Raw genomic sequence first — 137,943 nt, 5'->3', positions numbered from 1 at the left:
TGATCTGTAGTTATAAAAATGCAGGTCAAGTTTAATACGACATATTATATTATACATACGTGTAACATGTAATTTTTTTTTTTTTTTAAAAGTATGATTAAAGATTCAGTATAAAGATACGTGTTCAACAAATCTACGCATATAATATGTCAGTGAATTGTACGAATATATTTTAACGCTACGAAACAAAGAATATGGCTAAATCATTATATTCGTCAAGGATTATCTATATTTATACCAATTTTAACTCTTGTTCTATGTATGAGACGTTAAATGTATTAAAATTTTATCACCTTATTACTTTTACGTATATAAATCTATAGAATTATATTATATGTCGCTATTAATTTTGTATCTAACTAGGAAGGTAAGTCATTTTCAGTATTAAAATTTTTAAATTTTTTTCAAAAATTAAAGCATAATTAGTGAAGTATGTCAAAATTTATTTATGTATTTTATACGGTTCATTGAAAAGTACAAGTATTTTTTTAGCATATTTTTAAAATATATAAAATATGAAAGTTTTTTTTTAATTATATTTACAAACATGCATTATATAAGTATAATACTAGTATTTTCTAATTAGGGGTCTATCATCCTATATGTTCCATGCAGAATAAAGTAACAGGCCGTCTTTCAACAATTTCCTTGACTTCTAGCAGTTTTTAGAAGTGATTATATTCAGAAACCAGGAAGAGCCCATATATCAGTCCTACGAATCAATTCTCCAGGCCATGCATATACCAAGGCAGAGGGCCTTAAAGCCAGATTTTCTAGTAAGACTCAAATCCTACAAAAGTTCTGCGGGTGGTTGGTGCAGCTCTCGAGTCTCGATTGATGATGACCGCTTTTGAACTTAATGTCGTGGATAAAACTTTCCGCTTTTAAACGAGTTTAAACTTTATAAGACGCCCTGCATAGGTCCGGGCTTTGTGGATCTGTTTTGGTTTGTTTGGTACTCGGACCATCAAATTTGGACTTTGGTCAAAGATATGCACTAGACGGAGTGATGGCCCAACAGACGCTTAGCATCTTGTACCTAATAAGCCTGCCTCCTTAGCTGATCATGAATCATGATTAGAAGAGTAATTGCTTAAAAAAAAGTTAAATGGACTTTGAGGACGATACAGCCAATTTAACAACAAAAAAAAAAAAAAAAAAAAGTTGTAACTAACAACCAAAAAAGGAAACAAATTGGAAAATTTTTTTTGTTTGGTTGGGCCAAATTGGAATATCTTAGTTCTCAATGAGTCATAACTCGCAGGTTGGCAAATTAATTAGGGACCCTGGAATGATTCTGGTGATAGTGTTTGGTTGGAGCGACCGACCGACCAAGAGAACATACTTATTAATTTCCTTCTTTAAATATATTTTTAAGTAGTGTAGGTAAGAGGTTTCGAATACAGAATCTCTCACGTATTAATAATTTCCGACAAGCTAAGCTCAACTAACATAATATTTGGTGGTAATGAAGCCTTACTCTAATACTAATAGTGAAAGCATCCAATTAAGGTTGAAGTTTCCAGACTGTGGCCTGGTCCTCGTTTGCTCTAAATTTTGCAAAACCAAATTATTTAAAGTGATTATAGAAAATAATTAGAATCAATAAAAAAAATACTTTTTAATAAACTATGAATTTTAGCTCTTTTTCTAGCTATTAAAAAATTTATAAATACAAAAGCAAATGGAAACATTAAAAAAAAAAATTGATATCCAAAATCAGAAACTATAATAAGCCAAATTAACCAACCGAGAACAAGTCTGGATAGGTTTGTAAGTTTGGAAGAAGCGAACAATATGTTAATAATTGTGTGATTATATATTTTTCACTTCTATATAAGTTGTTATGTTGGACTCTTGCTGGCTGTAGTGCTTACTTTAAGCACCATCACCTGCTTTAGGGTCAACTAGCCTTAGGACTCCTAACCACTCTTTATCGGTTGCTAATGGCGTGGATGTAGCTATCATTACCAACAACACATTATATTCACTTTCCTTGATTATAATGAATTTGAGCTGTTGAAATGTCAGTTCTGGGAGAGCCCCAATCCTGTTTATGAAGAAGGCATCGCCACCACGATTAAAATCAAAGCTTTAAAAGAGGTTTGTGCTGAACATCACTTTCATTGTTGGGCATTGTATGATTGTACTGGTAGCTTACTAATAATTCCGCCACTAATTGTTGTTCAATGCATTGTGGCTCTCATAACATTATCCTCTCTTCTTTCTGCGTAACTTGCAAGGATGTGTTTTTAAGTTTTAACCGCCCAACTAACTTTTTTCTTTTTTCTTTTTTTTTTTTATTTTTTCCGACCGGACCGGACGGAGATGGGTGAGATTTAAGAAGTAGAGTGGGGAAAGGAACATTTAAACCTAAGACTTATAAATTTTGGAGTCTCTATTTTAACTACTAGACCAAGGCTATCTCATCAACTGCCCAACTAACTTGCTTAATAAATAACAATATCATAGGGTTTTCGATTCCCCAATTCTTTTATCCAAGGGGAGGGGTTTTTTGGACCTAAACAAAAAAGATTCAAGAATATTACTGGGGGAAGAAATGAAAGGCCTTGTCCAGATTGCTAATTTTCACAACCAAAAAAAAAAAAAAAAATCTTTCGACACATTTTCCAATTATCATTTTATCTTATATACATCACATCGTTATAGTATATTTTTCTACAAAAACTTTGGTGTTTTGATTGTAATTTTCCACTAAAATTTTTTTACATTTTACATATTGTTCAATCACCTACTTACCTCGTATGCAGCAAATCGTTACAGTATATTTTTCTACAAAGATTTTAAAAAATAGCAATCCAACGGGGACGGTAACTCGTATTGCTAGAAAAGAGACGGTTTTGCTACAGCATATTTTTCTACAAAAATTTCAGATGAAGTCTAAGACAGTTTGTGTTGGAAAAGAAATGGTCCTGCCATCGTGTAACACGGGGCCGACTTAGAGCACCGAACAGTAACTCAAGTGCAACCTCCTTGGTTGGTCTTATATAGCAGGGAAATGATGAATCTTGCTGCACTAAAGATGATTCTTCTGCCTTAACAGGACCTACTCACGGTTCTTTTCAATCTTGCAATGATAAAGGCGATAATCAGATTACATCAATGAAGTGGACTTCACTAAAATCCAAGTTCTTGTTTAGTGGATGATAATTAATCGTCTCTCCAGATTCAAATTATTGTTTGATTTCATTCCCAACAATTCTGAACTACCAAATAATCCAAGGTCCCCTCACCTCTGCCCACTAGACAGAACCCAGTGGTTATCACTTATTTGTAGCTTTGATCAAGGCATAATTTGAATTATTTCCAGTTCAATGAGAATAGGTAACGTCAAGTATTAATGTTCGTTGATGAAGATTCGAGGAGCAAGCAAATAATCTCAAATTTTTTTCCTGATTTTGAAGTTGAGTGTGACAACATGAAAAGGTTTTCCCTAATTGAAGCCTACACGCAATCAGCAATGAATGGAAAACCCAATGACAAGATGAGGATGTCTGCCTTCTCAATCATATGGTAATCCTGCATTTGATATGTTTAGTAACATATGCTGTCAGTTGCTTTAATTTGCTGGAAATTATATCCCAGTCTCCTATTCGTTCTTCTAATTTTATCTTTTCTTTGAAAAATTTAAGTTGCAAAATTTATTTTACATTCGATTTCTGTACGTATATTCATATTTATATATATATCGCAAGGTTCAGTCTCTATATATATATATTTAAAAAAAAAAAAAACAAACATGTGCATATTAATCAAAATGAATATCAACTGGAATGTCAAACCTTGTCTGTGAAGCTGGAGGGGGCCCTTTGCCTCTCCTGCAGGCTAAGGGACTTGAATCTGTCTCTACATTCATGAATCTATTGCTTCATCACTCAGAAGTAGAAAGAAATCAATTAGAGGTCCGGTTTGACTTTTGATGCTGTGCATTTCCTACATATATATATATTCTACTATAAACTTCACGAGTTTTGTGGAAGAAATTAAAAACAGATAAGAAGGTTGAAAATTATTTGTCATTTACATCTAAGCTACCAACGCTTCAAAGTCTTGATTTGTTCATTACTTTAATTCACTACCAGCCTTGATTTTGTTCTTTACCTTAACTGATCTACTTTTTTTAATTCAACGTTTTACGTGGGAGAAGAAACTCGTACTCAGTAGTAAATAATAAACTCGAAATTTCTAAGTTCTGTGGCTTTCGAAATGACTACGTAAATTATGCGTTGGACACCTTTTTCGGTCATCTAAAATTTGATGCGACTGGTGAAATTTTGAAAGAATGTAGATATTTGAGGCTTTCAAAATGACTACGTAAATTATATGTTTCTATTAATACAAGTTCATGTGTTGCCATCTTAGAATCCTAGAAACAATATAGTGAAATTATTCAAAATAATATTTCGCTTGCATCATAAACATATTTCCTAATCCACCTTTTTAATATTTCTAATTATCTTTTTATCTCACATACATCACATCACAAAAAGTGTTACAGTAATTATTCCAAATAACACTCTATCCAAACAACTTCTATTAATATTTTTTTGTTATATTTTGTTTGGTTTCTAGTTCTTAGTCATACCCGCCGTTTGGAAGTCAATAGTAGTCGAATATAAGAGGAGGATTCCGGAGGAGAGGGGCCAAGCGATGGAAAGGTGCAGCTAGATGCCCGGCCGGGGGGTGGGCGGGCTACAGCTGCATAGGCCAATTTGGCATGCCAGAAAGGGCCGAGCGGCGAGACGTGGTCCAATCCAACCCAACCCCAACTGGGGATTTACTAAAAAACAAGTGTTCGCACTGTCGCCTGTCTCGGGGGCTACCTGTCCTCTCCCATTTCTTGCCATGTTTTCCCTTATCGGTTCTAAAATATTTATTATCTACCGCAAGATGGCACAGGAATTGTTTGAATTCGGTGTTCACATATATTTGTTCAATATTTATTGGACTCCCTCCACTTTCTATCTTTAAAACTTGTATCATTTTCTCGTTTTACACTCTAAAATTTCAATATGAATACTTCACATCCTAAATTTTCGTTTTTATACAATTTGCACCTCAAGTTTGTTCTGTTTAAATCTAATTAATAATAACTTTAGTAGAATTAACTCGATAAATCAATAAGAATGAGTTAAAGTGGTCAAAATGAGCTAAGGTATTGCAAGGAGAACAAAACGTTGCATATATTATAATTAATTTATCTCGTATTTTATCTCGTTAATTTTGCTAATAATATTAGTAATTGGAATAACACAAATCAATAATAACATGCTGAAAGTGATCAAAAGGAGTCAAGAAATCGCAATTCGAAGGCTTTCTTAACAATTTAATGTCTGCGCAAGAATGTATCTTCACGACAGTTTTGCACAATTTTGAATTTTTTTTGACAACTATTTCAACTACCTGATAGAACCATTTTGGAGAAAATTTCGTATAGCCCTTGGCAAATTAGTTTTGCGTCAATTCAGCTCGTCATCAAAGTCTATCCTTTCCCTCATTTTCTAGGCTCGAGTCTTCATGCCCGTACCAATTCACAGCAGCCGAATTTTTGCTCATCTTTTCTGGATAAACGATGACACGGGTGGCTAGAGTGGCTTATGTCCACTGGATAGATAATTTCAAAGTCAAGATCATTACTTTTATTCATTCGATTCGGCCAAAACGGGAAAGTAATGAGGAAATATGGTCCAAGTATTAATTGCACTATGACGTTTGGCAATTGCGTCCAAGGATAATTGAAGCCACATTATATACTATTTAAGTTAAGCATATTTTCGAAAAAGTGTGAAACTGTAAAATTTATTGAGGAAAACTGACACAACCACAAAAATTGTTGAAGCCTACTTTAAAATTAGCCTTGTGTGAAAAAATCTGTTGTCAAAGGTGCTAAATGTGTTCGAAAGTTAAAATATTGGATATGGATTTGCTTTCGTTCAAAGTTTGGGGACTAAAATCGTTAAACACATCATTCGTATCTTGTTCCACACAATTGAGGAGAGATTCTGTGATTGTATTAGTGCAACAAAGTCAGTCTATGAGGCCGAAAATTCACAGCACAAAAAGTACGAAAATGAATACTAGTAGATGTTTAATGTTTTGACAATGCATGCCCTATAATCATTATTTGTGGCCTAACTTGTTAACCCTTTTCAATAAGCATTATTAATGACGTAGGCTGTACCATAACGAGGGTAGACCTCCACATACATGAATAGAACTCTAAAACATTCTTTAAGTAAGTTGATTACAAGCAAACAAAAATATATAGATATATATTAACAGCTAAAGATAACAAAGTCACACATGTAAAGCAGATAACAGATAACAGCAAAGCCTGATCATCAAGAACCCCAACCTGACCAAACCTTTAAAAGTCTCCACTCCCTGCACGAAAACAAGAATTTTTGTACCAAGTTTTTCTCTTCCAATCCCAACTCTCTCCCACTTTACCTCTCCTCTTCTCTCTCTAATCATCCTCGAAATTCTCTGATGCTCTCTCATCTTCTCAGATGAACCTTTCTTTCCTATCCTCCAGTGCTATATACTACTGGTAAAAGCCTTTCAGTTGCAATCAAAAACATAAACACATCGGTTAGAACCCCTGCACGTTATCACTTCCAACATCTCTTCATGCGTATCCAACTTCTTGCCGTGTGAGTTTTTGCAACTGTTTCATTGGTTGATAAGGAAAGAAAAGACAGCACGAAGTTGAAGAAGAGGAAGACTTTGCGCAAGTGTTCAGGTTTGTCAACATATTTCAACGCCATAAATGAATAACCATAGATAGCAGTTAGAAGTAGTTGAATGAAAACTGAAGCCTTTCATTTGGTTCATGAGAAGAAATTCTATTAATTAGCTCAATATTAAGTAGTACTAAGAAATTCTATTAATTACCTCAATATTAAGTAGTACTAAGTTTCTTTAGTCCTAAAGACAAAGTTGACTATCCTACTAGCTTGCTAATTGTTTTTTTGGCATCAAATGGGATCAGGTACTAGTAGATAGTGATTTTGCCCTCGGCCAACTGGGGGTACGCAAGTTGGTGTTAGTGTCACCCTCCAAATCTCTTTTTCTCTCAATCTTCTCTCTGGCCTTCTTGTTTTCACCATCTTTCCCCTCCGAAAGTCGGAAGTTGTTGGGGAATTATGGAAAATCCAAAGCTGGTAACCAGAGCTTCTTCTCGCTTGTCCTTTCTATTACTATAATTTTGTATTTTCTTCATGTCTACTCTTCTAGATTGTTTCCACAACCGCTTCGTTGGAAGTTGGAGGTTGGAACCCCCTGATAGGACTACTACTTCAAAACCGAATCGATTTCTTTCTTCACTTCTCTCTGCCTCTCTCTCTCTCTCTCTCTCTCTTTAGGGTTCTCCAATTAATATGATGTTGGATAAGTAAAGTTAATTTATCTGCATGTCCTTGTCTTGGACAATTATGCAGCTGCAGGAACATATGGGGTCTGAGAATCTGAGCTCAATCAATGAAGTCAGTGAATTGGTAGACAAAGGTGCCCAGGAAATATCAGTTTCCCATCAAACAAATGGTGTGGAGGACTACACAGCCCGGAAAGCATCTGATAGCTTCATAGTGGATATAGAGCGTTTCGCATCACATCTCAGTACTGACAAAGATATCAAAGCCAACTCCAGAATTACAGTTACTTCTTCTCCTTGATTAATATACTCTACAATTCTCTTTGCAATCATTCTGCATCTTATGAAGCTTTACTTATGGCTCAAAATATGTTTATATTTTTCTTCGTATTTTCCTATTTGGTCTTGACCATCATTTCTCTTCCATTTTCTTTCTCTAAATACTACTGCCTTTTTTGCCTACCTTGAAAGCTCACTTAAATGCCTATTCATTATGGCTTCTGTTCATTTATGAAACGTTGAAAATAAAGAGGCTAGCAAGTATTCCCATTCCACAGAATTTTAGTCGTCATCAGTTTCTGCAAACGCCGACCAACTTCAACCTTGGAAAGTCTAGTACTTAAAATGATAAACATTTTTTTTGAGCAATTGCTACAGTAGGTTTAGAAAGACGATTGCTAGAATTTATAAAGGATGTGCTTTTTGTCCCTAATATACGCTTGTCAATTTGTGGATTAAAAAAAAAAAAAAAAGTTACAGAGAAGCCTTTCAAGAAAAGCGTCGCAGGAGCGAGGTGGCGAAAAGAAGTCCAATCCCATTGCCAATGGTGAGAGAGACTATGGCTCCATTGCAATTTCACCAAGAGGTAATCAAGCAACTCTCTCTCTCTCTCTCTCTTGATAATTGTTCTTTTACCGAAAGAGAAAAAAAAATTACTTCCTGAAAAATCAAGGAAGATTTGTTGGGATGGCTAGAATATTGTCAAAGAGCTTGGCGTCTACGTGAAGTAATTACATTGATCATCAAAACGTGACCATGTTTTGGAACCGTTTCTTTGTCATAATTACTTTCAGAACTAATCTCTGATGCATTGTCAATGTATACATGGTTAGATGCATAATAATTAATTTTAATTTAAATTTAAAATTTAAATTTTACATATGTGTCGTGTATTCAATCATAATAATATGAGCTAGGATTTTATCCAAATAAACGATTGCTGGGATAAAACTCAAACCCAACAATTATATTACTATCTCGGAGTAAAATTGGGGCTGCTATTTTGGCTTCCTCAAGAATTTATCCCAAGTTATTTGAGTACGTGTGCCAAAAATTTTTGTTATCAAGGCCATTTTCTCTGTTCAATAAAATGACAAAGAGGGATTGGCAGTAACAAAACCTGTCAATTTTCCTCCATTCTGCAGGCTGTAGCTTCCAAATGAAATGGAATCAGATTCTTCACTGCATTAAAATCCTTTTGGCTCATCTCATTTCTGAAGCATCAATTCAAGCATTTGTAGGATCTGTTTTTCAACCCAGACCTTGTCTGTATCCGAGTTAAAAAAAGTCCAAGAGGTCAAATCACTTGTATAACTAAATTTTCCTTATCGTCAATCCTCTTGCTTTGACATTGTAAAAAATCATATTGGTTTCTCTCTTTCTTTCTTGCTTTCTTTTTTTTTTTAATGGTTTCTTATGTACAATAATTCAAAATGAACTCTGGCATAAGATCGATCTGATATAGGCACAGAGACTGGGTTCCATGTTCATGGGACGTCTCAGAAGGAGGAGTGATTTAGACGGTTAGTTTGATAGGGGCAATAATGTAAATACAAAGGGAAACACTGACAAAAATATTAATAATTCCGTAGGTACTTGTCATGCCGAAAACTGCGCCACGTACTTGCCATCAATCCATTAACAGCCAGCCTTTTAAGTAACGCAATTGGAAGCTGGATAACCCCCCGCCCCCACCCCCAGCCACCGTTTTTGTCATACCATGTGGATTTATCTTCATCGTCATTATATAAAAAGAGAATTTTAATTACCTAATAATACTTGAGGCGGCTTCCTAGGTCATTATTCCTCATAATAATTGATATGACTGGCAGCTTCTTGGATAAAATACTCCAGCAGAGAAGCTAAAGAAGGTCGGGGCTCCAGTAAGCTACTATCATTTTATCTGCAATGAATTCAGTCATAACGGTTAAAAAGTTTGAGAATTGTTTGAAAGATAGAATCCCGAGTTCAATTTCCATAACAAAAGAGAAATGATACCATACAGAACAAAACCACAAGGGCATGTGAAGCTTTTCTGAATGCTGCACGTAATCCAAAATTGCAACATATAATTAATTCTTTGCTTTCTATTCTGCTAGCAGACATACAATATCTCATTTTGGGTGACATTTAAATATTTGGGGTTGGAGTTGGAGTTGTCCACTTTCCTTGAGAAATGGGACTTTGAACATGGCTTTTTTCAAGTCTGCTATTTTTAATATGCACCCTAAAAGACTGTCATTCCTTTTGTGGTTCCATTATTATTTTTTTTTAAGGTTTCTATTCTGTCATCAGGTCATGGCATTTCCTGCACATGCAGGTAACATTAGAAGCTAAGAGTTAGGATCACAATAGGAGATGGGAGGCTTCTTAACCACGTGCTATATTGTAATTTTCTGCATGGTTTCATTGCAGCTTCTTTATTGCAAGGGGGTAGCAGTAGCACGCCTGAAAAGCCGATGGTGGCGGTGGTGGGCGCCACCGAGCACTCCCACAGCCCACAAGTTCATAATCCCATAACTATCATGACCGGCAGCCTTGCCGGACCAACCGAAAGCAGGATCAGCACCGCCAGCAGAAGATTCAGTTTAAGACGATCATCTTCTCCCTCTTGGACTATTGACCCCAGAAGAATCCTTTTCTTCTTTGCCACATTGTAAGTCCGTTTCACTTCCCCTTTATTTATTTTAGAGAAAAATGTTTGGGGCAAAAGAATCCAAAACCAGATGGCAGATGACTGATTTTTTCCTCTTTTTATAAGCTGGATTTAGTATATTAGTCTAAGCATGCTCGAGTCCAGCTGATATATTTATAGATCCTCTGCAATCTATTGACTGATATTCTAATAACAAAGGGAACCAAAAGTCATGGCAGGCCATGCCACCGTTTTGTTAACCCTATCTTCCACTCAAAGGATGTCTTTTAGCATTTCCAGAGGATGACTTGGAAAATTCAAGGATCCTGGACCACTGCTCAAGGAGAGGAATTAGGATTATCAATCTATAAATTAGAAACAAGGAGATTGATAATGATAAGTTTTGGTAATGGCCTTCACTAGATATATACGCTACACTTTATACATATGCAAGTCAAAACAAATCCCACAAGATACCATGAATTTTCATCCTGAAGCTGTACATCTCTGACTAATCTCAGTTTCTCTTTCTTGAAGGACAATTACTGACTGACATTTTCATTATCCTCAACTTTTACAGATCAAGCATGGGAACAATACTACTCATCTACTTCACACTATCAATGAACAAGTTCACTGGACGTGACAATGGCCTCAATTGATGACCGCGAAAGCAATCAGGCATTCCCACCTCTAATCTGGTAAATGGCATCAAACAAAGTGTCTGGCCAAAACTGGAAGCCAGCATAGTATATAGATGAGCACTAGAAAGTTGGTTATAGATGTTTGGGGAAAAAATTCTGCTTTTTTTTCCTGTTAAGCAGCTGGGCACAAGATGGTGGACAAGAAGAATGAATAGAAAACAGTAAAAACAGATTGAAAAGCTAATGCCTTTCGTTACAGGCGCATCATTCTCTGCAGATTTCGCTTTTCTAAGGCTACTCTTAACTATATAATATACAAGATGAAGACAACAGCAGAATGCACTATGACAAAGATGGAATCTTGAGCTCTACCATTCAAAAGTGTTAGGAAAGAGATGATGTGATGCACCTTTTTGTGTTGGATCCATCCATGACTGCCAAGCTAAATGAAGAGCTAGAAAGTAATCCTGTTTAGCCCCAATCAGGTTCCCTTAGACATTAAACTTATAGTTGCGGCTGCCATGTGGGTAGGCAATAAAGTGAATTGTAACAGTGTACAGCACCGAACATGTCTATACGTGTGCAGATTCTAGCCTTAAATGGTTCTAAAACATTTTATGGTACAAAAGCATTCGATTGATTAAAATAACTGGGGGAACTTGAACTTCATATTGTTCAGACCTGAGGACTTAATAATTCACCTTACCTAGGAGAAGAACAATTAATTCATCACAAGGAGAATCCCTCATGTTTCTTGATTGATTGACATATTCTCGATGGATTAGACTATAGAAATTCTTTGGATGAAGGTCTGTAACTCATAATTTTATGTGGAGGAGAATCAAGAAAAAAAGGAACTTTTCGCATTCCAATTTGCATACACACTCAAAGCAGAGAAGTCACAAACAAAAAACAAAAAAAAAAAAAGCACATGTACATGAATTAGCACTCAGCAGCATTTCCTGCTAAAAAACGTTCTAGCATTATGTTGGACGTGAAACCACTAAATCTTCTTACTTTTACTCTTTTTGGAGAAAGTATAATCTAGCCGAACCATAAACTGGGCATTCTTCCAGTAATTTCAACTATTTAGGCAATGGCTCATCAAATATCATGTTTGATTATAGAAGTCATTGCTAAAGCAACTAGATATGTGCAAAAACGCGAGTGGACCTCCCCAATCCCTCTTCTCCTCCATTTGCCCGACTTTCTCTTTCATTTCAAGTAAATTATATGAAGATTGACCGGTAAAAGAGAATCCCATGGCTTTACAATTATTACTTTGTTGCAATGGCATGTAAGATGATCAATCTGAAACTTCTGTACTTTAGAACTTCAGAAAGTACCTTCAGCAGCTCCCAACTTAGTAAGCAATAATTTGCTGGACTAGATGCCTAGACCCATACATTCGCTGACATCTTCTTGTTTCGGCCTCAATGTCAGATCCCTAGGATATTCAGCAGCAAATAGCTCCCAATCTATCTAATAGCGTTTGGAAATTCTTGGCATTGAGCACCTATTCTTTCTATCATGGAAAAGTCTTAGTACAATCGCTGCTGTTTCTTCAATTGCCTTCCCTGTGACTTCTGCAACCATGCCCAGAAACAATACAGTACAAAATCAGGTTAATAACAACCAACCAAGCTAAAATAAATATTTGCACTTAGAAGTTACCACTGTGTTAATCTTGTATCATCCTAGGTTACTTGGTTGCTAAGGATGTCCAAAAGTATCTTCATGTCCCAATTTTGATGATTGTAATGATAATTACATAATATCAGATATTTAGCCGAACATACTATGAGAAGTCTGTAAGTACTCACCAATGACTGGCCAGACAGGATTTTGGGCAAAAATTTTAGCAGCAAATTCCAGCTCTTCTTTTACATGGTCCATTTCAGAATAGTTGCTCCTTATTCCTTCAGCAAAGCCCAAGGTCCTTGATCTTGCACTTCTGATGGTATGCAGAACAACAGCATTGATAGTGAGACCAAAAACCTTTTCTGGGTCAATCTCAAAAAGAGCACTTGGCAACTTTACATTCATTACAATAGGAACATTTGCCACTTTGTATCCTTTTTGTGACAGGTATATTGAAAGTGGTGTTTTTCCAGTGCGAGACACACCAGCAAGAACAATATCTGCTTTATGCAAGTTTTCGGGTAAGGCCCCATCATCTTGCTTTATAGTGAATTCAATTGCTTCGATCCTGCGGAAGTAGTCCTCACTAAGGGAGCTGCTCCGTCCACGAGCCCAACGCGGGAGCCCTGAAGGTGAAACACCCAGGTGGGATGCAATTGATTCTGTTATTGGACCAAGGATATCAGCTGATGGTATACCCCAAAGCTGGCATGCTTGTTTGGCAGATTCAGCCATGGAGGGGTCAGCCAGAGTATAGACAAGCATTGCTCCTTCTTTGGCTGCTTGCTTGATAACCTCCATCAACCGCTCAACATCATCAATCTGGAGTTTCAAAAATATTGCAGCAAAATGACCAAAGGGAAGTGTCAGCTACAAGAAGTAACACACGATCTAGAAGTACACACTTAGAATTGATTAAAAAAAAAAGAACCATTTGCCAATTAACAATCTCACTCAGATTATGCTAGGTCAAGCCCATCTCAAGTTCAAGGTGTCGCTCAAACAGCTTCATCAATTACCAAGTCATGCTAATTACTTCATTAGAAGTCTCAAATGTCTTCACAAAGAAAAGAAGTAAAACATACCCACCTAGAAGCCAGAGTGTGTCTCCATGCTATTATTTTGCACTTTTCTAATGCCTTCATTATGGCATTGGCACAGTGCATCATTTAAGAGAACAACAAAGTACCACAAGAAACATGGATAACTATTGAGATACTTATTTCTCAATGAGGTCTTGAAACATAGACTTGAAAAGTTCCAATAAAACAAGAGCTCATACTTAAAAAGTTCAGGATGATTGCTTGCAGTTGCAGGCAAAGAAACCGCAGAACACTTTCTCCCCTTCTAAATACAATTTTTAGTGCTTTGTGCAATTGGAAACCATAACCAGGATACGTCAAATGTTTTTGGAATCTCACAAAAGAATCAGAAGAAACATGACAGATGAGTGAATTGCAAGTGCTTTCTTAGAAAATAATGTTGGAAAGTTTATAGAAAGATTTGAACACAAAGCTTGGCATTCTATTACAAGATCATAGCTCGTATCTGCCAGTCTTTTCAGTCTACAGCCTAATATATAGAAACACAATTCTACAACCCCATTTCCCAACCGACATTACTTTTTCTTTAAAAATTCAACTGACATCAGTTAGTCAGGCAACTTCTATTGATGCCACGGAATGAAGCCATCTTATCAGTAGGTGATCACTCATTTTTTTTTTTAAGCTGATCACTGATTTATCCACACACTTAAATAACCCCTACCGATTGTTATACAAGCCATGATCCATTAGTTCAAATTAAACGCATCTTCTTCCTGAAATAAGAACTCCACAAGTATGACAAACACTATGGCAACTGAAGAAATGCCAATTTGCATCCCATCTAACCCGTAATCCAGCAAAAATAATAACTTTATGGAAAAATACCTGGAAGGGTATGCTTTGAAGCAAATATTAGCAAACAGGACACAAGTTTTATCTACTTAAAGTTAAGGGCTTCAATCGTGAAAATGTGCTATGAACACGTCAAAATTTCAATGTAAACTCAACCACTGAAACTGAAAACAATACAAATAAGTCAAGAAATAGTACGAGTCTATTTAAAAAGGGTAAAAGCTGTTAAATTCAGTTTAGCTTACCCCAGAGAACAAATGGGTACTAACGGGACAAACCCGATCGACCAAGCAATGTTCAAACTGCCCTAAGGCAGCATTAACGGAATGCTCCGCCGTCCAGCCGGTCCCATCAGACACCATGTAAATTGACTTCCCACCTGCCGTTACTTCCGTTTCATCCGTTCCGCTGACCCCACCACTCTCTTCACCCGACTCACTTTCCCAATTGATGGAATTAGAACTATTGTTACTGTCAGTACGAACTAGAGAACCGGCGGTGCTGGTAATTTTCTGAACCCGGCGGTCTAGTTTCCGGCCAGAACGGACTGCGCGAGCACGGGACCACCGGTTTAGTTGCGGGCTACTTCTGATTTTTCGGGAAGGTTGGTCGGATGGAGATGCAGGTTCAGACTTGGACTTCGGTTCGGAGACGGACGAGGCTGTCGTCGTCGTCGTAGTGAGGTTTGAGAAGCTTAGGGTTGTAGAAGAAATCATTTTTGCTTGATTCTTTAGATATTTTTGTGAATTTGGATAACGGCGCTTTTGATTTCGGAATTGGATATTGAACCCAGTGACACGTGGACGTCGCCTCGTTGTGTTGAGTGAATTTTGTCACGGCTCAATGAGTTCCTGGCAAAAGCCGCAAACCTCGTGAAAACATTTCTTAATTACTTTTTTACTTGACAAACATCAAAATTGTTGCAGTATATTTATTTATAAAAAAACTTTAAAAAATAGCAATTCAAACAAAGCATTACTCTTTCATCAATAAAATTAGAAAAAAGTGTTTTCAAGGTACAAAAAGGTCATTTTCTTCATCTTTAAAGTATTTTGGATGATTGTTACATCTTTCATAAATTATTCAATATTTTGTAAATTTTTAATTAATTTTGTCTAAATTGCAAAATAAAATCAGGTAAAGGATCTTTCAACCCTATTAAAAACTTGTAATTTTTCATTAAAGAACCGCATCAGACTAATTTTCAAATGTTAAAGAACTATAAATTAGTCTGTCATAACAATTAAGAAACGAGAACAAAAGGACAACTTTGGAATGAAATTATTTTTACTCTCTCAAAATTAGTTTTAAATCATATATTTTGAATTGGGTTAAAAATATTACATAAAAATTGAAAATAGGAGAGATAAGTGATATTTTACGAATCTCCAACAATTTTTTTTTTCATTTAAACCAGCCAAGATATTTCAATCAGATGCCAATGCAACCAGACAATGACGGAGCCAAGGGGAGGTTGAGGATAGTGCTGTTAATCGAACCGAGTATTTGAACGCCGAGCTGGACTCGTGACGAATTCGAGCCAGGCTCGAGCTCGCTCGACCGTGTGGACGAGCCATAATATGCACTCGAACTTGACTCGAAAAATGAAAATGTGGCTCGAACTCGAACTCGACTCGTTTATCACAAATGAGCCAGGCTCGGAAGAGCTCGAGCTCGAAATATCTGTCCGAGCTCGAGGCTCGATTTCGAAATATTTGTCCAGCAATCAGTTATTACGAAGTCCTGCTCCAGCATAGTTCCATTTAATAGATCCAAAAATTTGTCCAGAGTTTGGCTATCCAAAATCAACAAAAATTACTAGGATTGGCAACCAATGCCATTCTCATTCAAGAATATATAAACTCTAACCACATTTCATCCGAGACAACATATAAGACCATAACATTCATACAACACAAACTCTAGAAATAAAAGTCAACAAATACACAAACTACAGCCTAATTCCATACGAGACAACATCCATAAGAGCCAATATATCACAACAGGTTTTGTCCAGCTAAATAAACACACAAACTACAGCCAAACAAACTGCTACATAGCTAAAAAATTGTCCAACTTCAGAAATCACAAGAAAAAGTATAGCAACCCCTTCAGAAATCACAATAAAAAGTACATTTCACAAGTCCAGCTTTACAAATCACAAAAAACAGCATCACATATTCTAGAAAATAGCCTTCAAATGTCCGGAAGATCAATTTCTTCAATTGTAGATGATTCGGGAACATCGAGTGGTTCCTACAAAACGAAAACAAGAAAGTTACAACTCCTAACAAGATAAAATGAGCTGGCAAAATAAACAACTAGTAGAAGATATATTTTACTTACACGAGACTTGTTTTTTAACCCATGAAGATTGCGGATCCAATCATTCCCACAAAGTAGCATTTGCACCGTTTCAACAGACATAGAAGCACGCCTATCATCGATTATTCTACCACCAGCACTGAAAGTAGATTCAGATGCCACAGTTGTAACTGGAATAGCGAGTACATCACTTGCCAATCTTGACAATATAGGAAATCTCCACCTTTCCCCTTTCTACCAACCCAGGACATCAAGATTTGTATTTGCATCACAAACATACCTGCCCTCTTCCAAATAGATATCTAAATCTGATTTTTCAGGAGGAGCCTTGTCAATTTCACTAACAATCATCTGAAATTTTTCTTTCCCAGTTAGAACATTAACTCCAAGTTTTTTAGCAGCCCCTTGGGTAGATTTACTTGAAATTTCTGCATGTTTTCGTTTTCCAGCTTCTCTTTGTGGTTCCTCACTATGAGATGAGATGTGAGCATCCACATATTCATTATAGAGGTCATAAAGAATGCATCTAATCTCATCAATGTACCTAGGGGCTGCATCTTCTCCATAAATAACTGAAAAAGTATGATTAACAAAGATCATTTTGTACCTCGGATCAAGAATAGCACCCAAAGACATCAAGTCATTGCTTTCACCCCAATACTTGTCAAATTTTTATGCCATACTCTCAACCATAAACCTAATATGATCAGAAAAATCGAGAGCTTTTTCATTTAATAGCTCTTTAATCCTATACAACTCTACAAGAAAAAAGTTAGCTGTTGGGTAATCCCAACCTCCATAATAGGATTTGTTGACGATCCTTGGAATGAATGAAACAGAGGACTGTACATACCTATTATTTAAAAGGAAAAATATACTTGAGTCAAATCCATAAGGAACATATGCAGGAATATATGCAGTCAAGTCCATATGATATTTAATAACAATTTTCAGCTTGCTTTTCGCCATTTCTACAAATGCATTTATCCAAATTAGCAATAAAACCTGAAGCACCATTTATGCAACGAATAACAAACAATTTCAGCAGAAAAAAAAATCTTCTTAAGCACTAAAAGTATTTATTTTCGAGGATCACTAAAAGTATTTCTAGAGTATTTGGTGACTAATTTTTGGTAACATAAATACTTTAGGTTTGATAATTTAAAAGCACTTTTTATTAGAAGTATTTGTATTAGAAGAGTTTCTTTATAACACAGCAGCTCCAAATGGGATTTAAATTAACAGGAGTTCTTCCATTATCATTCTGCTACAACTGCTAAAAAGAGTGCACTGATCCTTCCAAGTACGCCTAATTTTGACCCAATATTTGTCAGCTCAACAGAACTAAGCTAGTCATGAACTTGTGCCATCCATAACTAGTAGTATTTTTTAACCAGGCTTTTGAACCATTTTTCACTATTTTTTAAAAAATATTTCAATGTCATCCTAATTATGTAATATTAAAATAATTAAAAAATATTATATCATTGATCCAGTTGAACCATGAACAGAAAGCTTATTGATTCAAGTTTTATCCTGAGTTTGAAAACTGTGGATTGTAGATTGGGTGCAGTTGTCTCCATAATTAAAAAAAAAGGATCTATTTCTAGGAAGCTGGTAATGTTGCTCAAAACTCAAAAGCATCTCTTCCTTCTTTCTCTCACAGGGAAGAAAAAAAAAGAAGCTCTTGCTTCTCATTGCAACATACATATCCAGCCAAAGCAACTTTCTCAACAATTTACACTTCAGGTAAAGTGTACTAAACTTCAGGTGTAAGTATATTTTGGCCTAATTTCATCTTGGTAATAGCACGTTACCTTAAATTCAGTGTTGCCAACAATATAGTATTTAAAAATTGAATAAGCTTATACATAATCTGGTTATGATCTATGAAGTGATTTATGTGATATATTCAATTAAGTACATGTTGGCTACATGCTATTTATGCAGTTTATTACAGTACATGTTGGGATAATTTACCTATGAAAAGAGACAACACTTACCAGAAATCAACGATGGATTAGAGAAACCAGTCAAATTGGACTGGTTTTGGCCGTGGCAGTGGACCGATTGTTAATGGAAGAAAACAGAGGTGCTGGCTGTGGGTTGCGGCTGTGGGCTGCGGTGGAGAGGCAGAGGTTGCTGTGGGTTGTGGCTGTAGGCTGCGGGTTGCGGTTGTGGACTGCAGTGGAGAGGGAGGTTGCTGGCTGTGGAGTGCGGCGGAGAGTGCGGGTGTGGGTTGGGACTTGGGAGGTTGCTGAAATAAAGCGATGCAATATCGAACCCTAGTCCAAATTTCTTCTCTTTGACTGCTAAAATGACAAAAATGCCCTTCTTTGTCTAGCTCAATCGAACTACTCGATAAAGAAGGGAATTCGAGCTTACTCGACTCGATAACTAAACAAGTATTTTTCAAGCTCGAGCTCGACTCATTAATTGAAATTAACGAGCCGAACTCGAGCCTTATCGAGCGGAGTCTTAACGAGTTTTCGAGCTACTCGTTTGGCTTAACAGCTCTAATTGAGGGGGCCATGGCCCCCCCTAAGTTTTAAAAATTTTAATTCATATATGTATAAGATAAAGTTGCCTCCCTTAATTTTTTGTAATTTTAGTTTATATTATGAGAGTTAATATATACATATATATATATATATATATCTGTGTGTGTGTGTGAATTAGCCAACCTTGATTTAATTTTTTCTTCAAAAAAAGTTATTTATTTTTTATTGTGCTAATTATTCAACGTTCAAAAAATTAAACATATAATTTGATGATCCATAGTAAATTGACCCAATTTGATATATTATAATAAAAGACTCAATTTATAATTATCAATAGGCTAAACCAAAAATAATTACTTTATTGGTCCATATACAAATATACAACTTAGCCTAATTGATAAAAAATTTAAAATTAGTGATCTATCCTCTTGTTGACTCATATACAAATATACAAATAATTACTTGAAGGCTTGGTGAAGACAAGAAATTGAGTGATCTATCCTATTGTTGACAGATTGATTATAGAACGGACATTTTCAATTATGAATATAATCAAAACAAAGCTCCAAAATAAGATAAAAGATAATTTCTTGAATGACTGTCTAACAATGTACATAAAAAAAGGAAGTTGTTCAAAAATTTACCATTGATTCAATTATAGATGAATTTAGTTCTATGAAAGAACATAAAACTCAATTTACTTTTAAGAAAGGAGGTTGAAATATCAAGATATGCTAACATAACTTTTATCTTTATTAATTGAAAATAGTTATATTTATATTGCATAATTATATTTTTATTTTTGCATAAGTGACATATTGGAGCATTTTCTCATAATTTACAATTTGGGTAGTTTGTGATGTTATAAGATATTTAATGATAGGGTGTTAATTGTTGGTATTTTAATTATTAATTTTCCCTTCTATCCCTGACAAATATTGTGTTAATTGCTGATATTTACTCATATTTGGTATCGGGACTTAATTTCAGGAATGAAGCAGAAAACTACCAAAAAGGAGGGACTTTATGGAGAATATGGAGACTTCTAAGGGCTTCAATCCTTAGGCCTTGGATTGGTGGGGACCACAAAGCTATAAGTCATTTGGGCTCTTAAAAGAAAGCAACGTAGAGAGACTTGGAAGAAGGAGTAATTTTGGAGACTTTGTCCACATGTGTGGGGACCACCGGAGATAGCTTTTAGTCATCTTACTTTTGGCTTTTTAAGGAGAGGACGTACAGAAGCAAAGGGGACCTCTAGTTTAGCTTTTTTAGTTTAGTTCTAGTTTCCTTTCTCTGGACTGGCCTCTGACACACGCCAGGTGTTCGACAATATTCCCCAACGGGAAAAACATCTTTTATTCCTTGCTTTCTAGTAAAAACGCAATGCCTTTGCAATCCAGTACTTTTGGCTGCAATTCAACTATGAGGAGTGGCTAATTTCTTCATCTAGTCAGAGGTTAAATCGAAGCTTTGGTTCGACAAAACTGTGAGATCGAATTGATTTCCCTACGTTCTTTAATTTGCAAGTGTTTATATATTTCCTGTTCACTTATGCATATGATTATTTCTTGCAATTAAATACTTGATCACTGTTTAATTGTGTGAGTAATTAACAGCCATCTAAGAGTGCTCAATCCGTAATTGTTGGGTAATTTTAGTGCATGTGGCAAGTGATATGATTCAATTGTAGTAGAAACTTTTGAGTCGTTGTTGCGGAAATATATGATATAGCCTAAATAAACCGAGCGTGTGTGTTTGTTGGTTATAATTGGTGGCCAGTCTAATGATTAATGCTGTCAATAGGTTAAATCCTAAGAGCGTGTTTAGGACTGCTTAATTGGCTAGGGCAATAACTACAGAGCTTGTTGTGGTTATCGAATCAGTAAGGTTAGGCAGGTTGTCAGAGCTTGTTGACAACCATAACCAGTTTATTTGTAAATGAAAGATTTTATCTCTGCATCTGTGATCAGTGATTCGAACCATAAGTGGAGATTATACCTTTGACTAGAGATTTTCCTTCCGTCAATTTACTTTATATTTTTAATTTGAGCAATTAAATTAGACAGTTCCATATCAACTTCCCCCATTTTTATTTAATGTTTACATTCATTCAAAATAAATTCCCAAGTCCCTGTGGATTCGACCTGCTCGCTGCTATATTTCGAATTTTGTCTTTCACGTAATTAATACACTTTGGTATATCGGATCAAGCAAACTCTGGCACCAGGGTGAAGCTAGTAACCCATTGCACAGCCTAAGTCCCTGCTCCAGTACCATAGTGGACTTAATTCGTGACTTAAGAGTAGGAATTTTATTTTTGCTGGTTTGACACCCAACATTTAATCAAAGGTTATTTCTTGTTCTGATTTTTGTTATGACTATGCTACATATTTATGAAGTAGACATACCTTTCTAATTAAAATTAATATTTGATATTTTAAGATGTCATATATTTAAATAAATGAACATTATTTTGAACATAACATATTAAGATAATTTTGTTCAGAAAAATTTTGCCCCCCCTCCCAAGGAAAAAATCCTAACTCCATTCTATAATCTATAGAATGGATGTTTTCAATTATGAAGATAATCAAAACAAAGATCCAAATACAAGATAAAAGATAATTTCTTGAATGATTGCCTAACAATGTACATAAAAAAAGGAAGTTGTTCGAAAATTTAACATTGATTCAATTATACATTTTTTTTCTTTTTAAAGGATCCTTTTATTTATTCCAAGTTAACGTGAGAGAGTTACAATAGATATAGAGAGTGAACTGAATGAGCCCTTCCCCCTAACCAATTATACATTAATTTACTTCTATGAAAGAACGTAAAACTCAATTTACTTTTAATAAAAGAGGATAAAATTTCAAAGTATATTAACATAACTTTTATCTTTTTTTAATTGAAAATAGTTATATTTATATTGCATAGTTATATTTTTGTTTTTGCACAAGTGACATATTGGAGCATCTTCTCATAATGTGCAACTCAGGTGATTTGTGATGTTATAAGATATTTAATCAAAGATTATTTCTTGTCTTAAATTTAGTTGTGACTATGTTATATATTTATGAAATAGACATACCTTTATAATTAAAATTAAAATTTGATATTTTAAGATGTCATATATTTAAATAAATGAAAACTATTTTGAACATAACATATTAACGTAATTTTGTTCGAAAAAATTTTGGCCCCCCAAGAAAAAATCCTGACTCCGTCACTGCAACCAGAGGCAATGGTGGATCCACAATTACCAATTACCAAACACTAGCATGGATCCAGATTTATGAAATAGACATACCTTTAATAAAATTAAAAAAAATTAATAAATCAAAAATATTAAAATTATATAAAAAATAAAAATGAATTAAAGGAAAAAAATATGTAGAAAATAGATTTGGGTATTGGGCGGGATCAATCTAAACCCATCCCAAAGTGATCCCGCCCAACTTAGTCCCAAAATACAAATGGGTAAGATTGAGCCCAAACCCATATGACCCGGTTCCATCACAAACCCAAGCAAATCCCGCCCATCCCGCCCATTTTGCCACCTCTAACTACATTATTGCCCGAGTCTCACATCCCCCATGCAATGGAATTTGGTAGTCTTGTTGAAACGTTCGTTATTATATTGTTATGTTTACCTTATTCGCCGTAGCCTTTTCAAGTTATGAACAATTGATACTGGCAATCCTGTCCCTGTTCAACAAGTAAAAGAACTTGTCTTAAGAGCAAGGCTAAGATTGTAAACTATGAATCCATCATTTTTTAAGTGTTAGTGCACAAAGTACGGGGAATTATTCTGGTGACAGTTAGGGCGAGGATCGATGTACTTATTTAACGTTATTTTGGATTAATCTCAATTTGTGAAACTAGTTTTCTTTTTCTTTTTTTCTTGATTCTCATTTGGTATTGTGCGTAAATTCAAGATTTTTAATTAAACTTTGATGCATGCATGGTGATATAGCATAAGGAAATCAGGATATGTTTATAGGGACAACAAATTAGTACACACTACCTTTTTTTCTTTCCTGGCTATAGAGCATTAATTACATGCACGAAGGATATATAATGAGCAAAACTTTGTACATTTAATAGAAGAAGGCAGGAAATTAATTCCACCTCATAACACCTCCCAAACAAGGCACATAATGAAGGACTTCTTACTCACTAATATCTTACCTCACACTTTGCATATTATAAGGATTTTTTCTTCTTTTTACTTTCTTTTCTTCTTGGGCTTTCTTGAGCAAGAAAAATATAGTACTCTATGACTGGATTGACTAGATTTGTAGTTACAATCATACGAGAAATCTAGTCAGACCTACTTTGTAACCGAACTTTTTGACGTCCTCTTGAACCTGATCTCTGTACTCCCTAAAGCTAAATTTTCTGTAAACTGAAGGATCCACGCAGCTCTTGATTGTAGTTTCATAGGACGGACACAAGAAAAATGCAATGGAATACCTCTCCTTTAGCATATTGGTCACAACCCTGTGTTCAACACTTTTATACACACCATTGCTCCATGCCTGCACCATCATGTCAACATAACATATGTCAAAGATCCTGTACTGCAGCAATCAGAGAGTTTTTTTTTTTCACTTATCTATATATATATATATATATACACACACACACACACACCTGAAACAAATCTCCAATATTGATGATTAAGGCTTCAGGATTGGGTTTAACAGAAATCCACTTGCCATCCTTCACTAATTGCAATCCTCCAATCTGATCTTGGTGCAGTACTGTGATGAAATCGCTATCGGTGTGAGGCATCAAGCCGTACACTCGAGGAGATATGGGACACGGTGGATATCGATTCATTCGAAGATAGCAGGTGCTTGGCAAACATGTTTGCCTGAAGAATGTCGACTTATGACCCATATTTTCTGCCAAAATCTCTGCTAGCTTATGTGCTAGCTCAGACATTGTTTTGGCAAATTTTTCCATTGTTGAGCTGAGGTAATTAATGATGCAAGGTGGAAATGAGAGAGATTAGAATTCATTAAATAAACAAGGCATATATATATATATATATAGTAAATACATATATGCCGCAGGGGGAAGGGTATAATCCAGAATATGACTAGGCCAATAAATTTGTACATGATCATCATATTATATATGCAGGGGATGTTCAAAGATTTATTATCTTACTTTCTATTGCAATGTACCCAATATATATAAGAGTAGGGCAATCCGACAATTTAAAAGTTTAATAATAATCTGTGGAAAAATAAATAGGGAGGTCGCAAGCAATACTCCACAAGTAATCCCAAAAATAGCTGGTAAGTTTGGTGGGTAGTAATTAAAGATTGGTAGGTAGCAAGTTTCGAGGACAAACAGACGCTGGAAGAAAATTTTATGTTCCTGTACCTAGCGAGATCTTCCAGCACATTGCATGTGATGATTTATGACCTTTCACTACTTCTGTTTCCTGGCTGATAATATGACGATTTTTTTTTTTCTAGGGAGGAGAAAAGCAATTGTACAGTCAATGCATGAAAAGGCACGTCGAAGCATGAATGAATTGTACAGTCGAGAATGTAGTGAAGCTGTCTCAGATTTGGCCACAGGGAAATTTGCTTCATTTGGTTCTGTCTCACTCTCAGCGTGTGCTGCTACAAAGGGACATATTTACTCATATGCCCAACTTTGCCTTTGATCTTCAAAGCATCTAATTCAGAAGATGTTCTCTTTAGTCATCAATTTATCAGATATGTATGTATGTATGTTTTTCAAAAATTGCACATTTTTTTGTTGTCTTTAAAGATATAATAACGTAGGCTTATAAGGAGAAAAAAAAACCAAAAAATTCAATGTCATTCCTTTTAATAGAGTATTATTTTTCGAATTCATTAATTGGGCTTTTAAAAAGAAAATATTAATAGCAAAAAAAAAAAAAGGACATAAAAGTGATTAAAAAAAAAAAGGGTATCCCACTTGGGAAAGACCGTGGGAAAGTGTGGTGTGGAATGACATTAATACAGAGACCAATTAATCGGCAATCAGTAGAGACACGGGGAAAAGAGGTGAGTACAATAATGTTGTGTGGTCTTCAGACAATGAGTGGAATCTCCTCAAGATTCCGATCCACCTATATAGCGGACAAGGGTTCGGCAAATAAATTTATGTTTTTCTTTTGGCGGCAAACATTTATCGATTAAACATAATAATTATGTAAATCTTTTCTTTTCTATTATTTTAGGCTAGAATTTAAGATTATGTGGGCTTGGTAGAGAACTTTGGCACATTTTATGTTTTAAGAATTACTCGTTTTTAGATTTTTTTTTGTTTGAAAAAACAAATTAGTATACGAGTAAGAGTAGAAGTAAATATTATTGTAATAATATTAAAAAAAAAGAAGAAAGAAAAAGAATAGCCTGTTCTAAAGAAAAGTTTTAGTTTTAGCTATTGAACATGCTTAAGATAGATGCCTCCATTTCCAATAGAATGAAAATATATTTTTCACAAGCAAAACCTTCGTTTGCTTTCCACTGCCGACAATCTTAAATTCTTAAGAATACCTAATAGTGAACTAATCTCCCTCTACAAGTACAAGCGTGACTAGGAACCAATCCTTTCTCCACCACTGTTTGGTGGGGGTCTAAGAATTCGATTTTCTTGCAAATGATTAATTATGAAAAGGCTAGCTCCATTCCTTTACTTTGTCAAAGTGACAATATAGCCCCCTCCAAAATTTTTTTTATTTTTTTGTGTTAAAATTAAGCATGGAAACACTACTTTTTTAAAAAAAAAAACTCTCAGATAAAACGTAAGCCTAACATCAATACTTCGCAAGCCTAACAACTTGATCTTTTCTTCTGTAAAATTACATGCAGAAATCGGTTTCTCACTTAAGATCATCAAAACTACATTCACACCTATTTTCTCCCAAGCAAATGTTGCACTTCGACCCTGTAATCCAAATATCCAATGATGGTTAGCCAGTTGGGACGCCTTTACCACTCACCAAAATCAAAATGAATGAAAGCATCACATCAACGACTGATGTTGTGGATGACTTGGTTGACAAACCAAAAGCTTATCAACCATAGAGTTGACAGCACGTAGCACATAGTTTTGATTCATACATTCTTTAAGAATAATTGCTTGCTTTCCCTAATTATCAGCCGCCTCATTTTTTGATTTTTCAAAATGAACATAATTGCATCACAGATAAGCCCTCCACAACAAATCGGGATACTGACGTTATAAGTATACTGTATCGATTTAATGTATGTGAGGTAAAAAAAATATTTAAAAAAGTACAAATATTTTTTAAAGAAAAAAGTTACAATCCAAACAAGTCGATCTAAAGATAAAATTAAAATGAGACTAAGAGATTAATTTATATTAGGATACTATCAAATGCCATCGATAACTCTGTAATGTCGTCTATGGTGTTGATATTTTTTCTTTGCAAGAAAGTAACAAGTAATACTTTGGGAGAGACTTTAACAAAAAAAAAAAAAAAAAAAAAGACAGCTCAACATTTTTAATTCACATCTTCTGCAAGTTTGGTTAACCACAGCATAAGACATGGATTTAGTTCCTCCCAAAATCAGGTAAAATAATAAAAGTCATATTCAATGAACTAATTATTGATTGACTTCTAGTAGTTATTAATAGACTTCTTTTTGTACTAAAATATCATGTGCCAAGTGGCGCTGAGTTGGCGGATAATACATTTCCACCGTTGATCCAATAAAATTAGTGGTGCCTGTCGCTCTACTCTTGTTTGTTGGGCCTGCAGCACTGCCATGTACTACCTGTAAATATTTTTGGGTACAAATGTACTACCCCAGAGTACTAATTGTGCTTCCAATACTTACTTCTAATAATTAAGACACTATTAACAGCCAGTTCTCTGCCAATACAGCTACGCTCCTCTTTGTACTACCAAAAATATGCACAAGATTTTAGCTTCAAAATCTAAATGTGTTTTAGGTGTATCACCGGTTGTATCTAGTCATAATATGTGTGTAAGCAAATTTCATAATAACAGAAAACATATATACCAAAAATTAATTGGAAACAAAAAAAAGAAGAAGAAGCACGAAAGTCATAAAATTAAGGGGTAAAATATTTACCTGAGACTATTGCGACCACCTAAACCTGAGATAGCATTGAGAGGTACGTGAAAAGCTTCCGACCAAGCCAACTGCTTCAGGCAAGTAGCTGAAGGCGTCCCCCAACGGTAACTGCCGGCCAAGAGGCCGAAACCACTTTCGTTCATCTTCTCGTGAAATGGTTTCTTGAAAGCCTTGATTTGCTCTGATCTCATTTTGTCCAATATCTCACGAGAAATCCCATGATTCAATACTTGGAAGAAACCCCATTCTTGGGATGCTCTAGCTATATCCTTCTTGCACCTCTCCCTGGCAAGCTCGCCCGAGTTTAGCTGAGCAAGATCGATCAGCGGAAGCTCGCACTCTTGTACGATGAAAAGGTCGTAGTCGTTAGCGTACTTGGGACCTGTATCTGGTGATTTGTTGAACAAGCTATTGTACTGCTCTTGGAATGGTGGATCGTGCGAACCTTCCATGATCCAAATGTTAGAGAAACTCTTCCTCGTTTGCTCCTTTTATGGAGAATATTTTAACCCTACAAAAGAAGTTTACCATGCTAAGGGTTGACGTGAGAACTCGACCAGGAGAGTAGATGATGCTATGTAAAAAGAAAGAAGGTGAAATAGTAGAGGGGGAAGAGGCCAGTTCAGCACATTAATTACAGGTTAAAAGGGAAAAAAAAAAGTAATTTGGGAAATGCACAGCTCAAGATTAGCTTAGCCCAGGACAAGAATTTTTGTCGATTAGTGAGCTAAGGACCTAGTAGAAGACAGGAAGTACTGGATGACAAAACCATTTTTGCCATGTTTCTTCTTAGTTCGTCGTCGATGAAAACGTTAGCCACTCTATTGGCCATTTTTGGTTTGGAGACTTTGGGGACAAAGGTTGACGTATGTAGTTTCTGTGTTAAGGTGGAGGGGCGTCGACCGGGGATGTCTGCCCCTTTTGGATAAGATCCTTGTTCTTAAGTAGAACTGAGGGACAGGAGGCCCGAAGGTCCCAAAGCCTGAAACCCTATCTTAATCCGTACTAGATTTTGAAGTGGGAAAGCGGACGAGCAATTTGGCTATATGCTTATCCCAATAAGAGAAATGTAGTTTTAGTTTTCACTGTTTGGTACTTAGCTGCTATTTTGCTCATGTATAAATTCAATTTAATGTGCACATGATTACATATGACTAAATTTTTTCAATAATTAGGAAAAAAATTTCCTAAATCTGCTTTAAATTGAATACGTTGAGAACCAACTGGTAACTGCCAAGTACTAAATATTGAGAACTGAAACTGCATTTTTCCCTATCTCGAGTCTATGAATGGGTTTGATGGAAAACAAAGAGAAATTTTGATGATTATCTAAAGGTCGAGAGCCATAAAGATTTAAAGTAGTATTTACAAAAGGGTCACTTTTTCTCAAACGACATTGGGTAAGTTTTTATTTGGATTAAGGTGGATTTTCAATAACATCCTGCTAAATGGCAAGGTGACTTACACATTAAGGCCAACATTGTCCTTTTCTACAAAGGCTGCCAGCCTCCCACCTCTCACCTGCATACGAGCACCCGATGATGGGTATCAAATCGGGTAACTCATAAGTCATAACTACTTGCCAATTCATATAATCACTTCTCCTTACTTGCCTGCTATTTGAATTTGCCAAATTGAAGCATCCGGAATACGACCCCATTTTTCACCTTTTCAGCCTATTTGTCTGGTTTGTAGGGATTAATTTGTTCCGATTCAGGCTCAACAATTAATTCTAGGTGTTCGCGTCTTAATTCCCAAGAAACATGCATCTTGAATTATTAGTGATTAACTTTAGCTTGAGCTCTAGCTACACCACGACAAGATTATGCGACCAAATTAAAGCGGCTAAATGAATCTTGTACAGATTAAGATTTTTTTTTTTTTAAAATTGTCTTGTTTGCGTCTGCATTCTTTTTTTATTATTACTTAAATATGTGGTCTTATGAGGCAAAAGCCAAATGTTCTCTGTTTCACTAGGCTGCTGAATTCTCTCGTATTAATCCCACTTGGGCATGGGACATGCAGACATGGTGGTGCTTTCAGATCATGCTTTCTAATGGGACAAGAATTGAGTCATTCTAGGTCTAGGTAAAGTGAAAATTCTTAGGTAAAGGGCCAAAAGGGAAGAAGCATCGCCTTGAAACTTAGGATTCACAACTCCCCAAGAACTATGGCTTCCTTAGGTATTCGGAACTATCCGATGCCAGTTTATTGCTCTCGTGTTTTTGTGAACTTTAAGAACAGCAGACTTTGCATAGAGATACGAGGCACCTAATTCCCTGTTACAGTACTTGGATTGGCCAAAGAATTCCTTTTGGCCGAATGTAAAGAAAATAATAGTACCACATGTATTCTTGAAAAAGAAAGGCTACCCTAACATTCATTTATACGAAATTAAAAATACACAAAGAAACGAAAAGGTTGGTGGTCCATTGACCTAAGAGAACAGTCAGAACAACGACCAAGTTTTATAACCTCTAAACAAGCCACACGAGCTTGTTTATTACTCAGTAGAAAAAGTGTACAGGAGCATAATATCTAGGAAATTTTTTATTTGCTATAATCTTAAGTTAACAGCATGTTAGATTAAAAAAAAAAGGTAGAATATTTGGATTTGAGTTAGTAGTGATCGGAGTTGAATTCACACAAACCTTATTTTATAAAAAAAAAAATACTAAATACCTACATAGGTACTACCCCACATAAATTAGGTATTGCATGGTTGATGGTGATAAAAGCTCAAAAAAAAAGTACAATATGGTTCAACATCCTTAGCCTTACCCGGTTCATGTCTGAGGAGACTAGGCTAGGCTACTGCTTTCCAGTTCCCCCGAGGATCACTAGGCGTTGAGCTTTGCCCGACTGTATTGGTCCTGCATTTCAAGGGAGAAATTTAACTCAAAATAACTAGAAGACTTGAGAGACTAGTCTATATGTTGCCTGGTTGTTCCTTGCATGGCAAATGCAAAAAGAGGGCCTCCATTATTTTCTTGAAAGGCCAAAAGAAAAAGGAAAAAAAATATGTATAGAAAGACTAAGATCCCTCAACAAATAAAGCTGTCGCTGGACTAGAATCAGACCAAAAATAAGAATAAGAGATACATGGAGGATAAAATTCATATGTAAAAATGACTAATGAGTTGTGACGTACGTGAGAGACGCCTCAAGAAGAGAACATGGGCATTTTGAGAAGTAGAAGTGGAGCTAGTGGGGGTACTTTCTTATGTCTAAGTGCACAGTCCAGAAAGATTGGAGGGTGGAGACTTTTATAGGGAAAATTGATGAGGAGGTCATTCATCAATCATTAATGGTGTTGAATTCAATTGACAAGATAAAATGGAGAATTTATGCTCATGAAAAGAACACGCGGCTAAGGATTCAATCAGAGAAAAAGAAAAGCAAAGAATTCCCCCCAATAAAACCCTTTTTTCTTTGGAAGACTTCAGAATCTATAAATAGTACCCCCATTAAAGAAAATTCAACATTTCTAGACATATCTAACTGCGAGATCAAACTGCCTTAATGAATTTCTCCAAAATATGAATGAGGCCACCAGAACTGAACAGTATACACACCATTTGGGCCACATTTCTGATGCAGTACCGTAGCGCAATGGAAGGGTGGTCTGCCGCCGAACACACATATTGGCTTTTTTAAATCGTTTAAGAAGTTGAATTGATATACTACATATTGTTGCTAAAAAGCTCTGTAGCTGAGAGTGAAAGATTGAGAGATGGAAGACATATCCAACACAGTTAATCAAGCCATCTACCATTTAATTGGTGCATATTTCTCCTGGTCCATAACAATATCACCATTGCAAGTGCTTTAAGCAGAATCCTACCTATATCATTTGGCTCTTATTCTTCCAAGTCTTCCTTCCTTTTAGGCCTCATCTCTCTCTCTCTCTCTCTCTCTCTCTCTGAAACAGGGGCACGTGATTATTTCCGGACCCAACTTTGAATTGGAAAGCATCTCAGTCCATGTCGGCATTCCGATCGCAAGTACTTCTATCATGGGGATTAGTGTACATCACAAGGGATATAGATTAATGCATTTATGTATCAATAAATCAATAGCTAGAAACAACCGACGTGACCCTTGATTTGAATAGCAAAAAGTTGTGTGATGAACCATGCATGTGGACATATATATATTTGCACAGATATTTGCAAAAAAAAAAAAAGAATCTATAGAGTTTTGACAAATCATTTTGCACTGTTTAGGATGGCTGGAGCTATCGAAGGCCCTAGGGACGACACCATACACAAAGCATCCTCCAGTAATATTCGATGTTACTTTGTTGGATTCAGTCAAGAGTTGTAAATATAAGACCATGAGAGTCTAGGGTGAATACTAACGTATAAATCTAAAGACATAATCGGTGGTTCATTAAAGCTGTAAAGAAGTCTAAAATAAAGATAGATTTTTTCTGGGCTAGAGTGCGTACACATATAAGCCAGAGAGAAACCACGCCGCCCACGGATGAATCCGCTACTTCAGCTTTTAGAATTAGTGCAGTAAGACGAGAAATTTGAGAGGATCACGTGCTTTGCTTACATGATCAAGGACCCATGCACCGATATGATATAGTTTTTGGTGCTATACTACCATACCCTTTCGGGCATCATTAATGTAAAGAATTCATGTATGTAATTTTATGTTCATTACAACACGTGCCATGCTGTGCTTCTGCTGGGATCGGGGCCTGAACGTTTAGATACTAACTGTATTGATGGTTGGACACTTGGAATGCAACATATCCTTTCAAAAGATGTCCCTGATTGAATTTCTAATGGGGTCTACTTCGCATTTAGAAACCAGCAAGCAAGTTCCAGAAATTGGAGCTTTATAGAAATATATACTGTAGTTATGTGATTTTTTATTTGACGTAAAAAAAAAAGAAGGTAATTGAAAATTGTGTAAAGAAATATTTCAATGATTTTTCTTGAAAAACATGCAATCCAAACGAGACTAATTATGCCCCGAATAAATCTACTGCCTCATGTTCTTAGGGTTTCCATGGTCTTAAAGATTCACCTCTAGTTGTAATTAGCTATTTCACTTTGTGACAATTGTTTGGAAGGGAGCTTTTGGTGACCAAGTGTATGGTCACTCGAGAAGCAAGATTTGACTCGAGCAGGCCAGAAATGTACAAATTTTATGACTATGCATGGGGTGTGTCAATTGAAAACCCAAGCTAGTTAGATGAGGTCGGGTATTGCGTGGGACTTGATAAACTGCAAAAGAAACTTCAAGATGACTAGGGTTTAATTCCATTACTCCAATGCTCAAGTCAAATTCGAGTAGTTGATAGTATGTATGAAATTCTTGTAGAGAACGTGCATGCTACCTTCTTAGTAAGCAGTGGTGTTTTTAGTGACATTAAAATCTCAATACTGACATTATTGAACTAGCTTTTAGGAGAGAGTTGAATTAGATGATCAGGTAGAAAGAATTGTAAATAGAAGGTTTTAAATTTAAGACCCCTATTTACACCAAAAAAAGAAGCTTACTGTTATCTTCTGGATAATGTAGAGCTCCTTTCTTGTTAGATTTGCTGATGCTTGTTGCCGTAGATAAAAAGCATGACACATTCTCATTGGCCCAGTCATGGATGGAACTAAGGGGGCTAGGAAGGTCCATCTTTCCTAAATATTAGGGTTTTTGCCCTTAGAAAATTAAAAACTTTTAAAAAAGCCTTTTTAAATTTTAATGACACATTCTCAATGACCCGGTCATGGACGGAACTAGAAGGCGCTAGAAAGGTCCATATTTCCTAAATATTAGAAAATTAAAATTTTTTAAAAATTACCATTTTAAATTTTAAACTTTTGACTCCGCAAAAACTTGAACATATTTTCCACTATATATTTAGATTGAAATATGGTGAACTTTATCTCCTCGGAATAAATTTTTTAGTTCCGACCACTATGTTGCACAGTTGCCAAAGAAACTTCGATCTCTACGGCCAAGCAACTCTGTTCGATGAGAAAGATTTTGTGCTCATTATGTAGACACATCACGATTAAGTTTCATGAAAGAAATTTAGCATCCATTTGAATGCTGTTTTTTTTAAAAAAAAAAAATTTTGTCTAAAATTTTACTCTAGTTTATTATAAAAATTTTTGTGTATTTAATTGTTTGGAAAATATTTATAAAATTTCGTCATTCATTACGCGCCATCCACCCTTGCCACCATACTCACAAGCAACTGTCACTATCTTCATCCCTTTATCTGCCATTCCTTCCTCTTTTTCTTCCCCCCACCACTGCCTCCCTTTCTTCTCCCCCCTCTTCCTCCCTCCCCTTCCCCCCTCAAAAAAATCTAATGCACCTATCACACCCTTCCCCACCACCACCTACCGCCCTCTCCCTCTTCTTCTCTCCCCCTCCTTTTCCTACAGCCCTCTTCCTCTTCTTCTCTCCCCCTCCTTTTCTCTCTCCCTTCCTCCTAGACCCCTCCCTTCCATTAGATTTGCTCTAGTTTGAGGAGGGGGGGGGGGAGGGGCAAGGGGAAAGGAGAGGAGAGGGGGTGGCGGGTGGTAATATATAGGAAAGGGAGGTATTGATAGTAGAGGTGGCGGCAAGAAGTGAAAGGAAGAGGGGGATTGTAGTAGAAGCAGAGATAGTTAGGGAGGATAGTAGTAGAAGAGGGAAATGAGTATATGTTTTTCGATATTTTGAGATATGTTTTTTATAAAACTTAGGGTGTTTTAATAAATTTCTGTAGTTAAAGTTGGGGAAAAAATGTTATCTAGTAAAAACATGCCTAGAAAAAGGGTGCCAAATGGATCCTTAGATTCGGGAGGGATGAGTTCACATTCCATATTTCAAGTACATTTACTACTGCCAAATATGACCGAGACATGATTAGGGGCATTATGTTAGAAAAATTGACAATTCATCTCTGGCCGAAATTGATGGGAGATTTAAGCTTGGTCGGTTGATGACAAACTTGACAATACCGGTTAGTTCTCTGGCCGAATATTATGGGGTTGATTAGGGGTTTAAATGACATGCACTTTTGTTTTACTTTCTCAGTACAAATTAACTTCTTTAAATAAAAAAAAAAAAAACACATTTCTTAGGTGGATGCCTCAAGTTTGAAATATCTTAGGTGGATGATCCTAAATAATTTCAATTAAGTCGAAATTCAGAAGAGAGATTTTAATTCTCTCAATTCAAGTCAAGGATCATATACATCTGTACAACACTTGACAGTTAACTTCCGAGTCAAAGCTGGAGTAGTGAGAAAAAAAAGGGTACAGGAGCAGTGAAGCATAAAACGCAACAACCGTGGACAATCCTAGTACCAACCATTTCTTCTTCTCTAGAATTCAAGAAATAAAATTCCAACATTCTCCGAAATATTAATGCTAGTTTTTATACATGCGATTTTCCCAGAGAAAATGGGAAATGGTTTTGACGATTCTTGGGACTGTTGATCTTGTGCCTAACGAGATCAGGATTGACGCGGGAAGGTAACCACAGTAGCCCACATGTCCCTTGGACTCTAGTAAATTTCCGTGAAGGAAGGAAACAAGAAAGAAAGGAAAAGAAAGGTTGATGCGAGCATTCCAATTTTTCTCAACACATAAGGGAGCAGCAGTGGCAGATTTTCTTTCTGATTTGATGAGTGTACCATTCTTTGCTTGTTTGATGTTTCCACGCTAAAAATTGGAGATATCATATATATATATATATATATAGATGATCTTTTGTAAAAGGCGTCTAAATGTCTTTCACTATGACGATAGTGGCGTATAGGATATGGGGTTTTCCCCTTCTCAACAAATTTTCTATTTTTACCAAGAGAAAAGGGGTTAGAAGAACTTTTCTAAATTTCTCATTTAGGTAACTGAACTTTTTCAAGATTTTTATTCTTTTATATGAATGATTTCAACAAAGAAAAAAATATAACTGGAGTATATTTTTCTTTCGTATTAGTATGGCTTCTGAAATCTCAATAAAATTATCTTTCTTCGTACAATATAGGGTTAAATGCACTAGGCCCTCCTCAACTTTACCTTTAGTTATGCTTTTCTCCCTTGAACTCATTAACTAAGTACTTTGTTCCCCTATTTAATATTCTAAGGCAAAACTACCCTCACTATTTTATTTTATTTCTTTTTTTTGTTTATTCATTACCTTGTTTTTTCTTTTTCACCATTTTCTTTTATTTTTTTTTATTTTTTTACTATTTTTTCACTTCTCTCATGTCACTATTTTGTTTCACTTTCCTATTAGTATTACTATTTTTGTATGCTAATTATACTATTGTAAAATATCTTTTACTTAAAATTTCATTCTTCTTTTATTTATTTACACTATTAGAAATTTCAATAAAAACTGTATAGTGGCAAAAATTGATATATGCCTATTATAATTAAAATGTGTATATTACTAGCAATTTAACTATTTAAAAAGATATAAGCAAACTAGAACTTTTGATTTAAAAGTATATCCCAAAAAATAAAGTAACTAATATTTTTATTTACTTTTTTAATATATAGTAGATTAACTAGTATATTATTACGATCTAAATTTGTTACTGTTATTATTAAAAATTATTTTATTCAAAACTCTAGATGTATTGATTTAAGTAATATATAAAATAGTTTATGTGTGTAGATAACATATAATTTGTTATAGTGTGGACTTTAAGATCATTATTACTTCTGATAATAAAAGGTAAAAAATAAAAATAAATAAGATTAACAAGATTAAAATTAATATATAGACAATAATAGCAAAGAGAATAAAGTAGTTTATTATATGAGAGAAGAGAGAAAATTTTAAAAATATAAAGAAAAGGGACAAGTAGAAAAAGGGTTAAAAAAAGGAAAAAAATAAAATAATATTAATATGAAAGGGGCATTTTTATCTTAAAATATAAAATAGGGGCACAAAACACCTATTTATTGAGTTGAGGAGAGTAAAGTGCCATTGAGGGTAAAATTCAAGAGAATTTAGTTCTATTAACCCTATAATATATGGTTTGATTACGTAAGCGTGGTTTTATGAGGTGCATGGCAAAAACTATACACAGCCAATCAATTCAGGATTTTTACTTTTAACTTTAGAAAGGGAGAAATGGAGAATGGAGATCATGAGAGTCTAATCCTCATTGTGAGATGAGGAACGAGGCTCTTTTATCACCAGAACCTTTTTGTTAACAAATTGGGCATTATAGATGATTAAATTAAACATTTTGCACCAATGATAATTATGTCAGGCTTTTAATATTATATATTTTGTTTAGATTGTGAGTCAATATAATTAAATTATTCCCGATGACACTGACAATTGATGAATTGAGCTTATGGGAGTCTTTTACTTTGTTTGCTGAACAGATGAATAATAAATCTTCAACTAACTATGGGTTTGCTGGTCGGATTCATACATGTCATGCATAATTTTATCAACTAATTGTGGTTTTCTACACGATGTACTTTGAAACTAGGACAAAGTGCGCAGTAGGTTACCAAAAATTTTAAAATTCTTATTTCACCAGCCAAAATATTTTTCATATCAAATTGCATATTGAACTTGATTTCGGTGAATTTGATTTTAATTTGATTTCAGTTAAAACCAATTTTAATTCCAATTCTGATTTGGATGTTCAATGTCAATTTTAATTGAACCCTTTTTTCTATGTATATAATACTCATATTGTGTATTTTTAGTTTTTTATGTCTTAAAATTTTTATGTCCTATGGTATAGTTTAAAATTTATATTGGATATATAATATATAATATAGGTACACATACATATATGTATAATATATATTATTATATATAATATATGTACGTGTGTATATGTATGTATGTATGTATGTATGTGTATATATACATATACACATTGGCTTTTAGTTATTAACTATTTCATCAATATGAATGATTATATTAATACCTCTTCAATAACTAAAAAACAAAAACTTACATAAAAAGTATTATACATCAAGTAATAGTAATGTCTAACACTTAACTGCTTATTACATAATATGTGCTTAATTCATACGTATATAAAAATACATGTGGATACATTGTTCTTTTTTAGAGTTTATGAATAATTACTTTATACATTAATTTATAAAATCATATGATGTAATTTTTAGATATTAACTGCAAACTCATCTTTGTGGTTTTATAACAAAGATTAAAATGGACAAAATTATTAATAAAATTTCAAATTTAATTTCAATTTTGTGAAAACAAATTCAATTTCGATCAAGGTCCGAAGTTGAGAGAGGTAAAAAACGATTTTGATTGATTTCATTTAACTAATTAACAAATAAATTGACCGATTCTCACCCTTACGAGAGTGCAATGTTTCTCAAGTGAGAAATCCATCGATGTTATGGTCATTAATATGAATTTAATCAATCCTAAAGAATTAGCTCTTTCCTTGATTCTTCAACGTACTAAAAAAAGTCCCAGATTTTAACGAATTGGATCCAAAAGAAAACCCTTAATTCTTGATAATCAAACTAGAATATGGGAAAGATGGATTAGGTGGTATGAGAGAAAATAGTGTAAATGTGAAGTTTTAGATTCGAGGCTTCCTACTTAAAAGATCACGATCAGGGCGTGGAAAGGACGAGGAATGTAAGAGTAAATACCTATCCAAAAAAAAAAAAAGAGATTCACTAAATTGGGCCTCAAAAGGTTTATGGTTTAATGTGAAATGTCTAAATTATCCATTCACATAAATGTGCTCGTCACGCGGGCTAACTTCCGTCTATTAACTGTGAGAATTATAAGCTAAAGTTAATACGTATAAGCTGAGGTTGGAAGGTTAAAATTGTGTAGAGAAGTGAAATATAAATAACATTAATATAAGCATAATAACTTTTATGTCTCAACTCGTGAACCTAATTATCCTCTTCTATATTTCTTGAATATTGTAACTTCTTACTCAACACGATCAATTCATATATATTGCACATTTACACTGAGTGCTAAGTCAACCAAAGTGTGTGGAACTTCTTTTTTATAAACTCCCAAGGAAGATTAGATGATCTAACTCTAACCACATAAGGGTTGTTACTTAATTCTTTCATCTACTCGCGAAATATTCCAGAGAAAAAGAGAATCCAAAAAAAAAGTGTAATGTACGAAATCAAAAAATTCAAGCAAGAGAATCTTCATCTATTCTTGTTCAGACGGGGAGGCATGGAGGGAAGAATCAGAGAAAGAACAATCATGACGGGGTGAATCAAAGCCTGGTCAATTCTTGTGCTTCCTGCATCAACTTGAAATTAAAAATCAAAACTATTGATTAAAGAAAGAAATACAGGGAAGAGTAGGGTATAGCAACAATCCGATCATGGTGGGCCTCATCAATTAATTAATTTGTGTGTATGGAAATACCACCATTATGCATTATGTTTCACTTTTCTGAATTGACAAAAATTGAATAAAATATTAAAGAAAGTAAAACAAAAAGTAAAATAAAATAATTAAACGTCCTGTGGCCTGTGGGGTGGCTGTGTTAAGGAATCAAGGCACCGCTTAGGGTTGCAGTGTTTTTGGTAAAAAAATACTTTTAGGTAATAAAAATACTTACGTTTGGCAGAACATCATCCCATAAAATTAAGAGCAGAGATCTTGGTGTTAAAAGCACTTTTATCAAACACTCAAATTTGGTGATTTTAGAGTAGCTTTTGTGATTTAAAAATAAAATATCAAATTTAATCATTTTATCCTATATTAGGAACCAAATAAAGAGATAAACACTTTTAAAAATTTTCAAATTACACATTATCCGATGCAATAAGTATTTATTGAATTATGTCTCTAAATAATATATTTAAAATCACTAAAGCAATTGATAAGTATTTTTTATTAAAATCTCAACTAAAAATTTTTTTTAATAAGTTACCGTAACCTAGAGGTGTCAAAATGGGTGACTTGGGCGGGTTTGAGTTAGGTAAAATGGGTAATGGGTATAAGTGAGTCAGCCCATTTATACTTATTTAATTAGATGGGTATAAATGGGTAAGTCAAAAAATGAATTGGGTAACCCAATTATCCATTTATAACCCATTTATTTTAATTTTTTGTAAATTCATTTTCGCAAACTAAGTTATCAATTTATACCGCTCTTTGTACCCATCATTAGTTTTAAATATTTACTTATAATGTTCAATAAGCCTAATTACCAATTTTTTTCATTTATACTCTATTTCACAAAATTACATATTATTTAATAATTGAATAGTAAGAATATAAAAATTTGAACTAAGTACTATAAAAGTTAATATAAAAATTTAATCCAAAAATTTTGAACCCCTAACATTTTTTTCATATATAAATTTAAAATTTCATTTTCGAAAGATAAGAAAAGAGGCTCAAATTTATCATAAATTGGTAATGCCGAAAAATGAGCAAGTTAACAAACTAAGAGAAAATAAAATAATAAAATAAAACCAACAAATAATAATAATAATGAAACAAAAGTAGTTAACATCATGACAAAATGAAAAATTTGAAAAAAAAAATGGGTGGGGAAAAAGAAGAGATTTAGAGGAAGAGAATTCTAAATGGGTTAATTGGTTTTGATGGGTTACCCAATAATACCCATTTAATAAATGGGTATTATTGGGTAACTCATTTATACCCATATACAAAAATTTAAGATACCCATACTCATCTATTCATGGACGGGTATGGGTAAATTTAATTAAGTGGGTTGATTTGCCACCTCTACCGTAACCCTAAACGGGCCTAATTAAGATATAATAAGCATGCGTATAAATACATCTGGGACATAAGGCCCAATTAAAATATCCAGATCATGTGGAACATTACCATCATAGGAAGCAGCACTTTTCGTTGTAATGGATCAATATGGGCCACTTTACTGAACTGTCGACGTACGTCATTCCGAATCGCTCGCGTATAATAAATAATTCGTGTATAATATAATATAATAATAATCCGCTGGATGCCCACAGGTCCCCTAAAAGCTGGACACAGAGACCGTCCCAAATTGAAATTCTCCGCTGCATTATGCAATTCGCTATGCTCTAATCCCAAGAAAACGGTCCAAGCATACCCTGTGGTTTTGTTCTACGGCTGTCAGTATTTGGTTCAATTGTTTGAAAATTTTATATTTATTTTTATTAAGTAACACGCGACAGGACCACACAACATAGGGCCTGTATGGAACATTGGTTTTTTACCAAATTTGTATAAAACTAGTTTTTTAATAACTTTTACTACAAGAATCCCAAAAACCTTCACAAAAGTTTTTTACCTACACACTTCAAAATACCCAAAACACACAAAAAAAATTCCCTTCCCTTTTTCTTCTTCTTCCTCCCCCACCCCAACCCACCACCACCTCTATCGCCAGCGACCACCTCCGCTGCCGGTTCCGGCGCCGATCACCTCTTCCGGCATCGGTCTTCTTGTTTTTTTTCCCCTTTTCTCCCTTTCCCCCTCTTCCTCCCCCTTTACCCTATCTGACCCTCCCCGTTTTTTTCTTCCCCTCTCTCTCCCCCACCACCCTTCCCCTCTGGGCGATCTAGTCGTGAGACCAGATTGCACCGAGGGAGGATGAGGGTGGCGGGGAAAGGGGAGGAGGGGGGAGAGGGAAAATTGAAAAAAAAAAAAAAAATCTGTTGCTGCTTTGTCCGGCAAGAGAGGGAGAGAAAAAAATGCAAATCGAAGGTGGGAATTTCTGTTGCTGCTTTGTCCTTGTGTGCTAATCCTCTCAGCGAGCTCAGGCATAACCGGAGCTCCAGCGAAGGTGGGAATTCAAGCAATTGGGTGCTGCACCTAAGAGGGACTGAAATTGGGTGCTGCACCTAAGAGGGAAAATTCAAGCTTCTGTAAAGGGATTCGGCTAGACCCTGGGTAAGGGAAGGGGAGAGGGAGAAGAGGGGTGGCGGGGGAGGGAGAGATAAAGAGTTGGAGATGAGGATAGAAAAAATACAAAAAAAAAAAAAGAAAAAAAAAGTTCTCTGTTTGCTGCTTCATTGGTAGTTTCGGGAGAGGGAACATGGGAGGGAAGAGAAAGGGGGAGGCGGAAGGGGGAGGGAGAAGAAGCAGGAAGGGAGGGAGGAAAAGAAAAAAGAAAGAAAGGAAAAAAAATAAAAAATAAAAGGAAATCTGTTGAAAATGAAAAGGAAAAAAGTTTTTCTATCTTATAAAAGTTTTTTTTACAACTTCTACAGTAATCTACAGTAAAATTTTAGACAAACTCCCAAAAAACTCAGGTTCCAAACGGGGTCATAGTTATAAAATCCGGTCTGAATTTTGACACGGAGAGGTGATCTGTTCAACGATTTTTCGATTGAACCATGATTGGACAATAGCTATATTTTATAATATAATAACATATTAAAATAGTAAAATTTTTAAGTTGGCAGTGATGTTTTTGAATTCACCAATTCAATTGCTGGATCGTTGGCTGATTTGTGACCCAACTCTATCCTAATGGCCAGTTCACTAGTTTGAACGGTTCGACCGTCGAGTCAAGCTAGATTTTATAACCTTACCACGTAAATAAGATGTCGATTTAATCTAACTTTGTCTACTAAAGTTCCAAATTTAACTTAGTCCACAAAAAGAATATTCACTGTCAAAAAAGTATCCTCAAATTGGGATGTGAATAACAATATGTTAGAATTTTATTATTTGGTTCACCCCTCTTTTTTATTTTCGTGCATATGTGGTGTCCTGAAATATAGAGACATCATTATATACAAGAAGAAGAATTCACCTTGAAAATTAACTTTAAAAACACAATATGTTAAATGATAGACGCAAGCGTATAAATTCCTCAATGGATAAAGATTATATACTCTTCCCATGTGCTTTCACCATTCTATAACCTTCAAATCGGCGGTACTTCAATACCCACTTTCCATCTTGCATCTCACACCCATTTTGATTCTGCCAACGTGTAAAACAAAACATATTAAGCATTATAGCTCATTCTTTGCTCTAAATTCTGGCTTTGAATCTGGGCTCCCCTTCTTAAATTCTGCCTCCGGTCGCGTGTCAGGAACACTAGCATGCATAAAGCACGGGCAAGGTATGCATAAAAAAAATTAAATAAAAATTATTTGAATATAATCCAACATAATGAACAAATATAACTAAAGTAGTCAAGTTTTCACTTATGAAATAAATACAATCACTAAGTCATTATTGTATTTTTTGACAAAAAAAGTATTATTATGTTAAGTGTAATTACGAATTTAGTATAAATGTATTAGTAAATTTAGTATAACTAATTAATAATTTTTATTAGTAGACATGTATAATTATTAGTATAATTGATAATATCAATTATATTATATATACTACTATACATTATATAATACTTACAACTAATAATATCACTATTACAAGGTTGTAACTAATTAAATTAAAAATTATATATATACATACATATATAAATATATATATATTAGCAGGTGGCGGGGAGAGGGATGGAGCGGGGGTATACTCCCCTGCCCCCACCCGCCCCATTAGCCCTCGGTGGGGCGGGGGTTGGGAAATGACGCAAGTGTAAAATGTGGAAATAACCCAATGGTTATGTCCAATTGCCATCCCTACCCAAATGGTGCTAATAATTCCATTGTTAGTGTAAAATGTGGAAAATGACACAAGTGCTCATCTTATTATAGCTTTGCACAACAAATAATAGACCAGCAAATGGACATAACGATCAACTTATCTTTTTCACTGTTTTCTTTAGAAAAGATTATAACTTGATAGGATGCACTTGAATTTCAACACCTGTTACATAGAGGTATGTGCATCTATCGGTCCCTTCGTAATTTGGTTTGCTCTAACCATTTTTATCTCTTTTACTAAATTACTATCCATACGCAGTCATCTTCAACGGGTTATCGGTTGAAGAGGGTCAGGTATACAAGAGAATCCAATACTGCCAATACTGCAAGATTTGGATTTAAAAAAAAAAAGCAAAAAAAAAGAAAAAAAAGTAGAGGAGAAGAAGAAGGTTAATTTGAAATCTTATTGTCTCTAGAAAATAAATTCCAAAGTATAACAAGTAGAGCATTAACAACATTCAAGAGAAGAAGTATCCAATACTGACAGAACCATTGAATGTTTGAAATCTTATTGTCTCCACTAGAAAAAGGTTTGAAATCTGCTTTTGTCATTATTTCTACTTGTAACTACCAATTTATAAATAAACAAAATCCATCCTTGTATGTACGTAACAAAATAAAAAAATTCGAAATGAAAGAACCAGTAGATTCCTTTCTGCAGCTTTCTATTTCTTAAAACCACTGAATGTTATTATCCAATATTGATGATAATTAGATCAACTACGTTAATATAAAAAATAAAAAAAAAAGCCCAGAAACTAACGTGGAAAAGAAAAGTAAACTTTACTGAAATAACCAAAAAAACCCAACATCCGATGAAGAAAAATTAGGAATCACATTTTAAGAAGTTCAAATCTTTGTTTCATACAAAGCGGCGTACGTACACTTTATTTCAACCCAAATGACAAAACATACGATGAAAGGTAAAACAATAATAATTAATAAGCAACATCAATATACTTAATATACATTGCCGCCAATCCCAAGATATAGCGTGCATACTTAGGTAAACCTTTTTTAAGTAGTATTATATCTTCTGGAGTCGCTCATATGAATCATCCTGTGAAGAATCAAGACAGTGTCCGTGCACATCTTTGGATTGTGACAACTTCCATAAAAAATGTGGCACAGAATTCATGGAGATCACAGAATTTGATAAGCGTGGCCGCCAAATTGGATTTTGATTCGAAGCAGCATGCCTGTCAGTTAAAATGGCAATCTCAAGGTGAGTGTGATTAGCACGATCACAAGGGTTTATATCATGGCCATGGTGGCTCACTGAAAACTTGATGGTGGCACCAATGAGGAGGAGGATATTTGATTCCTATCTCCCCAGTTGAGGGGACTAGCTTTGGGAGCGGAGTGGAGGGTTATCATTTCATGGTTCAGGGCCCGTTGGTGGTGCAGTCAATTTTGTGTGTGAACTTCTTAAAAATGAGCACCTTTTCTCTAAATCACAGATTTTCTTTCATGAATCCGGTCCGGAGATGTCACTTTCGCAGGTCATGTCGGTGGAACTCGTGAGCTGAGCAAGTTGGCGGTCAATCATTTGGAGGCCGAAAATTCCACCTTTTCAATTATTTGCATCATTGCTAAATGCTGCTGATATGGCGGCCAAATCTTGCAAGTAAAACTTTCTTGGACATGATTCCTCCTCTATTTTAACATTTCCATTCCTTAAGGTGTACGAACCATGAGAAGCTGTGGGAGTGTCTTTTCTGCTCCTTTGAATGGAATTCTCTCTCTCTCTCTCTCCCCTCCCCCCTCTCTATCTTTCGAGCAAAAATCCTTTTCCATTGATAGACAAATCAGTTTTGCACAAGAGAGATGGTTCTCAAATTTACATCATGGGCTATCTATCATCACTATACATTTCAAGCAAAAGTACCCCAAAAAAAATAAATGAAGAATGAGATATTAAGCAAAACATTTGCGCGACAATCATAAGTCCTAACTGTACAGTTAGATTCTAACAAGGTCAGTGTATAAGTGTCATATCATCTAAATTTGAAATTGAACATCAAATTCTGTACATGTGACATTCATCTAAATCAATTAATACATATACAGTTAGTACATAAAAGATTTATCCATTTTTTTATTGCAAGTAATGACACAATTTCTTGTGTACAATGAATACCGACTTCAAAATCTAGAGGTACTTGGTATAAGACGAAGTCAGCTATCAAGCATTGTTTCATTAATTTTAAAAAAAATTAACTGCCAAAAAATAGTTATCTCTAATCCTGGCAAACATCATAGGAAATCGTGTAGTAGTGATCAATATAAAGCCTTTTTGAGCTGTTAAGGAACACGATAAAGGTTCTCCAGCTGCTAAACAGTTCTCTTTTTGGTTGGAAAAGATGTTATAAATTTTACTCGGGTAAAGTTTTTAAAACTGAAATAGGTAAATTACAAAATAATTTGTTGATATTTCATAACAAACATTTTAGCGTGGATATTTCATAACAAATACTAGTAGTCATCTCTATGATTTAACCGACATGGGGTGATTGATTTCGGTTGGCTTTGTATACACTAAAAGAAAAGACATCAAATTTGTCAAAAAAAAGAAGAAGAAAAGACATCAAAGATATAGTATAATAATTTCAGAAAAATGTCTTTTCATAGGGAAACATAACAAAAATGTAGAACATGCTGTTACGTGAGAAGATGCCATTATCTTTATCACGATTCACGAGGCATTATCCACAAATTAATAATGATTAGTCTTTTTCCAATTCTGAGAGAACTCAGACTTTTAGCAAATAAACCTAATTCCCGAACAACCTTCAAAAGTCGGCAACTTGTGAAGGTGTCCAGGGGACTTATCTACCCAAACCCTAACCCTCCCATTATCGATGTGGGATAGAACACCCACAGGGACCCCGCTACTATAATAATGATTAGTCGATACTCCTAATCGCAAACAAGAAGGTTTTAGACCACCCGTGTTCTTGTGATAGATAGCCAGCCACGGTTTCTTGTTTTATCTCTTTCCATTCGGCGATACCTTAGATGTACGTCGAGAACTGAGAATGAAAGTTTCACAATGAACTTTAAAATTGCATTTCTTTCAACTTAAATACTATCAGCAAATCTTATACAAACTGATAGTGTATATATTGTTGTTATTGGATGTATAACACATGAGTAAAATTTAAATTTTAAATTTAAATTCATATGGATTATTATGCATCAATTGGTGATAGTGTATATATTGTCAATAAATAAAAGATTAATCCAAATATTATATCCTTTAAATGCTTTTAAATGACATGAGAGAGTAGCGGATCAAATTGTAGGTGTACATGTCATAGTTTTCATTTCACAACACGAAAGATAAAGTCTCGTTTGGATTTTTGGATTGTTGTTGTTTTTTAAAAAATTATTTTTTGTGAATACATTTTTCAATCAATTTTTTAAATATATCAAATCATTATAGTATCCTTTTATATAAAAAAATTCTAAAAGAAAATTCATATGGGGCCTAAAAAGTTTGAATAATAGGAGAAAATGGAAAGAACTAAATTCAGTGTCAAACGTGTTGATGAAGGTCGTATAATTTATTGCAAAAAAAAAAAAAAAAGGAATACGAAGAAGGATAAAAAAATTTTGGATATAAGTTTTGAACTCGGGCTCAGAAGGTAATGGGCAGCAAAAAAATTTAAGAGTTGAATCATGGACCATCTGAAAAGAAGTCTACCTACACTGCAGTTGATCTAACCTCACAACAAATGGGCTTTATGTTCTAGTTTTCTAAATGGTCCTTACAAAGTAACCTGGATGTTAATGTTTGGAAACCCGTTTGTGAAAGGATAGACCTCTTGAGGCAAGCCTCATTGGATTGGGCCAATAATAGGGAACCATTTGTCCAGTAATTGGCTTAAGTTTGGATGTTTTCAATACAAGTAAATTTTTTATACACTGAATTTGTATATACGGCCAAATCTAAGTACACATCTCCCATTTGCAAAATTTGATGTCCAAATTCAACTTGAAGTGATGTCGCATTCATTTAGACGTCGATGTATGTTGGATAAAGCGATGATCCCACATTGAAAAGTTTTGTAAAAGATGAAAAAGTTTATCGAAGTTTACACATCAATTCAAATAAATTGGAATGGTGGAAAATTATGGAGGGGAACTTCAAAATTTTCACTTGCATTTGTGAGAGTTTCTTTATATTGTTGTGCAGAAATTCTAATTCGACTTTGTAATCTCTAAAGGGAATTGTCACAAACCTTCTAATAAAATAGTGCGGACAATTTTTTTTTAAGAAAAATAAATCTATTCACGCCAAAATCATAGTTGTAGTTAATTTTTTCCCTTAACAATGTATATAATGTGTGTAGAAAAGATTAATTTCTTTAAATAGTCTAAAACTAACACCTCCCATGCTCCTTGGAACACCTCTTGTTTTCCTTTTGAGTGTTGGGCCATGGGACAAATAGGAACAAATATTTGTATTGGAGGAGTTTCACTCGTACACTAATCCCCCTATTTATACATCTTTTGTATTGACCATGGTAGAGTGGACAAGTTCCCCAAAATGATTATTGTATCTCACTAAAATTCATTTATCTACTACTCCATTTTTCACTTACCGAGAAAAAAAAATACTTATTGGTTCACAAAAAGGTCAAAAAGAATAAAAGAGAAGAAAATAAAAAGTCATATGCAATTACTTCTAATTTTTTTCCATTTATGTGATAAAAATTTAGCCATGAAAACCACAAGATTTTATTTTAAATTTTTGTTGGGACAAGTGAAGTGACTAATTGAAAATCCAAATGCGTGAAATAAATCTTGAAATGGACATGGGAGTTGGGAGTAAAAGAAAGGGATTTAGGCGGACAAAATGGTAATTTGAACTTACAGTTAAATCTTGCCCTCTGCTCTCCAATCTCCAATGCTGAGCTACAAAGTAAAAAGTAACACTCCTAACGTAGTGACGACAGAAGACTTTGGAGACGAGGATTGAAGCCATGGCGCCAGCGGCAACAGCTCCGATCAGCCGCTGCGTGCTCATCGTTATTCTCATATTCTCCCTGCTGATCCAGCCGTCGATCTCCATATACTGCGACGAGGACGACTGCTACGATCTCCTCGGGTAACTATTATGATTTTCCCCAAGGTTCTTTCCTCTAAATTTCCCTGCATTTTTTAACTTAACTTTTGTAAACTTCGTGTGATTGCTAGGGTTCCTCAAAATGCCAATGCCTCCGAAATAAAGAAGGCTTACTATAGGCTCTCACTCAAACAGTAAGTTCTTCTTCTTCTTCTTCTTCTATTGTGTTGTAATATGTATTTATTTCTGCACTTTTAATCTGAAGTCGTTAATTAATTGGTTTTTTTTGGTGTTTTGTATTTAGTCATCCGGATAAAAATCCTGATCCGGAATCAAGGAAAATTTTTGTGAAAATAGCAAATGCGTATGAGGTAATTCTTTTACATAATTAGCTTTTAAAGTTTGATGAAGATTAATTGGTTACTTAATTATGTGTAATGTATTGTACTCAATACCGAGTTATATGTATCTAATTTTCAGTTAGTGAGTTCTAATTCAGCTTAAGTTTGTCGAACTTCTAAGTCCATGCTTAAAAGAAATTATTTTCAATATCTAAGGAATAAAGAAACAAAAAAAAAATTGTTATTAAGGTTGCTGTGGCTTGTGGCTATTTTGATGAGAACAATAAATAAGTGTACACATATATAATTGTGGATGATTGCGATAAGACTTTTTGTAGACATTGATAATGATCGTTTTATGTGCAGATTTTGAAAGATGAAGCAACAAGGGAACAGTATGATTATGCAATTGCACATCCAGAGGAGGTTTGTTTTGTTTTCTTAGACCTCTGTTTTTTGCTGTGAATTCTGTATTTGTCAGTGATTCTGCTTGTAAATTTGTGCTCTTTTATCATTTCAAATTAGAGGCTTATGATTTACATCTCAAAGTATCAACTTAAACTTGTTCCCTGTGTACATATTTTAGAATGAGAAGTTAAAATGTGCCTAGGAGGCAAGATGTAAACTTTAGCTTTCTGATGCATATTATGTCAATTTCAGGATGTGATTATCATTTGCATCTCTCCCACATGTCTCTCAGGCGTTCAATCACCTCTAGCCCAGTATGCTTTGTTTACCTTCCCTGTGTCCCCCATCTTTGAGAAATAGGCTTGACATGTTCTTTGTATTTAACATGACATGGCATCAAATTGTTTGGTCGTTAAGTGTACTACACGGCCATGTATGGTTGAGTTACTTCTTGGTAAATTTGTTACTTCCCCTGGCCAGTTGGTTACTGTAAACCACACTTCCAAACATAGTTAATTTGCTTGTTTTTGTGGACAATTCTTTTTATCATATACCAGCTATTTGATTCACTGTTCCTGACATGTTGTTTACCAACATTTGATTCATTCATCCAAACATGCTGTTAACTAGTTCAATGCTTGGTATTCCTTCCTTAGGTCTTTTATAATACAGCTAGGTACTACCGGGCTTATTACGGTCACAAAACAGTGAGACCCTTCTCCATTTTTTCCCTCTTATTTTTAATGTTTTACTTAAATAAATTTGATTTTTTCCTAACAGATAACTATAATTTCCGTCATCACACATTTCACGTGGCCAATCAGTAAATCATTTTACTTGAGTCTTTCTTGTATATATGTTGACTGTTCCTCCTTCCTCTATTATAGGATCCTCGTGCTGTCATTGTGGGTCTTCTATTGGTGCTTTCTGCATTTCAATATCTAAACCAGTGGACAAGGTATAAGCAGGTAAGTGGATGTATCAAATGTTGCATCCATCTGATACTATTGAGGTTAAAGACTCAGTGTTTTCTTATTTAATTTTCAGAGAAAAAAAATGCTAAGCTTGATTCCGGAAGGTGTATGTTTCGAGATGTTTTTATCCTATGATCTGTTTTATTATGGCTTATATACCTGTAAACCACTTGGTTTCTTCAGGTCTTGTAATTAAAATCAACTGTTAGTGAGATGACACTGCAATAGATACAAACAATATCATACATATGTCTGCTTACATCAGATCACCACCGATTAACTATAGAATATTTTATGCTTTTTTCCACAGAATTTCTACTTTGGAGGTTATTTTTCCCCTTGTGTTGCCTTTGTCGTTTTTGTCTAGTGCTTTATAATGCTGATCTACCTACTGGAACATTGGTTCTTCTACGACCCTGATAATTGTGGTTCCATTGACTTTCCTATGACATTTTCACTTGGTTGTTCTCCTGCAGGCTGTTGACATGGTCAAGAGAACACCAGCTTTCAAAAATAAGCTGAAGGCTTTGGAACTTGAACGCACAGGTGGAATGACAATTAGAAAGAAGAGTAACAAGCAAATAAACAAGTATGAAATTAGTTCAATTTTTATTACTATTATATTTCTTCCCTCTGGTCCTTTTATTTGAGCCTTTTCTTTGGGGGGAGAGTGGTTTGGTGTCCAACAGAGGAGCGGAGAGAAAATGGGATGGAAGTACACTGGGTCCATAATGTACTGTTCTTTGGCTTTGGCTTCTTAATTGTTGTATTGATTTATATGATTACTTCTTTTATTCTGGAACCAATATTCAAAATCTTGCAGTTCATTTAGTGTAATTATGCTTATGTGGCAGGAAAATGGAAGAAGACCTCAGCAACGAGCTTGAACTGCAGATTAAAGGGGCTGAAAAGCCATCTGTCTGGGGACTTCTTGGCATTCGTTTCATTCTTCTTCCATATACTATTGGGAAAGTATGCATATCCAGAAACTATTTTCCATTCAAATTTAATACCAATGTATGAGATTTTGATTAGCCCAAGTTATTTTTCAGAAGCTAGTGTCATGCAGGCTTGAACCTAGAATCTTGAATTTGGCTATGTACAAGAAAACTACTGATTAGCTTTACGTCCACAGCTGCTGTTGTGGCATGGATGTTGGTTTTGGAGGTACAACGTCAAACGATCTCCTTATTCATGGGAAGATGCCTCCTATTTGACACAAAGATCCTTGGGCGTGCCGCCTGATTCATGGACATTCATTGGTAACTACATATCATCTCACTGACAGTTATAGGAAGACTTTATTATTTGGATATATCTTGCACCAGACCCACTGTTATATACCCTTTTTTCTTTTTCTTTTTTAATTTTTTGAGCTACTGTTATAGATGTAGAGAGTTGAGATGTTTCAGCACCAATGGTGATTACTGTTGCCCGCATAGAATGACCTTGGAAATGCTTCTGTATTTCAAATGCTTGTTTGAAACATTTTCTGTTGTGCCGAGATTTTTGTAACATTTTTGGGCAGAATGCCAATCAAAGAATTTGGGAATGTAACTAGGGGCCAATTTTTACAGTAACACTTCTTTGTGAATTTCATAATTCTTGGGTAATCCTAAAGTAGTTTGTTGGTGTGGTATACAGATGAATCAACAAAGGAAGATCTTGTACAGCGACGTCTATGGGAGAAATCCAATTTGCAAAGCTACCTTGCTGAGATGCGGAAAGAATCAAAGCGCAGAAGATGACAAATCTCAGATTGCATCCACGATGGAAGGCAGCAGGCAGTAGGCAGGACTATTTCACGCTGACAATTTTGGAGGAGTTTTTCCCATCAATCGGGGAAATATCTAATAGTACAAGAATACCATACTCAAGTTAACACTTTTATTGGTCAAACCATAGAAGAGGATTCTTTTCGACGGTGGGATACATTTTGTTGTAGAAAATAGGCCAGGTTCCTGTTGATGTTTCGCGGTGTCATTAGTGTAATTGTGAGCAACTTCTGCTTAATGCTGGAACCTGTTGTGGTGATGTGACACTACGCAGTTCATAATAACCTGTTGTGTTTAACAATTCGATTTGGCACTTAAAATTTAATGGTTCAGATTTTAATATATTCATAGAGGTGCATGATTACAAAGATATAGAATGTCTTAATTGAGTGATTCTGAATTGTTTAGATAAAATTTATTTAAAATAATAAGTGATAAGTTGTTCACTTATTATTTAATGTAAAATAACAGTAAATTGGCATACATGCACCCAATGCACCCTAACTCTTACCATCCGGCACTTTTAAGCCTAAAGACTTCCTTTTTTCTTTTTTGTCGCAACGGTAGAATTCCTTCTAATCTAACCTAATCTATAGAGAAGGGGATCTTCCATCCCACCAAGATTGGTGGTGATTATCGGGCCAAAGGCTTAGTGGCTAAGTCTAAGGGTTCGTTTGGGAGTGGAAGATTTGGACAGAAGAGAAAGGTAAAGAAGAGAAAGTTAGGTTTTTCTTCATTTATTAGTTTTTAGTAGAAAAGAAAAGAAGGGAAATGGTAGGATTTAAGAGGATGAATAGTAGGCAAAATTTTTCCTCCAAATTGGAGAGAAATGGAGAGAAAGTTGGAGGAAACTTGTGAAAATTTTTTAAAATATCTATTTTATCCTTAAAAATGTGTTGAACAAATATTTAATGACTTTCATATCCAAAATCATTCCACTAATTCCCAAACAACATAACAATCCCTTCTCTTCTCTTCTCTCATAACTTAAATTTTCCCTTCTTCTCTTTTCTATCCTAAACTCCCAAACTTAGCCTAAAGGCTTCCTTGACTCAGCATAATTTATGCTATCAAAATTGCATACATCCTTCTCCAACCTTTTTCACCTTTGGATCATTTGAAGGGTTAGAGGCCCATTACACACTTAACTAAAAGTAGGGGTTTACTAAAACATGGCAGCATAGATTTGCATATGCCAGCAGTGAGCATCCCACACCACAGAGGTTTTTGGTTCGATTCATTTCTTGAGTCCTCCCATTTTTCCTTTGAAGAAAAAATGAAAAAAGGTCTGAATTTTTTTTCCTTTGTTTTTAATTTAAAAAAAAAAGAAAATCTCTTACGTGGGTTGTCAACTAAACTAACTCCTCGCGCGAAGTTGTCTTGGCGGCGGCGACGACCACCACCACCAGCGAACGCTTCCTTCAACCTTAAAACCCACCAACAAAAACCTTCCACATTTGCTGCACTTTCACTTTTTTCTCTCCAGAGTAAAACAAATTAAGACTATCCTATCACACCTCAGTGACAAACCCGGCTCTGATCCCAGATTTCTCTCATCCTTTGGACGTTAATTCAAGAATGAGTATATCCAACTCTCCTCGGGTAAAATTTCCTTGAACATTTGCAAAGATGATTTCTTTCTTAAGTAACATGTTGCCAATTCTCTGCTGTATTGGGTTGACTATGATAATGTACTTGTTTGTCTTTCCACGTTTTTGGGTTATGGAAGGTGGGATTTCTGCAGCCATTGAACAAAGTAGGGCAAGAAGAGAGCTCAATTCCCAAAATATTACTATCTAAAGGGCTCAATGTTGTTGGCCGGAATTGCATTCCAGTCACCGATAAACGCCTCAGCCGGAAGCATCTCAGCATTAATGTTGCCTCCGATGGCTCTAGCGAAGTCTCTGTGGTAAACCTACTTACACGTTCTCATTCATACACACATGGTTGTTATTTCTTTGATTTTTGGACTATGTATGATGACTATTGACGTTTTTGCTATGCTATGAAACTTAGCACATTATGCATTTTTCTGGCAATGTACATCGATAAGAAATCACCTAATGTTATCTACTAAGAGCCTCGAGGTTTTTATGATGAATGTTGCTAAGTTGGGGAAAAAAAAGTAGAGTTTAAAGTTAAGGAATAAATGAAGTAAAAAGTAGAATAAAAGCTGGAGAACCTGTTGCTGGAATGACAGCCAGGATTATTGCTCTCAATTTCTGAAATAAACAGTTGGGTGGACCATTCAGGCCTAGAAAGAGTTTTGCAAGAGGGAAGATGTGGTTTTATTTCTTTACATTTTGAAAATAAATGGATGACAGAGTTAAAGGATGATAGATTGTTGACCAGATAAGTAATGAAAAGTTTTACAAGTTATAATATTTTTTCAGTTGTTTATATTTCAATTTACTATATTGACTTTTGCAAATAAATTTAAACTTGAAATATTGTTAGCAGAAGGTTACACTAAAGAAGCTTTAAGATTTTGATGGGGTTTTGGTTGTAAGGGCAACAATAGAAAAAAAAAAAACTGTTGGAACAAAATCAAATTTTGGGGAACTTGGAGGGTAACATTTTTGAACTCGCAAGACTGTGTTGTTCCACCCAGGGACATACACGTTCATAAGTCTCTCTACGATATGAAATTTGTTCATCTAACCTATGATGTCTTGTTTTCTTCAACTTTTGTATTCTTTTTCTTCCATTCTGAGTAACTAAATTGTAGGAAGGAACAAACCCTGTTGTTCTAAGAACTAAGGGTGAAAGGAAGAAGCTTTTATCTGGAGAGAAATGGAAAATTGAGGATGGTGATATTATAGAGTTGATACCTGGCCACTACTTTTTTAAGTATGTAGCTTCTGGTGGTGAGAAAAATGAAAAGTTAATGAGTAATAAGCAGAAAAGGTGTTGGGATGAAGAAAGTAGTTATAGCAAAGACAGGGTTCGTAATAAGAAGAGAATCAACGGTGAATCTGAATTGGAACCTCTGGCTGAACAATCAAAAAAGGTACTTTTTGTCCTCCATTTCAGGTTGGTTTTGCATTTTTATATATAATGTATGCAATGTTATTTAGTAGAAAATATTACTTGCGGAGAAACTTTCAGTTTTTATGCCTCAATTGTTTTTCTTTCTCGTCAGAAATGGTTTGAGAATAATGGCAAGGAAACAGATAAATCTTCGGAGGGTATTCGTCAATTTAATGTTCCTAATTCTAAGTTACCGTCAACTTTTCGATTATTACGGGTGCAAGGGCTGCCAGCATGGGCTAATACTAACACGGTCTCAATCAATGACGTGATTCAGGTAAGTGAAAACCAGTTATGTTTAGAATTTTGATATTTGAGGGCATGTGCCTGTTAGTAAGCTCTGCTAGGTAATTAACCGCACGCTGCTAAGAGCAATATAGGATATGAGATGTGGTTTATTGCTTTGTTTTTTAGAATCATGTAGCCTTTTGCTTTCCCTTCAATCTGAAACAAGAAGACAGGGAGGGAGTGGAAAATATGGATGAAGACTACTTAGAGAGATCCTTCAGGCTGAATAACAATGCTTTTAGGTTAGAAAATTGTAAGAGCAGATCTAAGTTTGCTGAAGTAATAGTAAGCTTGGAAGCTGATGGGCATTCTTTCTCAAATAAGCACCTTACACATTGTTCTGTTTTGCAGGGAAATGTTATTCTTGCTATACTTTCTAATTACATGGTGGACATCGATTGGCTACTTTCTGGCAAGTTCTATTTGCACTAGTTGTAAATCTCACTCCGTTAGTGGCGTTTTAACTTACTTGCTTTCTCGTTCAAGGGATCTTTGATATTTCTGGGAACTCTTTTAATTCTACCAAGAGTGTGCATCAAAAAGAGCAAAGAGATGATAAAGTCTTGGAGTTTTATGCAAATTTGTTTTGCTTTGTAACGGACAATGTTGTACCTTAAATTGTTCCAAGTCATTGCAACATTGCTTTTTGTTTTATTTGTTTCCATAATTCTGCTTCTCTCCACCAATTCATCTGTTGCAAAGTTCTCATGCAGGAAATGATTGGTTGAATTCTCTAACATTCCATTGCTTTATGATTCTGCTTATTTATGTCATTAGTACCACTGTGCATAAACAACTTCTGTTTCTCAACTATGCTCAGATATTGCAGTCATTTACTGGGGTTGTTTCTGGAGAGATTGTAGTTTTCAATATTTCTTGGTGGTTACTGGCTGGTCTTGATTTGACACTGATTGAATCTTTCGTTGTTTCTCTTGAATAGTAAAATATCATTTTTGTAAGTTATTATGAGCATGTCCACACTATACGGATGGTTTTTTTCCTATTGACTTGTGGTAATTATCCAGATCCTTTATTAGGTCATCTGTAACATTATGCTTCTAAGGACTGTCAAAGTGTCAAAAAGTATCATATTTGGTTTCATTTCATCTAATCAAGGTCTGTACTATTCCTTGAGTGCTTGCTGATATTTTTTTTCCTTTTGGTGTAGCATGTCCTCTGCTTAAAAAAGTGCCTAATGTTTTGGTCATCCATGGAGAGAGTGATGGCATACTGGAGTACATGAAGGTTTACGAAATTGGCAGTTTCACCATTTTCTGCTCTTGAATCGTCTTGCATGCAAGCCTTCAATTTTATTTGCTGATCATTTTTTCAGAGAAAAAAGCCTGCAAGTTGGATCCTTCACAAACCTCCATTACCAATTTCATTTGGAACACATCATTCCAAAGCTATGCTTCTTGTCTATCCTCAAGGAGTAAGGGTTGTTGTGCATACGGCAAATTTGATACACGTTGATTGGAATAACAAGAGCCAAGGCCTGTGGATGCAAGATTTTCCGTGGAAGGATAATAACGGTGCAAGCAAAGGATGTGGTTTTGAAAGCGATTTAATTGATTATCTGACCATGTTAAAGGTAATAGTGTATGTCTCATACTCCTTCCATACTGAAACTTGATCATCAGAAGATCTCATTTTATTGATCTAGCATCTGATGATTTTATAGAAAGAAACATTACTCTGAAACTTGTCATGGTCGTCTTATTTGTCACTCATGATAGTTGTTTCTCTCCACCTATTCATTCTAATGACAAGCTTGCATATTCTTGTTTACCGTTTGTCTTAGAAGATTCATTTGTTTATCTTGGGCCTTATTGAATATTAAGTTGGAGATTTAAAAATTTTACTGAAAATTCACACTCGACACATATTTTAGTTTTGCAGAATCTCGAGATCAGGTGAGTTGCTCTGGTTTCATATATCCTAAGCTAGTATGATTTTCTGGACATCACGAGACTGGTTTTTTTTAATTGAAGATTGTCACTTCTGATTTTAGAATGTATTACAAAAGTACTCTCGAATCTATATTAACTGCTTTTTGAATTTGCTTTAAGAGTAAAACCTATGAATGCTGTTGTTGTTAAAGGACATTCTCTTTCTTACTTTTCTCCTTTACAAGTTTCATTAGACTATTATTCTTCTCATAATTGTTTCATTTTTGTCCTGTTGTTTTCAGTGGCCAGAATTCAATGTTGATTTACCTGCTCTTGGCAGTTACAGTATTAAGCCTTCATTCTTCAAAAAGTTTGATTACACCAGTGCAGTGGTACTATTTGATACTCAAGTCTTTTGAATTGTTCAATTCCCCCAGTGTACATTGCTTTGCTTGGTATGAAATGATGTTAAGGATTAATATCATGTATACTGGATACCTGAGACTACTCATTTTGAGATGATCATAATTTTGTAAGATGATGTCACCTATTGGTTTCATGTTCTAGTTTAGATGCCATTCACATCAAAGTTTTGTTGTAACTTTGATAATCTATTTGCTGTTGATATAAGGCTGTGAAAAAACTTTTTTACATGGTCGCATGCTTTTGAAGTAGGAAAATGTTCTGTCTTCAATGTTTCTGCACCCAAAATTCTTTTTCTGCCTATCACCACTCCAGGGACCAAAATGGTTTCTGTAAATACATTATGAAGAATCCATAGAAACTGTATCGAATGATCAATTGAAGAGCATCTGAACAATTAATATTTTCTAGTTACTGTCTAAGCTCATATTACATGATCTTCTTAAGTGTTGCCTTCTGGTGTTTCCCTTTCTCTTTTTGTTTTTTCCGGATTGTCTTAAATCATCTTTATCCTTGATTATGATAGCTTATGCTGAATATCTAAGAGTTGTATAATTTCCAGGTCAGGCTAATTGCATCAGTCCCTGGATATCATTCAGGTTCCAATTTAAAAAAGTGGGGACATATGAAGTTACGTACTGTGCTTCAGGAGTGTACTTTCAGTGAGGAGTTCCAAAAATCTCCTCTTGTTTACCAGGTAATTTGGGATCCCAAATTCTTCTTTTGTCTATCAAGTATTTTTGGTCCTTGCTTGGGCTCTCTTTGATATCTGCATGTGTAAGAATGAATTCTTCTCTGCATTTCCATCATTTGATTCTATGTAGTATCCAGCATAATGGGAGAAATCTTGGCATGTAGGGGAATACACTGTTTCAGAAAATGATGACCTAGTTATTTGTTTTAGTAGTAATACTTGTTTTCACTGGTCTACTTTCTTTGGACTTTGCTAAGCACATATTATATTTATATCCAGGAAAGCAATTTTCAATGCTGGAATAGGTAAGATATCAATTCTTTACATTCACAAGTGTTCCAGGAAAATATACTAAGTCTTACCTTTATGAATTTCATCTCAGTTCAAAAAACTACTTGTAGTAGCTTGATGACTGTCAGCAATCTTTTGAATACATATAGCTATCTTTTGGGGTTTTGGCATGTACTTCAGGCAATAGTTTTTGCTGATACATGAAACATATAACCTGTATCTTTCCTACCATAAAATATTTTTCACAAAGGATTTTACCCTGCATAATATTTCCTGCCATTTAACCTGTATCTTTCCTATCAGTTCTTTTGTAGCATGACAAAGTTTGCAAGATCTTCTCAATCGTTTCCTGTAATGTTATTGTTGCAGTTTTCTTCCCTAGGTTCTTTGGACGAGAAGTGGATGTTGGAATTTGCATCATCTATGAGTGCTGGAGTTACAAGAGATAAAAAGCCCCTTGGGGTAGGGGAGCCATTAATAATATGGCCAACAGTGGAAGATGTCAGAAATTCTTTAGAGGTACTCTTGAATAGGAGATCATTTATGTATTAAGATGGATTGCTATAATACATGAGTTTTAGCTTTGCATGGGGCTTGAACATGGATGAACTATTTTTGTGCTTTCTTACTTTTATCTGAAATCTTCGGAGCTTTTATTTGATTTGTGCTCTGTACTCAGTTATTTTTTCCTGTTCTTTCTGCTCTCGCTCTCCTTGCAGGGATATGCAGCTGGAAATGCCATTCCAAGTCCACTAAAGAATGTGGAGAAAGCATTTCTGAAAAAATATTGGGCAAAATGGAAGGCTAACCATAGTGGTCGCTGGTATATGAGTTCCTATCTGCGGTTGTTTACATTTTGCTGTATTGAAACTTGGAGAAAAAAAATATTGCTGAATGTCTGCTGCCATTTTTATCGTGGTCTCCTTGGACAGAAAAAGCTTACAAATGTTCACACTGTTATCCTGCTTTTTGCTTGTGCTGTAGCTTAAATCTGATTATGTTGTATGAGCAATAACCCCTTTTCTTCTCTAGTCATCAAAATTTACATGTTAGTCCTATTTGATAATATTTCATGACACCTGGGCATTTTGATCACACAGACGAAAAACTTTCCACTCCTACTCTTTCATTGTTTCAAGATTTGTTTTGGTCCTTTTGGAAAATGAAAAAAATTATAATTAAAACATCTTTGCTTGATGGAGATGCCTAAATAAGAACAAAGACTTTTCAGGATTCTTACCAATTTCTGTTTTGTGGATCTTTGAGCTGTTTTTTACATTTTTTTTATGCATTTTATTCCAAGTAGTTACTATGATCTCAAAAGTGTAGAAGCATTATGAATCATGACATTAACCAAACTATAGACAGTCAGATGCTCTTTTCCAAATAACTGCATGAAGCATCAATGCATTTTCTGACTCAAACCAACATAGTAGTAGTATAGTTCGAGTACAAAAACTCTTGGCTCTAATGCTTCTAGGTACTTACATCCAGCCATACTTTTTTTTTAAGGGGTACTTATGTTTGGTGTTTTTATAATTATTCCAGTCGTGCAATGCCTCACATAAAGACATTCACGCGGTATAATGGCCAAAATCTTGCGTAAGAGTCCATCTCACATTTTCTTTCTGGATTTTAGGTCACCTCATAAATCATGCTTTTACCTATTGAACTCTTGTTCTCTTCCATACTGTTACCATCAACAGGTGGTTCTTGCTCACTTCAGCCAACCTCAGCAAAGCTGCCTGGGGGGCTCTTCAGAAAGGCAATTCCCAGCTGATGATCCGTTCCTACGAGGTATCTTTATTCTTTGGAGATACGTCATCGAGGTTATGTGCAATGATGAAATGCAATATAGTTTATCATACTTTTTATTGCCCTTTTCTATCTCATGACTATCAATTGAGCATAACATCTCTAGATGTCTCTTTAGATTAGAAAACTTATACTCATATTTCCCATGCTTGCCTCTTCTATTCCTTAATGCAACTAACACACTTATTTTTCCTAACTATTTCCAGCTTGGAGTGCTCTTTTTGCCTTCTTCCATTAAACCCGGTTGTGGATTTTCTTGTACAGATATTGCAAAGTCCTCTGATGTAAAGCTTTACAGGCCTGTTAATTCTTTTTCAAGTTCTTTATATATACTGGATGTTAAATGGCTGATAAGGAATATTCCACATCAATATCAGGATAATGGTGGACTGCAGAAGAGTTCTGAAACGAAGAGAATGAAGCTGGTGACTCTAAATTGGCAAGGAGACCAAACTGAAGTGATACAGTTGCCTGTTCCTTATGAGCTTCCACCAAAACCCTATTCCCGGGAAGGTTAATCACTTGTGTTCCTGTTGCTTCCTTTGAACTGCTGTTGAACCATGCTGCTTGCAGATAACATCTTTTCTTTTCTTCTCAAATGCAGATGTTCCTTGGTCTTGGGATCGTCATTATGCAGAGAAGGATGTTTATGGTCAAGTATGGCCTAGACAAGTAAAGTTGTATGCCTGCCAAGATTCCTAGTGTGCATAAGTTCAACCATTCTTCTAGAATGCTTGACTTTTTCAAAAAAATTTGACATCATCCACACTTCAGCAAAAAGAATTTTGATCCATGTGTAAGGAAAGGTCTCGGTTGATTTGAGTACTTGCTTCAAGTATATGTTCTGATTCTTGATCGCTTTTCCCATTGTTTAACCTATAGCTGTTTCCTCAAGTCTCTGCAGATTTGGGCATATTTTACAGAGCCTCCTCAATTGCATTTTTGGGGCAGATTGTACGAGAAGTTTTTTCTCTGTAGTGGGGTCACTATAGAGAGAGAGATATCTCCAAGTCTTTCGGCCTTTAATGCGCCCGAAAAAGAAGGAAGAATTAATTCTCAAGCCATGCAAAAGTTCTAAAATTTATTTAACAAAAAAGGAAACAACGAATGCTTCAAAAGATGTAGGGCAGATAAACGGAATTGGTTCCTTCCGATCTATTGAAGTTTCTACTTTGTAGGAGGGCAGATAGGCTTTTGATTGGGAACATATAATAATTTATTCGCCGGTCTTGTCAGCGATGAACATTCAGTGCTAAAGGGAGAACGAAGATAAAAAAGGGATAGAATATTCTCCATGGGCGGAACAAGCTCAATTATCGCACGCAAAGGGCTCTGTTTAGATTGGATTTTGTTTTTCAAAAACTTATTTACTTTTCAATTCCGATCTAATGGTACAGGAATACAATTTAAAAATAATTTCAGAAAACATTTAATCCGTACATAAAAATTCCTACCGCACATCACCACCACCAACCGTCGCCACCACCTCCCTCCTCTTACCCTCCCCTCGGCAATAAAAACACCCTTGTTTTCATATTTTAAGTAGACAATTTTGTGCAATTTACATTTTAAATAATGTTATTTATGGGAAGGTAATAGCCGTTTAAAACTTAGTAAGTTCATTTTTTTGAATTATCAAAATCTATTGACTTAAAATTCTCCACAACTACAAGGATGTTTATTTGATGTACTACCATAAATCTTACCTCAGAAACCTGAGATAAATGTATTAATTATTTCATTGCTATAAAAAAATTTAAAAAACTTCACATATATAGTAGTTATAAAATTTAATCAAATACCCTAAGACTGAGATTTTTGTCAAAAAAGAAAAAAGAATTTCTAAAATTATGCTAGTATCATTCAGTAACAAGAAAACATGGGACGAAACGAAGAAAGACAATAATAATAAATATTTTCAAAAAAGAGAAGAAAGAGAATCCAGAAAAGTAAAAGAAGAAAAAAGAAAAAGTAGAGTAGAACGGAAGTCCAAGTGTTTGGTCAAATCTAAATCCATATCCAAAATTCCCAACGACACCCATCCAATGCGTACGGCATAATTTATCATCTCTCTGACTCCTCTCACTATAAAACACGACAAATCCTGGATTCAGATTTCAGACACAACAAAACAAACGGCACATCTGAGTCTTCTGCTTCCTCCAATCCTACCCGTTCCCCTTTTGTCTTTTAGCTGGTAATCTTTCTTTGAGGACTCCTATCATCTTCTCCGCGAGCCCAGTTGCACAATCCTTTTTCCGGATCAGGTAATCCCCTCTCTCTTTCCTCCCTCCCTAGATTTTGTTTTCTTGATTCTACAGCTTTATTGTTGAATACAATTAAAATAGATTGTGGGTTTTGATTGCCTCGTCTTGGAAAGCATGATATGTGATTATTCTTATTTAAATCTAATGAGTAATGAATTGGATTGGGTTCTGCTGTTCAGTAGGTATCGAGTTATTGATTTTTCTTATTTTTGTGTTCTTCTGTGTTCAGAACTGATGCCTATGCAAAAGTTTATGCTTGAATCACTAATTCTTCTTTTATATTAAATTTCTTGGTGCAATTGAAATTTTCTATCTGTTTGTTGAGTAGAGAATTGTGATTATGTCAAATGTTAGGATAAGTTTTTTCTTTTATTCAGAGAGAAAGACAGAAGGGGGTTGTGGGGGTGGGTGGGTTGGGGTGGGGGGGGGGGGAGGCGAGAGACATTAAAGACGAAAAGAATCAATAAAGATTTCAAAATTAGGTCACTTTTTTGAATTTTCGAGGATTGCTTAGATATGTTAAGACACTAATCTGAGCTTATTTTTCAGCATGTTTACTTGAATATCAATTTCTGCGGCGTTCTTGCTAACATGTCCTTCCTTTCAATTATCATGAAGTACACTAGATGTGTTTGGGTAAAAGGTCTTGGACATTTACTGACATGGTAGAAAGGCAGTATCTTTTTTGGCCTTTTGGAGATTTTATGTCATATGATGCTCATTCTTTGTCAAGGGTACGTTAATAATTGTATGACACACAGAAATGTATGCCAAGTTGGCATCTCCTTCTACCGAATAGGTTTAAATATTGAAAGTTTCTTAACATCCATACCCCCGGATAAATGTTTGAATCCTCATATTTTTTTGTAAAACTCTTGAGAAGTACTGTGATGTAAAAAGTGAATATGCCTTTTTGGAATGTTTACTTATTATCTTGAACTCTTGCAGCCAAGGTTCATGTCTGAGCTCGACAGCCAGATTCCTACCACCTTTGGTATGTCGTGTGAATTACTTATTCTGCAATTATTGTTTATGTAGTCATGTATCAAGTTGTATCTGTCTTTGGGTTGCAGCATCGCTTCTCCTTGATTTCCCTGCACTGTCTTTTCTATGAAGAGTTTTGTTACATATTTCTACTCAAAAGCATTTGAATTAGATGGGGAATTCTGTTTTGTGTATTTTACTGTTCAAGATCCTGTATTCTCCATGTTTTTTACTGTTTCAAGATCATGTATTCTCTAATCATTGTATTTCCTTGTGTCTGTTTCTTTGGTCTTTTGGATATAGTTGTTTGTTGTCCGAATGATTTGCTACCAGAATCTAAGATTTTGTTTATGAAAACTTCGAGCAGGTGGTTAAGCAGAGCCTGATTGCTTGCTTGCTTCAGGAGCAGATAGAATAGGGAAATCTCTCTGCTTAGAAACTTGAAAGATAGTTTTCATTGTACACTTTTGGGCTTGGTGGTTTAACCACAGTTTTTCAGGCCCAAAAAGTTCATCTCTTTAGATTTACAATAGGATTGAACTCAAATATGCAGATCGCTTCAGATCTTCCCTTGAAAGAGCATGTCTATCAGTACATTCTGCAGGTCAGGAGCAGGAACATCCGAACATGTGAAGCCAGTTATCTGGTTTTTGCTCTTTGTCACACCAAAAGTCCTCTTCCTCTTTTATGCATGCCAATTGTTATGCAGTTTAGGGGAGATTTGAAGTTAAAACAGTGTCAACGAAGATAGTAGGATGTCTTCTTAATTCAGGTCTTGATCATAACTACTGCATGATATCCTTGGCAGGCCTATTGATTAGAAAAAGATCGACTGTTGTGCCTGTCATGTATGAACTGCTTTTTGCAAGTTAAAGTTGGGTTACCTTATTCTTCAAAACGAGGATATTGCTGCCTCTCATTTATCTGTCACTCTTGTCATAATTGGTGGTGTAAATAAATATGGGTATAACCACGAAATCCAATTTAACTAGTCTTAAGCAGTTTGACAACATACTACTATTTCATGCTTCACTGTTTAGTCATTTGCAATTTGCTTGATGATTGGACCACATTATATCCTGTCAACTCCCGATTGAAGCTCATTAGATCCTGTAGGATTTATGGTTCATTTAATGGCATAGTTTCTCATTGCAAGGCAATTTATTATTATGTTGACAGATCCTTTCGCTGATGCAAATGCTGATAACTCAAGTGCGGGGTCAAAAGAGTATGTGCATATCCGCATACAGCAGCGCAATGGTAGAAAAAGCCTGACTACAGTCCAGGGTTTGAAGAAGGAGTTTAGTTATAACAAAATACTCAAGGACCTAAAGAAGGATTTTTGCTGCAATGGTACTGTTGTCCAGGATCCAGAACTGGGCCAGGTAAACAATTTGTAGATATTGTTAGTCTCTGTGTGTGTGTGTGTGTGTGTGTGTGTTTTCTAATTATTCTGATTGGAAACAGGTCATCCAACTTCAAGGTGATCAGCGGAAGAATGTATCTACATTTCTTATTCAGGTATTCTCACTTCATGCAGACCCTATGCTATAGTATCTGCTACTTTGTTATTCCTGAGATTCGGTTTGTTATTGATCAGGCTGGCATTGTGAAGAAGGAAAACATCAAGATTCATGGTTTCTAAAACCCCTCAGTTGCACAAGTCAATTGAAAGCATCTTTGGCTGCATCTGCTGCGAGGGTGAAGTTTAATGAATTACTTGTGCCTCTTGTTATAGTCCTGTCACATGTACTGTTAATGAATTAAAAAGTGAAGTTCCAAAGTGTTTGTTAACGTTGCATTCTCATATGTCCGTTAGTGATGGTCTCTGTTAGGAGCCTCTTTATGCAAATTTGTGATGGCTGCAGAAAATTCATCTCTTTCTGCACCAAAGCTGGACAATATAATCAACTGGATGATTCTCTTTTCTTCACCTATCTCGTGAAGTTTTATATTCGTTATAAACGCAAGAGTTCGGGCAATTTGATGAAGGATTCTGGATAATGTTTGTCAAGAAAATTTGACAAACTTGTAGTCCTTTTGATTGAGCTTTCTAAATTCTTTCTCCGCTCTGTTCTACCCTCTGGTTGTTAACCGCCATTGCTATAAGGGCCTACTCCCAATTTGATGCGTAAATACGCCTGTTACTCATGGCTTCCGTTTCCCAAGTAAACGTGAAAAACATGCTGGAAAGTGGTATCTTTAATGTATAAGTCACTGGATGTATCCAAGATGTTAAAAGCTTAACAGTGAAAAAGTTTCTAACAGGTGTTCACGCTCATTTCACGTGAACAATTGTCCTTTTTTTTTTATTGTCGACATGATAGATTTTATATTACAACTATTTCTATTCTACGCTAGGAAGAGGAGGGGGATCTAAATAAGTCAAGGGGAATCCGGTGAACCGCTATTGGCAAAATCTTTTTAGAAAAGTTTGGATATTAGAATGCAGATTAAGGAATTTGATTTTTTGACTTTTACCTAAGTAGAATTTTAAAACTTGCTCGATGATCAATTATTTTAGGAATTTGATTCCTTGACCTAAGAGTAATTGATTTGTCCTTTGATGGCCCCGGTGATTTTACATTTTACTTCTGTGAATCGTGAATCTCGAGAGCCTACTTGTATTCTTTCCCTTGATCACCTCCGGTCATGCCATCATTTTCTCATCATGTGGTTGTGGTATGAGCGTAGAAAAGTCACCAAATCGCCAGTATAAATTACTAGTGACAATATCAAATTAAAGTTTCTCTTGGGCATAATGTTGTAATGCATATGGTTGGTGGTAAAACACTTTACCTGTATAATGTCGATAAGACGTTTACTTGCAATCGAAAAGTTTTAAATTAATAAAAGAGTTTGATAAGACGTTTTACCTATAAATGAAAAGTTTCAAATCAATAAGACGTTTTACGTATAGTTGAAAAGTTTCGAATCAATGAAGGAGTAAGTGAAAAATGACAACCTCTAAAAAAAAAAAAAAAAAAAAAAAGGAATTGTGGGCAAAGCAAACTTGTTTCTTTGTACAAATTTGTGATGCATGTAATTATTCCGTATGCTTCTACTTCCCCGAGTTATTGCCTTAGCATGCTTGCATGATACTAGCAGTCGCGACACGTATTTTTCTGGGCAGTATATACTATATACGAGGGCAAGCAGACATTAGTTGATGAAGCGATTTGCAGTGGTACCATATTTCTGAGCGATTTGTCTGTGCAGACTGATTTCTGTCCAAAATCCCAACTGCTTTCACTTTTATCATTCACGGCAATGGATGATAGTGATCTATCAACAGCCTAATAAAGGTAAGGTCAAATCTCATCTTCTTTTCCGGCTAACAGACAAAAGCATTACAATCCATTTATGGGTGAACTTATCATCAAAGGATCATTTCACACTCAGTCTATTAGATGAGTGAACGATCGGCTTCTAGCCTTCCACCACTGCAGGTGGAACCAGAGCTTAGATTGACTGTTTTCGAGATTCAGCTGACAGAATTGAATTTGATGGATTAACTTCCAAATTTGAGACTAAAAATTAACTCCAAAACCATGCAAAATATTTTGTACAGTGCTGCTTTAGTGTAATACATTTATTTTGAAGTGTGTAAATTTTGAATATTTTTGAAATGTATAATTTAAAAATTTTGAGATATTTTTTGAGATTACTGTGAATAAAGTTTCTAAAAAATTTTGTAGCAAATAAATTTGATAAAAAAACTCAAGTGCCAAATCAGGCCGAATTTTGGATGTGACACCATTTGGACTTTATGTAATGGACACTGGGCCAACCAATTCAAATCCACTTCTAGCATGTAATAAGGCTCTCTGCTGTGGCAGTAAAATACATTCCCCATCTATCTTCGTACCCTTGACTCCACATTCCCCAATTTGTTTTAATTGCTTTTCCAACAGGTACAATTCAGTTCTTCGCTTATTTGGCTTGTGGTAACAATCAAATGGCTGAAGCTGAACACTCTTCTGATGAAACTTGTACTCATAACTTACCAGGTCAACACATGTAATGTTTCTCTCCCCCTCCCTTACATTGATGCTTTTTTTAAATTTTTTTTTTTTTGGTCTCTCTAAAACAAGATTTCACTTGATTATTTCCATATTTATTGTTTTTCTTTTGAGTAGTAATACACGTTGGTAGGGACTAAAGGGGGTGAGGATCGAACGCCATGTCAATCTATTTGTTTGGCAGGTGACTGCCCTTGGTGTGGGGGGGTTTGAGAGAGAGAGAGAGGGGGGGGTGGATTTTTCTTCCACTAGTCTTGATTAATAATCAGACTAAAACTTTGATGAATTAGTTTTATATTTGCTACATTAACAAGTTTATATGTAGGTTAGTTTAAATGGTTTAATTTTGTTTATATTTTAAACATAAAACATCAAACGTTAGAGAAACTAAGAAATTTATTAACATTCAATCTAACCCTCTTCCACTCTCTCTTTGTCTATTTCATTTCTTTCTCTGCCACATACCTTTTTCCATTTTTAGCCACCACTCACTCACTCACTCTCAGTTTGATGAAATTGTGTCAGTTGAAAGAATTTGTTAAGGCCTAGCAGAGGCTTCCCTACTAACCTTCCGTTGTCCCACATCCTTTCTAAGGGGTTTGAGGGTTGGGTAGTTAAGTCCCCAAGGTTGCCTCAAGAGTTGCCGGCTTTTGAGGTTAACTTTGGGATTAGGTTTAATTACTAACTTGAAAAGGTCTGACAAAAAAAAAAAAAGAAAGAATTTGTAACTATTTTGCTTACCTTTTCTTTGCAATTTATTAGCACCGGCTTGCCTTGTCCACCAACAAACAAATCTTACTTTTGAGGAAAAACAGTTTGAATGTAATGTTGTCTTGGACTATTAAATTCAAATTTGAATTATGTGTCATGCATCTAATGATGAAAGTGTATACGCTATTAGTGTATAGAAAATTAATCATATATATATATATATATATATATATATTGCGAAGATAGGTTTACTTTAAAAATGTTCAAACCCTCTCAGTAACAGTATAAAAAAAAAGTGTACTTAAAAATGAAATATTCCTCTTCAATACCAAAAAAAAAAAAAAAAAGTCACCTATGGGTACAGGTGGGGGGAGAGGGGTGGAGTTTTTGACAATTTACCCGCCCCTGCCCCATTTGTCACCTGTGGGTAAACCCGCCCCATTGCCAATATCCTCTTTGATGTTTGTACAAGTTTGCCCCCGCTCTGTTTTGTTCTTCTCGATTAAGTAGTATTCATTTAATTCCTGTCTATTCTCCAATTCGTTTTGGTTCATTGTGATAAACAAAAGAATCGATTCCCTGATTTTTGGTAATGAGTTTGGCTCAGAGAAAAAGAGCGGAGAGTCCAAGGTTGAATTCTCGGAGGAAGAAGAAGACTTGATAATTAGGATGTTTAACTTGGTTGGCGAGAGGTAAATCACACTTTGTCACCGTCTTATTTCCGTTGTTACTTAAAATAGTGGTTTTCTTTTGACTGATCATGAGAAATCCACCCTTTCATTGCTAGGTGGTCTCTAATAGCAGGGAGGATACCTGGAAGATCAGCAGAAGAAATTGAGAAATACTGGAATTCTCGACATTCAACTAGTCAATGTAGTCGCAATAATTAGTATAGCAGTTAATGCTTGCTTCTAATAAAATTTTAAGGCAATTAAGATTTCGTGAAAATGGATACCATAAGCTTTATGGTGACATGCTGCAAAAACCTTTGATGCCGGTTTGCAAAGCACAGTCACTTGCTTTGCTCACCTCAGAATATTAGGCTTGGAATATGTATTAACTGGGCGTCCCCTCGTGGAGGATACAGATCTGTAATAATCCGAATCAGCAAGAGAGTTTCTCATTGTCAATGTCTTGATTTCCAGTCTTCAACTCCCTCCTCAATGTAATGAGAATTGAGAACCAAACCTATTCAAATTATCTCATCTGCTACATCAGAAAACACGTACTAATATCAGAGATTCAAGTGCAGCAAAACAGAGCGAGACGTTGCACAGTTTGAACTAATCACGTTCCTCATAACATTACAAGGCCAAAACAGAAAAACAGAATCATAAGCTGATTGAGGACTATACAGGACAGGATTGAGCAGATTCCACAAACACTTGCGCTGATAACATCCACAGATGATTCCAAGACCAATTAGGCCAAGAAATACAATGCTACGGTCCACAAGAGAAACACTTGTGTGGACTATACATTGCTTTGCTTGTAAAACTTTGTGTCCAGTACTTGTTTCCCGCACATTGCACATACTCCTGCAATTTAGAAAGTGCTAAGAAACAGGGAAAGCAAATAATAAAAACACGCGTGAGAAGATGGCATAAAGAATGGTTTCAACAATGTTTGTACCTTTACTGTAGGCACAGGTATGACAGTACTTAGCGTCTTGATGCACCTGCTGCTTGCAAATAATGCATTTCGTTGTTGCACTATTTGTTCCATAAGGCGTCCATCTGAAAGACAATAAAGGTTCCACAAATCACAACTGGCAGCATATCAAAAGCATCTAAAAGTTAAACATACTAGCAATCTATGTACAATGCACACAGAAAATACAAACTTCTTTGTCGACAGCAATGACATGACTGAGATACAAAGACACTAAAACATAAGTATGTAGCAAACCAAACATAAATATTTCAACAATTAAAACTGATGCAACCCGATGACAGCCTTTAACAAAAATGCTCAAAAGGGAAATCAGGTCCAATTAATCTCTGATGTAAACAAAAACAGCAACAAAATGCTGAAGTGACCCTCCCACCCTTGGAAAAAGCAGTCATTAGCAAAGTTGTTTTGACAAAACTACTCATAGATCTTCTATTTTTGCAAACCTCACTAGCATAACTTCATTAAAAGTAAAAAGAAGGCAGTTTTGAAGAAATATTGTGTACACATTCTCTCTCTCTCTCTCTCTCATGGAGGTGGGCGCGCAAGACACATTTGCATCATCTCATCCGTTAAGTTTTAGCAAAAGGAAAGCTGTAGCCCATGCACTGAGTGGGATTTCTTGTAATTGTGTAACCAATCAGAAGCATTCAATTCAGAGTGTATTACGTCAATGAAAATATATTTTCTAAAGCACTGCAGCATCCAGCAACCTCATCAACAGACAGCGAAGTTACACTTCCATACTTCAACCACATGTTGATATATTCCAAAAGGGGGAAATAAAAAGAACATAAGTATAGTACACGATACAACTATTAATCACATCCCATAAAAGCATTTAGAATCAAGCACTACCAGCAAAAACAAAGGACAAGATTATCTCACAGACTTCTAAGAACTACTAATCAGGATTTCAGAACTACATTGCCACATCAATACTTCAGAGTAGTCTTCATCAACAAAACAAGGCTACTTTTTTATAAAATCCCAGAAATCGCAACTGCACAGCAATAATCCATGATGGTTGAATTTACCCCAGCTAGTAAAAGTTTTTAATTCCACTACATTGGTGAATCAAGCAACTGAAATCAACTTCAATTTTAAAAAATTAAATTAAATCATGCTACAAAATTCGTTGTAAAACAAACAAAAAGAAATCAATCTTTTCAATCAAAACAGCCACTTCAATTAAGAAATACATAATCTAACAACTGTAAATTGAGACATATGAGTAAAACTGAATTAAATGGTAACCCTAAGTGAGTAAAGTAAGTAAAGGGGTACCGGTGTTTCTTGGAGAGGAGCTTGTTCTCGTTAATCTTCCGGCCGCCTCCTTCGGTGGTATTGTGGGCTCCCTCCTTCCACTTGTCCGGCACTATCACCTTCGACAGCTTTTTCTCACCTATACATGTAGATTTAGATAATCCATTTCTATTATGTTAAACAGAAATTAAAAAGAAAAACTAAAGCCAAATCCAACTTCAGAACCCTAATCATACAAGGTAAGTAAATAGCTATAGGTCTAATACATACACTTTTCGCAGACCATTCTCGTGAACCGTGAATTACAGTGATCGGAGGACCGGGGGGGGGGGGCAAAATTCACCGGACACTTCTCAGACGACGAAAAGGGCTTTTTCCCAGCTTCAAGTTTAATTTGCTGGTATTTATCTTGGTCGGCGAAAAGAAAGGGCGGTGAGCGATTTGGCCGAAATACCCTTTGACCCAATTCATCAAAACGACGGAGCCTGTGTTATAGACTGAAGAGCCAAGTACTTACTTTTGATTCTCCTAGGACCGGAAAGAACTCCGTCCGATTCAAATTGATTCGCATAATTTTAAATATTTGTCGAAACTCGGATAATTTTAGTCTAATGTTTAACTTAATTGCACCTGTTAGGAGAATGTCTCGCATTGAAATTTTAAATTTTTGCAATTACATTATAAGGTGTTGAGCCACTCCACTCAATATCAATTAATTTTGAAATGGAAACCAAAATCAGTTTCTAATATGATATATTTAAATCAGACAAAACTCAACTTTAACTTGTATTTCAACTTTCAATAGGAAATGTTATTGAAAATTTTTAAATATATTCTTGCATTACTCTTTTTATCTCATATGCATATTTCAAACATGTTGAAGTTTTTGGAATTACATGGCCTCCTTCACTACCTTTTTTTTCAGTAGCTCTCTTGCAATTCTTTCCTATTATTTGATTTCGAATACCATCATCCCTCTCTGTAATGTTTTGCAAATAAATACTCTTGTGTCTAACGTCTCTCTCTAAGAGAAAAACTTGTGTAACATGATACTGTAAAATTTGAAGAGGTAAATGTAAATTCCAAGAACCTTCCATGAGAAGCTCTGCAAGGATAATGTACCAAAGAGGAAGCCCGGGCATTTATCCAATCATTAGAAATGTAGTATAAATCGGGAAGATGGTTTGAGAGTGTGGTCGTCGTTCATGTGAGTTTCACGTGTGAATGAGTTGTGTTGCTGTTTTGTTTCCTTTTTTTCCCGCCTGACCTACCAATTTTTTCCCTTTGGGACTAAGGTGGGATTATTACTCTTTATGCTTGTATCAAAAGCAAGTATGTAAATGGTGCAGTGCTTATCATGAAAAAGCATATATTGGGAAGGGCAGTTGCTGATCTCTGGTCTGACTTCCAGCTACAGAGAGGCAGCTACATTGTTTTTAAAAGCATATATAATGTGCGTGGTTTAGTTACGAACCGCTTTTGGCTAGCAATTCTTTGGAATTCCGTCTTTCGACAAGATGATTATTAGAATTAAATTCTGCTGGCATGCTTTGTATTAGCAGTGGAGGTTTGCTCTGCATGCAACCTAATAATTCCTTTGATTTTCGAGACTTCTCTTGTCAGTTTCTCGAGCATTCTCTTCCCCGTTTTTCATAGATTCGTTTCCACTTTTTCACGAATGAGGATGAAAAGCTACATTTTCGTCCTTATATAAACTTTGGCCTTATTTTGTACCTCTGCGCCATCTTCTTTGTCTCTTGCCTAGCGTATGTTTATTTTCTTCCACTCTTTGTTGCTTTGCCTTCATCTAACCCGTGCTGCTGTCTATTTTTATTCGGGTTGCCATCATCATCAGCGTGGTTCTTGCTGCTATTACTCCAAGAAGGTACTTGTTCTGTTCTTTGTTTACCCTTCTTCTTCACCACTTATATCTTGTGTTGAGATATGCCAACTTTTCCTACAGATTTTATCAGATTAAGTTTGATAACAGAATCATTCAATTGGTAGAAGAATAAGTCTTATTGTTAGGATCAAATATTTTAGCTAAGATTTGCTAGGTAGAAGATCATGTTATCAAGTAGTTTTTGTTGAGATTTTCTAGAGAATTGTTAGCTAAAATTATTTTAGTTTGTTTCTTTGTAAGCACTATAAATAGGGTGTTGATGAATGAAGAAATTAAGCTCCTTTTTCAGCCCTCAATATAGTCTTGATATCTTTGTTTATGCTTCAAAAACCAACAAAGTGGTATCAAGAGCCTAAATCTTAAGGGCCTGTTTCTTTGAGAGTGAGTGAACTTGGTGAGAAACCCTTTTCACTATAAAATTATACACTTAAGCCTTCAACATCAAAATGCCAGGAAATAACTTCTTGTCCAATCCTCCAAATTTTACTGGTGAAAACTACCAAATCTGGGCTGTCAAAATGAAGTCCTATTTGGATGCTAATGATCTTTGGGATGTGGTAGAGACAGATCCTGTTCCTGAATTATCGGAAGATCCAACTATTGCAGAAATGAGAGCCCATAGAGATGCAGTCAAAAGGAGATCAAAAGCCATGACGTGCATTCATTCAGCAGTTTCTGATGCAGTATTCAAAAAAATTATGACTTGTGAAACTGCAAAGGAAGCTTGGGATACTCTCAAAGTGGCTTTTCAAGGCAATGACAGAACAAGACAAATGCAGGTTTTGAACCTTAGGAGAGAGTTTGAGCTCCTTAGGATGAAAGACACAGAAAACATCAAAGAGTACTCTGACAAACTCTTAGATGTTGTGAATAAAATCAGATTGATTGGAGAACAATTACCAGATAGCAGAGTTATAGAGAAAGTCTTGGTGAGCTTACCTGAAAGGTTTGAGGCCAAGATTTCCTCCCTTGAAGATTCAAGGGATTTGTCTCAAATCACTTTGCCAGAACTAATCAATGCATTACAAGCACAAGAGCAGAGAAGAGCTATCCGAAAGGAGGAAGCAGTAGAAGGTGCTTTTCAGGTGAAAGACAAAATTCAAAATCAACAAGGTGGCAAAGAAAAGAAACAGCAATGGAACAAGAAGAGCAAGAAAGAAGGTGAGTCTAGCAGAGATGAAGGAAGAAGAGGGAAATTTCCTCAATGTCCACATTGCAAAAAGACTTCACATCTGCAACAATATTGCTGGTGAAGACCTGACGTCCAATGTAGGTCATGCAATCAGAAGGGACACGTCGAAAAGGTATGCAAAAATAACAGAAGAGACCAACATGCTCAAGTAGCTGACCAACAAGAGGAGGAGCAATTATTTGTGGCCACTTGCTTTGCAAGCAAGATCTCCAGTGAAGCTTGGCTAATTGATAGTGGCTGTACTCATCACATGGCATATGATGAGTCCATATTCAAATTGGATAAATCATATATTTCCAAAGTTAAAATTGGAAATGGAGATTGTATTGGGGTGAAAGGCAAAGGTAATGTAGTTATTGATTATAGTTCAGGTACTAAAATAATTGATGATGTTTTATATGTACCTGAAATTAATCAAAACCTGTTGAGTGTTGGACAATTGCTTGAGAAAAATTATTCTGTTGTCTTCAAAAATAGGAGCTGCGTCATTTATGATCAAAATGGAGGTGAACTTTTTTCAGTAAAAATGAATGGAAAAAGTTTTTCTCTAAATTGGTTGAAAGCAGGTTCAAGTGCATACCCAAGTTTAGTGGATCAATCTGAATTATGGCATAAACGATTGGGCCACTATCACTATTTTGCACTTAACTACATGCATAAGAATAGTCTTGTGCAGGACTTGCCTTTTATAGAAGATAAAGGTGGAGTTTGTGAAGTTTGTCAGTTGGGAAAACAAAGCAGATTGTCATTTCCTCACAACAAATCTTGGAGAGCTTCAGAAAGGCTTCAACTTGTTCACACAGATGTATGTGGTCCAATGAGAACTTCTTCATTAAATGGCAGCAGGTATTTCATAGTTTTCATTGATGACTTCAGTAGATATTGTTGGGTCTATTTCATGAAACAAAAATCAGAGGTTGATGCTATTTTTTTGAAGTTTAAAAATTGGATTGAAAATCAAAGTGGCAAGATGATTAAAGTGATTCGATCAGATAATGGAACAGAATATACTTCTAATCAGTTCAACAAGTTTTGTGAAGATGCAGGAATTGAACATCAATTAACTGTCACTTACACTCCACAACAAAATGGAGTAAGTGAAAGAAAGAACAGGACAATCATGGAGATGGCCAGGTGTTTGTTGTTTGAGAAAAAATTGCCAAAGAAGTTTTGGGCAGAAGCTGTCAATACTGCAGTGTATCTTTTAAACAGGTTGTCTACAAAATTATTGAATGGTAGAACCTCGTTTGAAACTTGGTTTGGATATAAACCTTCAGTACAAAACTTGAAGGTGTTCGCTCCATTTGCTACACACATATTCCTGATGTAAAGAGAGGCAAGCTTGACGAAAAGGCAGAAGTTGGGATTCTAATTGGCTATTGCAGCAGTACCAAAGGTTATAAAGTTTATCAACCTTTGACTGCAAAAGTGATAGTCAGTAGAGACATCCATTTTGATGAATACGCAACATGGGACTGGATCAATTCCAAAGTTGAACATTTCAAGGGATTAGAATCTAAAGAATTGCAGGAGGAGAATATTGATGAATCAATAGATCATATTCCAGTTAGAAGTACCAAATTACTCTCTGACATTTATAACAAATGTAATGTTGCAGTTCTTGAACCTGCAGATTATGAAGAAGCTGCCAAAGACTTGAAGTGGATCGAGGCAATGAAGGAGGAGTTGAGAATGATTGAAAAGAACCAGACTTGGGCACTTGTGGACAGACCAATTCACAAGAAACCCATTGGTGTAAAGTGGGTTTTTAGAACCAAATTAAATGCTGATGGTTCCATCAACAAGCACAAGGCAAGGTTGGTCGTCAAGGGATATGCTCAACAATTTGGAGTGGACTTCTCAGATACATTTGCACCAGTAGCAAGATTTGACACCATCAGGTTGATCCTAGCACTTGCAGCTCAAAAAAACTGGAGAGTTTATCAACTTGACGTCAAGTCAGCATTTCTAAATGGCTACTTGGAGGAGGAGATCTTTGTGGAGCAACCTCAAGGATTTGCAGTGAAAGGTCAAGAAGACAAGGTGTACTTACTTCACAAGGCGCTATATGGCCTAAAACAGGCACCAAGAGCCTGGTACAGCAGGATTGATGATCATCTTCTGAAGATTGGATTTAAGAAGAGTTTGAGTGAATCAACTCTTTATGTAAAAATTGTCAATGATGATATAATTGTTATTTCACTATACGTTGATGATTTGCTTGTCACAGGAAGTAAGCCAATCTTGGTAAATCAGTTTAAGGAGCAGATGAAGCAAGTCTTTGAAATGACAGACTTGGGAGAGATGTCCTATTTTCTTGGCATGGAGGTTATTCAATCTCAACAAGAAATCTTCATAAGTCAGCACAAATATGCAAGAGATGTGTTGAAAAAGTTTAATATGAAAAGTTGCAAATCAATTAGCACTCCATTGATGGAGAACGAGAAGCTTAGTAAAGATGATGGAGCTGCCAAAGTTGATGAAGGCCTATACAGAAGTCTTGTAGGTTGTTTGATGTATCTTACAGCAACAAGGCCTGATATTATGTATGCTGTGAGTTTACTGTCTAGATTTATGCATTGTGCAAGTGAGTTGCACTTCAAAGCTGCAAAAAGAGTACTCAGGTATGTCAAAGGCACTGCTGACTTTGGAGTTTGTTTCAAAAAATCAGAAAAATTGGAGTTACATGGCTATTCAGATAGTGACTGGGCTGGTTCATATGATGATATGAGGAGCACTTCTGGATACTTGTTCAACCTGGGTTCTGGATGTTTTTCATGGAATTCTAAGAAGCAAGATGTGGTAGCTCAATCTACCGCTGAGGCAGAATATGTTGCTGCTACGGCCGCTGTTAATCAAGCCTTATGGCTTAGGAAATTGTTAGTTGATCTAAATCAAGTTCAACAAGAAGCTACTCAAATTTTTGTTGATAATGAAGCTGCTATAGCTATTTCCAACAATCCAGTGTTTCATGGGAAGACTAAGCACTTCAAAATTAAATATTATTTTCTTCGAGAAGTTCAAAAGAACGAAGAAATTGTTCTAGTTCATTGCAAGACTGATTATCAGATTGCAGATATTTTTACGAAGGCCTTGTCCAAAACAAGGTTTGAATGCTTAAGAAGACAGTTGGGGATCTGCAGTAAAAGTGCCAAGGAGGAGTGTTGAGATATGCCAACTTTTCCTACAGATTTTATCAGATTAAGTTTGATAACAGAATCATTCAATTGGTAGAAGAATAAGTCTTATTGTTAGGATCAAATATTTTAGCTAAGATTTGCTAGGTAGAAGATCATGTTATCAAGTAGTTTTTGTTGAGATTTTCTAGAGAATTGTTAGCTAAAATTATTTTAGTTTGTTTCTTTGTAAGCACTATAAATAGGGTGTTGATGAATGAAGAAATTAAGCTCCTTTTTCAGCCCTCAATATAGTCTTGATATCTTTGTTTATGCTTCAAAAACCAACATCTTGTTTTCATTTGTATTGCTGTCTATTCCCTGCTTAGTTTGTTATTTTCCTATTCTGTATTGATTGCTATTGTTTAGATGCTCTTCTCAGGATGTAGTTATATTATTCATCATTACTGGCTCTTTTCTTTATTTTTGTTTCATTTGTGGCCTCTATACTTGGTCCGGTCATTCTTTCGTACCTCAATTTTTTTCATCTGTGCGTGCTTTCTCTATGGGTTTTAGTTAGTTCATTTTGTGTCTTTATGTTTCCTCTTTTTCCTATTACATCTTTGCATGTTTTCTCCTCCGTGTTATGCCTTTTAAGAGCTATGTGCTATGTGTTGTTTGGATTGTTCGGACGGATTGCCTACCGTTGCCTCTCTATGTTTGGCTCGCTAATTCCAATGTATAGTAAAAACCGGAAAGATGGTCTGAGAGTGCGGTCATCCTCCATGAGAGCATGGACATTGTGATTATTGAATACTTCTGTCATAATATGACAGGCCATGCAAACCATTGTGCCATTAATTACTATGTTAGTTTCAAAGTTTTTAGGCATGCTTTGTCTGCAATCACTAATGCACCTGCAAATATTAACTAAAACAGTTAATATTGCCACACTAACTACCAAATACTACCTCACTAATCCAATCTCACAAACTTCAGATACCTTCTCTTACATAATATATAAATGAACAACAACATGAAGAATATGGAACTTATGTAGTTCATAAAAATGGAGCAACTGGAGAGTGTTGGCTCTTCCAGTTTATTAGCCAAAGGTAGAGCTACAAAGGAATGCTGATTCTTATTTAGATATAGTGAGCCTGAACAGGTATTGAGAAGTTTTAGCACTTTGCTACTGTTACCATAGTTTACCATATTATATTGCTTCTCATGCAACTTATGTTTACATATGAACTATAGATGTTGCCTATTTAGTTTCAACCTCTTCTAATCAAACACCACTATAGCCAGATAACTTTAAGAGAAGGGTATAGAACATGGATTATCAAGATTCATCGGTAGTCATTCACTCAAGGACGACAGGAGTTTTGCCACAGCAACATCATCAAGGAAAATTACTTTTTCTTGCTTCAACATTCTGGTAGCCTAATCTTCGATGTCATCCACTTTTGCGAAGACAAGAAACAAGTATACATGCCATGGATAGATCCACTACCTAATATGCTGCATTCACAGCCATCTCTTGAGTTGGGAAGTTGAGGGTTAACTGCTTTTGTTTTGTGTCAACCCATTTGTATTTTTAAATTTGTTTGCCTCATACGAGTGTCCTTTAATTTCTAAGTGATGAGAAGCAAAAAATGATATGGCAGCGAGTGTTATCATCAATGAGGTCTGATTTCGAGCAAACCTTAATCAAAGGCGTGTGTTTCTATCAATTCATTGACAGACAGAATCGACATAACTTTATAAGTTTTATATACAGATTTATTTAGTTTTTGACATCTATATATCGCAACACTTTTAACTCTTGCCCCATACAATGCTAGAAAGTCCCAAGATTTGTTGCTCAATTCGTCCATAGCAGCAGGACTCCTTCGATTACTCTGAGGACAGGAAACAAAACAATAACTGTTTTAGTGCGTGGAAAATAGTTTACGGACAACTGGAACATCTTTGTGGCAAAGCACGAACTATAGTTTCGAGAAGTTTTGGTCTTTGTTCCTGAATCCATTACTACCTACATTGTTCTAATCTTTGATAGACATAGTGCAGAAAAATATTTCCCATGGTATGACAGCTTTTATGTGTATTCTACCATAACAGATGCAGCAGCTTAGTTGTATCCTAATGAACGTCTTCCCTAAACTTAGCTTTTCTGATGAACATTTAGTTTGAAAACTCCGTCTATTCCTCCCTCTGTTATCCTATTCTACATGTACATCTGTGGTATACAACGTGCATCCCTAAAAATGATATGCTTCATAGACGAAGCTTCATCAACAGTTTACACATGCTTGCAAATAGAATATGCACCTTATACGTAGCTTTGTGAAGCTTCATCTACAACTTGTAGATAGTTCCTAATGAAATATGTGTTGTATCATACACTTAATCTTATAGCTCCAACGTTTTCTCCCCAAGCTGTAGAAAAGGAATTGCCTATGCGCTTTATGGCTAGACATAATAAATAACTTTCTCACTGCATTTCCCTTTACAAGATGGATATTTTACAGTTAAACTTACAAATATATTCCTTATTCATGAATACGCCTTATACAGCACGCTTTGCATTCTTTTCTATGCCATGAAGCATTAACATGATCTCTTAATTTAGTTCGGCAAGAAACGACTTCGTAGCACAAGTTTAACACTAATTGGATAACAAGGAATGTTATCTAGCATTTGATCATGGGCATATTTACAATTTACCACCGTGCGTGAGTCTCCTAGTCCTCCTAAATAGCGTAATAACTGTTGTTCTCTTGATTTTCAAAATGAAGTGCTTTTTTTGGCCTTTTGCCTTTTGAGGCAAGGCTAATAAAGGGAATTATATATATTGGCACTTTGTCGAGTTGGGCGTCGGCATAAAGACCTGTAACATATTTTTGTCAATTTAAAATGACGAGTTTGTATGAATTAAATATTTTTGGGAATATTTTCCAAATACTACACTATAGCATTGTATACAAAACAGAATTCATACATGGCAATACCATATATGTCACCTCACCTCTACGACTATAAAAGAACATTCCAAAATGTTTGCATCAGTATACGTGACGCGTTTATGTAGCACGATATGAAATGTCAATGTAGAGTGTTGTAGATTCAAAAAATGAGAGAGTTTTCTGCAATTATGACTAGGGTGGTCACGGGTCAAATATCCGCTCCGTTCACACCATTTGGGTGATCTGACCTGCATCTTGCAGGTCAATCATTTTTTGATCCTTATCCGTCCCACATATCAGTGGATACCCGTTAAGATAGGGTCAGGTCAATGGGTACCCGTCGCCGCCTCATTTATTATTTAATTTTTTTAAAAAGTAATTTATACTAATTTAATTTTATATTTTACACATTTATCTAAGATTTAATAAAGATTTATTTCTAAAAAAAAAAAAGTCTCCCACCAAGAAACAAGTGTGCGAAGAGAATACAATATAAAAAGAATTCAAAATCAATAAAAGTTTGAAATAAATAACTCATTTTTTTAAATATATGTTTCACATTAATTAAACTCTTTTCTATAAAACATAAGATCATAATCTCTACAAATAAATCTTGTAAATAAACTATAGTCTCTCATATTTGTAATGCAAGTTGTTCAATGAAATTACTTATTTAACTCTAAATTATTATTTTATAGTATGTACATAAAAATAAAAAACAAAAAATATATATATGCCGAATTGGTCGGGTACCCACGAGTTTTTAATTATGTGATCCTAATCCGCCCCGTATCTTAGCGGGTACGCTACCCTCTTTTGATCTGATCAAATAATACAAATCGAATATCCTAATTTTCGCATCGCATCGGATCGGATATGACGAATTTTCAGATTAGTTGATAATTTTGCTCACCCCTAATTATGACAAGCTCGACGGCAAATCCACAATTCCTGTGCAGAAATCATGAATTGTAAATGAAATTCAATTGAATTTGCTCAACATGGGCTTTTAGTAAGGAAATATGAATTCTATTTTGCTTGAGAATGAAAACTATGGTCATGCGATCACTGTTCATGTTTTGTGCAAATTTCACAAAGCTGAGAAAGCCAAACAATACAGAGATGGGGGCATTTTGGGCGCAGTTAGAGGTGGCAAAATGGGCGGGATGGGCGGGATTTGCTTGGATTTGTGATGGAACCGAGTCATATGGGTTTGGGCCCAATCTTACCCATATGTGTTTTGGGACTAATTTGGGCGGGATCACTTTGGGATGGGTTTAGATTGATCCCGCCCAATGCCCAAATCTATTTTCTACATATTTTTTTTCCTTTAATTCATTTTTACTTTTTTATATAATTTTAATATTTTTGATTTATTAATTTTTTTTTAGTTTTATTAAATAAACATGCAAGTGCTTTATACTCAGGATTCCCATTAAAAATTGGATTAACAAATAAAGGAAAAAATAGATATACAGTCATATTCCAACATATATCAAGATGGCCAAGATACTTAAGGTGTTGAATATTTATCATCATCATTGTTCAAAGATGACAGGTCTAAATTGACTGAAATGTTGAAAATTCTTATGGATAATGACTAAGAAAACTACTAGATTATATTCTCTAGTATGGCTATAAAAATTGTTAAAGATAATTTTTGAATCTAAGACTCCGTTTGGATTGGCTATTTTTTCAAAAAATAAGTTTTTCAAATACAATGTTACAGTAATATGCAATAACTCAAAAAACATCCCATCCATATTAGTATATCAAATATTTCAAAAAAAAAATTATAGTAAAAATTTTTCATATACACTGCTATAATAAAATATTTCAAAAATACCCCCCAAAAATAGCTAAACCAAACAGAGCCCTTGTTATTTGAGCCCAATGGGTACCCAAGTATTTCCCAAGTATTCCCATCAATTAATGGGTACAATTGGGATTTGTCCCATTTTAAACCCAATATCAAAATCCAATACCCATCCCGCCCAAAGTCCCCATGGGCATGGGTAACCCATTGGGACTTGGGACAAATTGCCACCTCTAGGCGCAGTTGTGGATGCAGTAGAGCCACGTACTAAACACAAAGGGCTTGGAAATTTGGTTATGACGAAGCACTATCATATCCACATTCAAAAGATGTGGCTATCTTATCAAAGAGTGCTTCAGTACATGTATGTTTCATTGATGGACCCTAGTAAAAAAAATGTTCCCAAAAAACAAATAAAAAAAATCGAATTGTCTTTTAAAAGTGTAGAATATTTAATCAATGAAATAATTCCAATAATTGCAGTACAGATTACAGAAGCGCCAAACCACATAATACAGCATATATACTCAGAAAGAAAACTATCTAGCTATATATGAACTTCAATGTTCTTTTTCGAAAAAATATACCAATATCTGATTCATCAGATCAGGCCCAGGGACTTATCCAGCACTCCTCAGGTACTTTAGGGAATCTTTCGGTGTCCTTGCAATAGTCATAAATAACAAGATTTCTCTGAACCCAAGCATAGTCCAGCTTTTCGCTGTCTGAGAGATGCCAAGCAGGATACTGATCCCACCAGTGTTCTGTGGTGGTGGAGACACAGGCTGGGTAAGGGTCTTCCCATTTGCAGGCATCGACACTGAAGTCTTTATAAGATGATACAAATGGTGCAAGCGTCCAGTTTGTCTTCTCCAGACCACCTCTGGTTGCCCAGTCATCAGCATTCCATATGCTTGAAATCAAGTTCATTGGCTTGTCCATGGGGAAGAAGTTGTTTGTATAATTTGCATTCCTGTAGACCCTTATTGGAACTCTATCAACGTAGAACCTGTTGAAAAAAGTGTGTCATTTCATTTAACAATAACTCGTTAGATCAACTTAGAAAGCAATTAACGCACGCTGACTAAAATGATCATTAGTCTTTGCCTAGAACAGGAAAACTAGAAAAATTATGCTCCTTCCATCTCCCCAGTCATAGTTGTAATATGCCATTGTGCTTGGTGACTCTCATCACATGGCTGGTCTCACCTTGTTTAATTGCGGTATTTGAAGCCGAAAACGACCAAAACTTGGTCTGGTGACTCTCGTCTCGTCTTGAGAATTATTGGATCCAGATTGTCAATTTGGAAGGGTGGTAAGTTAAGCATTACTTAGCATAAGAAAAATCACAGACGCTAATGATCAACCATGAGATTTCCAAGAACCTAATTCAGTGACATTCTTGGATTGCCTCACCAAACATACTTGCATGAGCTAAACGATTTAAGGACTCTGAAGAAGAATTGCAAGTCAACAAGGAAGTCTTAATAATAAATAAATTACTGCAATGGAAAGTGAAATATGAGCTTACACAAGCTGCAGCGGGTTCCATAGAATGGAATAGCTGTGATAGTCCTTGGTGGGGTCAAACCACAAAACGTGCCTCATTTCACGATTACCAGTCCCATTCTTGTAAACGTTGGTCTGTATAAGATAAGGCTGCCCTGTTCTGTTCCCCAAGAACTCAAAGTCTATCTCATCCCTTTCAGGCCCTGCTCCGAGGTGTGTGCAATCCGAACACATCTGAAGTTTTCGGGGAACCATTACCATTAATAAATTTGCAGGGTAACGTATTGATTTTTGGTATGGGACAGGACAGCAAAACAGAAAACTCTACGTTTTAGTTTCAACTTACATAATAAGCTGTAACGACTCCAGCAGAATCACCACTGACCAGTTTGAGCTTCATGCTAAACCATCCAAATCTGTACCTTTCTTTTGTCTGGAATCCGCAGCCTATGCAATATCCACCAACATGTGATATCAGATTGGTGTATGCTATTATTCACTATTCAAATTCTTAAACTAAAAGCATTGCGGAGAAAAAATGCTACATACAAAGAAGGAAATGTGATGAAGGGTTTGAGAAGTAGAATAGAAAAGACAGATGAGGGATTATTGGTGCAGTAATGAATACCTGATTCTTTGTCCAAGGAGAGGTACCATGTCTGTCCGTCAGCAGAGGTAGTGAAATGTGTTTCAGGGCAAGTTTTGCTGAAATTATCATCAAATGATGACGTTTGTGCCGCTGTTTCTTGAATTGATGAACAAGAAAGAACAAATAATACAGCTGCAATGAGGAAACGATTGGCCATTGAAGAAGCCCTTCTTCTCTCCATTTTCTCTCGATGGAGGACCTAATATTTGGAGCTTGAGGAATGAGGCCTCTCAGTCTCGGCTGTATCTCTGAAAGTAACCCGAGTATTAAATGACATATGTGATGTTTCACAAGTTGCACTGATGTTGGTAAGGGGTACGAGTGGAAATCACCGCTTTGATTAATTAAATTATCGTCGCAATTTTACGATCAGTTTAAACCTCGTATGCCACCCTTAGCCCATAACATTTGTGTTTCACTGCGAATATGCCACCCTTCATGTTTTAATAGCGTATTTTCTCCAATTATGAGTTCACCTATATAAAAAAAAATAACTGTACGAGTATAACAATATTTCACAAATATAAAAATTGAAGTGAATTATTTTTTAATTTATTTCTGTCATTTAAATCGAATGTCGTTATTTTTAAATGATAAACATAAATATAAAAATTAAAGTGAATTATTCTTTACTAATTTATTTCTTAATTTGTTTTTGTCGCTTAAGTCGAATTTCACTTAGCAGAGGTGAAGAGGACCGACAAGCTGCAAAACGATTGAATTTGCCAGATGGAATTGGGGAAGAAAGTCCAGGCTGCCCACAAATGATCTGGATCTAATTACAGATGGAAACTAAGAGGTGGGGTCAACATGTTGGATTCGAAGAAGGCTAGTGCATTTGATTGGTCTTCGTCAAAAAAAAAAAAAAAAAAAAGAAAGTTCTTGGGGTTTGACAACTGGATTTTAGTGGTCAGGGACATCAAAGACAACCAAGAAACAACTTGTTATTCCCCCCCCCCCCTCCCCCGGCGGGGGCGGCGGCCACCGGCCATTTGATCCAGTGGTTATCACCTTCTTTGGTGCTACTGGAGGTCAGGGGTTCAATTCCTACCTTCCCTCAAATTTGTCATAATATGTGGCTGGTCTTAGTTGACCATCTCTCCTTGCCTCTTTCTCCTAGATTAGGCTAGTTTAGATTATAGGACTTCTATCGTTGTAAATAAAAATAAAAAAAAAAAGATTTCCCCCACCTCTTCTTTTTTTTTTTTAAAAAAAAATAGCTTGTGTTTGCAGAATTGCAGGATGTTGCAGGAGGAGTAAAATAGGGATCCGGGGCTGGAACGGTTGCTCTGATAACCGTTTCGGAAGGTATAACACCATTTACATTCGGTGTAATATCATCTGTATAAGATGTAACAATAGAACAACAGCGAGTAATACTAGAACAACATTTTTGTAGATCTCATACGACGTGAAAATTGAATTACAAGGAGTGATCTGAGCCGCACAAATTTTTTTAATCTAGTCATGACCGTGAACCTTCCGGAACGGCTCCGTAGTATAGATCATTCTCTAAGTTGAGTTCTCAAAAGAATAATAGTCAAGAGTCGACGCCTTCAATTAAGGCTAAGGACGCTGCATTTGCTATTTTGTTCCACTTTTTAACACCTTTGACTTTACTGTCTCTTTCTTTTCCTTTTGACGTGGAATCAAAATATTTGAACCATTTTTTTATTATAATTAAAACTGTTTTAATGCAGCTACAAGTGTTTAAACTACCAAAAATGCTTATTCTCATAACCAGATCTAGCAATTATGTTTAAATCTGCCTTTGACTTCTCAATATTTTGAAAGGAAGACTTCTTTTGAATCAACTTAAAAAAAGCTTTTCACAAATGAAGCACTATGCATTAGTTTTTTTCCTTTTTTTTTTTCAGATCCGCGTATTGCTAATTGTGTTTTGAATCAGTATTAGCGAGGCTAATTTTTTGCTGAAAAATTACAGTAAACATTTTTTAAAATGCGATGTATGTGAAATAAATTAATGTGATTCAGGAATGTGCGAAAAAAATTATTTACAGAAAATGAAATTCTTTTTTTTTTCTTTTGGAAAAACAACAATGCAAACAACTAACAAATGAGAACGGGCCAAAGCAAACACAGTAGATTAGACAAATCATTCCGCTAAAAAGCAGTGAAATTGTACTTAAAAAGAAGTGCTTGTAACCAGATTAACCACCTTTCCCCTCCTTCACGTTACCCTAAAAAGGTCTGAAAACCCAATTTTTTTTCCGACCGCACCGACGACGAGGTTTAAAATAAAAAACATATGCAGTCCCACTCCCACGTGAAAGCTGAAACCTCACGAGCGATCCAGCTTCGCTATCAGAGGGTTTGCAAAATCTCAACCGTCGGATTGATAAGTCCACGATGCCGGGGAATGCAAGAAAACCATAGTGGTCCCGCATCTGAATAATTGGGGAGTATTTTTAATTAGAAACCGAGTAGTTTATGTGAGGAAATGTATAATTGCATTGGATCGATGGATCCATTAGCTTTAATCAAATAAAGTGGGGGCATAATCCGTTGATTTGAAAGGTACCTTGATTTTCACGGCATGTTTTTTTATTTTTTTTCCTTTTTGGAATTTCATGGTAACAATTAGGTGACCTCAACTAGGGGTGCAAACGAGCCGAGTCGAATCGAGTTTTGAATTTATCGAGTCGAGCTACACTTATTTATACGCGAGCTCGAGTTCGAGCTCGAGCTCGTCGAGCTCGAAAAATAAAGCTCGAGCTCGGCTCGATGTAGGAAAAAGAAAACTCGAGATCGACTCGTTTATAGCTCGCGAGCCTAGCTCGAATTCTGGCTCGCGAATAGCTCGAGTTCCGCTCGATTTTCTGGCTCACGAATAGCTCGAAATCAGCTCGATTTCTAGCTCGTTAGGAGCTCGAGTTCGAACTCGAAAATAGCTCGAAAATTTCTGGAAATTTAAGCAAGAAAACAGCAATTTTGTCCGCATATTTTTGACAAAATTTAGCATGATAATAACAATTTTTCACATATTCTTGATCTTGAGGCCTACAAATTATGCACTAATACAATCATAAATGTCCAAATATCCACTAATACAAATCATCCAAAAATATCCAGATGCCCACTAATACAAATTATCCAAATTTCCACAAATATCCACTAATACAAATTAAAAGCAGCTTGTTGTCCACAAGAACCAAGGCATGACATGAAGCGAGAATTAGTCCACCAACTCCAACTCCAGAAAATTCCTAAAGGTTAAAAGAATCATAAGAAAAACGATTTGGCAAAAATGCAAATGCCAAATAAGAATGAAACCATCAATCAAAGAAATGAAATGCGTGATAACCAGCAATACACACAGAACTCATGCGTGATAACTAAATGGAGATATACTAATAACAGAAAACTCATACCCAATGAGTTATAGATGACGCAAATGAAATACATGACAAAAGAAGATCAAATGTGAGATGCAAAAAGTATAACAATTTCCAAGATGATATAAACCATTTGCATCATTAAATTTCATAAACATGTGAAAGAAATCAACTTATTAGTACAAGCAAATCACGCAACTATCATTATTGACATTATTCATCTATATGAAAAGAATATCAAATCTTCGAATCCTTAAAGAAACCATAAGTTAACAGGAGCACAAGGGTGCCTACATCATAAGATGTTTGTTCATCTACATGATCGTAGTCATTGTTAGCCTGCTGCATTGCGCAAGAATGGTAAAACAGATCAATAGAATAGCAAAGTTTCTTCCATGTAATCGAAAGGGCACCAATTTCCCATGCAATTGCACAAGCTGTTAAAAAAAAGACAAAAAACAGCAATAGAAAACAATATATTGCTCCTTGCATTAGGCGCAAGATGTCCCCTACTGCCTTAATTTCCTACTGGAACAAACTCAACACAACACATAACCATCGCATATATGATTGCACTCCACCAGCGTTCTATAACCATCTGCAATTCTGCACTAACCTCTGTGATCTTAATACCATGAGTTAGAATTGGACAAAACTCTAAATAGAAAATTAAAGGTAAATTACCTCAAACATCTCCGAAGTCAAGAAATAGGCAACACAATCTCTTGTCTATCCTTCAATTTCTGGAAAAACAAAAAAATAAAATAAAAGAAATTAAGAAATAGTAAGGCCGAATTTAAATATTATGTGTGAACCACAAGGACCTTTTTATCAATGTTTCACTGTGTAAGTGTTGCATTCTTTTTAATTATTCAACTCAAAAGCTTCAAACAAGATAGTGAACCAATTTATAAGAGATAAAAGGAAATCTACACTTAGTAGCTCTATTATTATATATAGATACTTAATTCAACAAATCTATAATCCAGTAACATATATATATGTGTGTGTGTGTGTGTGTGTATTTCTTGTTAAAATACTAACTGAAACCTCATTTCAACCCCTAAAGAATTTTTCTATAGTCAAATCCTGCAGAGGTAAAATATGGTACTTTCTTCACCTTACCAAATGCAATTAGTTTCTCCTTTGACGTCTAAGCAAAACTCCACCAACCATTTCAAGTTTGTAAGTTCCAAAGTTTTCAGGTCTCAAAAAACTGAAAAAGTTCAATAACAATAGAAATTATTGAACTCGGAAGTGTGTCATGCATTTCAATAAAATGTAAAATTCAGATTTATTACAGCAATGTGCATTCAACCAAAATTGAAACTGATGACTTGGCAAATTGATTACGGAAATAACCAACTAAAAGTAGACCATCATTCATTTTCTCAGTTAGCTCCTCCAAATCATCAAAGATGATGAGAGCAATTAAGGTGTAATTATGACACCAAATACTCCGAAAGAAAGGCAAATCAGTCAAAAACCTGCTGAGGTACCATTATAGTGCATATCATTGTCCAGTGAGTGGGATAGAATATTAATTGTCCCTTTTAATTATGTTTCTTGATCACCATTCCAGATTAATAGAATTTTCATTATACAAATTGTTGAATTAAACGGCGCATTAAGTAGAAAGAAAAAGAAGCTAAGTACATACCTGCAAAAATCTAGGAAAAGCTCGGTGGGTTGCGCACTTGCTCGCTGGAAAAGCTTAGAAAAAATCCGGAGATAGGAATTCACTGAGAAGCTGGTTGGGTTCGTCAGTCAGCCTCGTTGAAGTGGTTGGGTTCCGAAAGCTGGTTGGGTTGCCTATGTGGAGCTGGTGGAAGCGGTGGAGAAACTGGAGATGGAGCTAGTAGAAGCAGATATGGCAGTAACGGGGAATTGGGAGTTTGGGACTTCCCATGGTTTCAAGAGGGTTGCCTTTCTGGCTCCGTGCATACTGGGATGAATCTGGTGTTTTCGATTCTCAGGTAAGGGACCCGAGTGCCCCCGCTCATTGGAGCTGCACTTGCGACAGAGTTAGGACTGAGGACAGTCAGCAGAGAAAACTTGGAGGTTGCTGAGGAGCTAGCGGAAGTGGTGGAGGTGGAGCTAGCAGAGATGGCGGTAGCGGAAGTACGAATTAGGAGTTTGGCAGTGGGACAGTCGGTCGGCGGAGCCAGAGGAAGAAGATTGATCCAAGGAAGTGAAGAAAGAAAATTGGGTAACCTAACCTAATAGAGGAAATTGTAAATTTTAATTGATTCAGGGGTATATTTGTAATTTCACACTGACTCGAGCCTAACGAGCGGCTCGTCGAGCTATCGAGCCAAAGAAACGAAGGCTCGAGCTCGCCTCGTTTGTCTTAACGAACGGCTCGAGCTCGGCTCGAGCTCGGTCAACACGAGCTCGAGCCGAGCTTTGACTCGAGCTGCTCGCGAGCAGCTCGAGTCGCCTGCAGGCCTAACCTCAACCCAGCATAGTCCTTGTTTGGATTGCATTTCTCTGGATTTTTTTTTAATAAAAAATTTACTATAACAATTTGATAAATGTGAGATAAAAGAATAATTAGAAAATATGTTCACAGAAAAAAGTTACAATTTTTCTTTGAAAAATTGCTATTCAAACAAGGCCAAATGGAAGCTATTTTTTGTTTACTTTTTTAGTCGTCAATATTTTTTCTGGTGTCTAGGTACAAGTTCAAACATGGTTAGGATGTGTTTGATTCAACTGAATTAAAACCAAATTGAAATGACAATATAATGGAATTGTAATTCTGTAACCCTTTCGGTGTTTTTTCTTCTTCTGTTGATGCGAAGTGAGTATTGTACAAGACATTTATGCTACCAACAGAATATATTGTTTATAAAGAAATAAGGAGTGCAAATTGTTCATTCCCCACAATGTCACTGGTTAGAAGTGTTTTTTCTTAAAGGGTTTAACGCGTTTGAATATCAACCATTTTACGTGTTGGCTGATAAAGTGGGAAGTATTGTAAGTGGTATTTTAAATTCCTATTTTTTTTCTTTAAAAGCAAAAGGGAGAAAAAAAAAATGCAACTACAAAAAAGTGCCATAGCAATATAATCAAATTTTATGAGGAGAGCAATATAACCAGGTTCATGATCATAATATATAATTCAAAAGTAGATACAAGCTGAAAGTTACATAGAAACACATACATATTTTCAAAATAAAGTCACAAAGTATGCCATCTAACACAAACAAAGCGACAACTAAAACATGTCAAAAGTTTTTTTTTTTTTTGTTAAAAAAGGAATTATGTTTTATGACCTCTTGAAAGAAGAAGAAGAGTCCTGGAAAGCAGAATGGTAATGAGAGAGTCAGTCGATTTCTGTGATTTATCCACCTTTTTACAACTTTAGCCATGTCATTTGACGTTTTACTCTTGCACGCTACTGACAGTTTGGCCGAGTGGTCTAAGGCGCCAGATTTAGGCTCTGGTCCGAAAGGGCGTGGGTTCAAATCCCACAGCTGTCAATCGTTGCTCAACGTATGATATATGTTTTGCTATTTCTTGGTTGCCACAATAAACCCCATCAATTTCGATTCAGGGGCTGCCAGAGTTGTCCTAAGTAAGACATTTTTTGTCTCTTAGTACAAAATGTTTAATTAACATTCAAATGTTCAACTGTGGCATCCAATTCAAGGGTTTGTTTGGATTATAGTTTATTTGTTAATTTATATTTGATTGCATCATTAATATATTTTAATTTTATATATATTATATTATATTATATAACTGCTACGGTATTTTTTTCAATAAAATTCTTGCAACATACCGTAAGAGTGTTCTTGAAATCAGACTAACTGTTAAATTGCGTAAAACTTCTTTTGTTAGGACTTCAAAAATACCAAAATCTTGCGAGTGGGGGTGAACATGAGCCTGCCTAAGTGCTTAACCACTCGACATTACTAGTTGACTTGAGATCGCTGGACAAAATGTAGCTCGAGATTAGTTTGTTACTTAATCAAACTTAACCTAAACAACTTCTTTCTTCATCAAGTTTGCGAATCAACTTGGTAAGTATATAGTGTAAAAAGTCATAATCTATACACGAGTGATGGCAATTGAGATTCACTCGAGTTTGAGTTGATAAAAACTCGTTCACGTTGCAAGTCCATTGTATTTCGTGATCAAGCCAAGTTCTATGGCATCTCCTTTAAGTGCTCTAATTAAGAGCCTATGAATTCCTCAAATCAAGTTGTTCAAGATTGTAATTTATATTTTAGACAATTATCATGATAAATGGAGATTAATCACAAGAATTCACTTCCATGTATGGATTGGTGCATCTAAACATGTTTTAGTATGATTCTAAACTAATTTTGAATGTTGTAGTGTTTGGTTTATTTAGACTTGTCAAAAAAAATTTTAAGCACACTTTGGAATACAGATAGAGATACTAATTAAAAGAATAACTAAATATGACCACTTTAATGTTTGGTCTGTTTAGACTTGACATCCCTACTTGTAAATTTTAGTTTAGTGAAGCAAAACTATTTTTTTTTTTTCACTTAGGGGTATTCCAAACTTTCACCCAAACTAATCTCCTAAAGTATTGTAAAGTCTTGCCCCAAGAACACACAGTGAGGTAGCATACAGGGATTAATCAGAGGACCTGTTGATAACTACTAGATTACGAAACCAGTCGAACTATCCGCGGGTCGAAACAAAAACCATTTAAACCGGAAAAAATAGAGAGAGAGAGAGAGAACTGCTTGTGAGTCGCACTTTTGGTTCTCTATATATGCTGGATACTAAAAAATTATCTTACCTCTATATCACATTAAAATGTAATATTTAGTTGATTAAAAAAAAGAAATATTTAGTATTATTCACGTAGTTTAGTATGGGCTGAAACTTTGCTTAGTATGGTCTGGACCCTGATAAAGTACCATTCGACAGAACAGTCCACTATTGTTTACTTCATTCTGCATTAGAAACATAACACAATGGAATACATTTCCCTTCCCTTAGCCTATAGTTTTATACGAGTAAAAAGTGTGGTAGTTAGAAAGAGTAGAGGGCTCCGCGTGAATGGTCAGCCTCCTGGTAAACCTCTAGGTCCCAGGTTCCAGTCCCTGCGCTGTGCTTTTCCGCATTTTTACTGTTGGGTCGGGTGGGCGCCAAGGGGCAGCAGAGATTAGGGGAAAAAAGTTTTGAAAATTGTGTGTGTAAAAAAAAAAAAAAAAAAAAAAAGCAGAGACAAAAAAGTCTTAAACGACCGTAGGACATCTATATCGCAAACTCTCAACACATGGGTCTCAGAAATAGGAGTTGGACAATTAAAAATTAAGCCTGATTGTTAGACAATTCCAGTTGCAATATATTTTTGCCTAAATTCATTGTACTAGGGTCAAAGAGATATAAATATGCCCGTTTCAATGGTTGCAAAAATTAATATTGATGTATGGAATTTGTAACCTAAAACATCAATAAATAATTTTGGGATCATAGTTTATTTTTGAGATAATTTCAGGAACCTCCTCTGAATTTTCTAACAGTTGCACTACTGGCCTTCCCTAAGGTATCAAAAATAATCAAAGAGGGCCTCTCAATGCTCACCTCGAGCATGAAAAAATAACTTTAGTACCCTTGCAGCTTACAAGATATTTGGCAACTATGTGGACATAATCACTTGAATTGCTAATAAACCAAATTAATAAAATGCACCACAATTGTAAGTTGTAACTAAAAAAAATTTAATTTGCCATGAGAAAAGGGGGCCAATTGAAGGTACATTTTCCTGGTTGATATGCTTCACAAGCAAAAAAAAAAAAAAAAAAAAAAAAGTGAAAAATAGAGAAATAGACTTTTTTTTTTTTTTTGGCTCAGGAGGCTTCAAGTGGACCAAAAATGCTCTTTGATGCTTGTCAAAATTCATAATATTGATTTTGAGCTTCTTAATTAAGGTAAGAGGGCAATATTTTTTTTAATGTAGAAGTTATCCCATTGTTGTAAATTTCTAAATATTATTATTGCTTCTTGATCATGCTAAATAATGGGCCTGCAGCTGCAAGTGAATATATAATAAATTTGTTGGAGTAAATAATGGCCCACATTTTTTCTTCAAGTACCACATTTCCTTTCTCACATTGGAGCAAGAGGCCTGCTGGAAAAGGGAATCAACAGTGACAGGTGACTTGTCGCAGTAAATATCTGTTGGTGATGCTGTGATATTCCCCACGATCTCGATCGCACCAAACCGTTCTGAATCGTTCAATTTCTATCTTCTCTGCTTCAACCCTACACGTTCACTGCTTTGCCCCCACATCTCTAGATCTTTCTCTTAGATATTTTGAACAACTTTTTTTCCTCCCTATAAATCTTGTTACACTATCCTCTCTTCTCATCACCCTAAGTTCTTGACCCTTCGCCTAAAACCCTCTTGCAAAGAATTCCATCCACTAATTTCAATGGCAACCATGGCTACAACTCTCAACTCTTCTCCTAAGCCATCATTCTTAGAGACCAAGTCCTCTTTCCATGGCTCCCCTATCCTTTCTCGTGTTCAGCCAGTCAAGTCTTGCCCGCAAAACTTCTCGGTCACAATGTCTGCATCCACTCCACAGTACAACTTTGATGCCTTCAAGTTTCAACCAATTCAAGAATCCATTGTTTCGCGAGAAATGACTAGGAGATACATGACGGACATGATCACCTACGCGGATACTGATGTTGTGGTGGTTGGCGCTGGCTCTGCGGGGCTCTCTTGCGCCTATGAGATCAGCAAGAACCCCAACATCCGTGTCGCGATTATTGAACAATCTGTTAGCCCTGGCGGCGGTGCATGGCTTGGTGGGCAGTTGTTTTCCGCCATGGTTGTGAGGAAACCGGCTCACAAGTTCTTGGATGAGCTTGAGGTCGAATATGATGAGCAAGATAACTATGTGGTTATCAAGCACGCGGCTTTGTTCACCTCCACTATCATGAGCAAGCTCTTGGCTCGGCCTAATGTGAAGTTGTTCAATGCTGTTGCTGCTGAGGATTTGATTGTGAAGGGTGGAAGAGTGGCTGGAGTTGTGACCAACTGGGCTTTGGTTTCGATGAACCATGACACACAATCTTGCATGGATCCTAATGTCATGGAGGCTAAAGTGGTGGTCAGCTCTTGTGGTCATGACGGACCTTTTGGAGCCACTGGGGTTAAGAGGCTCAAGAGCATTGGAATGATTGACTGTGTTCCGGGGATGAAGGCTCTTGACATGAATACTGCAGAGGATGCCATTGTCAGGCTTACTAGGGAGATCGTTCCGGGGATGATTGTCACTGGCATGGAAGTTGCAGAGATTGACGGAGCCCCAAGAATGGTAATGCCTTTTACCTAAATTATGACTACCTTTTATATCTGTTCTTAATTTGACATATAATTATATTTATTGGATGAATGGCCTAGAAATTTTATGCTCCAAATTCAACTTGTCAGCTAGGTTACAAAAGACCACATCTAATCAAATTTTGCCATATCATCTGATAAGTTGTAGCTTTGTCCACCTCAGTTCTCCCTCAGCATAGTTCCAGGTTAGGTGGAGAAATGGATACTGTTAAACAATCTGAATAGGTATCGTTGAAGTAAAATTACTACTGTTCCAATAGGTTAAGATCATTTGCCTTTTGTTATCTTGGACAATTGGGTTCTTTCATATCTAATGTAACTGCGTATTTGTTGATGACAAGTTGAAAATGGTGCTAAAATTGGTGAGAATGGCTTGTAATGTTGCAGGGTCCAACATTTGGGGCAATGATGATATCTGGGCAAAAGGCGGCACATTTGGCATTGAGGGCATTGGGACAGCCAAATGCTCTAGATGGAACTCTAAGCGAAGTCAATACTGCTCAACCAGACCTAATCCTTGCGGCTGCAGAGACTGAAGAGGTTGTTGATGCTTAATTCCCATGAATAACATTTAGGTAATTGCGCAGGGAAATCAATCACCGAAAAGGACAACCAAATCCATGATCCTTTTTGTTAGGGGAAATAGGATGATTAATGTTAGACGCGACAGTGGAATGTGTACTGCTTTAGCTGCTAGTACCATGACATTGCCTTTGCCACATCTATTCTCATTATTGGGCATAGCATCTAGTATGATGTGAACCGGAGAATAATGCTATATGTACAATGGAGAGGATGTTGAGGATTGAATAAAACATATGTGGCAAAGATTTGTGTGCATTTATTAGCAAGTTTACGCTTCAACAACTCAGTAATCTAATGTTCCAGATCAGAACAAGAATGTACAATGGAAAAAGTCCAAATAAATCTCATTTGCTCGAGTGTTCTCCGAAGGAATTGCAGATGCTAAATTCACTTATTTCATCCTAAATTTAGGGTGTGTACTAAAGTTGCCTGCTGTTTAGAATACTATGTGAACAGTTTTTTATTGGCAATCAATCTAAGACAAAACTGAGCCGTGATCAAATATTTTAAGTCCCACATTTGGGTATACCAAACCTCGCTGTCAATTCTCAAAGGCGCTCGTTTAACTTCGTTTCCTCGACGTATATAGTTCCCTTGAAACCTCAGCTCGCTGAACCAAAATCCAAATGCCTCTCCCCAAAGAATACAAAATCTTGATCAGAAACCTCTCAAGTTCAGCATCAGAAAGCTCAAATTGGAGAACACGAGTCCAAGAAAGCCAACTGACCACCCAAGTCTCGTCAATCCTCTTGCAAAGACAGACAAAATACTGGGCACCACTTCTTAAGTCCACCCTCAAACTCACCAAATTACACCCTTCTCTCTTCCTACGAGTCCTCGAAAACACTAAAAGTTCCCCTCAGATGTCCCTCACCTTCTTCAACTGGGCCAAGAAGAATCTTGATTTCCAACCTGACCTCAAAAGCCAGTGCAAGCTGACCCATTTGCTTGTTGGGTATGGACAAGCCGAGCTTGCAAAACCCATCTTGGATTCTATAATCCTAGACAACCCATTAGGCCGAATCGTGAGTTGTTTTCATAAAGTTGCTAACTTTGAGACGTGTTCCCCTGTGTTATGCTCTGTTCTTGAGGGTTATTGCCGTAGGGGATTATTTTTGGAAGCTTTAGAAGTTTATTGGAAAGCTAAAAAACTGGGGACCGGTACGGTTTCAGTTTATACTTGTAATGCATTGCTAAGTTTGCTGCAAGATAAGAATGAGGTCAGACTGGCTTGGTGTTTTTATGGTTCAATGATTCGAAATGGGGTCTCAGAAAATCAGTTTACCTGGTCTGTTGTTGCCAGGATTCTTTGTAAAGACGGGAAATTTGAGAGAATTCGCAGGATTTTGGATATGGGAATATGTAATCCTTCGGTTTACAGCTTGATAATTCAGAATTACAGTGAGAGAGGGAAGTTTGATGCTACATTTGATTATGTAGCTCAAATGCATGATAAAAAGCTCGATCCAAGCTTTAGTATTTATAGCTCGATTCTTGATGCTGCTTGTAAATATCAAGATGAGAAAGTGATTAACGTGGTAATGGCAGTTATGAAAGACAAGGGGTATCTACCAAAAGGTCTTATTTTGGATTACGATTCAATTATCCAAAAGGTTGCTGATTTGGGGAAGACATATGCAGCAGGTTTGCTTTTTGATAGAGCCTGTGCTGAGAAGGTTGAATTGCTCGATGCTACTTATGGATGTATGCTAAGAGCATTGTCCAATGATGGCAGAATGAAGGATGCTAGTAGAATGTATGGTATTGTGCGAGAGAGAAAAATGGTGGTGAAAGATAGTTGTTACTATGCATTTGTTAATGGTCTTTGCACACAGACACCATCAAAAGAAATTCATGACTTGCTAAAAGATGTGATAGGTAAAGGATTTGATCCTTGTGTAGCACAGCTATCCGAACATATTAAGGCTCAGTGCGAACACTGTAGGTGGAAAGAAGCTGAGGAGCTCTTAATTTTGATTCTAGACAAGGGGCTGCTGCTGCCAGATCCTGACTGTTGTTGCTCTTTAGTCAAGTATTATTGCTCTCGCAGGCAGATTGATTCAGCCATTATGTTGCACAATAAAATGAAGATGTTGGGAGGCAATTTTGATATCCCATCATATAACACACTTCTGAATAAGCTCTTCAAAGAAAGTAGGGTGGAAGAGGCCCTTGAGGTATTTGATTACATGACAATACATAAAATATTCAGCACTGAAAGTTTTGCAATCATGATCAGAGAGCTTTGTTATCTGAAAGAATTGAGGAAAGCCATGAAATTGCATGATGAAATGTTGAGATTGGGTCTTAAGCCTAATGGAAGAACATATAAACGCCTGATCTCTGGCTTTGGATGAATGCTTGCTGTTACTGAGCCACCTTTGTGCATATAGCTATATTCCCTATCTTAATTAGCACTTGGAATTGTAAGCTGCTGGCTGGAGATTAATAGGATTACCATGCTAGCATTTTGGTAGTTCTTCCCGTTTTAATGTATATGCATCCCTCCATCTGAGAGATCCAGGCTTTCACACTCAACAGAATTGAGCAGTGTTTAGGTAACTAAAATCGTCTATGCTGCCGGAGTTGCTCCTGCTGGCTCATGCAGGGAAGTTTCAAAAGGAAAACATATGTTCCCCATCACAGCATCACTTTGTTGTTATATAGTTTCTCCTCAAATCAGTGGTATTGTACTAGTATTATCTTTTCTGACTCTTTTTTCGAGTGGATATATACGTTACCAAAAAGAAACAAAAGAGTTAGACTAGTTCTTTCGGAGAATCAATTTAACTAAATGAGTGCTTCAAAGTTTTGCATTTTTAGAAACATATAATCAGGTCTGAAATCAAATTTCCTGATTCATTAAGGTGGAGAAAGTAAAGTACGATTTTCCATTTAGGTCTTAAAATAAAAAAAAAAATACTAAAAGAAAAATCTATCATTTTGGTCTTAAAATAATGGGAAAAAAAGAAAAAGAAAAAGAAAATTCAATACACCTCATCGTCTCTTTCTCCACCAATCAGCTTCCTCAAAAATCCAGCCAGTCAGTCAATAGACTCAGTGCACAAAGGCACCCTTGTTCTCTTGGGCTCCGGAGACTCGTTGAAAGTTGAAACCCTCTTCCTGATTCCTCCTCCACGATAGCAGGCAGCAAAATGGCCTACACAAAAACCCCAATCTTCGTCGTCCTCTTCCTCATCACCCTCCTCCCGATCTCCACCAATTCTCAAGACCCCACTTCGGATTTGCTCGCCCAGCTCGAATCCCTCCAATCCCAGTCCCCCAATGGCGGCGTTATCCATCTCACTGATTCCCTCCTCAAACGGATCCTATCCATTCCAGCTCCTCGTCCCTTTACTTTCCTCATCTTCTTTGACGCCCAACAACTCCACTCCAAAGCCGAACTCTCCCTCCCTTCTCTCAAATCCGAGTTCTCCCTCGTCTCTAAATCCTTTTTAGCCAACAACCCTCCAGCTTCTCACTCAAAACTGTTCTTCTTCGACATTGAATTTCAAGAATCCCAGTCCTCTTTCGCCCTTTTCGGAGTAAATTCTCTGCCCCACATCAAACTTATCCCCGCTGAAGCCACCGATGTCAAGAAAGACTCCTTCCAGATGGATGCGTCAGATTTCTCGAGGCTCGCCGAATCCATGGCTGAATTTGTCGAGGCCAAAACGAAGCTGAGCATTGGGCCGATTGGTCGCCCTCCTTTGATTTCTAAGAAGCAATTGATGTTTCTCGTTGCTGTTATTCTGATTTGGGCTCCATTCTTGGTGAAAAAAGTGATTTCTGGGAACACCCTTTTGCACAATAAGAGCGTTTGGATGACCGGAGCGATTTTCGTCTACTTTTTCAGTGTCTCCGGGTCAATGCATAACATAATTAGGAAAATGCCCATGTTTTTGGTTGATAGGAATGATCCTGGGAAGTTGGTTTTCTTTTATCAGGGGTCCGGGATGCAGTTGGGAGCTGAAGGGTTCGCGGTTGGGTTCTTGTACACTGTGGTGGGATTGTTGCTGGCTTTTGTTACTCATGTGCTTGTCTATGTGAGGAATAGGAATGCTCAGAGGTTGGTGATGATTTTTGTGATGTTTGTTTCCTTCTGGGCTGTTCAGAAGGTGGTCTTCTTGGATAATTGGAAGACTGGATATGGTATTCACGCTTACTGGCCAACAAGCTGGAAGTGATTGTGGTGATTGATTTGAGGCTGATTGACGTAGAGGCGCCTTAGCCATTGGCTTTGGGTAAGAGATTTGTACCAGTTTAGATTGTAAGACAGAGCAATTGATAAGGAAATTTAAGTGACGACATAAGACTTTACATTGTCTGTTTTATTTCTACTTAGGATGGATGTATACCTCACCGCTACCTGAGACTGCACCATATGTGCTGGTCGAAATTTTCAACACTGGCAATGTGCAACCTTTTCTCGTACTGATTTCATACTATGCCTTAAACAGTTTATTAAAAATTTTATGTTTGCAATGGCTGGATACTACCGTGCTTCATTCACTACTAGTGAGTTTCCAACAAGCATTTTCCCAGCCGTGTTTAGCTTTAGAATATACATTGTGAACTTGTTGAGTTACTTGTGTCTTAGTTCTTTCTCTTTTGTATTTATAGATGAATGTCTGCTTTCTTGTAATTCTGGGACTAATCTGTCAAATACTTTTGGATGTCCTTGTTGCGTGGTCTATCTTCTGAAATTTACACATTTAGATGATGTTTATAATTTGGTTAAAGAAAAGGGTAAGACTTCCTTTTGGCATAGGTAAAGCGAGAGGGGGTTTATTATGCTACATTTGGCACAAAGAATTGAGTTTTAGAATCCCCTTGTCCTGTTGTAGAGGCTAATAGATGAAGTGGAACTCTAATAGGGAAAAATGCACTTTTCATCCTCAACGTTTGGGTTGTTGACCAATTTCACCTCAAAGTTTCACCCAAAACACATTTCATCCTCAAAGTTAGGTAATTTTGGTCAATCAAGGACAATTGACGGGAAATGGCAAATTTGTCGTTAGAACCAATTGTAAACCCAACAAAAAATAGGTAAAACCAAATGGAGCCATATTTAACGGAACAATAATTTGCAACGGACGACAACCAACATTCTTCTCCTTCTTCCCTGCCTTTTTGCAACCACAAAATTTTTTTGCCAATCTCTGGATATTCATAACCACAAGACTTCAGAATCACTAATAATTGATGGGAATTTGCATATGCCTTTCTGCAACCACAAAATTCTACTCTGGATCTTTAAACATTTCATCCTAGAGCATTTGCCAGTGGTTCTGAAGTCTCATTTTTGCCGAATGAGGAGCAGAAGTTCTGAAGTCTCTAGTGGTTCATCAACTCCATTATGCAATTGTGGGTTGAGAACAAAATGAGCATCTGTTGGTGTGGCGAGAATCCGAGAAGAAGATTCATTTGGTTGCTCTTTGTGGCCCGTAAGAAATATTTGTCTATAAATATTGTTCCTTAGATTTATATTTGCAGGACTGCAAACATTCAAGCCAGTATCACTATCATTGCTTCAGCACTAGATGCTCAACATCTCCAAGCTCCACTTCGCCTCCTTTCCATTGCTCATCAGTCTGAAAAAGCTTTTCAATTTGCTCTAGTGATTTCCCCTTCGTTTTTGGGACACACTTGTAAACAAAAGCAACAGAAAGAGCTGAAATTGCTGCAAAGACAAAAAAGGTTCCACCTACTATATATAGCATGAGAAATGGTTAGCAAAGACATGGCAACCAGGCCACTACTAACTCTATCCCCACAGCCCCAATGGAGGATGCTTGAGCTCGTAACCGTAGAGGGAAGATTTCAGAGGACAAAACCCAACAAACTGGGCCAATTCCCACTGAGAAGAATGCTGCATTTCCACATACACAGAGAATGGCCAACTTTATCCCAATTGGACGATTCCCCAGGAAGGAGAGAGTTAATCCCATAATGAACAAACAAGCAGTCATTCCAATTGTACTCACATAAAGAAGTGGTTTTCTACCTACTTTGTCAATAAGTAAAATAGCTATCAGGATGAAGACTATTTTGGTAAACCCCACGGCAACTGTTGCAGCATGAAGTTCCGAACTGCTCTTGATCCCGGCATCTTTAAAGATTGTAGGACTATAATACACAGTTGCATCCGTTCCTGTGATCTGTTGGAAAGTCTGAATTCCACAACCTGCAATGAGCATCCGTTTAACCCCGGGTGATGGATTTAGTAATTCACGCCATACAGATCTCTCCTCGTGCTTTCCAACGTTGGCGAGCCCTGCAGCTAGTTGTATTTCAGCTAATCTCTCCTCTGCTTCTTTTGCATTTTCAGTTGTTTTGAGAAGCACCAACCTGGCTTTGGTCGTCATGCTTTGCATTACTAGCCACCGCGGAGATTCAGGGATGATAAACAGAGCAAAACAGGTGAAAGCTGAAGGGAGAATCCCAACGGCAAGCACGATCCTCCAATTTGTGTGTACGGGCAGCCCTGAGAAGGCATAATTTGAAACATAACCAAGCAGGATCCCAAAATTAATGGAAATTTTAGCGATGGAGGTTATTTAATGAATATTTGTCTATGCCTTCCTTCTTGCCAGCAGATGCTCGAAATTGTGACGGTGAGATTGGCTAAAAAAACTTTTAGGGCTGAAGAATGGAGAAGAAAAAAGGAGAAGAATGCAGCTTTTTCCCTTTTGTTATTTTCCAAATTTTAATCCGTTAGAAAAAGTGGCTCCATTTGATTAGACCCGGTTTTGTTGGGTATAAAATTGGATCTGACGGGAAATTGCTTCTCACGTGCAAAGTTCCGTCCCAATTAAATAATTGTCCTTCATTTCCCGTTAATTGTCCTTGATTGGCCAAAATTACCTAACTTTGAGGATGAAATGTGTTTTGGGTGAAACTTTGAGGTGAAATTGGTCAACAACCCAAACTTTGAGGATGAAAAGTGCATTTTTCCCAACTCTAATATCTTCTTTACTTTGTTTGAGATGCTTATTGATTCGACACAGTTGTGGTCATTAAAGGAGTAAAGCATAAAGGTTTCCAGTAATTATAAGTAACCTGCGAACTCTGTTTTCCAAATGTTCCCCCCCCCCCCCCCCCCCCCCCCCCCCCGCGGGGGCCCGCAGGGAGAAAAAATTCCCCCATCCTCAATTACTATATTACGGGCATAGTAAGGATTTTTTTTGGACAAGTTGTTATAGGATCTTAGAAATGGAATAAATTTTTCTAAGAGGTGCCTAACTGGCAAAGGTAAAAGTGCTGAAAAGTATATAAATATATGAATGCCCCTTTCCAGGTGTGTTTAAATAAAAAACAAGAAACATGAACAAGATGATGGTGGAAAATCTGGATTTGAGAGCTGGTATCTCAGTTGATTTGGTTGCTCACTGTGCTTTGAGTTGATCATAATTCATAACCATTTTGGTTTGATTCTGAGCAATGAGTCAACTTTTGATAAAGACTCTGTATGTCTTAAGCAAATATTCTTAATTGGCATTGTCAATATATTTGGTGACTCTTAGCTTATCTTCTTTGTAATTTTTTGTTCTTTCTTGATTCCTTTGCTAAATTGAAGGAGGAGCTTCCTGGCACCCTTAAGCTTTTGCTGAATGGAATCATGGATGGCTTATGGATTTCTTCATTTTTTTTCTTTATTAGATGAGGCATCTACTTATAGTGCCCGTAGTTTCCTCACCCTCTCCCACACACACACACAGAGCCCCCCACCCCCCCCCTCCCAACCCAAAAAAGAAACTCTCTTCTTATTTGTCCATTTTAATTCGCCAGGAATTATGAGATTGAGGAGATAATCTCTGTTGAATTTGTCATGGTAACTCTGCATTTCATCTCAGTTAGAAGATGGTACAAGGATATAAGCTATGCCATTGATAACATGATTTTGTAGCTGCTTGGAGATATACTTTTCCCTGCTGTCCAGTCTTTTGCTAAATTCTTAGATGGACATGTGCCACCATGGACTGTGAGATGAGAATGTGGGACCTACATATTGGCTTACAGGTCCATGGTGGCACAAGTTCACCTAGGAATTATCTTCCAGTTTTAGATGATCTGTTGCCTTCTGTTCTCATGGACATAAAATAAGTTGTGATAAACTGATTGTGGTTTTGGGCATGACCCTATTAATTTAGGGTTGCTGTTGATTTTGTATCCGCATGAACTATAGCTTATGGATAATGATGTCATCCATTATCTCCATTTCCACACTGAGAGGAATGCAGATAAGTATATCCAGCATGACTCTTGAGTTTGAAATTAGTGAATAGCAAGATGCTTTTACTTGGCAGTCAAAGACGTGCATTCTTTGGTGATAACGTCTTTGGCTTTTCAATGTTCTCTCACCTAGTTAAAGAATGAATCTTGTATTTTTAATGATGATAGTGGCAGTGGAGGATCTGCAGTTGTATCATAGTAGTCTACGAAGTCTTGATACGGTGAATAAAGCAATTTGTTATTTACCTTTGTTGAATCACAGCTCATCAAATTCGGGGAGAGGTTGAATCCTCTGGTGATTATGCATCCCAGTGCATTCTCAATAGCCCTGTTAAAACTGTTTTTGTCCATTGAGGTCGTCATATATAAATGTCTGGGCTCTTAAAGTTAGACAAGGCCATGTCGGTCATCACCATGATGAGTCGGAACTTACTTGTGATGAATGAAACCTTCCTCTGTGGACAGAAGAGAGTGCTTGGTTAGGCATGACAGGATAGAATGTTCAAAGTTGATGCAGTCTCTACATAATCTACGTGCAGAAAATGTTTATGGATGTTAAGGTCCATGTACTGGGATGTGGTGATAGTCTTATTAGCATAAGCATCAGCCAGGAAAACAAACTCTCGTCAAAATAAAGAATATATTCCTTCCCCAAGAAAGTAAACGGATCATTTTGCGTCTTGAAGACTTCCCTATGAGGGAAATCAACTTTCAAACAGCAGTTTTTCCTCCCGACACGTTCTTTTTCAATCTCTATGGATAAAGTACTTCTGGGGCGGCAAAAAAGTCCTGTAAACGAAGAGGGGTCGGTTTGCTTCAGGCAGATGCTCTGTGCTAGATCGCATTACGCACCCCAAATTTAATAATGTCTTTTTTCACAACTTAGCGTAGCCATGCAGCAGACTGGGAGATGCCTTAAACGGCATATTCTATTTAATTGCCCTTGTGAACCTATCAAAATCATCATTTTTCTATTGTGTCATAGCTCATATAATCTTCACAACTGCTGCAGTTATTCTTCCTACAATTCTCAAAGTCCCGAGGGAAGAAAAGGAAAGATGGAAGAACAAGTTGAAATGGTGGGGAAAGCATTTGTGGATCATTACTACCACCTGTTTGATAATGACAGACCTTCTCTTGCTCTTCTGTACCAACCAACTTCCATGCTTACATTTGAAGGCCAAAAGATTCAGGGGACAGATAATATAATTGCAAAGTTGGTGCAATTGCCATTCCAGCAATGCCATCACGTAATTAGCACCATCGATTCTCAACCATCATCCTTTGCTGGAGGCATTTTAGTCTTCGTCAGTGGTACCCTCCAACTGCAAGGAGAGGACCATCCTCTAAGGTTTAGTCAGGTACGCATGAACTCCTCTTTTTTTAAAAAAAAAATAAAAATTAATTCTTGCTGTAGAGTGTAGATGCATTTAAAAAATCACCCTTTGGTTTTATCTTTTAAACATTTTCTTGATTATTCCATAAATTGTTCATCTATAACAAGATACTTTATTCTTAGGATGCTGAAATCCATTTCTTGGGTTTTGTCCCATATAGAAGAGTAACACATTTGTATGTCCATGGTATGCAGATGTTTCATTTGATACCCACGGTGGAAGGAAGCTTTTTCGTGTTGAACGACATATTTCGCCTCAACTATGGTTGAATACAGTCCTTTTCCTGGCAATTGATTCTTCCGATAAAGAAAACATGTGAAAATGAGAAAGGGTTGCCCTGTGAAGTTCGATCGTGATTGTTGTTTTGTTCCAGAAATCTGATATGCTAAATATATTGTTGTGTCTCACATTGTTTTACGCGAGGCAGATTTAAATGGAGTAAATATCAGATTCGTAAGGATTTTTTGGACTAACTCTGCAAAGTCTAGTCTGTATGCCAGCAGCCAACAAGTAACAACATGCATTTAGGGACTGGATTAGTTTCGTCAAAATCACAAGGGACCAAATTGGTTCATTCATTTTACGAACATGAGTGTGTTTTTGTTGATAAAACAAAAGGGACTATATTCTATATTGGGACTAAGATATCTATTATCCCTTCCGAAAATATCACAAAATCAACCTAGTATTGAATCCACGCAAATGCAAGAAGACGATTGACTCTTTTTTTTTTTTTTTTAAGGCCAAGACAATTGAAGTTACGAACAAGATCAAGAATAGTTACTCTTTTGACACAAAAAAGGGTTTAGAAAATTCCCTTTCCTGTGTCGAAGACTAAGAAGACGAATAATCTCTCCTAGAAGAGATTGTTTGTTTAAGTAACCATACGAAATGTGGAAGAGGAAACACTGTACTGTACCTTAATGTGTGTCCTTTAAAGAAAACTAGTGCAAAGAAAACTAGCAAATACATCGTGAAGAGGGTTAGAATTTAGATCGATTTGATGTTCGAAGACAATGTTGTCAGTCACAAAATATTAAGATTTAAACGTTGCGAATTAGGTAGCATGGCTTCATATTGCAAAATGCAAAAGGTCGGATCTTAAGTGGTGTATTAGATAGGAGAAGAGGGGTTGATATATCACGTAAAAGTTGGAGATAGTGTGGTGTTAATCTTAAATTTGAGCTGGTGGGAAAAGTTAGTTGTAGATGTCCTTCATCTTTCCCTGCATGGCTTATCATCTGTTAACAGAGTTGTTCACTAGAATTCTACTTCCCTTAATTCCTCCACTGTTATCATAATTATAATTATCGCTATCTCCATTTTCCAGAGACCATTCAAAATTATTTGAAATAAATTTGATAACTCACAACTTCCCCATATGTATATATATAGATAGATAGAAAGAAAGGGAAGTGCAAATGGCAACTGATGTCATTAAAACCTTTAGCTAATCACCTATGTTGATCCATGGCCTATTTCAGTTGCAACTTTCCGTCATTGCTATGTCCATCTCTTTTCCTTATTTTCTTCTTGTTTTGCCTCAATAACCAAAACCATTTCCTCTCTTTGTCCACTTTTTCTACTCACCACCATGCTGGTAGTGGTGTTGCAAGAATAGAAGATAGCTTGGCAAGAGCTCGTGTAGCCATATATAATGCGGCAAGGACCAATCGTACCTGTGCATTTCATAAACATCACAGATTCATTCCTGCAGGATCCGCTTATAAAAATCCTCACGCGTTTCATCAGTTAAGCAACTACTATTTACTTATTTACGTTTTTCCAGCGGATTCCTCTCTTTACACGATTCTTTCTGTGTCTAAGTTATAATGGTAGTATATCATTTTGCAGCATTTAAACTCCCAATAACAACTAAACCAGAAGCAAAAAATGTAGTATGAAAAACCCTGTCATTGATCATGATTAGGGTATCACGTCATTCTAATACTCAAGAAAAACGTTTAGGCAATGATAGGATTGTCCGAGTTCATGTCAATCACTAGTCATGATTAATGTTTATCAATCATTAACTAATCATGATTAATGTTTATCAATCAAATATTGCGATGAAAAATTGATGTAAATCCATTGGTAGGAGTTACTTAGAGATGGAGAAACGGTTCAAAGTGTGGGTATACAAGGAGGGAGAGCCACCAATATTCCACGCTGCACCTGGAACCAACATCTACTCCATCGACGGGCAGTTCATCAGTGAACTGGAGAATGGTGCCATCAACAATTCTACGAGCACTACATTTACTTCGTTCCTATCTCGCGATCCTGATGAGGCGGTGGTATTCTTCATTCCCATTGGCATAACCAACATCGTTCAGTACCTCTTCGAGCCACGCGATTACCATTCGATGATGCGTCAGATCCAAACTATTGCTGTAGATTATGTTGGACTGATATCAAGCAAGTACTACTATTGGAACAGGAGTAATGGGGCTGACCATTTCTATCTCAGCTGCCATGATTGGGTAAGATCTTTAACTCTCTTTAATCTTTGTTTCTTATGTGTAACATGAATGCTATGTTATCGTATTGTTTGAACGTAAGGAGAATCAATCTTCGTCCTCGAAACGAATAAACATTCTTCCAAATTACTATTGCCCTATAAACTCTCGTCCATTTGCAAATTGAGAAGCTTATCAACATCTTTGGCTTCTCTTATAATCTTCTAGTAAGGCACATGATAAAGAGTCCGTTCTTTGAAGTTTTTGTGCAAAAGGGTATAAATTTTTTTTTTTTTTTGCCAAGATACATACAATTTGACGGTGGATAGTAATTTTAGAATCCACACCACATGTTTGGATAGTAATTTTTTCCAAATTTCGTTCATGTTTCATGTAAGTAATTGTACGTTTACGACAGGGGCCTTGGGTTTCGAAATCCAATCCGCTGTTCAGAAATGTGATTAGAGTGCTCTGCAATGCCAACGTTAGTGAAGGTTTCAAACCTACTAGAGACGTCTCCTTACCAGAAATCAAAATCCCTTATGAGGGGCTAGGGCCACCAGTCTTGGGGCAACCTGCTGAGCAACGATCCATCCTTGCATTTTTTGCTGGTGGACATCACGGTCATGTAAGGGGAAGCCTAATTCAATACTGGAAAGACAAGGATGCTGATATTCAAGTCTATGAATACCTCCCAGAAAATGTAGATTACTTCGAATTTATGGAGCGATCCAAGTTCTGTTTATGTCCCAGTGGCTATGAAGTGGCAAGTCCTAGAATAGTGGAATCTATTTCATCAGGATGCGTACCTGTGATCATTTCTGATGGCTATGTTCCACCTTTTAGCGATGTTCTGGATTGGAGCCAGTTTTCAGTGTCTGTTCCAGTTGCCAAGATACCAGAACTCAAGTCTATCTTGCAAGCGATCCCCATGGATGAGTACTTGAAAAAGCAGAAGATGGTCATGCAAGTCCAACGCCATTTTATTCTTCATCGACCTGCTCAGCCGTATGATTTATTGCATATGGTTCTTCACTCTATCTGGCTCAGGAGGCTTAATGTGAGGCTACCACCATAACAAGAACATTCATTTGATCATCCTTGTAATTCGTTACCAGACAAAATGTACTACTACTACATAGAGGAGGAAATACAGGACTAGCCAATTTTTTAGTCGCAGTAGCTAGCGTGTTTTGAGTTTTATTTTTTGGTGTATTTTTGCGTATTAGGGTTAATTTTTGGGGTGTATTTTTGGGTGTTTTTGGATAGTTTGTAAGTGTTTTTGAGGAGTTTTGTTATAGTTGTGTATTTAAAATACACATGTTTAGCAATAAATCTAACCCATACCAAGTATGGATTTAGGGGGAGAGGGGCAACCGGTCCCTAAAAATTTTTAAGATTTTTATTTTGTACCATAGATTTTAATAAAAAAATTCATAATATCACAATTCTTGCCCCCTCAAAAATCTTTTTCTATTCATCCTTTATCCCCCTTTCCCTACAATTGCAAGTTTTTTTTTGAATTAATTATTCTATGAGATAAAATAAGTAAAGAGATATATAAGGAATGCAAAATTTGTATACAATTATCAAGGAACTAAGTTACTATGAATAGTAAACCAACTCCCAATAGAGGAGTTGACAACCACATTAATAGTGGGATAGGAGGTCAGGGGTTCAAACCTTACCTCCCATCAATATGTCTCTATATGAGAATTGTTTTAAATCCATACGAGTGTGTGGCGTACCCGACTCAATTGGGACTGCACCTAGTTTACCATATCAATACACATAATCACAATAATTGCTCCTTATATTTATATAGTTTCCTAAATTAATTATATTTTTTGAAAAGAAAAAACTAGTACCTAGCCAAACTAAAATTTTAATACTAGAAAATATATAATAATTAGGAAAATTAAATAAGTCGGCGAAAGACAAATTTCACTTCAATGTTGTGTCATTTAGAATTTAACTTTTGACCTAAAGTTTCTTCTTTTTATTTGGAACATTTTCAATTAATCATAATTTCTCCCTTATTCTACAGTTTTAGATAATCTTCGTTGCAAAGATTCTTTTTCATGCAAATCAATTCAACATACGTTAAAAGTTGGCTAAAATAGAAAGTTGCACGATTATTAATCTTCTACTTTAGAAGGGCTTAAAGAAACTTGTGTCCTGGGGAAAATTCCAAAACTTACTCGAAGAATGGATTTCACGATCAATCACTGTCAAGCTAACATTAAACGGAAAAATAGTATTAGTTTTGTGTTAACGCTGACATTAAACTAGAGAAAATGAATGAAAGTGAAAGGAATTCGTGCACATGATTGCTAGGACTTTAGCCCGCAAAGTATTCCAAGTTGGCGTATTTAATTAGAAATGGCAGCTGTGGATTTCTTGTCGTTTGCATCATAAATCATAATTATGTCGGCGTTGTGTATTCTAATTGGATTCCACATCTATGCGCGCGGCCAAAATAAAATTTTATGCATTGGCATTGAGAAGAAAATTGGCTTTAAAAGAAATAAAAGATTAATCACTAGATTGGTCCGGGATCACGTGCCTTTTGGCTTTTCAGTCAATTTTTTTTATGCTAGTTGTGATTAATAAATTTGTGAAATACATCAGTAGTAGAATGCTGATCTTATCTACTGATGCATTGCTTCCCATGGCAAGGGCATATACTTTTTATTTTATTTTTACCTTTCACCCCTCTCCACACTCTTCCCATCTTCAACTATTAGTCTTAAAATTCGAATCCTCTCAATATATATATATCTTTTCCCCACTTACTAATAGGTGACAAATTTTAAGAAGAAGATGCCCTAATTCGCCACTATCCCCATGATTAATGCTCGCAAGAAGTCTTGACAAATTCTGTATTTGGAAAAAAAAAATTGTCTTGACAAACAAATACCAAAGGTCTCCTGAAACAAGTTAATGACTGTGGGTTCATCACTGGCCCCTTCAATCCCGGGGTATCAAATTCTTGGTTAATTTCACGACTAAAATCAGAATCAACTGCACCACTCAGAGCTTTCATAGTAGTATAGATTTTATATATGGTTGGTAGTATGAGCAATGAACTCATACTACACAAAGTCTAAATGCCTTTTAATTCAAGAATTTCTACTCTCTAGATACTTTCTTGGGTACTTCGTGATTCACTCTTAAATATGTTTATTCAACAGATTAGAGTGGACAAGATGGCGGTGTTTCATTTTGATAATGCAACTTGCTAATGGAATAGTAATCATTCTTTTAAAGTTGACACTAGCTATCTGATGAATGAGGATTAAAGAGAGCCAAAGATTAGCATTATCGACGGATAGCTATGCCCCAGGTAGATAAAATTCTTCTCACCTACTACATGTGGGTTTATCTGCTTTTGTGTTCCATTAGAGCGATTAGAAAACTCCTAGTATTTTGACTTCATATGGGCTTACGGTTTTGAATTTCCTCTATTTAAGGATTGAGGAGAAGAGAGCTCAGTACCACACTAGGAAGTCACCATTATGGCAAACACCTACCAATCTTTGCTAGACGCTCCCAAGAAAAAAACTGGCTTCAAAGTCCTCTTTCTAGTTCTCTTCTTAGCAGCAATTTTGGGTGCAATTGCAATAGTTTCTATTACAATTCTCAAGAGCACCCAAACTGTAATTTCTTCTTCCCCGAGATCACATCTGTGTAGCAAGGCCCATGATCAATCTTCTTGTATGGCTCTGGTTTCTGAGCTAACATCAGCTGGACTCTTGCAATCCAGTGATGTTGAGCTCCTTCAGATGCTTTTAGCAAAATCATCATCACGGATACAAGAAACCATTGAGTTGACCAACAATATTAACCGTCGGATCAATGACCAAAAAGGGCAGGCCGCTCTAGCAGATTGCCTGGAGTTGATGGACATATCCATGGACAGAGTTATGGACTCTATGGTGTCTCTCGGAAGCCAAACTGCCAATTCCCATTCTGATGTCCATTCATGGCTCAGCAGTGTCCTAACCAACCATGTGACTTGCCTAGATGGGCTCAATGGTCTAGCCCGTCCTGCAATGGAGCCTCTGATGAAAGAATTGATCTCGAGGGCTAGAAGCCTAGAACCTCCTTGGCCATGTTGGTTGCAATTGCACCAAGTGAAGAAGAAACGATTCAGGAACCCTTAAATGGTGATTTCCCATCATGGGTTACTCACAAGGACCGAAGGCTCTTACAATCTTCAGCTAAGAATATTAATGCTAATGTTGTGGTTGCACAAGATGGTAGCGGTAACTACAAAACTGTACAAGAAGCTGTTACAGCTGCCCCGAATAATCCCCAGACTCGTTATGTCATCTATGTGAAGAAAGGAACCTACAAGGAAAAAGTTGATATTGGGACGAGTAAGAAGAATTTGATGTTGGTTGGGGATGGCATGGATTTGACCATTATCACAGGCAGTTTGAACGTTGTGGATGGGTCAACAACATTTCAATCTGCAACTGTCGGTAAAAATTCTAACCTTCGAATTGAACACTGATATTGTTCTTCTCCTTTCTTTATGGTAAAACTTTGATAGTTTTTCTTCTTCTTGTCCTAGAAAACTTCTCATGTTTATTTGGTACCATTTACAGCTGCTGTTGCGGATGGATTCATAGCCCAAGATATATGGTTCCAAAACACTGCTGGGCCACAAAAACAACAAGCAGTAGCACTTCGCGTCGGAGCCGATCAGTCGGTCATTAACCGGTGCAAGATTGATGCATTCCAAGACACCCTCTACGCTCACAGCCTCCGCCAGTTCTACAGAGACTGTTACATCACTGGCACAGTCGACTACATCTTCGGCGACGCTGCGGTGGTCTTCCAAAACTCCCAACTCGTGGCGAGAAAGCCCCTGAGTAACCAGCAAAACATGGTAACCGCCCAAGGTAGGGTTGATCCCAATTCCAACACCGGGACTTCAATCCAAAACTGTGACATAATTGCAAGCTCAGACCTTGCGCCCGTAAAGGCAACCATAAAAACTTTTCTAGGCCGCCCGTGGAAAGAATACTCGAGGACTGTAGTAATGCAATCCAACATAGGTGATCACATCGATCCAACGGGCTGGGCACCATGGAGTGGTGATTTTGCTTTGAAGACTTTGTATTACGGCGAGTACATGAACAAAGGCCCTGGTGCGGGGACTAGCAAGAGGGTGAATTGGCCTGGGTATCGTGTAATCACCACTGCAGCTGAGGCCAGTAAATTCACAGTGGCCCAGCTCATTCAAGGGGGGCAATGGTTGAAGAACACAGGAGTCGCCTACACCGAGGGGCTCTAATTAACGTAAACTTTGTTACTTGATCAGCTCATCTCTGTATCTGAATGAAGTTTGACTGGATTTTAGATTGCAGTACCTACTCGCAGGACGAAGAGGTGGGGAATTTTAATGTATCTTTTTTAAGTTTCCTGGCGATTTGTTGCATGTTTTATCCATCCGGAGAAATGCTTCCAGATTATCTTTGTTTTCAGCAACTTTATTCCCTTCAATTTAACTGGGTTTGTTACCAAATTTCAATGCCAAATTCGAGAAATTTTATCACGTCTGGACCAGCTGTTTGACCAACTTAGTGTTTGATCTTTGAGTGATAAAAAATAACTACTAATTGGACAAATAAAAATTTCATTGGCTTTTTGTTTGAATTGTATTTAATGTAAATTAGTACTCGAGCTCGCGTTTGGTTTGTAGTTCTAATTTCTTTAGTAAATTTCACGAATAACGTACCTAAAACAGTGATTTTCTAATATTAATAATTTAATTTTAATTGTAGCTACTCAAATGAGCTTGTCAAGCATTTGAATACTAGAATCCGAAACTTGAACCCGACTCATGAGCTTAAATAGATAGTTCAAACTCGACTCGAACTCAGTTAGTATCGAGATTGAGTCGAGTTTTTAACTGAACTATTCGTGAACTCGAAGCGAATAGCTCAAATCTTCCACAGTTCTACATGGTTTAAAAAAATCATTGATATTAAAATAAAAATACTAGTTGCCAAATGTACAATGGAAATCTATTGGCCCCATAATACACAAAACTCGGATGGTCGAAAACTCCGTTTCTATTAATTTTGTAAACATGAATAAAAGTAAAAGTTTGAGGATTGATTTCTTGATTCTTAAATGTATATTTAATTCTCACAGAAATGGGAGATGAGAAATGCTCTCCAAGCCAGGCAAAGCTGTGGATAGATGCCCACAGCCTTTGCAAGATTGGATTGCTAGGAGCTTTTGCTGGTGATGATGCGGGAATTAGGCAAAGGGTTTGCGGTGCTTTTGTGTTAGATCATGTTGAGATCCTAGGGTCTCTGAGGTCTCGCCGTTTTAAGAGCCATGGCAATGTTTTTGCTCATCTATTGGCTCATAGAGTTCTTTCAAATTTCAACCCTGTTTACAATTATTGGTGGGAATGTTTCCCCCACATTGTGCGATGTCTGTTTCAACAATAAAATTTATTTTAATCAACTCTATTTTAATCTCAATAATAATAATAATAAGAGCAAATTATCCAGGTAGCCACTGAACTTTTCGAATAATCGAGTTTGGTCATTCAACTATTAATAGTATGCTTTTACCTACTAAATTTTGGACCATTTCATCTAATTCCACCGTTAACTCTGTCAGATCTAACTGTTAATAGTATGTCTCGTAAATTATATGGACCCTTAGATTTAATAGAGTTAACGATGGAATCAAACAGAATAGCTCAAAATTTATACATTTGACAGTTCAATTGGTAAAATCATACTATTAATAGTTCAATGGTCAAATCTTGACTAATCAAAAAGTTTAGTGGCTATCTGAAAATTTTGCTTTAATAACAGTAAAGAAGCATGGGTAATAAATGTGATTGAATACGAATCGAGCCACTCGCGAACAGTTTGTGTTGAGTTCAATCTAATCAAGTCTAGTTTGAACCCGAACTCGAGTTCAAAGATACTTAACTCGTTAGTTCACGAGTCGGTTCGATTATATATATATATTAATAGTGAAATTACATATAAATTTATAATATTTTATTATTTGTTAAGAAAAATTACTAATTTATTCATTTTTAAAAAAATAGAAATAATTACTTTTTATTTTTTTAAAACTCGAGGTCAAGCTTGACTCCGCTCAAGTTTGAGATTGACCTTGAACTCGAATTTTATACTGAGAGTTCGTCAAGTTCGAATTCAAATTTAATAAAATTAAGTTGAGATTCGGTTTGATTAGAACAAAACTCGACTTGATTCATTTCCAGTTCTAGGAATGAATCGAAGACAGTTTACCAAGATGATTACGATTATTGTCTCTCACAAATAATATTCCGAATTGACAATTAAGTAAAACAAGTTGGAAGAGTTGTTGTCATATGCCTCACATCTATTTTTTTAACTTTTGATTTTTCAAATGGATTCGAAATCTTTTACCCGATTTTGTTATACATAGCAATCAAACAATATCTTCGTGGAAATGAGAGATTATCAGATTAGGACTAAATGCAGATTTTGGTCAAGGGACGCACATGTTTTACGGCCTTTGAGTCAACTGTCAACAATAGTTGTCTTTCTTCTTTTGTTTTTTTATTTTATTTGCAGAATAAAATAGAACAGGACTGATCTTGTCTACTAGCATTATTTTTCTAGATCATATTTTATACATCATCATCATATTTTTCTAGACCATTTCTTCGGCGAGGGTGTGCTCGGGAGGGGGGATGGACTTCCGTCCCACATCGAAAGATTGTGGGTTCTTCAACCTGGGTTTAAGGTTCTCAGCCGCACCTCCTGTCACTAATTGGGTGGATGGTGTTGGTTTGTGAATCCCCCTTAGATTAGTTTCCGACTCAATTTGGCGATGACTTCCTGAGTGTTTCTAATCTAGTTAGGTGTGTGTGTTTCTTGCCGTCTCTGGGAAAAAAAGAGTAGCACTTCCCTTGTGAGTTTTGAGCTACTCGAATATACTTTCGAGTCGAGTTCGAGTCAGGAATTTGTGGCTCGTCGAACCGGACATATTTAATTAATGTATATATAATTTAAATAATATATATGTATTATAATTATAAAATGACCGTTATGAGTATAATTTATACTGAATTTACAAGTATACATTTTTCGAATCGAGTCAAAAAGCTTGATTAGACTCGACTTGATAAGGCTTGACCTTTGATCGAGCCTTATCGAGTCGAGTCTCGAGCTTAAAAGAATTTTCTCGAGTCAAGTCTCGAGTTGTAATTTTTAGGCTCGATCGAGCTCGAGCCGAACTCTAGTCTAGTTACATATAGGTCGAGTCGAGCTCGAGTATAGCAATACTCGAGCTCGACTTTACTCGATTACATCCCTACTTAGGACTTAGCTTCCATTCCCACAAAAAGAAAGAAAAGAAAATCTTTAGTTTATTATTCAGGAGATAACTGATAAGGTTGTTGCGCATTGTAGAAAATTAATTAGCGTCAACCTCAAAAAGAGAAGAATTGAAACTAGAGGGCTGTCACAAAATTTTATCACCATATATATCTAATTTAGCTTGTTACGTATGAGATCATGGGCGTATTATATATGTCTCAAAGATTGTTTTGACGAGGGCATTCTAAGGACTAGTTTGGGAGAGAGGGATTTAGAAAGGAAAGAAAAGAAAGTTGAGTTTTAATTTGTTTGGGAGATTTTTCAGGGGAGAAGAGAAAGGATATGGATGGATTTGAATGGATGAAATGCAGTACCAGAGTTATAATAAACTCGCTCTCCAAGTTGGACGGAGATGAAAAGAAAGTTGGAAGACCCTTGTTTTATTTTGTCAAAATGCCATGTTGTCCTTGAAATGCTCCTATATAAGAAAAATAAATTTACATATATATCTTACATTCTTTCTTTTCTTTTCTGTAAACTCCCAATCAATACAACAATTTTTTCTCTTCTTTTCTTTTCTATTCTAAACTCCCAAACCAAGCCTAAGGGTGTGATCATGTGGTTCCTCCGAACAATATCAATGCACCCCTATCCTCTTTTATGTATTCAGTAGATTACACTTTGACATGTGATTCGAACATGCAGCTTGCAAAAGTGACATGCCACTCTACCACCCAACCACTTGGATTAAATTATACGTTGCAGAAGCACAAGGTTTACAAAATAGAAACCGATCTTTTCTTTCAAGACCTGCTGATGACTAAGGGCAGCAAAAAGATGACACAAGATTTGAAAAACTTGTTTTCTTTTCTTTATAGAGATGAGAGCTACTCTTTGGCACTCTTCTTCCAAGCCCAAAATTCATCTGTAATGTGTTCCGCATCAGGCACATTTTTCTGTACTTGACACTTACTGCGAACTCTCCTGCTTCCCTAGAATATGTGGTTCAGTTAACCTTGTTTGTGCTTGTAACATGAAACGATTCATTGCCAAGTGATTTACTTCCCTATGGCAGGTCTGTTTTAGGCATACAAATCCTTTTTAAAACACCATCTTCACTAATTTGTTAAACAACCTCTAAATTACTCAAGAAGGGTATAACAAAAACACACCTCAAGACATTTAAAACTATTCAAAAAAATACACACTTACACCCATACCAACGGAGCCACTGCTCAACCATCCCTCTTCCCTCTCCTTCTCCCTTCCCCTCTTTCACCTGCCACCCTCTTTTGTCCCCCCAGCCTAGCTCAACGTGAAGGAAGGCGAAAGGAGGAAAGGAGGGGACCGTGAGGAGGAGAGAGCTGGTGACATGTGAACACCATGTTCCAAAAGATCGTAAAATCATTTTGAAAAAATTATAAAATTAACAACTGCGGTGATATAATAAACATTTTTAGATAAATATATCATCCAAACAAATGCATGATTTTGGTATTTTTTATTTAATATTGTAAGAATTTTTCACCGCTGATGTAATCGTTGCTTCAATAGTGGTTTTATCTTAGTAAGTTCTTTAACCTTAAAAAAAAGTGTTTTTTTCCTTTAACGCAAGTGGGAGGTTTCAAACACTTGTTCTCCCTGTCTCGTGTCATCCAATTCAACCTTTCCCTACATTGGAAAAAAAAAAAAAGAAGAAAAGTTTATGTAACGAATTGAAGGCAATTCAGCCGTATGATTACTAAGATTCTATCTCGTCAACTTTCCCATATTGAAATTAAGAAATAACAAGTGTAGGAATTATTGACGCATGCCTCATCATTATGTCGACTCTATACAATTTATACTGCGAACTTTTGACTATGAATATGGATTCCAAACCCTTCAAGAAAATTCTATAGGATTGGTTTTATGTGCACCCCTTCACTATCGTGTTTTTGTGCTTTGCATCCTAAAATAAAATATCACTTGTAGCATGCTAATACCTTATAATATATCAACTTATTGCACATTGTTCAAATTAATTAAAAATTTAAATATTCTTCTTACTATCATAATGAGAAGACGGTAATACTCTTTTAATCATTTATGGATAACAAAGTAATTTAATGAAAAAATAGCTATCGGAACTTATTGGTAGTTAAACAATTCGAGCAATGCACAATCGATAGTATAGGTTACTTGTGTGCTACAATTCAATGCTTCGACCCCCCCCCCCCTTTTTTTACTGCTTATGGTGCAACTTGCTAATTAGTCATTGTTCAGGCGTACAAAATGCAATTATCCCAATTTTACATGCACTGGCAATCTTGGAAATGAAAAGAGTAGGTGCACAAAGTTCAGGGAAGCACGCATGTTTTCCGTCTTTTGAGTCTCAATTATTTACACAAGTTGTCTTTTTTAAATTTGTGGAATATTGTGCAAAAGGGTACAACATCCCATGTAGAAAAGGGTACGTAAGTTGTCAATTATATCGCGATTATTGTATTCTTTTGTTAAATCTATGACACTGATGCTTTGTCCACTTAGATCATTATTACGGGTCAATAATGTAGAGCCAAACAATTAGCAAAATGGCTCTTGAAACGAGCATGTAACTACACTTTAACCATGGATAATTTCACATAACTCCCTCCTTGAGGTTTAATATAATTCCAAATAACACCCATCTCCTTTGGTAGCACAAATTTACTATAATATCCCAAAAGTATGCTCAACTTAGAATGCACAATAATAGGAAAGGAAAGAGAATAAATTAATAAAACAATGGAAACCCCATTGATCTCCACCTCCGTTCTTTTACTATACATATTCACCTTCTTTTCCTATTCCTTAACCCTAAACTAACTTCCTTCTATCTCTATCCACACCAACAAAATTGTAGTATAAGAGAAACACAAAACAATCAAACACAGTAGTATAGGCAAATCATAATTGGTATAATTGAAACCAGATTTGAAACTCATGGATCCCATGAAGAATTATGCAAGAAACACAAATAATTTTCATTAGCTGCACACTTGTTTCTTGTGTTTTCTCCAATAAAAAAGTCTTTCCCTTTTGTTTAGAGTGGTTATACTATTGGTTTAGCGGTATTTCTAGAGTGAACCAAGGTTGTTGGGTGGAGCAAGTGGTGGCTTTATTGTCAATGGTTAAACTTTTGGGTGGCGATTCGAGTTCAAGATTGTTGGTTAAAGGATGTTATGATAGGAAAGTTAGATGATGATGAAGAAGCAATTTTCTCTTTTCTTCATAGCCGATCGAGGGCAATTTTGGATATTCACAAATTGAAAATTGGGGGGGCTTAAGTGTAATTTTTGAAGCTTGAAGAGATCTAGATGCAAATATGAAGAACCTCGTGGGAGGTATGTGAAATTATGCCTTTTAATCATTACCCAACACATGCAAAGGTGACGCGCAGCTGCGCAGGCGGCATTCAAAGTTGAATAAGCGGCCAGAAGAACCATATTCAATTCCACATTTGCTTAATCAGGAGATTAGACTATTCGTCAACGTTGAAATCAATTAGCATCAACCTTGAAGAGAAAAATAAAAACTAGCTGTTATGCAATTGCATTGCCATATGATTCTATCAACCTGTGGTTCATTCCGATAATCAACGTTCATGCACACTCAAGTCTTCTTAGGTGTGCCGACCAGATTGCTTTTTTGGTAATTTTGAGAACGGAGATAGCATTTGATTTGACCGCACAACTTGCATAAGTCTCATACCACTCAGCTAGGCACTTGGATTAAATTATAGTCCACTACTGAATCATCACGACGTTATTAAAATATAAATCATGTCTTTGGCTTTTAAGACCATCTGATGATGACTAAGGACTGCAGAAGACGACTATTATATATATGTATATGTCACATGTATACCTTGAGCCAAGATATTCATCACCTACTGCATCTTTACACTTCTTTTTTTAATTTCATTTTATGAACCCTTCTTTTGTTTTCTATTTAAGGACTTGGTTGGAGAAGAGAGTTTCATCACACACACTGACCGCACTTGGTAGCTAGTCATGGCAAACACTCACCAACCTTTGCTAGACATTCCCAAGAAAAGATCTGGTTTCAAAGTTCTTTATGTAGTTTTATCCTTAGCAGCTATCTTAGGCGCAATTTCTATAGTTTCTGTTACAATTCTCAGTAGCAGCCAGACTTCAACTTCTTCCCTGAGAGGAGGACACCTCTGCAGCCATGCTCATGATCAATCTTCCTGCTTGCAAGCGGTGTCTGAGGTAGCTTCATCTGGCCAATCCAGTGACGTTGACCTACTTCAGATGATCTTAGCAAAATCATCAGCGCAGATACAAGAAACTATCAAGTTGACTGACAGCATCAACCGTCGGATCAATGATCAAAGGGCGCAAGCTGCTCTAGCAGATTGCTTGGAGTTGATGGACATGTCTGTGGACAGATTGATGGACTCCATGGTTGCTCTCGGAAGCCAAACGGCCGAATCCCAATCCGATGCTCATTCGTGGCTTAGTAGCGTTCTCACTAACCACGTTACTTGCCTGGATGGGCTCAATGGGCCGGCCCGTTCCGTAGTGGAGCCCATGATGAAAGACTTGATTTTGAAAGCAAGAACTTCCCTGGCCATGGTGGTTGCAATTGCACCACCAAAGGAAGAGATGATTGAACAACCGCTCAATGGAGACCTGCCCTCGTGGGTCACCAGCAAGGATAGAAGGCTTTTAGAAGCTTTGCCCAAGGACATTAAGGCTAATTCTGTGGTGGCAAAGGATGGTAGTGGAAATTACAAGACCGTCCAAGAAGCTGTTAATGCAGCCCCAAATAATCCCCAGAGCCGATATGTCATTTATGTGAAAGCAGGGACTTACAAGGAAAAAGTTGATATTGGGAAGAACAAGAAGAATCTAATGCTGGTTGGTGATGGCATGGATAAAACCATTATCACAGGCAGCTTGAACGTTGTGGATGGATCAACCACCTTTAACTCTGCAACTGTTGGTAAACATATCTACATTCTACCACCCCTTTTTTGCATTGAATTTTGTTAGTCTATCTATATTCTATTGTTATGGAAAACACACACATAGAAAAGCTAAGAAGTCCCTCCAATATTACCTCCTAAAATTGATCCAAATGACATTAAGGTCCAATGAAAATTGAGGATTATCAAATAGATTTATGAAAATTACCTATTTAAACTCAAAGTTTAAGGTGACTTGCTTTCTATTGCACATCTTGCTTAGCCATTTTTTTAACATAAAATGACTCAGCAAATCAATGAGGGTGAGAAAACTTTTTTTTTACCATAGTGCATATACTGCATTTGAATTTGAAATTTAAAATTTACTTATGTATCATTCATCTAATCGTAACAGTGTATACGCTGACAATGCATATAAAATATACTCGTAAAGAAAAAGGTGGCCTGTAATTCATCTAATCGTAACAGTGTATACGCTGACAATGCATATAAAATATACTCGTAAAGAAAAAGGTGGCCTTACAGATTGATTCAGCAGAAGCCCACTTAAACGGCCTGACACCATGATACTGGGCTCTTTCAATGGGCCTGTGCATTGTCGAAGGCACATACGGAGATACTGGACATACAGTATTTTAGAAGAACCTGGTCCAAGATTCTCATAACTTTTCTTATTTTGAATACCATTTGCAGCTGCCGTTGCCGATGGATTCATAGCTCAAGATCTAGGGTTTCAAAACACTGCTGGGCCACAGAAACACCAGGCCGTTGCACTTCGCGTTGGAGCTGACAAATCGGTCATAAATCGCTGCAAGATAGATGCATTCCAAGATACACTCTACACCCACAGCCTCCGCCAATTCTTCAGAGATTGCTACATCACAGGAACGGTGGACTTCATCTTCGGCGATGCTGCAGTGGTCTTCCAAAACTCCAAACTTGCCGCTCGAAAGCCCATGAGTAATCAACAAAATATGGTAACGGCCCAAGGTCGGGTTGACCCGAATTCGAACACCGGGACTTCAATCCAGAATTGTGATATAATCCCAAGCTCGGATCTTGCGCCCGTAAAGGGATCAATAAAAACTTACTTGGGCCGTCCATGGAAAGAGTACTCGAGGACTGTTGTAATGCAATCAAATATTGACAACCATATTGTTCCAGAGGGCTGGTCAGTTTGGAGTGGTGACTTTGCTTTGAAGACTTTGTACTATGGCGAATACCAAAATAGAGGCCCAGGCGCTGGGACCAGCGGCAGGGTCAAGTGGCCTGGTTATCATGTGATCACCAGTGCAACTGAGGCAAGCAAATTCACGGTGGCCCAGCTCATTCAAGGTGGCCAATGGTTGAAGAATACCGGAGTGGCCTACACGGAGGGGCTCTGATTACACTAATTGCCCTCTTCAATCAATTCCACTGTTTTGTTGAAGTTGTACTGAGAAATGCTTGGTTTGCACTGGTTTTTTTTTTTTTTTTGAGTGGGTGAGAGGTTTTGAACCAAGACATTGTTACTTATAATTTCTCCCGCTTTATCATCCAACCTAACCCTTTTCCTTGCTTGGTTTGCACTGTATTATTCAGCTATGATGCATAAATAAAACAATAATTGTTGGGTTTGGGTTTTATCCCACAAACAGTTTCATTCGTTGGGTTTGGATTTTATCTCACCAACAATTTTATTTGTTAGGCTTGGATTTTATTTCCACAAATCTGTTAGGTTTTATTAGTTATTTGGATTTGGGTTATATTCCATCGATCAATTTAATTTCAAAATAATTTGAACACACGCGTTAGTTTCATCTATTTCAATTTTGTTTAAGAATTCACTTTAAAATAAAAGGTTTGTGGGATAAAATTCAAGTCCAACAAAAGTAAACGGTTGATGGGATCCAACAATAATAATTCCCGTTAGATATGGAGCTATTCAAATCAACCAAAAATTTCTTCACAAATTCGATTGGTGTGATTTCTGAAACGAATTTGTTTGGTAGAAAGCTTATAATATGCTGTTACAACTTTCCTTCATTACTTTTCTTTCCAAGGGGCCGGAGGGGTCCTGCTAGTTTTATTAGTAATCTTTTAGCAATCACATAAAAGATGAGACAATGGTCGACACATTTGTCTTTTGTTCTAAAGTAAATCTATGTGCGCCTTGAAGACAACAAAAGTAACTTTAATTTGTCGAACTTTGCCTTCCAAAGGTGGTGGTTAAACTGAACCTTTAAGCTTTGCACATTTCACTTAATTCACAAAAAAAAAAAAAAAGGAGCAACAAGAAATGGATCACATTGCCTTTTTTTTCCCTCTTTTTCTTTTTGGAAGGAAAAGCTTGTCTAGCCATATAATGGAAATTCAAACTCGGACTCCTACAAAAAATTGCAGCGACATTCTGTACTTTGGAATATAACACAATCCTAGTCGTCATTCGCCATTCTGTCAACTATTAGGATCCCGGTTTATTTGTTGCAGGCACAGCTATTGAATAAGAATAGCTATTTCTAGTACTCGTCAAATTAATTTAATAAACGCGCTATAAGAAAAATTAGTTGTTGCTAAAAAAAAAAAAAAAGTATTTGACTTTTGGATTTATAAATGTAAGTATCGCAAGTTAGCTGTACTGTTCTAATTGTAAATGACGTATTAATTAGTCCAGCATTACTGCAGAACTTGAAGGAATGGCGGTAGTTGTCCCATCAAATCTTCTCCACTCCGATTTGTGAGGACGGAAACATATAGTTTATGTTTTCTTTGCAGGAGAAATGCAATTTTGATCCTCAATATTTAGCAACTAGCCACTTAGTGTGAGTTTTCCTCTTTCCTACAATTTTCCTAGTGACCGGTTTCTTTTATCTTAGAATATTCTCGTGGGAATTATCATTTAGTTTCTTTATTAGGTCTAAGAGTTTTTTTAAATTTATATGTTAGATCTGAAATTTCTTACATAATTTTATCAAATGTAGCATCGACTTTGAACTTAAACTAGTTGGATAGCAGATGTGATGGTATTGACATATACGCATGTTCATTGGCACAACTATATTTAGTCCTTAAAGTTTCGACAAAAACAACTATAGTTCTCCATGTTTCCAATTTAAAGCAGAATCAGAACAATTATAAATTTTCCTGATTATTGACGAAATCAGTCAAGTGTAATAACGTGTTCATTAAATTGCATTTAAAGAAAACAAAATAGTAGTTAATTTTGAATAATTAGAATAATTTATGTGATAGCATGTGAATAACTAATTTTTAAAAAAATTTGTTAAAAAAATGGAAAAACTGGGTGTTAGGATTTTTTGTCTAGTGACAATGGAGATAGAATGAAAATGAGTTTTAAATCAACAAATTAGGTGCTCCAATTGGTTTTAATTTTGTAATTTAGCATTTTTTCCATTTTAATCACTAATACGTTAGTGTGACGCCCCGAAAAAAAAAGAGTGTGAGAACCCGTAATTTCCCCTAATATTTTCCTAGGGTTATTCCCCTTTCATGGCATGTTTTCTGCATTTTCTGGCTTAGGAAAATTCTCCTGGTGAATTTTATGAGTAATTATAGTTTTTAGATGATTTTTCTAGTATTGGAGAGTTTTTGAGAAAATAAGAATATATAATGGACGTGGGCCCCACTAGTGCGAAAAGTTTGGAAAAATTCGGCCAATAAGATTAAGTTCCGGATACTGAGTGAAATTTATCGGGTGTTAAGAGATAAGAAGAGGAGGTGATTTGATTGATGTAAGAGAGAGACTTAAAGGATAGAAATGCATTTAATAGAGTGCCAAGTGGCACTTTCTCATTGGTTGGACTTTTTGACTTTTTACCCCTTAAGTTAAATATCTCAAAAATTGACTAAAAATCACCATTTCTTTCTCCATGTTGGCCGACTCTCTCAAGCTCAAGAAGGAAGGAAATTTCTTCAATTTTCAAGCTTCCATTTAGCTCAATCTTCCAAACCAATTGCATCAACTAGTTTCTACTCCATAAAATTCTTCCATTTGGTGCTAGTGAGTGTTTTGGTGAAGTTTTTGGAGAAGCTAAGGTGGTCTACAACTTCCTCTCTCTTGTTTACTTGGTAAGTGGTGATTATACTTCCTCCTACACCTAATGATGTTTAATTTGTGTCTAATGGTGGCTATAGTGTTGGAAATTGTGATTTATTTCTTGGTTTGAGTTGAATTGGTGAAGTTTTTTTTTTGAGGAATTTTCTGGTTTAATGTGATCATGGTGTTGTGGTTATTTATGATGGTTGGTAATAAGGGGTTATGCCTCTAGTGGATGTATATGATAGGAAATTGCAATCAATTTTGAGTTTGGATTGAAATGTGAAAAGTTAGGGTTTCATAACCCCATTTTCTGTCCGGTTTTGGATCATATGGTTAGAGGCCGAATTGGCCTTTTCTTAAAACATGAAAGTTGTAGGTATTGATGTGTTTGAGATGCCTGTAAAATTTCAGGTCATTTGGAGTAGTGTAGAGTGAGATATATCGTTTTTACTGTTGCTGTTCTGGGTGATCAGAATGTGCGAAATGCGTTTGTAATCGTCTGTTTTGACTGGTATTGCTTTGGATTTGGATGTTGGTGTCTTCTGATGAAATGTAGCTGGATGTCTTAGCTACCGCATGCCTTTGGAATCAATGCATTTGGACCTGTATAGACTGAGTTGGACTAATTACAGCATAGTGTGATTTGTAAACCTGCAATTACGGTTCTAGTTTGGTATTTTGCATATTTGACTTAGTTGTGCTGGGATTTGGACTGAGTGACCTTCTACATTGTTGTAGCCCTGGTTCTTAGCTTCAAAATGGTGGGTCTTGCACCTTCATTCGACCATCGTAGTGCTTTTGACACCATTACCGCAAAATGACGTCAAAACTGTTTTTCTGGTTTGAGCTTAACTTTCATTTCCAAACTTTTCCCTAGCTTGACTTGTACTAGTACTACTTGGAGCTTGCTGAATGGCTATTGGATGAACTTGTTGTTGTGTGTGAACCTTTGGGACTGGCTGAGGATAATGAAGCCATGATGGCTGGAAAAGTAAGCAAATTCAGGGGAAGTGCTGTCCGAACTTTGAAAGGACTTGATTGCATTGAGTTTGTGATCTAAGACTTGGGTTTGAGCAAGGCAATGTTATATGCTGGATGATTTCTGAGCCGTGGAGGTGAGTGACCTCAAACTGTTTCCAAATTTACTTTTGAACTGCTTTCCTGCATTATCTACTTTTGAACTGTTTTCAAAGTTACTTTTGGAACTGTTTTCTTACATATCATGCGTGCTTGCATATTAGTGTCTTGTTATTATCGATTTTGCTTTTAATGATTGTTAAAACGAGTTTTCTAGGCGAGTGTGTACTTTATCGCATAAATATGAAATTTTCAATGATTAGTGATTAAATGCTACTTGCGCATGAATGTAAGCCTTTTGGGCTGAACTGGCCATTGCCCCTTATTACCGGTCGTCTCGAGCCAGAAGCGGACTCGGTCGGGCGACTAGGAACTTGGGTGAACGTTTCGGTATACTCGAGTATTACCTTGTAGGTTGGTGGAGCCTGGCCAAAAGCCAGGGACGGGGTGAATGAATGCACGAATGAAACCAAAAATGCAATGAAATGACAGGAGAACGAATGTATCCTTTGCACGAATGTTACTATCGCTTTCCATTGTACATGTTTCTTGAATTATTGATACTCCATATTTAATGTTTTGTAAATGTTGAAATTGTTTCTGGACTTATCATTTGATTTGAATTGAACATCATTGAAATGAACTATGGTTAAACCGATTTGATTACTGATTTTTACTGGTTACTCGCTGAGCTTCTAGCTCACCCCAAAAATATTTTATTCCCCTCCACAGGGCTCAAGGCGAAGGAAAGGGCTTGTAGCGTTTATTCATGGATTATCTCATGTATGGATTGAACTTGGATTTCCTTTTGTGTAATGGTTCATATTGGGATTGTATTGAACGTTTAGAATTGATTGGTTGTGTAATAGTCTAGTTTTGGACTTTCTCCTGTATAATAGTTGGTATCAAGGATCAGAGTGGCGCAGTGGAAGCGTGGACGCTTCGCTTTTGATATGTAAAGTTTTGGGATATTTGATTTATATTTGAGATTGTATCTTGTATTTAATTGAGAACTGTAGTGAACGACTGAGTCCCGGCGAGAGCCGGGCAGGCGGCCCGCCGAACCCTCTGGTTCGCCTTAGGGGGAGGTGGGGCCGTGACAGTTAGCACGTCAAATTATTAGTTCTTAATCTTGTTATTTAAAGTTTAGTTGCTATTTTACTCTTCCAATTCTAAATTCAATTTAACAAACACATGATTGCACGTGACTAAATTCTATCAATAATTGAAAAAATTCTTTAAATATCCTAAATTTGCTTTAAATTGAATATATTGGGAACCAAATTTATTCTTGTCAAAACTTAAAAATTAGGTACTAAATATTAGAAACCAAATTTATATTTTAAAAAAACTTTAGGAACTAAAATCAAATAGCTATTAAATATTGAGAACTAAAACTGCATTTTTTCCTAATTTGCTAGAATTGAAATACCGTTTGAATGATATTTTATCATGGAAGACCCTGTTTGATAACCCAATTCATCATTTAAAATTAATGGATTCAGATCTTAACATATTCAAACCGTTTGATAACAAAAAATTGAACATCCGAATTAACTAAGTGGTACTGAATTTTCTAGGCAAAACTTACTCCCAAAATTAAGTGATAAATTATTTATTTATCATTGAATGTGATATGCACTTAAATGTATTAGATTTAATACTTAACAATTCAATAATTTACTGGATTCACATCTCAGATTTCAGATTTTTATACATTAGTTTTATCAAATGCAACCGAAGAAGCCTTGTTAATCATATGGTATCCGTATTTGAAGGAATATTTGTAGATGCCCTTTTATCGTTGTTACCAGCAGCTGTCTGAAAGTGACCAACACAGTTCCGTATGAGGCAATAGGAAATTTCTGCTTCCAGCCTCATCATCAAACGTGTTTCCAACAATGAACAAAAAATCTCAGTATTTTATACCAAAAGTTTTAGGTGGGATATCCAAAGGAATCTACATGAGTTGCAACTTGCTTGACACAGTGGAATTATAATAACAATAATAGTATTCTGAGAATGATTGTAAAGGAACAACAAAAAAGATTTACTAGACACTTGATCAAAAAAAAAAAAAAAGATTTATTAGACAAAGTAATGGCATTGCAAGACAAACAAATCTCTGTAGCAAAAAGATTTACTATAAAGCAACAACAAGAAGAACATTTATCCATGTGGATTATGACTCGGCAAATTCAGGACAGCTAGGATTGCAGAAAAAAGAAAAGAATATCCTTTTTCTAGTTGCATATTGGGTCTTTGACTTTTATTTAATTTTTTCAAATAATGAAACACTTCATAATTATAAGACTTATAGGGAATGAAACTAAAATATCCTGATTATTAATTAGCTACCTAGCTTCAGGTACATGAACACTGAAATTATCAGCCAGTACATGAATGAAGCTCAAACCCTCTACTCAAGAATAATTTAGAACCAGAATTATGGCATCAGTAATTAAATAAAAAGTTCCACGCCCATAAAAAAAAGGACTAATTCTTACAAATCCCAAATTGTAATAAGTCACTAACTTTTCATAATGTCCTGTATTTAAGTTTTTTTTTTTTAATAATATGAGTGCGAGAGTTTGAACTCATGACATTTTATTTATATTCCCGGTCCCTTGTAGTTAAGTTTGAAATTAAGTGACTGTGTAAAAAATGCCATGACTATAATTCGAAACTCAATTGTCATCATCCACTGAAACTATTTCTTATTATTAATCAAATCCCATGAAAAATCATTTCTACAGTCTTTGTTTGAGCGAAAAATTTGTAAACATCATTTTTTGTGATTACTCACCAAGAAAAAACAAGAGAAATGGATGAACAAAAAAAAAGTAGCTAAAGCTAACCAAAAAAAAAAAGAAAAAGAAAATCCTCGAATGCTTATTTTCCCTAGAAAGGGGAAAATAAAAAAAGAAGAATGTAGCGGTCCTCTGGCATTAAAACCCTTTTGTTAAAAAAAAAAATCTTGGCAACAAAGGGAAATAACATAGAATTGATGACTATGTTTGTTGATTCATCATGTATGAGTCATGATAAAGGCTTTAAAAATCTTTAAATGCTTGTTTTTCCGTCCTAATTTCTATCCCTCAATGATCTGACATGATGCCCGTTTTTTAAGAGATCCATTGGTCCTAACTCCTAACTGAGACAGGCAGGAAAGAAAAGGACCTTAGCCTAATGACCCCGAGATTTACACCAACCAGCAAGGCACCATTTACACTACGCCATCTATCCTCACCAACCAAAACCAAAAATCCAAATGTCCCTATATCTTCGCATTTACATGGAATACTACAAAGACCATTTTTCCTTTGCTATCTAAAAATTACGTTTCATTTTTATTTTTTTTTAAGCATGATAGAAGTGAATTTAAGGAGTGGAAGGAAGGAAACGGGATTTGATATTAGAATCTTTAAGTTCTGAGGCCTCAATTTTAACTACTAAATCAAGATTTCATCGATTATCTAAAACTTGCGTTGTGTATGAAGAGCTTGTCTCGTGAACATCAAAACTTGTAAATCATGTGAACTGAGCCCCGCATCCAAAAAAATGCTTATGACTAAGCATGAATTACTCCTACTTTCTAGAATCTGCAAATTCAGTACTAGTAATATCTTTTCACATTTGATACACAGTAAATTACTTGGAGTTGAAGATTTATGTCTTTGTGTTTGACTGAAGGTTTATTCTTTTTTCGTTGAACAAAGCATCATTCAATCGTTATAAAATTTCATAATTCAATGACGATGTAGTTTGTTTTTCTTAGGCATAAAAACATTGGTACTCTGTTGGTTGAATGCCAGCCTAACTTACGTCCATGCCCTTAAAAGAGTGCTCCCTCAAATCACACCTTCTTTTGAGAACTTTTCGTGGTTGTCCACCTCTTGTTCTCATTCTCTCTTCCCTCAATTTGTCTTTCTCCCTCTTCTTCTTCTTCATATCTCCCCTTCTTCTCTCTTCTCTCTCTTCCTTCTCTTTCTCTCTCTGTTAAGACATCTTCAAATCTACCAAAACAATCTGCCATTGAAGCAAACTAACCACCTTATCCTCGCAACACCACATTTTCCAAGAACCGACAATCTCTAGCCAAACGCCTTACACTTGCACCTTTACACAAGAATTTCCCACATTTGCAAGTTTGCCTCTTGATACTCTGTACATTGATTTACTACATTACCTTGAAGAACTTCAATTGCTATATCTTAATTCTCATCCCATTTGGTAGTCTTGCATGCATGCTAATTGCTATAATTGCATGCATATATGTACATTTTGTGTTGAAGGGAGATGGGGACTGTAGAAGGACGAAGGGGAAGAGAATCAGCTTCTCTTTTGAGCCTCCTTTCTCCCCTTACCGTATCAAACCTTTTCTAAAAAGGTATTGCATTTCTTGCATGTCCCTTTTTGCTATAGTATTAATTTCCTCATTCTTTTGCCTGTTTATTTTATCTGTCACGAAGAATTGTAATTGAAGGGCCACATCCCACATGCATATTTATCTCAAAGCAATGGAAAGATTCCTATCCCAACATTGAGGCAAATCTCATGTGCACCTTCTTTGATACTCAAGAGCTTTAAAACATTGAAAAAGGGGTGATAATGTTGCAGTTGGATATTCTCTAATGTGTTTGCTTTTGAAACAGGCAAAGGAACAAGTTCTACACATTGTTGTGGTTCTTCCACCTCTTTCGTGTCTTAGATCCTACCAGAGGACTGCTAAATTCGACCTGTACAGCTTTCTTTATGGGAACCAAAATGAAGGGGATCTGTAAGGGATTCAATAAATACATATCTCAAATGTTTGGTAAGGGCATTCATTCATCCTTCTCCATCTTATCATTTCTAGGATCAATTATATATACATATTTAAAAAAATTTTGGGTCTGTGGTTGTCTTATTCATTTTGAGCTTCGAGGTGAAAGTGGGTTTTTCTTGTAGTTGTAAAGGAACGTGAGATGGAGATTGGATATCCGACAGATGTTAAGCATGTGGCACACATCGGATGGGACGGCCCTTCTGGTAGCGCACCAAGTTGGGTATGCATTAGTCCACACCTTTGTGTGTTTCCTTAACCACCCCATTGATCATGATATTAAATGCTATGACTGTCTGCTACATGTCTTGGATTCTCATGAAATCTAATTTTTGTCTTTTGAATTTTTTTTTTTTTTTGTGGTTTTCTGTCTGAAATTCAGATGAATGAATTCAAGACGGGGCCTGATTTTACAGCAACTTCGATTGGAAATTCTGGTGCTGCTCTTTCTCCGTGGTCATCACAAGGTTTGGCTCTGAAAATTTGAGCATTACGTTTCTGAATTACGTTTCTTGTATTTCCTAGATGGTTTCCACTTGCATTCAGACAGATAGTGGTTACTCGGAGTTAGGTGTGCGAGATTTGGTATCTTAGTATGCTGGAAAACAATTGAGATTTCGGAAAAAGAAATTGTGTAACTAATTCATTTGTCATGTAGCAAATCTGCAAATAGCACTTGATGAGACAAGGGTAAAGAAATTAATGATGTGTCAACGTGTTGAAGAAGTGATTGAAAATTGATTGGTTTGTCCTGTGTACTGTTGCCTAGTAGGAGATTACCTGGACGATGGGAAAAGATTCTTTGCCTGAAAAGAGGAAAGTTTGGCACATCTGTCACGAGAGAAGTTTTAGAACAGCAAAATCTGTCAGCCATTGGGCCTAGAAAAGGACAGTGGTGCTGGTGCATTGGTTGATCCTAATCCTCAATTTTTCCCTGTATTTTGACTGTAAGGTTTGACTCAATATGATATCACAATTCCTCAAGTCAAGTTGAATTACAGTGGTAAAGAAAGTAAACAACAATGTCCACAACTAGAGGTCACAGAAAATTGCAAATCATTTCAATCTTGGTTCCAATTACGGTTGAGAAATTCGAGCTAATCCGTCTTCATTTGTGGGAGACGTATTCAGACCTTCGTGTTCCGATAATCCTGTTCGAAGACCATATTAAATTTTAGTGTTGCATGCGGCGTTACTCCAACAGTTTGTGTTTAGGCTGACTATTTTGGCAAAAAGAATCCTGTTAAAAGCTGACTACTTCAAGCTTTTATCTTCATATCTAAGCTGAGAGTGAAAATTGGTTTCTGCAGGGTTGTAGTGAGAGTGAAGCGTAGACTGTAGATTTTATTTATCAAAGTATGTTTCTTACCATCTTGGATAATTGAAGTATGACTAGAATGTGGTTCTATGATGTTCTTGATTTGGTTGGCTCATCTCTCTCTTTTTGCACCTTCTTATTTGTATCTCCCAGCACTTCTTGACAAACTTTTTAACAGATTTTGGAGAATCCATGGGGCATCGATCGACATCTGAAATGTACAAGGACATACCATCTACAGATCTTCCCAATATACCCAAGGCAAAGCAGAAGAGAAAGAAATCTAAGTCAACTTCGTCTCCCAGGTCCAATTCTTCTTCCTCATCAAGGGGTTCTCGGGCAGCTAAATCAAAGACTAAGTTTGTGGAAGGCAATGCTAAACCAGCAAATATAGAAGTAGCCTAATTTTCCAGGGATGCTAAAAGGGATAACGAAAATTTGGATGTGCTTATATTCTTCAAGTTCCTCTTTCCAAGTCGGGAATTTTTTGGTCAGCACAAGAGCCAGAAAGAGGGGCCCAAAAAGGCTAATACAAGCTAATGTTACTCTAGTGTAGAAAGGTGCATTGCATTTGTGATCATGGTAAATACGGAGCAAAAAGACATGGGAGGGGACTTGAGCAATGCAATGCCTTGTGAGACAGAGAGGTATACCTAATATTGAATTGGGAGACTAATTTGGGAAAATCAATTTCTTCTTTCCTTTTTACCTTTTGTATTTCTTGCCTCTTTATAAGAACACCATGAAGAGGGGCCTTGTAAACAGTTGGACTCTTTTAGTGTGCTCTCGAAAACTTGGTCCTAATGTGATTTTAACGTAAAGTCAGGATGCTTGTGTGCTGACTTAAGCTTAACACCATTCATATCTGTTCCTGCTAATCTGCTGGGAATTGACTATGCATTTATTCCTTTTTTTTGGTGTCTTTTCTGCTAGTACTCTTGAAAATGGCCTCGTATTGGAAAAATTTGAATGTTTATACAAGTGAATCAGAATCATCTTTGCATTGAGGAACATCTTTCTTGAGATCTTGATCTACATCCAATGCTCACGGGTTGGTATGTGCTCATCAGGCTGAAAATGTGGAACCAGATGCTGATTTTATTACAGGGGTTTGCCAGTTCCTTGTAAATTAGCTATGGTGAAAGTTCAGCCAATCTTTTATCAATTAATTCAAGTAACAACCCAACCAATTATAATTCTTGAAGTGGATAAAAATGAAACTATAACTGAATAACCTAGATGGCCAAGTGCCCCTTGTACGAAACTCAGATTCTTTATAGCATTTTTTTTAATGCTGGTGAAGAAGTTAATAGGGCAAGAATGTGATCGAATAAAAAAAAAATTCTGCACGAATTCATGTGCTTCATTCTTGTATTCTTCATTTTTGTATTTGCACAATTTTGTCTCACTCAATCCGAATTGAGCAAAGAAAATCATTCAAGATTGTCCCCAGATGTCAATTTCCAATCTGCTAGCTCTCCAAGGAGTCCATGGTAATGCTGGTGAAAGCAAACTTAAACTCGAGGGGAAGAAATAGAACCACAAATGGTGAAAAAATATCCATACTTTTGCAAAGGGTATTGTTGCCACTTTGGAAGTAACAGAAACACAAGACTTGAAATACTGTTGGTAGTTTTCCCCCACCAAGGCGCCATATGTGTCGCTGACAAATAGGAGGAAGTTTCACCTGATTTGGTCTTTTCTCTGAATTCAGCACCTTGATCCCACATCTCACCAGGACCTTTTTTTGCTTTCATTTTTTTCGGTTTTTCCCAATGCTTCTGTCAAAAACTCTCTTCACCTTTACCATTAATTGTTACAGTTTTCTGTAACATGAGAATTCTTGCTCTAGAGCACTATTACTAACTTACCATGCTGCTCATCATCCAGTATAAGTTTCTAGTAAAGCACTGATGAAATGATCTCTAATATGCCAATACTTTTTTCGGTTTTGTTTTGTGCTTTCACAATTTATGTTAGTAAAGCACAAGATTTTGCCAGTCAAGATAATCCATCTGCTGTGCCTCCCCCGGAAGCAGAGAATTGTAATGGGATTTTTCTGTCCTACACATTTGTCTCGAGGACAAAAGAGTATCCCCATTTAAAGAACGCCACTGCACAGCCATGGGCGTTCAAGTCTACTGCCGCAATCTTGAATGCAGGAATGAATGTGCTCAAGAATTGGAAAATGTTCATTGGGTTCCAAAACCAAGAGATTTTAGTCTCTGCGAGTAATGCAGTTCTAGTAGGTGGAGATGAATTTCCAGCTCCTGTTGGTAATGGAACTTACCTGGCTGGCTACCCACAAACAGATTTGGAAACATCTATCAACACTGCCGGTGATCTTACCAAAATTCAGGCGCAAATTGAGCTATCTGGTACTCAATTTGGGATCAGGCCTCCAGGATATCCTATGCCTAAGACAATAAAGCTCGTTAATCATGGATTCAGATGCCCTGCACCAATTCGACGCGGTTAGTACTTAGTTAACTTTATATTTTACATCTTCCCCATATTCTCAAATTTTCTTTTGTGTATGTTTTCCGTAACGGCAAGAGCAATGCACATGTGCTGTGCAATAGATCCAAAATTGGAGGCCAAAAATTTGACGACAAAATATTTTCCACGACAGAAAGGTGATCTCTCGATCTCTTACGATGTTATCCAAGCTTACCAGACTAATTACCTTGCTCAGGTGACTATTGAGAACAATAATCCATTGGGACGTCTTGACAACTGGAACTTGACATGGGAGTGGATGAGAGGAGAGTTCATATACACAATGAGAGGAGCATATACTCGCAAAAAAGATGCAACGGACTGCATTTATGGTGCTGCAGCACAGTACTACAATGACTTAGATTTTTCTAAAGTCATGAGTTGTGAAAAGAGTCCGATCATCGGTGACCTGCCTCAGGATAGAAAAACTGATCAAGAAATTGGGAACTTGCCACACTGCTGCAGAAATGGTAGTCTGCTGCCTACCATCATGAATGCATCCGATGCAATATCAGTATTTCAGATGCAGGTCTATAAGATTTCACCAGATTTGAACAGAACAGCTCTGTATCCTCCTCAAAAGTGGAGGATTTTAGGGGAGCTTAATCCGCACTATAAATGTGGACAGCCATTAAGAGTAGATGACACAGAATTTCCTGATCCAAGCGGACTTCAGGCCGTCAGCACAGCAGTTGCCAGCTGGCAAATTGTCTGCAATATCACCAAGCCTAAGAATCGAGAGTCTCAATGCTGTGCTTCGTACTCTGCATACTACTATGACTCCATCATACCGTGCAATACATGTGCTTGTGGATGTGGTAGCTCGGAAAAGTGCAGCAAAAATGTACCGGCATTGCTTCTTCCTCCAGAAGCCCTTCTTGTTCCGTTTTTAAACAGAACCGAGAAGGCTGTACATTGGGCAAGACTCAAGAAGCAACATATCCCAACTCCATTGCCTTGTGGTGACAACTGCGGGGTTAGTGTAAACTGGCACATCGCGACCAACTATAGGACTGGCTGGACTGCCCGTATCACGTTATTTAATTGGAAAGAAGTCAGCTTCAAGGACTGGTTTGTTGCAGTTGAACTGAAGAAAGCAGGCCCTGGTTTTCAAAATGCCTACTCCTTTAATGGAACACTGCTTGAAGAAGTCAACAACACCATTTTCATGACAGGAAAACCAGGATTGGACTATTTGATGGGAGAGACAAATGGAACACATCCTGAAACAGATCCAAAAATACCAGGGAAGCAACAGTCTGTCATCTCATTCACTAAAAAGTAAAAAGCACTTACGAGGCATTGACATTGTAAAAGGCGATGGGTTCCCTTCAAGATTGCTCTTCAATGGAGAAGAGTGTACACTACCAACAAATCTCCCAACGGCAGATGGAAGACAATATCCTGCAGATTTAGTTTTAATAATCTGTCTAACACTGATGTGCATATTGTTGACAAAGTGAATGAAGTTCACTCAAGTTCAAACACTACCTGATGAGGCGCCTCACATCACAACTGGAAATTCATTGCACAGTTTGGCAAAATGGGTACATTTCTGACCCTTAGAAACTCAGCTCTGCTTCATTAGTTTAGTTGCTCTAATCCAGGCCAAAATCACCAGAACACGTGAGAGATTTCACTCAGTTCAAGATTAGTGCACAAGGTAAGGTAGGCCATATAATATCCTACTTTGTTTTGGGACGCAAGTTTGCTGCTGTGAAATCATGCCCCTTGTCTTACAGTAAAAGAAATGCATGTCTACAAATCCTCATTCCCTTGGAAGTTGAAACCTAAAGGGAAAAAAAAGGAGTTAATGTTACATGCATTGCCGAAGTGTCGTGAGTTGTCATATGTTGATTTTCTAAGATCTCTTGTAGGCATTACAGATACACTAACAAGTTTTCCTTTCATGATACTTGAGCTTTTCTGATGTTAGAATAAGATACCACACAAAATGTCTTGTATAGTTCACTTGATTATACTCATGGTAAAACTTAGAATAAGACACAATTAAAATTGTTGTATACAGATCACTTGCTTGTACTGATGTGGGTTGCGGTCGTTAATTTCTCCAAAAACTGGGAAACAAGCAAAAAGGAAAACCCAGATATAACATCTTTAGATTTCATTGTTCAATCCGTGGAGGAGGATACATATAGCCGTGTTCAGTCAATCCTCCTAAATGCTAGCTGACAAGATGAAAAGTTCTTCTTGATAGAAACAAGAATTGTTTTACTTTGACAATTTGTCATTATCCTGTCAAGTGGTCCATTCTATGCTTTAATCTCCATGACAATCAGCCAAGACCCAAAGAAGATACTCAAATTCCAAAAAGTTATTTTAATTAAAATCACCTTTGAAACTATCACCATTGTCAACCTTTTCTGTAATCAGCAGCAGACACATTACCAAATGGTCTAACATTAATGAAACAATCAATCCAGGAAACCAACGATCTTGTCATCATAAACTGCTGAATAAATTTCTGAATCTCCTAATCATCATCGTCCAAGCAGTCATACATAACTCATCAAAAATGTGTGGCACAGGCAAGCCTCCAAGAGGTCTAAAAATATGCTGTGGTATCACTACAGTTCTTCTGATCACTGTAATAGTGGTTGGCTTGGTCTTATTTCTTACAGTCCTCAAGCCCAGAAAACCAAAAATCACAACTCAATCTGTCACCCTGGATTCTATCAAATGGGTAGTAATACCTGTGTTCCACCTCAATATTACCCTAGGCATAGTGGTTACAGTTGATAATCCCAACTATGGAAGCTTTAAGTATGACAACAGCACAGTTTTTGTGACCTATAGAGGCATTCCTGCGGCTCAAGCACCAATTCAACAAGACACAATTCCCGCTAGAGCAAAGCATGACGTTGGCACAACTGTTGTGGTTGTAGTGGATAATTTCTCCTCAAATCCTTATTTCTTGGTGGATCTTACTTCTGGCAGCTTAAACTTCAGTTCAACAACTTCCTTGCATGGTAAAGCAACGGTGCTCAAAATCTTGAAAATCAAGACAACCACTTTTACCACTTGTGACATCTCTGTAAATGTGCAGGCTCAGAATGCATCTTCTGTCTGTCATTCAGAGGCTAAGTATAAACTCTAAATTACTGTAGCTCTCATTTTCTCCCCTTATTCAATAAATCATTTAGCTTAGCTTTTGGGATGTCAAATTTGACAATAAGACTTGAAATGATTGTATAAGCAGGTTAATACTGAAGAAATTCAAACAGTAATTTTTTTTCTGGGTTGATTATTCTCGTAGTTAATTGCGATTTTGTGTTGTCATTCTTTAAAAGTGCTCCACATGAGCACCTTCTTGGGACAATTAGCAGTAGATGACGGAATAGTTTTTAAACACTAATATTAT

General features: G+C 36.3%; 19 protein-coding genes, 1 long non-coding RNA gene, 1 other non-coding gene and 1 pseudogene across 26 annotated transcripts; 16 read left to right on the top strand and 6 right to left on the bottom strand.

The window, feature by feature from the left end:
* Positions 1-6,348: 6,348 nt before the first annotated feature.
* On the top strand, positions 6,349-11,600 carry LOC113760650. 4 transcript variants are annotated; one of them, XM_027303317.1, is made up of 6 exons: positions 6,349-6,763; positions 7,013-7,184; positions 7,461-7,676; positions 8,147-8,258; positions 10,088-10,328; positions 10,888-11,600. In XM_027303317.1, exons 2-6 carry the CDS (start codon positions 7,167-7,169, stop codon positions 10,967-10,969), a joined length of 669 nt encoding a protein of 222 aa, XP_027159118.1. In that variant the 5' UTR covers positions 6,349-6,763; positions 7,013-7,166; the 3' UTR covers positions 10,970-11,600. The 4 variants fall into 4 exon arrangements, with proteins under 4 accessions (XP_027159118.1, XP_027159119.1, XP_027159117.1 ...); XM_027303318.1 differs by having other exon boundaries at positions 7,458-7,676; positions 8,153-8,258; XM_027303316.1 differs by having other exon boundaries at positions 7,458-7,676.
* A 197-nt stretch (positions 11,601-11,797) lies between these two features.
* LOC113763734 (probable pyruvate, phosphate dikinase regulatory protein, chloroplastic) lies at positions 11,798-15,235 on the bottom strand. Its single transcript, XM_027307644.1, has 3 exons — positions 14,736-15,235; positions 12,775-13,414; positions 11,798-12,537 (listed from the first exon to the last, which is right to left on the bottom strand). Exons 1-3 carry the CDS (start codon positions 15,204-15,206, stop codon positions 12,434-12,436), a joined length of 1,215 nt encoding a protein of 404 aa, XP_027163445.1. The 5' UTR covers positions 15,207-15,235; the 3' UTR covers positions 11,798-12,433.
* Positions 15,236-23,365: 8,130 nt separating this feature from the next.
* Positions 23,366-30,675, bottom strand: LOC113761988 (gibberellin 2-beta-dioxygenase 8). 2 transcript variants are annotated; one of them, XM_027305213.1, is made up of 5 exons: positions 30,585-30,675; positions 30,215-30,306; positions 27,431-27,965; positions 23,973-24,294; positions 23,366-23,857 (listed from the first exon to the last, which is right to left on the bottom strand). In XM_027305213.1, the coding sequence occupies exons 3-5, from the start codon at positions 27,883-27,885 to the stop codon at positions 23,627-23,629; spliced, it is 1,008 nt and encodes a 335-aa protein (XP_027161014.1). In that variant the 5' UTR covers positions 27,886-27,965; positions 30,215-30,306; positions 30,585-30,675; the 3' UTR covers positions 23,366-23,626. The 2 variants fall into 2 exon arrangements, with proteins under 2 accessions (XP_027161014.1, XP_027161013.1); XM_027305212.1 differs by having other exon boundaries at positions 27,431-27,944.
* A 17,256-nt stretch (positions 30,676-47,931) lies between these two features.
* LOC113761535 (chaperone protein dnaJ 50) lies at positions 47,932-51,966 on the top strand. Of its 2 annotated transcripts, XM_027304561.1 has the most exons (10): positions 47,935-48,142; positions 48,232-48,294; positions 48,405-48,471; positions 48,808-48,867; positions 49,506-49,556; positions 49,737-49,817; positions 50,300-50,412; positions 50,678-50,795; positions 50,959-51,085; positions 51,468-51,966. In XM_027304561.1, exons 1-10 carry the CDS (start codon positions 48,018-48,020, stop codon positions 51,569-51,571), a joined length of 909 nt encoding a protein of 302 aa, XP_027160362.1. In that variant the 5' UTR covers positions 47,935-48,017; the 3' UTR covers positions 51,572-51,966. The 2 variants fall into 2 exon arrangements, with proteins under 2 accessions (XP_027160363.1, XP_027160362.1); XM_027304562.1 differs by lacking the exons at positions 50,959-51,085; positions 51,468-51,966 and adding an exon at positions 50,876-50,954 and having other exon boundaries at positions 47,932-48,142.
* Positions 51,967-52,874: 908 nt separating this feature from the next.
* LOC113764131 (tyrosyl-DNA phosphodiesterase 1) lies at positions 52,875-60,891 on the top strand. Its single transcript, XM_027308195.1, has 16 exons — positions 52,875-53,200; positions 53,328-53,507; positions 54,327-54,608; positions 54,741-54,905; positions 55,268-55,328; positions 56,085-56,161; positions 56,250-56,507; positions 57,108-57,197; positions 57,791-57,925; positions 58,583-58,732; positions 58,933-59,036; positions 59,762-59,815; positions 59,920-60,010; positions 60,235-60,312; positions 60,406-60,541; positions 60,633-60,891. Exons 1-16 carry the CDS (start codon positions 53,177-53,179, stop codon positions 60,728-60,730), a joined length of 1,983 nt encoding a protein of 660 aa, XP_027163996.1. The 5' UTR covers positions 52,875-53,176; the 3' UTR covers positions 60,731-60,891.
* A 1,186-nt stretch (positions 60,892-62,077) lies between these two features.
* LOC113762360 (protein translation factor SUI1 homolog 1) lies at positions 62,078-65,270 on the top strand. The gene is made up of 5 exons (XM_027305776.1): positions 62,078-62,295; positions 63,244-63,289; positions 64,459-64,664; positions 64,747-64,800; positions 64,880-65,270. The coding sequence occupies exons 2-5, from the start codon at positions 63,253-63,255 to the stop codon at positions 64,922-64,924; spliced, it is 342 nt and encodes a 113-aa protein (XP_027161577.1). The 5' UTR covers positions 62,078-62,295; positions 63,244-63,252; the 3' UTR covers positions 64,925-65,270.
* A 3,832-nt stretch (positions 65,271-69,102) lies between these two features.
* LOC113761587 (cysteine-rich PDZ-binding protein) lies at positions 69,103-71,376 on the bottom strand. Its single transcript, XM_027304653.1, has 4 exons — positions 71,220-71,376; positions 70,971-71,088; positions 69,645-69,748; positions 69,103-69,550 (listed from the first exon to the last, which is right to left on the bottom strand). The coding sequence occupies exons 1-4, from the start codon at positions 71,233-71,235 to the stop codon at positions 69,486-69,488; spliced, it is 303 nt and encodes a 100-aa protein (XP_027160454.1). The 5' UTR covers positions 71,236-71,376; the 3' UTR covers positions 69,103-69,485.
* A 1,922-nt stretch (positions 71,377-73,298) lies between these two features.
* Positions 73,299-74,105, top strand: LOC113756284. Its single transcript, XM_027300013.1, has one exon. The coding sequence runs from the start codon at positions 73,299-73,301 to the stop codon at positions 74,103-74,105; it is 807 nt and encodes a 268-aa protein (XP_027155814.1).
* Positions 74,106-82,396: 8,291 nt separating this feature from the next.
* LOC113761096 (probable xyloglucan endotransglucosylase/hydrolase protein 8) lies at positions 82,397-84,363 on the bottom strand. Its single transcript, XM_027303933.1, has 4 exons — positions 84,083-84,363; positions 83,801-83,901; positions 83,477-83,688; positions 82,397-82,954 (listed from the first exon to the last, which is right to left on the bottom strand). Exons 1-4 carry the CDS (start codon positions 84,282-84,284, stop codon positions 82,552-82,554), a joined length of 918 nt encoding a protein of 305 aa, XP_027159734.1. The 5' UTR covers positions 84,285-84,363; the 3' UTR covers positions 82,397-82,551.
* Positions 84,364-87,088: 2,725 nt separating this feature from the next.
* On the bottom strand, positions 87,089-89,630 carry LOC113763837. The gene is made up of 3 exons (XR_003467403.1): positions 89,120-89,630; positions 88,144-88,202; positions 87,089-87,330 (listed from the first exon to the last, which is right to left on the bottom strand). It is a non-coding gene; the product is annotated as an uncharacterized LOC113763837 (long non-coding RNA).
* A 1,234-nt stretch (positions 89,631-90,864) lies between these two features.
* TRNAL-UAG lies at positions 90,865-90,944 on the top strand. Its single transcript has one exon. It is a non-coding gene; the product is annotated as a tRNA-Leu (tRNA).
* A 2,859-nt stretch (positions 90,945-93,803) lies between these two features.
* On the top strand, positions 93,804-95,745 carry LOC113759887 (thiamine thiazole synthase 2, chloroplastic-like). Its single transcript, XM_027302465.1, has 2 exons — positions 93,804-94,778; positions 95,192-95,745. The coding sequence occupies exons 1-2, from the start codon at positions 93,885-93,887 to the stop codon at positions 95,357-95,359; spliced, it is 1,062 nt and encodes a 353-aa protein (XP_027158266.1). The 5' UTR covers positions 93,804-93,884; the 3' UTR covers positions 95,360-95,745.
* Positions 95,746-96,252: 507 nt separating this feature from the next.
* Positions 96,253-97,746, top strand: LOC113756256 (pentatricopeptide repeat-containing protein At4g21170). Its single transcript, XM_027300009.1, has one exon. It carries the CDS (start codon positions 96,253-96,255, stop codon positions 97,744-97,746), a length of 1,494 nt encoding a protein of 497 aa, XP_027155810.1.
* A 679-nt stretch (positions 97,747-98,425) lies between these two features.
* LOC113760661 (probable dolichyl-diphosphooligosaccharide--protein glycosyltransferase subunit 3B) lies at positions 98,426-99,977 on the top strand. The gene has a single exon (XM_027303335.1). It carries the CDS (start codon positions 98,545-98,547, stop codon positions 99,574-99,576), a length of 1,032 nt encoding a protein of 343 aa, XP_027159136.1. The 5' UTR covers positions 98,426-98,544; the 3' UTR covers positions 99,577-99,977.
* Positions 99,978-100,839: 862 nt separating this feature from the next.
* LOC113756246 lies at positions 100,840-101,946 on the bottom strand (annotated as a pseudogene).
* A 2,682-nt stretch (positions 101,947-104,628) lies between these two features.
* Positions 104,629-105,457, top strand: LOC113763773 (nuclear transport factor 2B). The gene is made up of 2 exons (XM_027307693.1): positions 104,629-104,985; positions 105,216-105,457. Exons 1-2 carry the CDS (start codon positions 104,683-104,685, stop codon positions 105,288-105,290), a joined length of 378 nt encoding a protein of 125 aa, XP_027163494.1. The 5' UTR covers positions 104,629-104,682; the 3' UTR covers positions 105,291-105,457.
* Positions 105,458-106,491: 1,034 nt separating this feature from the next.
* LOC113756238 (probable glycosyltransferase At5g11130) lies at positions 106,492-108,558 on the top strand. The gene is made up of 3 exons (XM_027299998.1): positions 106,492-106,772; positions 107,120-107,504; positions 107,899-108,558. Exons 1-3 carry the CDS (start codon positions 106,492-106,494, stop codon positions 108,556-108,558), a joined length of 1,326 nt encoding a protein of 441 aa, XP_027155799.1.
* A 2,440-nt stretch (positions 108,559-110,998) lies between these two features.
* On the top strand, positions 110,999-112,911 carry LOC113763672 (pectinesterase). Its single transcript, XM_027307565.1, is given in 3 exon segments — positions 110,999-111,577; positions 111,580-111,967; positions 112,094-112,911. Coding segments are annotated over 3 exon segments (1,659 nt in total). The 3' UTR covers positions 112,786-112,911.
* A 6,954-nt stretch (positions 112,912-119,865) lies between these two features.
* Positions 119,866-122,368, top strand: LOC113763243 (pectinesterase-like). The gene is made up of 2 exons (XM_027306997.1): positions 119,866-120,820; positions 121,497-122,368. The coding sequence occupies exons 1-2, from the start codon at positions 119,866-119,868 to the stop codon at positions 122,186-122,188; spliced, it is 1,647 nt and encodes a 548-aa protein (XP_027162798.1). The 3' UTR covers positions 122,189-122,368.
* Positions 122,369-129,766: 7,398 nt separating this feature from the next.
* LOC113761719 (CRIB domain-containing protein RIC10) lies at positions 129,767-132,924 on the top strand. Its single transcript, XM_027304824.1, has 5 exons — positions 129,767-130,309; positions 130,575-130,735; positions 130,870-130,967; positions 131,127-131,211; positions 132,241-132,924. The coding sequence occupies exons 1-5, from the start codon at positions 130,167-130,169 to the stop codon at positions 132,465-132,467; spliced, it is 714 nt and encodes a 237-aa protein (XP_027160625.1). The 5' UTR covers positions 129,767-130,166; the 3' UTR covers positions 132,468-132,924.
* Positions 132,925-133,992: 1,068 nt separating this feature from the next.
* LOC113756232 (COBRA-like protein 10) lies at positions 133,993-136,264 on the top strand. Its single transcript, XM_027299993.1, is given in 3 exon segments — positions 133,993-134,536; positions 134,621-135,843; positions 135,845-136,264. Coding segments are annotated over 3 exon segments (1,947 nt in total). The 3' UTR covers positions 136,025-136,264.
* Positions 136,265-137,097: 833 nt separating this feature from the next.
* Positions 137,098-137,679, top strand: LOC113756222. The gene has a single exon (XM_027299987.1). It carries the CDS (start codon positions 137,098-137,100, stop codon positions 137,677-137,679), a length of 582 nt encoding a protein of 193 aa, XP_027155788.1.
* Positions 137,680-137,943: the final 264 nt, after the last annotated feature.

Source organism: Coffea eugenioides, chromosome 2, assembly GCF_003713205.1.
Source record: "Coffea eugenioides isolate CCC68of chromosome 2, Ceug_1.0, whole genome shotgun sequence".
Classification (NCBI taxonomy): Eukaryota; Viridiplantae; Streptophyta; class Magnoliopsida; order Gentianales; family Rubiaceae; genus Coffea; species Coffea eugenioides.
The sequence above is the reverse complement of the archived record's forward strand: the minus strand, read 5'-3'. Positions and strand labels throughout refer to the sequence as shown.

Bases quoted from the DNA above. Each gene is read 5' to 3' on its own strand.
- LOC113760650 (XM_027303316.1), top strand. The intron at 7,677-8,146 runs GTTACTTCTTCT...AAAAAAAAAAAG, and splicing joins AAGCCAACTCCAGAATTACA to TTACAGAGAAGCCTTTCAAG. The intron at 8,259-10,087 runs GTAATCAAGCAA...GTTTCATTGCAG, and splicing joins CATTGCAATTTCACCAAGAG to CTTCTTTATTGCAAGGGGGT.
- LOC113763734 (XM_027307644.1), bottom strand. From the start codon at position 15,206: ATGATTTCTTCTACAACCCTAAGCTTCTCAAACCTCACTACGACGACG. The intron at 13,415-14,735 runs GTAAGCTAAACT...TTGAAACTCCAG, and splicing joins GTACCCATTTGTTCTCTGGG to ATTGATGATGTTGAGCGGTT. The intron at 12,538-12,774 runs GTGAGTACTTAC...GCATGGTTGCAG, and splicing joins TCCTGTCTGGCCAGTCATTG to AAGTCACAGGGAAGGCAATT.
- LOC113761988 (XM_027305213.1), bottom strand. From the start codon at position 27,885: ATGGAAGGTTCGCACGATCCACCATTCCAAGAGCAGTACAATAGCTTG. The intron at 24,295-27,430 runs GTAAATATTTTA...TAATTACCTCAG, and splicing joins GGTGGTCGCAATAGTCTCAG to CTCAACAATGGAAAAATTTG. The intron at 23,858-23,972 runs GTGTGTGTGTGT...ATGATGGTGCAG, and splicing joins ATATTGGAGATTTGTTTCAG to GCATGGAGCAATGGTGTGTA.
- LOC113761535 (XM_027304561.1), top strand. From the start codon at position 48,018: ATGGCGCCAGCGGCAACAGCTCCGATCAGCCGCTGCGTGCTCATCGTT. The intron at 48,472-48,807 runs GTAATTCTTTTA...TTTTATGTGCAG, and splicing joins AAATAGCAAATGCGTATGAG to ATTTTGAAAGATGAAGCAAC. The intron at 49,818-50,299 runs GTAAGTGGATGT...GTTCTCCTGCAG, and splicing joins AGTGGACAAGGTATAAGCAG to GCTGTTGACATGGTCAAGAG.
- LOC113764131 (XM_027308195.1), top strand. From the start codon at position 53,177: ATGAGTATATCCAACTCTCCTCGG. The intron at 55,329-56,084 runs GCAAGTTCTATT...CTTTTGGTGTAG, and splicing joins CATCGATTGGCTACTTTCTG to CATGTCCTCTGCTTAAAAAA. The intron at 57,198-57,790 runs GTACTATTTGAT...TATAATTTCCAG, and splicing joins TTGATTACACCAGTGCAGTG to GTCAGGCTAATTGCATCAGT.
- LOC113762360 (XM_027305776.1), top strand. From the start codon at position 63,253: ATGTCTGAGCTCGACAGCCAGATTCCTACCACCTTTG. The intron at 64,665-64,746 runs GTAAACAATTTG...GATTGGAAACAG, and splicing joins AGGATCCAGAACTGGGCCAG to GTCATCCAACTTCAAGGTGA. The intron at 64,801-64,879 runs GTATTCTCACTT...GTTATTGATCAG, and splicing joins TATCTACATTTCTTATTCAG to GCTGGCATTGTGAAGAAGGA.
- LOC113761587 (XM_027304653.1), bottom strand. The intron at 69,749-70,970 runs GTACCCCTTTAC...ATTGTCTTTCAG, and splicing joins CTCCTCTCCAAGAAACACCG to ATGGACGCCTTATGGAACAA. The intron at 69,551-69,644 runs GTACAAACATTG...TCTAAATTGCAG, and splicing joins TACCTGTGCCTACAGTAAAG to GAGTATGTGCAATGTGCGGG.
- LOC113756284 (XM_027300013.1), top strand. From the start codon at position 73,299: ATGCCAGGAAATAACTTCTTGTCCAATCCTCCAAATTTTACTGGTGAA.
- LOC113761096 (XM_027303933.1), bottom strand. From the start codon at position 84,284: ATGGAGAGAAGAAGGGCTTCTTCAATGGCCAATCGTTTCCTCATTGCA. The intron at 83,902-84,082 runs GTATTCATTACT...GATATTGCATAG, and splicing joins CTCCTTGGACAAAGAATCAG to GCTGCGGATTCCAGACAAAA. The intron at 83,689-83,800 runs GTAAGTTGAAAC...CGAAAACTTCAG, and splicing joins GAGTCGTTACAGCTTATTAT to ATGTGTTCGGATTGCACACA.
- LOC113759887 (XM_027302465.1), top strand. From the start codon at position 93,885: ATGGCAACCATGGCTACAACTCTCAACTCTTCTCCTAAGCCATCATTC. The intron at 94,779-95,191 runs GTAATGCCTTTT...GTAATGTTGCAG, and splicing joins TTGACGGAGCCCCAAGAATG to GGTCCAACATTTGGGGCAAT.
- LOC113756256 (XM_027300009.1), top strand. From the start codon at position 96,253: ATGTCCCTCACCTTCTTCAACTGGGCCAAGAAGAATCTTGATTTCCAA.
- LOC113760661 (XM_027303335.1), top strand. From the start codon at position 98,545: ATGGCCTACACAAAAACCCCAATCTTCGTCGTCCTCTTCCTCATCACC.
- LOC113763773 (XM_027307693.1), top strand. From the start codon at position 104,683: ATGGAAGAACAAGTTGAAATGGTGGGGAAAGCATTTGTGGATCATTAC. The intron at 104,986-105,215 runs GTACGCATGAAC...CATGGTATGCAG, and splicing joins ATCCTCTAAGGTTTAGTCAG to ATGTTTCATTTGATACCCAC.
- LOC113756238 (XM_027299998.1), top strand. From the start codon at position 106,492: ATGGCCTATTTCAGTTGCAACTTTCCGTCATTGCTATGTCCATCTCTT. The intron at 106,773-107,119 runs GTTAAGCAACTA...ATCCATTGGTAG, and splicing joins AATCCTCACGCGTTTCATCA to GAGTTACTTAGAGATGGAGA. The intron at 107,505-107,898 runs GTAAGATCTTTA...CGTTTACGACAG, and splicing joins ATCTCAGCTGCCATGATTGG to GGGCCTTGGGTTTCGAAATC.
- LOC113763243 (XM_027306997.1), top strand. From the start codon at position 119,866: ATGGCAAACACTCACCAACCTTTGCTAGACATTCCCAAGAAAAGATCT. The intron at 120,821-121,496 runs GTAAACATATCT...TACCATTTGCAG, and splicing joins CTTTAACTCTGCAACTGTTG to CTGCCGTTGCCGATGGATTC.
- LOC113761719 (XM_027304824.1), top strand. From the start codon at position 130,167: ATGCTAATTGCTATAATTGCATGCATATATGTACATTTTGTGTTGAAG. The intron at 130,736-130,869 runs GTAAGGGCATTC...TTTTTCTTGTAG, and splicing joins ATACATATCTCAAATGTTTG to TTGTAAAGGAACGTGAGATG. The intron at 130,968-131,126 runs GTATGCATTAGT...TCTGAAATTCAG, and splicing joins CTGGTAGCGCACCAAGTTGG to ATGAATGAATTCAAGACGGG.
- LOC113756222 (XM_027299987.1), top strand. From the start codon at position 137,098: ATGTGTGGCACAGGCAAGCCTCCAAGAGGTCTAAAAATATGCTGTGGT.